This window comes from Chironomus tepperi, unplaced genomic scaffold (assembly GCF_022539635.2).
Source record: "Chironomus tepperi strain 1889 unplaced genomic scaffold, CSIRO-AGI_Ctep_v1 contig_461, whole genome shotgun sequence".
NCBI lineage: Eukaryota > Metazoa > Arthropoda > Insecta > Diptera > Chironomidae > Chironomus > Chironomus tepperi.
Window position 1 is genome coordinate 465,691 of NW_027226583.1, and position 144,179 is coordinate 609,869.

The window sequence follows — 144,179 nt, forward strand, 5'->3', positions numbered from 1 at the left end:
CATATGACCAAAAAATCGTAACTTGATTCATAATCGATCTTAGATGGAATATAAAGCTGGATTCAACACTGGCAACCACTATCAAAAGCTCAATTGTCAAGTGCATAACTGTATCATTTGCTCTCATCCCGAGTGGACATGAAACGTTAGAAGCTAGCTATTAACTGAGATATTACCTTACCTTCAACAGTTGGATTATTCAAAAGCAGTGGTCTTAGCACCCTCACTCGTTAAACCATTAGCTGGCTATCAGTTAGCTGGCTAGCTCTGGATTTCTTAATCTGAATAGCTATTTAAATTTTCACTTGAAATCACGTATTTCTGTCAATCACTTGCAATTGTCTCACATGCAGTATTTCCTAAGTGAATAACTCAGTGCATATTAGCTTCAACCAAATTATACCTGAGTAAGAATGATCAAGCAGGTCAGTTCTAGAAGTGTATCGAAAAGGCAAAACCGGCGTGAAAAATCGAAAATAATCTCGTCATAAACTCTGACTATGAGCCACAATCGAGCTAACGCTATTTATTTCTGCCTGGGGATCCATTTTGATACTCTTTTCAAGCTTCAAGCCTTTTAGAATAGCTCTAGATTAGAACATAATAATGATTATCACTATCCGTATTCTTCTACAAACTTAGGGTATCCAAGGATCTCCAGCTCCTTGTTCAACACATAGATATCACAATAATCTTCGTTTGTTCGCGATATTTATCTCAACCACAAGAAGTCTCGAATCAGTATCTTAGGACTTAGGGCATGCTCGTCCATTTAGGCATATATGCTCATTGTCTGGTAGGGTATCTAATTAATCGTAATATTTAAAACATTTTTGCAGATTTCTGCAATATTAATAATCAAAATACACACATCCAATGAATGCCAGCATGGACAGTCACTCAAAATTCAACCTCCGGCGCCTTTCAAATTTCTCTCACAAAAAAAAAAAAAATTACAGTCAAGAAGAAAATAAAGCTATATTTTATAAGAGATTAAATAAAAATAACATCACAAACAACTTATTTATTTTTTTTAAATGGCACATCTTATTACTCCGCATACGTTTGTACCGGTATATTGCCATGGCATTAAAGAATGAAAAGGAAAAAAAAAAAGATTTTGTAATTCTTCTTTACGTTCTTTCGCTTCTCGTCCACATTAAAGTCATATAATAAGAAATAAAGAAATGAAAAGCAAAACAAACTCGAGAAACAATAAGAAGAAGCTGAATCATATAAAGTAAGTAAGTGTGGAATTAAAGTCATCAGCCGAACAGAAAGTGAAATTGAAGATTATACCGTAAGCAGGCAGTCGAGTTTGAGAGAAAAAAAAATGAAATCAAAACATAATAAAAAAAAAAATTAATTCTTTTCTCGTCTCTGACTGCTGCTGCTTCTTCTTTTTTTCGGAAAATGTACAGCTCTTAATGCTTTAATGCGTCAGCACACTGGCTACTTGTCATTAATCGAGTCAGAAATGAATTTATGGATTAAAATTATTGTTATTATGACGATGATGATGAGATAATTTAAAGTTGATTGATTCAATTAATGGAAGCGATGATGAATATTTTTTCATATTCGGTGTTAACGCTCAATTATTTAATTTTTTATAAATTTTTTATATTAATAAGTAATTTAATTCTGAATCAGCGAGAAAATGGATGTTGAATGAGTTGAATAATGGGGATTTTTTAAGTGGTTTTATAAATTGTTGAGGCATTATTTGTGAAATTTGAACTTATGCAAATTATTAATAAATTATAAATGAGGTTTTAAGGTGGTTGATCTGTTATGGAACTTGGATTGGTAGTGGAGGAGTAAGGAAGTTATGTAATGTGACTCAAAACTCTTATTGAAGGAGAATACCCCAACGGCACTTACTGAAATGTTGCAATCAAAGTAACGGGACGTCAGTATACAGTATCGCTGGACAAGCCTCCATCGAGCCCTCAATTGGCACCTAGCAACTCTGATTCGAAGTATAATGCTGTTTTTTTTAATATGTGTCAAAAAAATTCAAAAAAATATACTGAATTTCATCTTATGACCCTCAAACTTTGAGATTTTTTCTAAAATAAAGACTTGTTTCCTAATTCATACCACGAACGGCACCAATAAAGAAACCATCTCCTTATGGCATTCATATGACTGTCAAATATAGCAGTCTTCCAATTACTGTTGATAAAAGAACTGAAATGGAACCTTAAACAGCTTCTTTTAGAGAACCATCATCATTTCTATCACTCGGTAAATAATCAAGTGCAAAATACCCTAATATGCAATGATCATCCTTTCAAGAGCTTACTCTACCTTAATATACTTGTTAAGCATGTTCACGATCGTGTAGTTGGCAAGTAGTTTCAACAATCGACTCTTAATTATATAAAATTTAATCCAAATTGCAGTCACTTGACGAAAACAACCAAAATTATCCAATACAACCTAATTTCCAATTGGATGCTAAATATACTACCGCCTTATTGTCATTTGGTTCTAAGAATACTGCCACGTCAACGTCGTGGTTGAAACATTCCAATATGTGTCGATTAGATTGAATATCAATCTAAATGTTTGCGAAATGGCCAATTATAGACTCTTTGACCGATTAATTAAGCAATAAATCAGAAATCTGTTAAATTTTCTTTTGAAAAAGACATCTGATTGAGTTATTCCAAAATTCAATATTTTAGCGCCATTAGCACGATATTTTGAGCTCTAGATGTAGTACATAGTTTTGAAGATCTGAATTCGAATCGGAATTAAATTCAGTTAAATGTAAACGGCCCTGAACCTAGCCATTCATTAAATGTTGACGACATAACAAGAATGCTCCAAATGTACACAATATTGTATCCAATTCCAACTTGTAGAAGTCTTATTAATCAAAACTTCTCAATAGTGCTTTAAAAACCATTAAACAGAAAATAAAACTGCAGCACTTAAAATACACAAAACAAATTGAAACTTTTTCCATTCAATGTTTTTTTTTACTTCTCAACTTGCAATCCTTCATCATTTTACTTCCATTTCTGTACAATTTTCCACCCTTCTTTTTCCGACAGCAAAATGTTCATCTGCAGTTGAGATTTTTCCTCCATCAACACAAAAAAATATAGCAATTTAACAAGAATGATGAAGAAATATTTTTCTACATCCGTAATTCATAAATTATGAGGAACTGAGAAATTTCTTAAAACATTTCCGTCTTCCATTTTCGCAATTTTCAACTGAATATGCAGTGATTTCATTCCGACAGTAAATTGAAAATGATGAGAGAAGTTCTTTTCGTATTTATGAGAAAGTAAAACATTTAAGCAAACAGCATATTCTTTAATTATCCCTACAGCTCCTTCCATTTCCTCTCAACATAGAGCAATTTATGTTTCTTGAACAAGTTCTGTCAGTTTGAACTGCATTGAGCCGAGCGACACAAATTAAAATGGCTCTGCTAAATCGTAGTTGCTCAAATTTGACACTAAACAAAGTTACAAAATTTGGCGCTAAATGGAAGTTGCTCAAAGTTTGGCGCTTTAAATTGAAGTTGCTCAAAAATTTGGCGCGATAAATGGAAGTTGCTCAAATTTAGCTCAAAATAGAAGTTGCTCAAAATTGACACTAAATGGAAGTTGCTTAAATTTGAGGCTAAACAGAAGTTGCTCAAATTGGCGCAAAATGGAAGTTGCTCAAAATTGGCGCAAAAGGAAGTTGCTCAAATTTGAAAGTTGCACTAAATGGAAGTTGCTCAAATTTGCTTAAATTTGAGGCTAAACAGAAGTTGCTCAAATTTGGCACTAAATGGAAGTTGCTCAAATTTGGCACTAAATGGAAGTTGCTAAATGCTAAATGGAAGTTGCTCAAATTTGGCGCTAAATGAAAGTTGCTCAAATTTGGCACTAAATGGAAGTTGCTCAAATTTGACTAAATGGAAGTTGCTCAAATTTGGCACTGAATGGAAGTTGCTCCAATTTTGCGCTAAATGGAAGTTGCTCAAATTTGGCCTTTCTGACTTGTATCTCTCGGGTATTGAGTCATAAAAACAAAAATAATTTGAATGTCTAGATTTCCTTAAAAATTCTCAAATGAAAAGTTAAAGATGAAAAGGCGCCAACAAAAAACAAAAAGTTTGTCGATTTATTTCTTATTTTTAAATTATACACAATTATTTTCCCCCATAGACGTTGGCCTTTCTTTCTCGAGATTATCAAGAGTAATTTATATCCGAATGGGTCCACACAGAACATTCAAAAAATTAATTTTAACAGCAAAAAAAAAAGTTGTCTGAATGAAATCAAAATAAAAACATTAAATGAAAATTAATTAAGAGAAACATTTTGATAAATTAATGGGAAATTTAAAATTAAATTGCTGTTGTTTTTTGTGATTTGATACATATTTTCTTATTGAGTATCAAGGGATGGGTCGTCGTTGAAAATATTGTGTGATAATTTGATACAAGCTTAGATGACAAGTGACAAAAAAGTGACAAAATACAAAATATCAGTCAAAATTTAACAAAATTGTTAAAAAAGTAACATAAATCTGGGGAAAAGACAAAAAGATGGCAAAAAAAGTGACAAACCATGTCACTGGAGATGTAATGTATTTCGGGCAGTCGCCTAAGCCTCCCTGGTCATCCCTAGTCATCCCTTGTCATCACTCGTTGCTCTTAGTCGCCTTTGCCCGCTCCTCCCTAATTTAATAGTACTACAATTCATTTTTGGAGTCGCTAAGCCTATGCTTCTGAAAATATGCTCAACGATACACTTAAGGAACGATTCCTTGAATATGACCCGAGCTGCATAATGCGGTGAACTACAATAGGTATACGTAAAAATGGGTAGAAATCAGTCATCAAGTAGCCATTTGCGTTTTACAATTAATACGATGACAAACCTGTTAGACCATAGCTTCCTAACTTACTTCGCTATCTGTACAGATCATTTGTGATCCATGACTGCCTTAAGATGTCGCCTGAAACTGACCCAATTTCTGACTTTCGCTTGGCAACTTTCAATATTTCCTTGGTTCACTTAACTTGTAATTAGGGTTGGTAGCTTGTAATTCTGACGCATCCTATATCCATCAGAGCTTCATTCGATGTGGCTTGGATTCACTACCAGAAGGTGAGGTTGGTACATGATGGAGTTAAGCTAGGTTTCGTTTAAGTAAGGCGGCCATCTGCTGTATTTTTGCCGGGACGCTGCTGTACTTTTCTACCTTGCTGCTGTGTCCTGACAAAGCCTTAAAATGTCCCGATTTTTCAGGAAGTTGAAAATTCCATTCAAATTTTGGAATTTTGGATAATTTTGAACATTTTCCTTTTGAAGGTCCGAGTTCTGAGACTGCAAACAATCCCCAAAACCACAAAAAAATTCCCAACAAAATCTAAAAATTCCCACCCATCTTCTCTCCGATTCCAACAAAAAAGACACAACAAAACTAAAATCGAAATCAATAACACTAAACAACCTAAAACAAGCCTTATCTCAAAAGCAATTAATCGTTCACCAATACCGTCATTCATGAAATCTGAAACACGAACAGTAAATAAAATTTCTGTGTTATTTGATAAAGCATATCCGTTGGCGATGAGAGAGTGAGTGAGTGAGAGCATGGCTGAATAACATTTTCTCGATAATGGGTTTTTGGGGAAATTAATTACCATAAATTTGCATGAAAATATTTTATGATAATTATTATAGCTGTGAATTTATATCCATTGATTTTCAGTTCCACGAAAATTGAATTTTAAGGTAAACTTTTGCTCTTTATTCAGGCTTTACGTTGTAAATTTTATGGGTCAAAATGACATTGAACTTTTTTATTAAATTAATTTATTAATGCACAGTGCATGGTTGTGTCTATTCACATCTTGTCAATGTATCTTTCAATGATTCACATGTAAAGAAGAAGTAATCTCTGACATTTTGGAATGTTGGGAAGATTGATCCACGGATGCGATTGAATTCTCTGTCATATTCACGGATGTCACTGGCTAAGGTGTCTGAAAGAAGTAAAAATTGGTAATTATTAGGGAATTATGAAGGTGGTGTGGAATTGGAATTTTGGTTTGGAACCTCGAGAGCCTAGAGGACCTTCAGAAACTAGAGACCGATACCATCCCTAGGTTAGAATTCTCAAGTCCAATTTCGAGTCTCCCCTCAAAAATGTCTGATTACACCCAAAACCCACCGTCCTTTCCCTCGGGTAGGTAAGAATTCTCAAGTCGGAGACTATGATTTCCGAGTCTCGGCATCAGCTCTGTTCTCAGTTCGGCTCTTGGTCTCATTCCTGTCTCATTCCCGTTCTCATTCCCGTCCTCATTCCCGTCCTCATTCCCGTCCTCATTCCCGTCCTCATTCCCGTCCTCATTCCCGTTCTTATTCTCGTCCTTATTCCCGTCCTCATTCCCATCTTCGTTCCCGTCCTCGTTCCCGTTCTTGTTTCTGATCTCAATTCTGTTCTCGTTCTCAGTACCGTTCTTGGCTCGGTTCTTGAACTCATTTTCGATCTCAGTCTCATTCTCAGTCTCAGTATCGGTCTCAGTCTCGGTCTTGGTCTCAGTCTTGGTCTTGCTCTCAGTCTCAGTCCCAGTCTCGGTTTTTATCTCAAAAATTCGTCAAAACCGAGACTCCGGAAACCTTTTGTCCAGTTGTTTCAATGTGCTAGTTCCATACAAAAACCCTATGTCTTTGCTTGCCTTAGAATATGCCTGACTACTTTCCTGATTTTTAAGCTACAAAATTATATCTAATGGAATATGTCTAGTACCATTGTGACCTAGTGACCAACTCTCATATTTCCATAATCAACCCAACCTATCAAAACCCCAAAACAACATTAAACTTACTGACTGCCTCCTGGAACATTTCCAAAATGATATAATAATCAGCCATAAGTCGTCTAATCAATCCATCCATATCAGCAACTGGATTAATTTCCAATAAAGCATTCAAAATTTCCCATTGGAATGAGTTTGACTGGAAGTGAAAAACTTCAACATTTGGATAGAAAAAGACGTCATTTGTTTGATTAAAGTAGTACAAGATTTCCTGGACTGTTGCTGCATAGTTCATGTTTGCATATCCAACGGCATTTGTGAGGCCATATCTGACTGTGTTGATGCACTCGTTGTTGGGGTCGCCTGGTGGGGAATGGAAGGGAAGTTGATGAGAAATGGATATGGAACTGCAGGCATGCAGCCTGAGATGGATATTAAGGTACAGCCGAAAACTGCAAGCCTGTGAATCTAAAATGCAGGAAATGCAAGTTTGTAGTTTTTGGCCGAATCTTAGAAGCTAGAGAAAGTTACTGACCAATTTCCTGTGCACGTTGCTCGATAGCTTCAAGGACTGTAGCTTCTTTATCCTTCATTTCTTCAATGTTGAATCCATAGCGTGATAAAAATTGGGCATTTAAGACTTTCATGTTGTGTTTTTGTTGCATCCATGCCTTGTTAATTTCATGGTCATAATTTTTGTGTAGGACATCGAACATAAAGTTCAAGTCCATTAATTGATCGATTTGGTCTTGTCTGATTGCTGTGCACTGGAGGGGATTTGGGAAAAAATTGACAATTTTTATGGATTTTTTGAGGAATTTTGGAACTGATGGCACTTAAATCTCATCAAAAACATGTCACAGGTCACTTACCATCAGTACAGCACCAAACACAGCACTAAGAAATATTAATCCCTTCATTTTTGTATCCAAATTAACTTATTTCTACCAACTTTAAAATGATTTTGAAATGAAATGCCAGAATTACAATTGAAAACCTTAATTTTTTTGCTGGATAATCAAGTGACACCTAATCAACAGGAAAAGAAGCAACGGAGATTAGATTAAAGCACTTGAATATGCTATTGATATGTGTAATTTATATTAGAGTTAAGTAAGGCAAGTGCTTGGAGATGATAAGGTATTTGGGGAGGTTTTACTGTAGTTTTTTGGGTTTTTGGTGGAGATAGGATGAGGAAGTGAAAGGAAAGAGATTTAAAATTTTAAAAAATTTAAAAAATTTAACAAATTTAAAAAAATTGAAAAATTTAAAAACTTTTTTTAAAAAGTTGAAAAATTTTTAAAAAAAAAGTTGAAAAATTTTAAAAAATTTGAAAAATTTTAAAAAGTTGAAAAATTTTAAAAAATTGAAAAATTTTAAAAAGTTGAAAAATGTTAAAAAATTGAAAAATTTAAAAAATTGAAAAATTTTAAAAAAATTGAAAAATTTTAAAAAATTGAAAAATTTTAAAAAGTTGAAAAATTTTAAAAAGTTGAAAAATGTTAAAAAATTGAAAAAATTTTTAACAAAATTGAAAAATTTTAAAAAAATTGAAAAATTTTAAAAAATTGAAAAATTTTAAAAAAATTTAAAATTTTGAAAAACTCAAAAATTTCAAAATATTGAAGAAAAAAAACAAATTGAAGAATTTAAAAAATTAAGATTGTTTTAAAAATTGCAAAATTTTAAAAAATTGAAATCTTTTAAAAATTGAAAACTTTAAAAAATTGAAAATTTTCAAATAATTAAAAATTTTGAAAAATTGAAAAATGTTTAAAAATTGAAAAAGTTTAAAAATTGAAAAATTGAAAAAGTTGATTAAAATGAAAAATTTTAACAACTTTTTAAAAATTTCAAATTTCAAAAAAAATTTAGTAAATTGGACATTTTTTTAAAATTGAAAAAAAAAAAAAACACAAACTAAACAAATAGAATCCCAGCAAATTAAAAATATTCAAAAAATTATATAATTTAAAAAATCAACAACTTTGTTGCAACTTTGTATAAAAATGATATTTTAATTAAAAATCTCATTCATAGTCAATCTATAAATCAAGCTAAATCACGTAAATTCCTTCAAAATATTTCAAGAATTTCCTTTTTAAACATTTTCATTTAATTTCAAAAAACCAATTTAAAAGAATCAAAATAAAATTAATTAAAAATTGTTTACAAAAGCAAGAATGTCGACAAAAAAAATTAAAATTTTAAGGTTTTTAAATCATGCCATTAAAGAATATAAATTCTCACTTAAAAGTACGCAATGTCGCAATATTGTAATTAATGATGATGAAGTTTTGAAATATTAATGGATGCGATATTTTATTTTAAAATGAAACTTAATTAATGGGAAGAATGAGTCATTGAATATTTTGCGGGTTATTGTTTCTTTGTGGATTTTAAGTCCAAAGTACTAATGAGTTAATTATAAAAGAAGTGAAATGACATCGGTGGGCTAATTGGTAGAGCGTTGAGCTTACGTGCTAAAGGTCCTGGGTTCAAATCCAAGTCTTGTCTAATTTTCGAAGCTCTTTTTCCATTTCAAACTTCTAGTATCGTGGCTTGATTTGGATGTTGGATTACAGTTTGCTTAGTTGCTTAGTTTGGTCTTTGGCACATAATGTGTCTCTATTGCTAAGTATACAAGGATTTACTAGTATCTAGGATGATATTCTTGAGGAAACTCTTGCGCACATGGGTTGTAACCCGGGTACGTTGCAGGATACATCAGGTATTATGACGTACTCGCGTTCTTGCATTAAACAGAGCTTGCAAATGGTTCGAATCTCACTATAAACTGTCTAAAGGGCATGGTACAATAACTAATTCGTCATTGATATGCCTCATAAGCTCATAAGGCTGTGGATTTTGAAAGGTCTATGTACCCTTATAAAACATTGAAATTTGGCCTAAGTAGATAAAGGTCGTTAACTTATTCCGTAATGTTCTTAAAAGAAGGTGGATTGAGATTTTGTTACAAAGGGAAGAGACGGGTCAATTTGTGTAACAAATGGAGAGCACTACTTGCATGGACACCTTTAGATGCCGCTTGAAACTGGCCCGATCGCTGGCTTCTGCATGATAATTTTTCAGTGCCGAATTGTTCAGGGATTGTGCTTGACAAAAGCTTGTATTTAAGAATGGTGGTTTAGAAGGCCAAAACATCCTGTGTTACCCAAGGCCTCATGTGACTACGCCCTACTATGTGGTTTGGATTGACATTCTCCGCCGCGAGAAGCTGTGGTTGTTACATTGTGGAATTAAGCTAAGAGTATCATAAAATCAGATTTAGTGTCCATTTACAACCTTTAGAAGAAGTAGAGAGCATTTGATCATAAAAAACAAATTTCCCTAAATCACTTAAATTACAAATTCCACTCTAGCACAGACACAACAACTTCCCCTAGCCATTAAAAAATCAACAAAGAATTCTAACAAATTTATTTAAATCAAGATTTTCAATTTAATTAATTAAAATACAATCTGTTTCGGTTGTAAATATTTTCTCTATTTCAATAAATTTCCTCTTCAATTTCTTTTGATTTTTCTTCAAAATGATTCACTAAGTGTCCGTCGTAAAAACATAAAGGGGAGACCATAAACATACAAAAAAATGAGAATTTGCGGATGAAAATAAAAGAAATGTGTCGCTAATTTATGTTTATCAATTTAATTTCATTTTTAAAAATAAGAATTTGAAATAAAATGAAAAGTAGTAAAGACGTGGTCAGTCGTGGCTGACAGTAGCGCATTTTTCCCGGTACAGAATCAAAACATTAAGAGTCATGTCATACAATTTTGTCATAAATTGTCAAAAAATTTGAGACTTGAACCCTTGACCGGAGTGAATTTTGAATAGAATCATCATTTTACTGGCTACGTCAAGGCTACGTAAAAAATACGTACGTAAAACGTAAGGTAATTTTTGGAAAAAGTTAATTTAATTAACCTTCCGGTGCACCAATCAATTTGGTTTTTCGGCAGTCATCTATTTAAGCTAAAACACACACAATAAGCAAAAAACTGCATCAAAAAAGCTTAAACTGGAAGAGCAGTTCGACTGCAGACAGACAGACAGACAAAGTACGGACAATAGCATTCAAGAAAAACATGCTAAAATTTAATTCCGAGCATAAATATCCGCAGTGTCGTTTTTTTATAGGATCAAATTTATTATACAGTCCGAATAACAGTGGAATGGGCAATAACAAAAAAAGCATGAATAGAGGACATTTGCGATTCTGTGTCTCTGATATATCAGCCATAAAGGAACGAAAAGAAGTCAAAGAGATAGGCAGAAATTAAGCAAAATTTATACACGCGATTTGCATTTTAAATCACTCGGGGAAACCTTTTTTTGGTGTGTATCGCTGCTTGTGTCTCACTCTAACCGACAATGACCCCATGCTTGAGCTTTACGCTACTCATAATTCATTAAATCAGCTTTGTTACATGACAAGAGATTAAATCGATAAATTTATTCACTTCTTCTTGTGGTTCATGCCATTCACATTAATTTTTTTTTTTTGTGTATGTCTTTCATACTGAATGACTGTTAGTTATTAACAGAGTGAGATAAAAATCCCTTAAAGCAGTCATGTCAGGGGTTTAGTAAAAGGGGGTCAATCACTCATTTCAAACTCTCCACGAGGCTCAGACGTTCAGTTGTAACTTGTTCAATTTATGTGATTTTCTGATGAATATCCCGAAAAGCACAAGGCATAGAAGTGGCGTCCAGCATAAACTAGCCAGGCTAAAGTGATTTTCGGTGTCGTGTCTGACTTTGAGTCTTACTCTGTCTACACCACAGCTCATGGCTATACCCCTGCCACACCAAAGACAATCAACATCATGCAAATCTGAGCTGCTGTTAAATAGCCGCATGTACATATTTAAATATTATAAAGCCACACTTTTTAAAAAATGCGAAAAAAAATTAAATTCCTTAACAACGTTTTGAAGTGCTGGGCTGCTTTGTCATTAATTAATCTCATCCAGTCGTAATGACAAACAAGACAAACAAGTGGAAGTTTTCTCTTTCTATGGTTACTCTTTGTGTTTTTAAACAGTAAATCTGGTCTTGATGGTTGAGGACTTTATACAATTTAATTTGCATGAATGGAAATGATTTCATTAATTAAATGAAGTTTTTTGTTTTTGTTTGTTGAATTTTTAATTAATATTTTTTTGGAAAGAATAACAGGATGAGGGGTGATGGAATGGGTATTTTTGGAGATTCTTGTTATTGACTTCTGAGATACTATCGAGTAAAAATTTAACAAAATTATTGCTTAGCTAGACTGAACTTGACTAAATTTGACAAAAGGCGCGAACATGGCATAAAGATGCCTTGATGACTTAGTTACTGCTATTGTAATTCCATTTTTGGACAAGCCTGCAAAAGAGTTTTTAAATTGTCCGCTTGTAACATAAAAAGCAATATTCAGCAAAAAACGAGGAAATGAGTAGTAGTTGGAGCAATGGTAGATTTCCTGTGTACCACGACACAATAATGTGTCGGCAAATTATTTGGATATACCATGAATCGAATCCTGTGTGTTATTTCAGCCGAGGTTGACCACCTAGGCGTGCTGCGAATAATAACTTACTTACTTACTTTCTTGGCTGGGTAACACGAGTCCTAGAGTCTAGAGACAAATCTATCTTTCGGAATTTTCTGTCAGTTGCGAATAATAAAAGGCTATCCAATATTGGGTTAGAGTGTCAACCAAACATAATGACTCTGGTTCAATCCCAGTGAAAGTCTAATCAAATTTGGGTGTTTTTGTCGCAGTTTGTAGTCACATTTACTAGGTCTGTGTATTCGCGATACACAAATTATGTCTAAATAGAACTCCTAAATCCAGTGATAGACAATCTTTCATTTTCGCGGGATATGTTAGTTGTAATCTTCATCTAGAGTACCTCGGGACACAGAATGCCCACCTTAAACCTATCAATATAAAACTCATTAAACCCTCAATTCATGCCTAACATTCAGATTAAGATAAGATCCTAACCACAAACTATCGGAACTAAATTAATAAATTGAACATAATGGTGACTTTTTATTGGTTTCTTAATTAAGATTGTAGATTTGAAAAGTCAATTTAATCTCATCAAAATCCATAAAATCATCCATAGATTGTTCTCAAGGTTCTTAGTTCCTTCGTATCAGCATTTACAATTTTTTGTTATTTTCAAAGTTATTTTTTATGGCAATAAAAAAATATTTTGCCCATAAATTATTCATATCCAACAAAAAGTATATTTTTTTTCCAACCATTAAACTGTTATTTTCATGCTCATATTGAGTCGCTACACAAACTTATACTTGACATTAATAAAATACTAATTTTTGATACAATAAAAGTTTTATTCAAGTTTTTATTGGAACTATTATCATTTTGAATAAGAATTCTTTGTAACTAGTTTAAGGGTCTTCTTTTGATGACTTACAACTTTATAATGACAAACATTTATGAGGCTATAACTTATAAAAATTAAAAAGAGGGGAAATTAATAAATAGATAAAAAAAATCTAGGGAAAAAAATGTTTTTGAGGATTTTTGAGTGGTTAAGTTAAGGATTTTAAGGTTTTTTATAGTTTCCAAGTAGAGTTACTTGGAAAGCATATGATGTAAAAATGGCCGAAATTCCTGTCTCAAATCTGTGGGACTCTGGGGGTGACCACAAGGCACATTCGATACAATCCGGTTTACAGCACACTCTGTAGATTTTATCAACTTATTTGTCTAACTTATTTACCGCCTTGACTGAGTCACACGTGAATCCATGGTTGTTAAAAGCAGAATCTGGTGTGTTTTGAAAATGTGTGGATATGTGTAGAAAATGTGCGAATATTCACATAAATCCACACATATCCACACATTTTTCCCTGTGAACATATGAAATATGTGACATATGTGACATTGTGTAAAATAGAATATGTTGTAACAACCCTGCGTGAATCTATTGACGTTCATGCAAAAATATCAGAAACCTGCTGATCAGAATGTAACTGACTGTCTTGTTGCTGTAGTCGTCTTTAGAATATACTTTCTTACTTAACCAGACGGTCAAATCAATTGTGATTTATTGTCTCTGATAGTTGACATCTGAAACTTACTCAAAGACTGGCTACTGATTGTCAATTTTCAACACCAAATGCAATACTGAATATATCAATAGATACCTTTCATGAGTTCTTAGGACATTCTTTTAAAAACGCTTCTACTGGTCATAACATATCCAGTCCATCGAAGTCTGTTCACGTATGACAGGCTCTCTGTAGAGCTAGAATAGCTGATGGGTCTCCGCGTTGCTCCTACATTTTTAAAAACTTACTTCCCTTTTTGGTCCAAAGATGATTCTTAGGATCTTCCTCACAAAAGCACCAATTGCATGCTCGTCTACAACGGTCATTTTCCATGACTCCGAGCCATATGGTGATACTCTTGATCAAATTTAACCCAAATGGACAAAAATGCGTTAGAACTGTAGATTAACTAGCTATCAACTAGTTATAACGTAGTTTAGTTCACTCGGGTAAGTGCTGTACATAAGCATTTCTAAAAATACATAACAATAAACTCACAAAACAACAAAAAAAATCAATCTCAATTCTTAATTTTCAACTAACAGCTCAAATAACTCTCATTCAACTTCACATGCCATTGCACTGATTTATAATATCAAATGAAAAATCATCGACTGTTCATTTCACAGCACAAATACTTCTTTTTTATTTTATTTTCGCAATCTGCTTCAAATTTAAGTTTTATTTCTTTTTTTTTCAATTTTTTGTTCAAACAAACAAAAAAAAAACTTTTTCTTTCGAGCAGAACAAAGGCAGCAGCAGAAAAAAAATAGAATTTTTTGGCCATTAACTTTCCATTTGAAAAGTTCTCAATGCATCATTTCTCATTCCCGTCTATTCACAAACAATTTTTATATATATTTTTTTTTTGTGCTTACTACTCTTCATAAATCGAACAAAAGCGGAATAAAATTTTATTTTTTTTTTCTACTTCTTTATCCACAATCCAGAAAAAAACATCATTTCAATGTACATGGATATGGAATAGGGAAAAAAATATATTCATAAAAGTCATTGAGAAATTGAAGGATTGATGTGGTTTTGACGCATAATGGAGAGTTTTAGATTATGATTGGGGTATGTTAAGACAGAGCTAGAAGTCGACACACTTGAAGACGACTTGAGTCGACTTCAATAGACTTCGAACTTTGTGTTTAGGTATTGGGATGTAATTAGTGAGCAGTATGTTTAGTTGTTAGTTAAAAAAATTAATAATGACTTTGTGGCTAATGAAGATGCTTCGAAAATGCATTGTTTGGACATCGTTTTCTTCATCAAGGACATTAGGTATTCTGTAGAGATTCTGGACTGTTAAATCAAATCGATCATCAGTTACACATTAGGATCAAATGATCTTTACACCAACTTGACACTGATTTTACTTATTTATTTTGCTAGTCATACAAAACATATGCGATTCATGGCCTCTTGGTCTTTAGACGATCCCTAAAGCTGGTTCTATTGCTGAATTTTAGGTAGAATCGGGCGTTGTCCTAATGAGGATGATTTTTCTACTGATTGTTTCCAAATCCAAAGCAGCATACTAAGGCTGATAATTTGATATACATACCTGCGTAAGGCATATCCAGGTTTAAAGCTTATTGACCAAGCTTAAAGATAATCCCTGTATAGTAACGCTCCCAAACACCGGATTTAAGTTAATCAATTCAAATTCCGGTAGCAGGCCAACACCAAGTCATTTAAACCGAATCCTGCTTCAAGTCAGAGTCGTGTCGCTCTGTAACAGGATTTTTAATGTATTTACCGATTTATGCTCTTCGGGGCTTATCATGCAATCTATTAAGGTTCACTTAATAATAGGTGGATCGCATTTCTTACATTAAGATGCGATACGCAAACCTGCAGTTTTTCAAATGTACCTAATAGTTCGTCTATGGCTGAAGATCTGCATGCTTGTAATTTTGGACGAATTTTAACTGAAATTCATAGTCAAATACATATACAGCAATATTCTACCTTGAAATCAAAAGTAAAAACAACTAACCTCCCAAAATGACAGCACATCAGCTCAAATTCTCTCAAAAATTCCTACACTAGAAAAAAAACTGAGTAAAAAGATACGAAATACCATGATAAATAATTCTGCTGCTTTTTATTAAAAAAATTGATGCCAAAAGAAAGGGCGAGATGGATTTGTTCGAAATTTTATTCCTTTTTTTTGTGTATTCATTCGCTTCATACTCGATTATATATCTCAGTTCTTTCAGTTTAATAAAGATTTATGTTTTTTTGAGTTCTTCTTTAAAGATTGTCTGCAGATTCTTATGTGTATACATTTATACTCTTTTTTTGAGGAATCATGATTCATGAGGATGCGGAGTAAAACGATTGTTGTTAAATAAAATATTATCTCCTGTGATGCAATAAAAAGGGCCACTCGAGACATCAATGAATCATGAGGCTTCTTGTTCCACAAATATAAATGTTTTTTTTTTTTTGGAGGAGAAGGAATTAAAGCAAGCTGAAAAATGGAATAAAATTTAGCAAAAATCATGAATTTTTCATGAATTTATAGGAAATGTTTTGGAGGTTAAAGGATGGAACTTATGTCCCAAATAGTACAAATTGTGTAATCAATCCCAAATCCGTCTTCAACTCGACATGACTCTGATTAAGTGCTGGACTCGGTTTAGATACGACACTAGGTCAGAGCCATTCTACCATTCCGACTAAACTAACTAAACCCCTTCAGGTTTAAGCTTATTAAAACCAATTTTTTATGGGCAATTGCAAAAGGAATTTAATTTCTTTAGTTTATGTTGTGGTATATTCTCGTGGTTGTCTTGTACATTTTGAGTATAGGCAGATTAAGGAGGTTTATAATGGTTTGATTGTGATTTTATGGTTTTTATATTGAAGTACTTGGAAGTAACTGAAGATATGGTTATGTGCTTATCAATAAGATGACTATTTGGTGTGTATTGAGGTCAGTAGTTCAAGTCTCAAGGTCAATAGCTCAATAAAACAAATGATTACACTTAAATCAAAGCTAATTACAGCAATTTGAACTACTTTAATGTAAATCAAGCTAATTCCTTTACAAAATCGAACTAAAAACTCCATCGCATCTCATCTGCACACGTTTGCATCTCCACATCTTCATTTTCGCAAAATAAGCAGATTCTCCTCGCGATTACATATTTCGCAAGAGCACGCAGAAATTTTAATCATAATATAATCACCAAAATATTGATTCAATTTACTTTAATTCTGTGCGAAACGACGCTTTCCGCACTTTTATCCGTAATTACCTCAAAGAGGTATTTTTGCTTTAAAAAACTATTTTTTTAAGGCTATTTACAAAAGGAATTCAATTTCCTCGAAGTAGCCCCATTAATATTATTATAAATCACAAAAGCTCGTCCTTTATCAAGCCTGTTCCTATCAATAAATGCTCAAAAAAGGATAAAATAAATATTTTCCAAAGGATTACAAACTTCACAAGAGCTTCCAGAAAATGCATTTATAATTTAAAAGCTTTAGGTATAATAAAGCCTGGATTGTTGAGAGTTTCTTCTCAACACTGGATCTTTTTTAAAAAAGATATCGAAGCAATAACTGGAGTTGCTAGATACTTTTTTAAAATAATTTTTCCATAGGTGAATCACAAAAGGAATTTAATTTCCTCGTGATAGCCTTGTTATACAGTATAAATAAAAATATATAAAGCTTTTCACAAGCTTCTCATTCCTTAAGTTCATTTCGTTGATTTCCACGTTTAAGCTGTCCACTTACTTTGCGGATCGTACTCAGATGTGAGCTATAACCTAGTTTTGGTTATTCACTAACTTCTTATGACCGTACAGATCAGCTGTGATCTATGGCTTCTTTCAGTTGGCATCTAAAGCTTGCTCTATCCTATCTGAATCAACAGGCTCCTTCTAAGTGGTATCAATAGAACTAGCAGTGCTGGGTAATTAAAAATATCATACATAGCCGGATTGTAAGGATGTCAATTTAAGTATATACCCATCCCATCCCATCCCCATTAAGGTCTTCAAAGCGGACTTTCTAGACGGTAAAAGAGCTTGTGGGCGTCCAAAGACTTCAAGTATTGCGCTTGATATCGAAAATTGGCAAGTGGAAGCCAGCGACGTAATTTTGGTTCACTCTGGACGCTATCTGAAAAAGGTTATGTATCGCAATTGATCTGTACAGCCAGTACCATCACTGCCTACCCATTTCCATTTCCAAAACACTTGAAAAAGTGAAACAAAAAAGTTTCATTTTCACAAAATTCCACCAAAAAAGGAACAAATTTGAAAATTTTGTATAGGATTACATACTTCACAAGAGCTTACAGTAATCACACTTATAACCGAATGCATTTGTGTTGGTTAAAGTCTTGTTAATCAATTACTGATCGTTGGCGAAGTAATTAGCTTATAAATACTTTGTTCGTTCGATCGGCGAAAACCCTTACTGGGTTTTTCGATAAAAAATGAATTTTTCTTAAGGCTTATCGCAAAAGGAATTAAATTTCCTCGTGATAGCCTCATTGGGTATAATACATAAAAAGTTATAAAGGAGAGACTGCAAGCTGTCATAAGCTGGTTTGATTGTCTTATGGATTTACTGAGCTGTGGATCGTAAGGTTCTAATAAAGCAGGTTGGATAGGCTTCTGTTCGAGGCTATAGCCAAGGATGTCACCTGCCATTCTACATACTCAAAAATCAAGCAATTTTCAGCCATTTCCTCTAGACTAGCTTACATTCACAACCCATTCCAGTCAAATATCCATCGATACAAATCCCATAAAAATGCAGCCAATCCAATCCAATCCACTCACAGTTCGACATAATAAGCTCTAAAAAAGCAGGCAATTCTGAAAAATTGTCACATCATTTCTTGGAATTAGATCCACAAAATATATAAAAAAAGATATCTATAACAATTCAGATTTAAGTGTCAATCAATCTTAATTTCCTCTCTCAAATCTCTTTATACGCAGTCATAAAGGCGAAATCTCTTTTATGTTTGTTGTACATCCACATATCCTATCAAATGTATGTGTGGGCGTCGTTTGGAAATGTTATAGCTTGACTAGCTTGAGTGACATGAAATCTGACGAGCTGGGGTTTTTAGTACTTAAAGATGGGTCGAAATCAGCAGGCATGATGCAGCTGTCAAGACAACTTCGTGTCTTATAGTCAATACGGAGTCATGGCTGTGCCCTTGCTAATATGTTGTGCTGATCGGGAAAGTGACAGAAAGAAGAGGTTCTAAATTCATTAGGGGCTAATTGTGGACTGATTTAGCTCACAGTGGATCAAAAGGAATTGATCTCATCAACATCAAACCCAAACAGACAAAGAGCATGCTCATGAGTACGCTAATTTAAGATAGTATGCTCGTTGTCTGTTAAGGAAATTTTTGAATTTGGTTGTCACAGGTGCCTGTTTTGCAACTCTGTCTAGGACTGTTCAACAATTGAAAAGCGGCTGCAAATCTTATTTGAGATTCGAACTTGAAAAAATTAAGAAAATTAAAATTTCGTTAAAAAAGAAACGTAATTAAACTTCACAAGGAAAAAATTCTAGTTTTAGTAGGATTTGAACTCTGATTTTATATTTTTGAGGTATCCAAAGAGGATTTTAGGTTTTGGTATAGTCGTCCTCGTCTGTTTGGACAAAATTCTTCAATATTGCAGTCCTGCATTTCCTGGATTTAAGTTGTGTAGCCTGCCATTTTGAGCTGTATCAAGGCTTCAAGCTTGCAATGTTTGAACGAACCCTACTTCCAACATTCACCACAATGCCTGAATAAACCCCAAACAAAAATCTCCCCTTTTCACTTCAAATATCTTCAAAAAAATAAAAATAAATTCAAAGATTTTTTTCCAACGTAATTCCATCATTTTAACATTTATTCCATCACATAATATTGGATGCTCAAGATTCATCGATGCGCAATAATGTTTAACATTAACGATGTCATCTCATCCTCTTCTTTTCCTTCCCTTTAATGCCTTTTTTTTGTATCCTTTAAAAAAAAATAAATCCAGCATCGCAATTTTTACAATTTAACTGCAATTTCTCTGTGGCATTTAAGAAAAGTGAGGACATAAAAGACGAGGCAAGAAAATATAAAAAAAGTCTTGTGACTAGCAATAAGGGATGGAATTTAGAGTGAGTCATTGAAAATGTTTTTTGCGATGTTTAAGGACATACAAAGTAAAGAAAAAGAAGCAGAGATAAATACGAGCCATAGATCTCTCGTTATGTGCTATAAAACGCAATTATAATTTTTTTTTATATCGCACAATGTTTGTTGCATGAGAGCATAAAAATGTTGTAAATTTTATTTCCATTTGCTTGGCAGCGTACTTTTGTGGATTTATGTGGAATAAATGTCGATGGGGTTTGCAGTTTGTCTTTTGGGGTTCGGAATTTCTTATTTACTTCCCTGGTCGCACAGATCAATTGTGATCCATGACCTCAATGGCTGAGAGTCTTAATTGATATTATGTGAAGTATGAGGATTCATTATGGGGTCGTTCATTTTAATCGTAACAAAAAATTGACTTTTTGCCCTTTCCTTCACTCCGAATAGCACAAATCAGTTAATTGATCAAAAATCCGACCCCAAGATGGCATGCACTGAGTGTAATTCTGTCTTGGTAACTAATTTTGTTTCAAATTCACAAATCTTGCCTTTTGAACGACAATCTTAGTCAATTTTATTAAGGTTTCTCCTTCAAATCCAGTTATGCTTTCTCGATGTCGGAACTGGAACCTGGAAATCCCGGGAAAGTCCTGTCCCAGTCCCGTCTTGAGTTTCAAAAAACTTCAGGGAACGTTGTTTAGTAAAGCTTAATTTTACCTCTTTGACTCGGTCCTTGACTAATTACAGAGCGACACAAACCAAAAAGATTCTTGCGCGACTTCGTTTAAGCCTCCATCTCCATGTTGTAGCCATTTGATTTCGGAAATGATCGGTTGTAAAGCTTATCATCTCTAGTTTGACTGCCTTGATATCAATCTAACAGAGTACTTAGCTAGTCTGACTTTAAAGTATTTATCCCGACACATAGTTAGAACGCCTGTGGTGTATTTAGCAGTATCGAAGGATCCCTTCGACATGTGTTAGCTCTAGCAATTTCGACTACCACAAAAATGTGGTTCCTCGATATTATCGGGACCGGAACTTAGTCCAGTCCCGCTCCCGACAAACATCGGCTTCCGAAATCCCCAAAAATGCGCTTAATCACTAAACTTACAAAATGACATCCACCCACTCTAACTTACCATCATCTTCATTTCTCCTCATTTGCTGAAAATGTCATGAAAAATTTATGCACACAAAAAAAAGCGAGAGAGCACAAAAAAAGGACGAGAAAGGAAAGAAGTAAAGGAAATGATGAAAAAGAAATGAAATTATGCGCCATCAAAATGAATAAACTTTGTCATTTAAAGGAAAATGAGTGATAATAATTTTATGACGATAACAATAAGGAGAAATGAAAATGGATGAAGGAACTTACGGTTCATTCTGCTTTCTTTTTTTTGTGATGTCGGGCCTTGTGTCATTAACTTACTTAATGGAGATGGAATTAATTTTACATTTTGTTGAACAAATAAAATGGCAAAAATACTCACCGGATCCTTTTTGTGTGTTGGTGGATGGCAAAAAATTTGGATATGAAAAATTTAAGGCAATAAATTTTCCGAGTGAATAAATTTCAGGTTCTCAAATTAATCAAAAATAGCACTGCTGAAAATAAATGATTAGACAGATATGGCACAGATAGGATAGATAAGACAGATAGGACACATATAGACACATAAAGAGTAAGACACATACAAGACACAAATTAGGCACATTTAAGGCACAGATAGAGCACTCATGAGACACAGATAGGACACAGATAGGACACACATAAGACACATATAAGACACATGTAAGAAACATATAAGACACATGCAAGACACATATAAAACACATATAGGACACATAAGACACAAATAGGACACACATAAGACACAGATAGGACACATATAAGACACATGCATGACACATATAAGACACATATAGGACACATATAAGACACAGATAAGACACATATAAGACACAGATAGACACATATAAGACACAGATAGGACACATATGAGACACATATAGGACACATATAAGACACAGATAGGACACATATAAGACACAGATAGGACACATATAAGACACACATAGGACACATATGGGACACATATAAGACACATATAGGACACATATAAGACACACATATAACATAAGACACAACCAAATCGCCCTGAAAATTGCTTTAAAAATCACAGCAACCATTTTATTTTAATATTTTCCATCTTTTACTTCAATTTGACCAAAATTAAATTTTTCCTGTCCAACAAAAAATGAATCGATTCACATTCAGTCAACCTCTCGACTCCAATTACAGTTGCGATTCAGACGAAGACTCGGACGACGCCTCCATAACAATCAACACAAAATTTCTCGAACAACAAAAAAAATTAAAATTAAAAGATGTAAAAAATCAACAAAATCTCAACAGAATCCAAAGAAGTTACGTAAAATGTGCTAAAGGAAAATGTCCAACATTAATGACCGACCACGCGAGACATCTACACAGATTAAGAAGACGAAAAGTTAATTATCTGAATACAAAAATTCAAGATGAAAAATTATCGAGAATATTCATTAACACGGGCCGAAAGAAGCGAATTGAGATTCTACGGGCAGAAGTTTATGATCTTGACTTGAGGCTTAAAGTTGCTTCTGGTAAATTACATATGAAGGAGACTGAAGATAATTACAGAGAAATTGAACGTAATTTGAGACTACAGGAAGAGATGGATGAGAAGATTAAAAAGACGAAAATAGAAATTGGACATATTAAGACACAAATGGATAGACTGGAACGTAAAAGTGTTGAGTTGGATCGTGAGACGGAGGCTGAAGGTATGAGGATGTTGAATTAGGTAGATTTGGGTTTTGGGTACTTTGATGAGCAATTGAGTTCAATTTTTGTGGTTGACACTGATCAGGCGCTGTTACCATGCTCAAAACCTATTAAAAACCCGAGTAGCACAGGTCAGTCGAACGAACACAAGTCCGGCACCATGCCAGAGTCACCATGGCCTAGTTTTGCAGTCAGTATAAATCAGACACCATGCCAGAGCTATCCCAGAGCCATGCCAAAGCCATGCCAGAGCCATGCCAGAGCCATGCCAGAGCCATGCCAGAGCCATGCCAGAGCCATGCCAGAGCCATACCAGCGCCATACCAGAGCCATGCCAGAGCCATGCCAGAGCCATGCCAGAGCCATGCCAGAGCCATGCCAGAGTCATGCCAATGCCACGGTGACCTGATGCAGGATTTACGATCAATTATCTGACTTGTGCTACTCAGGAAACTGCATAGAAACTTAGATTCACTCCAAACCCCTAACAACTCACTCCATTCCCATTTCCAGTTCCATTCCTCGAGCATCTCAAACGAGCAAATCGTCAACTAGAAATTCACGAAAATCGTCTTCAAGTCTCACGTCAACGCGAAGGCAAAATGACAGCTGAAAATCAACAATTACGTGAATTACTCTGCAACATGCTGTACTCGCGCTCAATCTTCAACATACATTGGAATCAAATTGTCGACAAGCTTAAGAATCGCAAGAAATTTCTCTTAGACATGATTGAACGATCGAGTACGGCATTCAATCAAGATGCTGATCTAATGGACAATTACAAGAAATTGTTGTCGCGTCGCAATCAAGACCGGGAAATGGCTGTAGCTGACATGCTCAAAATGCAACGACAAATTGATGCTAATGACTTAATAAACATGTTTTTGAAGCAGAAAGGCAAGAATCGACCTTTTGCGCCATTAGACAAGCATGAAGTTGCACGAAGGAAGGGAGTCAAAGAGACTTACAACAACCGGCTGAACTTCTATGAGCATTTAATTAATGAAATTAAGAAATATCCACTAGAGTCTATAGACAATCCATTGGAAAAGACTGTCGAGTATTTAAGGTTTGTGGACAATGAGAACTATGAGTATTATCGGTATCGTGAGGCCATGGACCGTCGACTTGATGACATTGAGAATATGACTAAAAATGCAGCAAATGAAATTGATAGGAATCATGTGATGGCTGAGAATATAAGGCAATATTATAAGGACAAGATTGAGGAACGTGAGCAGACTTTACAGTCTGAAATCAATACGACAGTCAAGTATAAGATGGAAAATGACGAGCTGATCCGGGAAGTTGAGAGATATTCGAAGATATTCTTCAGTATCATGAAGACATTGAGAGTTGACATGACTGAATTTAAGAAGCTTCTTCGTAAACAGAATATTATGGATCACCGGAACTTGGACGTGTTGCTGTCGATGATTGAGAATCGGATGAATAAGATTATTGCCTTCCTGTACTGTAAACAGCGTGAAAATGTCGACATTCAGACTGTCGATCCAAAACTCATTGTCAGAAGTCTCAAATATGATGATCGTCCAGTTGTAGAAATTACGGACGTAGTCGTCACTAATCAATGTCCAGAATGTGCACAAACTGAGGATGTTAATCTCCAGGAAGCAAATGAGCTCGTCCAAATGCTGGATGATGATGGACTACGTAAAGTTATGATCAATAAAACCAAAATACCTGGATTGGCACAACGCATGCATACTTTATCGTCATGTAATTTACCACGCAGTGGAATGATTGCCAGTCGCCGTTATGCTGAATAAAAAATTTTTGATGTCTTTTATATAAAAAATATTTAATTATTATTACCCTTTGCCTTATTTTTCGTCAATTGTAGAGCATAAAAAAAATTATAATTACACAATGTTGTGCTGGACTTCCTTCAGTGACGCTTGATAATTATCATCATTATGGCACCATTTACTTACAACTTACTTTTTTCCATTCATTCATTCTTTTACATCCAATAATTATTTTTTGATAATAATTTTTGTGTGTGGTTGTTGCTCTATCTTGCTGTATATACAGATGTTCTCATTTTAATTACATAATAACATTTTTTAAATTCTTTTCCTGTATAATTTTGTTGAAATTTTTTTATAAATATATTGTACATTGTCATGCAATGACATTAAAGTGAGCACTTAGTCGTGTGACGATAAATTTACGGGCTGGTGGAAGTAAAGGCTTGGATTGCTTGAGAGGTTTCTGGGGGGTTCTAGAGTCTGATGAACTTTAATACTTATTTACTGAATATTGAATAGGAATTGAGTCTAAGGTTTCTCAATGTCTCGGTCTCGGCATCGAAAACCTTTAATTGAATCTTTAAGACAGATTAAAAGTCTAAGACATTATGTAGAATGTTGTGGAATTTGGGATGGAATTCTTAGAAAATGAAACATCTTCAGATATAATTTAGTTTCTAGCTATTACACTATTACAGGCTTGAAACAGATGTTATAGACAATGAGCATACTACCCTGATTGAGAACGTTCATGGGTACAATAATCAGTTTTGCGACCGTATTGATGAGCAATTGACGACAAAGATCATGTCTATTTGCGAGAAAACTGTCCAACAAAAACTCTATAAACACTCTTCGATTCATAGTAGATCAATAATAATTGAGTAGTTCCTATAAAATGATCAGTATGATTTATCATATTTCATTCGATGGCAAAACAGATCAACTGTGATTCATGGCCTCTCTTAGTTGGCATCTGAAGTTGGTTTTATCGTTGAAAACTACTCTTCTGTATAATTACCACTGTTCTAGCTGGAAATTGTCTATCACAACATGTCTCTATGATCATCATATTTCATCAATTGTGAACATAGACCTCTTTTTGACTATTGCCATTTATCGCTCTCTGCCTTGTCAATTATACTACGGCAAATTTCTTTGTCTTCTAAAATGAGTCAAAATCAGCTATTTTGGTGCAGCTCGTGATATCGTTTGGCAATTCGAGAGGTTTGGGTTACGACAAATTTTCCGATCAATTTCAGCCATCAAGGTGCCGTCATGGTACCATCATGACAAACTATCTCAAACGGCATGAAGAATTGAAAATCCATATAAAAGAAAAGGTTGACCCCAATCCTCCTAGATAATGATAGATTGGCAAATGATAGTTCTAACGAATGAAAAGATCATTCATTTGATAACCTTATTTGCAGGAGAAGACAACCTTTTATTTTTAAGGGCACTAAGTGTGCCGCGACACAGGTTACCACCATTCTGCCTTACTGTTTTTAACTAAACTCTAAATTTTGATTCGAAAAAACGGCAATAAAATTACATACCGAGTCTCAAACCAAATGTCAATGTAAAGTAATTGAATCTTGAATTAAGAAACAAGATTTGGTCGGACTTTAGGAATCTGAACTTTAACTGGACTCTACTGGAGTTCTGCCAACTCTGAAGGGCATCCAAGTTACTTAAATTCGCTCAAAAAACCCATATAATTGTTTATTAATAGGTCACCCTGAAAGTCAAATACTCTTGATGTACCACTGTGTTAGAAACAAACTCCAATCGTGATGGATTGCTTAACGTTTCTTCAATTTCAATAGACTTTAAAACCTTATTCATCTCTACCTTTAATTCAAAAGAAATGACAGCAATCCATCATTAAATTTATTAGTTCGCAAAACTCCTTGAATCTACATCCATAATAGCTTTATTAGCGAAAATGATTTCACAATAATTCACGCTGTTCTTGATATTTAAATAATTGTTCATAATACAAAAAATTGCTTTCATTCAAAACATGCAAAATAATCATTTAAAATTCAAAAACTAAGGAAATATAGAATGTTTATTCATAGCTCATTGTAATCGCCTCTATAATCTTCGAATATTATACCTTTATATTAATAAAACATTTAAAATTTATTAATTCATTCATTTTAATAGAAATAAAAAAAATATTATTTAAATCATGTACTGAATTGTTTTGCTCAATTTGATTTATTATGACTTTTAGATCAGCAAGGTGACTTCTCAGTTTGCATATTTAATAGTCAAATAGCATCGATGTTGTTGAGGTTTGTCATATCACTATAAATTCATCAAAATTAAGAGGAATAAATATGAATTTTATTAGAAAAAGTCATTGAAAATTCTACAATTTTAAGATTGAACTTGAACAGCACCACATGTGTGCTAGGGCACATCTTAGTTGTCGTATTTGTAAGATAAGAAGTTGTCCTGACGGCACCGTGATAGCTGATTATGATTTAAATTTCAATTACAATAAAAATAGCTGAATTTGATCAATTTTTGCAATGAAAACTGATTTTTGCCGCATTGGACCCTAAAAGACAAAGAATGTGCTTTCATGGTACAGAAAGACGACTTCGGGACCTAAAAGCTGTCTCTTTGTCTTTTGGGGGTACTGCTCAGGGAGTTTACTTGACAAAACTATCCATTTGGGTTTTTCTCATAGAATGTCCTTAGATATGACTAGAACATGTCATAGACTATTCACATGCATCTCATAAATGAACCTAATTTACAATACTTATGAATAGTACAAAGATCTTTGAATTGCTTCTCCGAGCAGCACACTGTGAAAAACAAACGCATGATGACGTCAGGGATCCTATTTAGCCAGCCATATGAAGATGTGTACAACTCAGCTGACAAAATTTGTCAATTTTTGTCTCTTTTTTCATTTGTCACTTGAGTGGGGTACAACAAGTCACAGTGGCTACAAAGAGACAACAGGTTATGATAAGTGGACTCAATTTTTAGTTCAAAACTTGACATACCATGGGTAGCTGCACAGATGTCTAGTTTACACTTAGAGAACCGTTCACTTAAAAATCTATAATTTACCCTCCCCCACTCCTCCTTAGTGACATAATCTCCATGGGATGAGCCGTATCTCAACCCATACTCCCTCTTCCACTTCCTAAGACCGTTACATAATAAGGAAATCAATGACCCCTTGATAGACGATCGATTAATCACAGCCTATCTCAGTGAAAAGCAACTTTTATGTCTGCAGCGGCACAGAGTTTGTCCACCACTGACCTATCCCATCGACTATAATGCTGTAACTTCTGTCTAAATTCTCAATACAAACCTATTTCACATCCTCAGCAATTTTTTTCAATTTATCATGTCCCCAAACATCTCTTTAATTTCATAGGATTAAAAATTAATCATTAAAGGAATGAAACAGCACGTCCAAGTCGAAAAGGCTCAATATCAGCAAATAAAAATCTCCATAAAATTCCAAACAGGCATAGGCATTAAAAAAAATGCATAATTCAATCAATTTATATGCATATTACAAACATAAAAAAAAAATCTGTAAATATTTAATGACCAGTAAAAATGGGTAAAGGCAATAAATGTAGATAGGCGTAATAATAAATGGCATTAGAGAATATTTCAATGGATATAAACAAATCATTAAATTCATAATGGATTTATCTCATTTAATAATCATTCATTATATATTCTAGGCACTAAAAATCAATGAATCTAGTGAACAGGAAAGAAAAAAATAACAGCGGGTATATCCAACCGTAGATATATACCATTGCCATAACATATATGTGATTCGTGACCAAAAATAATTTCATTTTGTCAGCCGTTCTGTGTTTGGGTATGAAATTAAATTTCTCCTCGTATCATTAATCACTAATGACACATGTGGAAAAATGACAATTAGAATGAAATGTCACATCACACAAACAAAAGACGACTCATATATTTTATAATGTTGCACTTATCATGCTTTTGATGTTTAAATGAATTGAATTTTTATGAATAAGTTAGGGAGATTTTTGAGGGGGTGGTGTAGAGCGCATTTAATTGTTGATTATGCTACTGAGACTAAAGGGATGTAGAGGATTCAATATTGTTCAGGATGCAACTTTAAAGATCTAGCTCGAACAGCACAAATGGGCTAATCTATCAAAAATCCCGCACCAGCCTTGCGAGACTCTGACATTTTATCGGATTTAAACTGTAATCTGTAGCCGATTTAAACATTAACTTGATATCCAATTTGAAAATGATGACAGATGTGGCTTAAATCCAGCATTATCTCAGACTTACGCTAACCTATAGTCAGATTTTCGATCGATTAACCGATTAGAGCTATTCGGATCACAACAAAATTTCTTGAATTTCTTGGATCCTACTCAGACAAATCCATATTAATTTGGCTTATCTTATCCCAAAAATGTTACAAATACTCCTGATTCTCTTGAATAAAACTTACTGTTTATGGACTTTCCTGTAGATTATCACAATGATCTAGATCTGAGAATAATAATTACCCAAATTTCTAGCACAGATTATCAACAAATATTAATTCTCAATGGCTTTATCTATTCAAATTCTCAAGATCGAGACAATCCAGGTACATCTCAATCTCCTCTTGAGAACTCACATTTTCAAACCTGATGTATATTTAACCAGAGTTGGTCGAACCCCCTTTAAGTCGGAATTTGGAGTCCATTTAAAGTTCTGCTCAGTCCAACTTTAAGAGTTCTGTCAAATGAATCATGCCAAGAGTCATTCTAGAATCAACAGTTTTAATCAGGACCCGAACAGGCAAATATCGTGGCCTAAAACATGCTTTCTTGGTACAGTAATACCGCTCTTTACTTACTTTGTTGGCCGTATAGATCAATTGTTGTTTCTGAGCAGTAATATCGCTACGGTACCTAAAATCGTTCTATTTGTTTGTTAAGGAGAGTTAACAGGACTCCATTATTTAGGTGCCTTTTTGGATTTTTAAAGTTCGAACTCCCAAAGTGCATCCAACTTCTACAGCCAGTCCTCAATCATCCTCAACACCCATAACACCAGCAAAGTAATTTCAGCAAAAAACAACAAAAGACAGGAAATCGAAAAAAAATATGAGACACCAAAGCATGCAAGTCATAAAAAGCAAGTCAAACAATTTAATGTCATTACTGCACATGTCACAAAAAGAAGTATAATAATAATAATAACATTCGATAGCGACGAATGTCAAGCTGGTGTATATTTAGTTTATAAATTTTAATATAAAAACATAAAAAAATCATGTTTACCATCATTGCCATGAGGATGGGACATAGGAGCATAAAAATAAAGCGTCAAAAAAATATTTCGTGCAATTTTATGGTCGAGAAGCATCTCCTTATGTATATTTTGTGGGTGAAATTTATCTTTTTATCGTCATTTATGGCATCAATGTTGATGGCATGCAATTCATTATTGCCTTCCCTTACCAAAAAAAAAATCTGCTGATTTCTTGTTTTTATAGTTATGAAGGAACATAAAAAAATATTTCTACAATCATTAGATGATGAAGCACAAAAAAAGGGACACGAAATGGGAAAAACTTTTTTTTTTTGTTCTTATTAATTACAAAAATTACGTATGAACAAAGGAACTGGATTTATCATTGTGAATGGTATTTTTACTGAGAATCATTTTGTGAATTTATGGTGCTTTGTTCTTGTTACTTTCTTTGTTTAATGGATTCTTTGATGAATTAAAATTTATGAGTTCTGTTCTTGCTGGAATTTTGTCAAATTTTCTTCTCAGAAGAGCTTGGATTTTTGCAAGATTTTTGTCATTTGCTGTATTTGCTGACTTCAATAAATTGGACTGAGCCCCACCCGAGCCCGTAGAAAAGCGTAAAATTAGCTGAATTGACCTAAGTTTGCGGAAATAGCTGGATTGAGCCAGATTTGCTTAATTGACTGAATTGTGCCAGATTTGCTTAATTAGCTGAATTGAGCTAAGATTGCTGAAATAGCTGGATTGAGCCAGATTTTGCTTAATTGGCTGATTTGTGCCAGATTTGCTTAATTGGCTGAATTGAGCTAATTTTGCTGAAATAGCTGAATTGAGCCAGATTTGCTTAATTAGCTGAATTGAGTTAAGATTGCTGAAATAGCTGAATTGAGCCAGATTTGCTTAATTAGCTTAATTGAGATAAGTTTGCTGAAAAAACTGAATTGAACCAGATTTTGCACAACTTGCTGAATCGAGCTGAGTTTGCTTATAAAGCTGAATTGAGCCAGATTTGCTTAATTAGCTGAATTGAGCTGATTTTGCTAAAATAGCTGAATTAAGCCAAATTTTTTTAATTGGCTGATTTGTGCCAGATTTGCTTAATTGGCTGAATTGAGCTAAGATTGCTGAAATAGCTGAATTGAGCCAAATTTACTTAATTGGCTGAATTGAGCTAGATTTTGCTGAAATTGCTAGATTGAGCCAGATTTTGCTTAATTGGCTGAGTTGTGCCAGATTTGATTAATTAGCTGAATTGAGCTAAGATTGCTGAAATAGCTGAATTAAGCCTGATTTGCATAATTAATTGAGTTTGCTGAAATAGCTGAATTGAGCTAGATTTGCTAAATTAGCTGAAATTGAGCTGATTTTGCTAAAATAGCTGAATTGAGCCAGATTTGCTAATGTAGCTGATTTTGCTGTAAAGGTTAAAACGATCGGAGTTAATTTGGTTAGCTGAATTTTTGCAAATCACTTTCACTTTTTCTAGCTCCTAAAACAATCTAATCCACTCTCAAAATAAAGAATAAATATTTCCACATCTTATCATAATTCATCCTAAACTTTTACGAGCACTTAGAAATGAGTCACATCGTCAAATGATGTATGATTGCGTTTTATTACATTTCATTAAAGCATTTCGTCTATTAGAGTGTAAGTCTCCACATTACTATATATATTTTTTATTCTACATAGCACTGCTGGCGATGCTGCTGTCGCTGCCATTTCCGTCTAACACAGAAAGAAAAGACCCATAAAAATTAATGGTACGATCGTGTTTGTCAAACGAACTAGAAAATTTTTATCGTCTTTTAGCAATGAAAATCACCGCATCTTTTTCCGTCCATATCTACCCATTCCATTGTGTGTCATATTTACTATTGACAATGTCATCGTTTGTCCGCATCTCGAGAGACCACTTTACAATCTCTACATATAATGTCAACAATGCTCATTCGCACAACTGCTGCATTTAGTTCGCTTTTTATTGCACATTTTTTTTATTTATTTCTCTTCAAACATTCTTTTTTTTATTGCACCGTACCAAGAAATGATTCAGCTGTATAATGCAATGCGAGAGAATTCTTGATAACAAAAATTATAGGAATGATGTTTAATTAAAGTCGAAGAAGAAGTAAGAGTAAAAAAATTAAATTAAATATATATGAAAAATGACTGAAAAACTTTTATGGAGGGAACATAAAAATTTATTAAAGTGCAATTTAAAAATTTAATTTTGAAATTTTTATTGCCGTGAGTGAGAACTGGAAATGAGGTTTTTGAGTTGATGGAGGTGATGTAAGTTGTTGAATTTGCTTGGCAATCACTGATGAATGGAAATTAGAATAAACTGTAGATTTATTCGAGTTCACTATTTATTATAAGTCTTTATTCGTTATTATCTCGAGGTGGCTCGGTGGCGGAATGGTTTAGTACTTCGGTACATGGAATTATTGCAACACCGATCTAGCGATCAGTGGTTCGAGACTCGGCATGGGAAATTTTTGAACATGTCCTCTAGTCGAATCATTATGTAGTGGAAACGCGGCTCACAGCCTCCCTTTGAAGGCTAGTTAAAGGCAGTAATGTCATCAAAGAAGTGGTTCGGATTCCACTATAAACTGTAGGTCTAGGTTTGAGTAACTAGAGATCTGGCGAATCCTTCGTTAAACTCCCAATAGCCATGAAACGCAATAAATGCGCAGCTATGGACCTTAAGGTCTGCAATGCTAATGTTTACACTCGGGATTTTTTTTTTATTCGAGTTCACTATTTATTAAGTAAGGTAATTGTAGGGGATTCTCTATCTCGAAAGATAGAGCCGGTTAAGACGGTTTAATTGCTGGTTTAGACGTTCTCACCGTGCAGCAATGGACTCACGTGCGCTCCAATCAAGGAGCATAATTGTAAGATTAAAACTCATTATCTTATTAATTTGTATGAAAATTTCAAATCTAGTCGACTCGATTCTTTACAAAATATAAGTATTCTGCATCCTATACCCGAGTGAACGTGTATCTAGTTAAAGACTTGCCATTTACTTGCCTATCAATGACTAAATACCTTCCAATAAACTAGCACTGTGTAACTAACCATACGACTGATAAAGTCTTGTTTATGTCTTGCATACACTGATTTTTCGTGTATATTTTTGGCAAAATAAATGGCTATTTGAATCATGGATAATAGTAGACATTAACTAGCATTTATCCGGGTCTCTTCGGGATATTAAGACTTTATGGGGTTTTTAGAACGAACACGTTATCATGTGGGTCTAATGGGTTATAAACCTCACTAAAGATAATAAAAGTTTTAGTTTATTAGCTGTATTCCTCAATCTAGAGATGGCAATTCGCATTTAGATTACAGTAGTAAATCCTAAACTCCTAAACCCCAGTTGTTTAAAATGAAATTAAATTCATAAGAAACAATAAATTCTCCTTCAACCATAAAACTTTAAACCCAGAAAATTTTCTGCAATAATTTTCTTTGTAACATACCGAAAATAAAACCAAAAGAATTTCCAACTAAATCAAAAAAATAAATTCTGCATCAAGCTCATACTTTCTGTCTGATCCCCTTCTGTATTAAAAGTCATAACTTTGATGAAAAAACTAAATAAATAAAACTAAATAAATTCTTTATAAAAATTCCATACATGCATCAAAGGATGTTTATTAAAATAACAGAACAAAGTATGTGTATTGAAGGATATCATGCAGCAGTAAAGAGAACACAATAATGCATAATACAATGTAGAAATATCCACAAAAATACATTCGCAATTTTGACGATGGGAGAAATAAAATAAATAAAAAAAAAATATGGGATTAAAGTCTGTAACAATAAAATATCAAACCAGGGCGAAATATCCCCTCATTGCTTGAGATTATTACTTTACTATTCAACTTATGATGATTGTTATTGTTCTCAAATCAACTCGCATAAGTCATAATGCAGAATGCGAATGGATAAAAATAAAAACAGTTTTGTTTTCCTTTCTTATCAAAATTTATATTCAGTAAAGGAGAAAATTTGCAAAGAATCCTATTGAGAATCCTAAATTCCTAAATAAAGTTGCTTAAAATAGGCGAAATTAAATGTTGGTTGGTTTTCATTTAAGGAACAATAATTCTCCTTCAACCATAAAACTTTAAACCCTGAATGCATTTTCTGCAAGTTAATTGTTCTTTGTAACATTTACCGAAAATAAAACCAAAAGAATTTCCAACTAAATCTAAAAAAAAAATTCTGCATGACAAGCTCATACTTTTACTTATTTCTGTCTGATCCCCTTCTGTATTAAAACTCATAACTTTGATGACCAAAAACTAAATAAAAATAAATAAATTCTTTATCGAAAAATTCCATACATGCATCAGAAGGATGTTTATTAAAATAACAGAACAAAGTCTGTGTATTAAAGGATATCCAGTGTTTTCATCTTAGGTGTCATAAAAATCACCACTTGGATATCATGTATCGTCATTTAATACCAATGGCCGTAGTAAAATTTCCACGAAAAAAATACATTCGCAATTTTGACGATGGGAGAAATAAAATAAATAAAAAAAATATGGGATTAAAGTCTGTAACAATAAAATATCAAACCAGGGCAAAAATATCCCCTCATAGCTTGAGATTATTACTTTACTATTCAACTTATGATGATTGTAATTGTTCTCAAATCAGACTCTTTTGAAGACTCTATCGTCTTTTGTACACATCCAAGCCATGAATTTATCACATAACGAACAAGGTAGCTTGTCATTAGTGTTTCCTGACATCTCAGTTTCAATGAATCGTTGAGATCATGAACGAGAGCAAGACCAGGACCAAGATTGAAGCTCCAAGGGAATCATTCGAATTCTTGGTCTTGCCAAATCTCGAGATCGGGAGGAAGTCTTGGGTCTCGGAGCACTTACATGTCATAAGCAACATTTAAAGGGTGTTGGTTCATTGGTTTAGGGATATATTCAACTTTAAAAATTCAAATTCTTCTCTAATACAGTCCATAGGTCCATAGTTCTATATCCAGCCAACTAGCCATTTTCCCTACCCAATTTCTCTCTCACCCAACTAAAATTCAACTCAAAAGTATGTAAAAAGAAAAAGGAGAAAAAAACTGCAATAAATAAAGCAGATATACTCATTTCTTCATTCAGCATCCGAGTAAAGAATGGCAATAAAAAAAAATACATGCAAGTTGTTGCCATAAAACTGAAAACGAACATAAAAAAAAATTCCGATATTACACAGTATTAAACAGTATTCGAGCAATAAAAGCAAGACGAGTGGAAAAATTCAATAAATTTTCATGGCTTTTCGCATTAGGGGTGCCTTTGTGTATCGAGTTCCACTCGAGTTATGTGTATGAGCTCGAATAAATTTCAAAAGAATTTTTGCTGATAAAAAAAAATCACAGAAAAAAAAAGTTTGTAATTAAAAAAAAGAATTCAGCTTTAGTTCCTTTTTTTATTTCCCCTATTTTAAGGTTGAATTGTTATACAGTTCTGCGAACCATGTATAGGAAGGTAATTTGTTGTTATTGAAGTTTTTATGATTAAATGCGATAAAAATGCTTGAAAAGTCAATTCCAATAAATTCAATTTAATTGCATCTGTAGGATATTTATTGTAGCTGAATAAGTGTATAATTTCGACTAAGGAATTCTGAGTGAGACTCGAACTCACGTTTTATGATTTTTCGTCATTTGCAAGTCATATGCTCCTACTAATGAGCTATAGAGGGTTATTCAACTATATGACAAAGTGTCATTTATTAGGAATCTCATTTCAATCGTAATCAAGTGGCATTAGCTTGACAATGATAGCTGTTTGGAAGTAACTGGCTTCTACAAGTCGCTTCGAAGCCAATATGTACCTAGCTAGTGCAATTTAGTACTAATCATATTCCTTGGTTGTCTCAGGGTGAACATCATTCTAATGTGAACCGATTGAGCCCAGCTTGCCAAACCAGGTTACTTACTGTATCGTACCATTGGTATACCCAAGGTATACCTATTCCATACCGTACCGTACTGTAAAACCACCAGAAAAATCGGTTCCTAGAATTATTTGGAGTTGACGGATAGTATCCTATTGATCCCTTCATTCCTTGCCTTTAACTAGACTGGCATTTATGGAGATAATCAAGATTTTTAAATGCAAAGCATGTCTATGATCCTTTAGGTATAAAAGACATGGAGTAGCACATTAAACAATCTAATTCAACCTCCAACTAGATCAGTGTGGTTCAAACTGTTCCTAGTGGACAAAATACGTTATAATTAGATGATAGCAAGTTATTGTCCAGTTAATAAATAGTTCTAACATATTTTTGTCAACTGAACTGGGTGTGCACCGCCGAATTTTTTTTAAAAATGCTATGAATCGCAAAGAATCGCATGCAGTTTCCATTTTTTGTCATGGCTCACAACCAAGGTGTACTGTAGCTCAAAGGAGCTTAGACAACACTTAACTAGATAGTGAGTTTAGGGTTTTGAAGAGGTAAACTACACCCTCGTTACTTAATTTAACCCATTTTTATCAAAAATCTCAAATTCCCAACAAATGCGCCTTAGTCATCACACCCTAAACCATTTGACAACTTCCCATTGTTTTTTTTACACACGAAAAAAAATTAAATACCTTTCATACATTCTTCCCCATTCGCGGTTTTATATATCGCAAAAATTATTTGTTTTTATCGAAACAGTTCTTTTATGGCCTCGATTGACTTAAAAACACAAGAGAAGCTCAAATTGCGAAAATATACGAGTCAATTGTGATTGATTGATTGATTTTTGATGCTGATGTGTTCTCGATATTTTTCATTTTATTCTCTCATTTCATTGCATTTTTTTTAACGAAATTCCATTCTGTACGAAAAATATTGATGAATTTGTCGTTTTTGGAAAATTCATTGACTCAAAAAAAAAACATTATCGATGAAATGAGAATTTACGTGAATAAAAAGTTTACTTTATGGATTGTATGTTTATTTGAAGTGTTCTTTTTTTATTGATTTATTTATTTTGGGATGTTGAAAAATTTTTTAAATTTAATTTTTTGAATTTTCATTTTGAGGATTGAATGAAGCTGGTGCATATGATTGAATTAAAACAGTTTATAGTCAGTTAAAGTTGAAATGAGTTGATAAAGCAATTTTGTGCTATTTTGCTTTAAACTTACTTTCTTTACTTACTTCGCTGGTCATACAGATCAATTGTGATCCATGATCTTCCTTAGATGTCACCTAAAACCAATGTATATCGCTAAACTACATCCTTTTAGCTTATAATTGCTGTAAGTGAACATTACTTCATAAGTTTGAACTTACCCGATGCGACAAAAACCCGAAAGGCACTCAATTTGAGTTTAAATGAACCTAGAGTTCTAATGATGCTAAAGTTAATTGGTTATTAACACAAAATGAAAGTAGCTTAAATTATAAAGCGTCCATATGATTGCCATTTAGTGAAGTCTTTTGACCTTTTTCGGACATTCTATTTTAAGGAAAGTTAGAAAACAGACTATTATGAGCCTGGCATCCTTCAAATGAGTCGAGTTACATAGACTTTTAGTTAATTACTTACTTACTTCCTTAGCGATGGCGCACGGGGGTCCATTGTCGCATTTAGAATTGGTCGAAAACTGGAGCTGTCTTTAGATAACTTCTGCCAGTTTCTAATTCCCAGCACTTTTGCATCGTTGCTCACACAGCAATCCCATGAGCTTTTTGGTGTATTATTTAACGTAAATGCTTAGTCTGGCATATAACTATGATACTAGCAGTTTAATGAGCTATATCAGAGTTAAGAGGACTTTGTCGAGTCCGAAGATGTGAAACCCGGATTTCAAAGGAGTAAGGACTCGGTGGAATCCGCTTTTCTTAGAAGTCCGGACTCAAATGCACGCGTCTTCCCTTCAAGTCCTGCCAACACCAGAGAGTACCACAAGAATACATATTTTTGACATCTTTGCAGGTTTGATGTCTGTCTTCTGCTGCTCCATTCTGCAGTTTAAGTGCATAGATCTGACAATCTTATAATCCCTGTCGTTATTTTCATCAAAAACACGCATCATACGGGTTAGATTAATTGCAGATTCAACAAACTCAAAAAATCTAAATTTCAAAAACTACAAAATGCTGTAAAATGCATAAAATCACGCAACTACAGCAAAAAAAATCCCTCAACAAACAACAAATTTGTAAATTTTTTTACAATTTCCATGCACAAAAAAAAAACTTCACTCCATTATTCAAATATTTACAAACGAGAGGAAATTAATCATGCATGAACGTGTCTGCCGTTGAAATTGCATTGTACACAAAAAAAGAAAATATTTTAATGCATAACGTTCGAATGGTTTAAGGGGTACTTAATGCCACTCTCTCAATCTTTACCACCATTTATGTATCAGGGGTACAATACACAGCACATAAATGGATTATTACTTTGATTGATCATGTCATTTATTTTATTTGCTCATGTTGTTTACCTTCCGTTCCATTCCTCGTCACATTCATGTTTTATGTAAACATTACATAAATGTATTAAGGATGGTTATTTGATGTGCTGTGAGGGGAGTGAAATTGATAGAAATTTTTTTGTACATTCTTCAATCTCTTTTAATTGCAGGAAATTTATTCGCATCTCCCCCATTTGAATTATTTAAACAAACTTTTAATGTATCAAAAAAAGAAAGAAAACCTTTCATTTTATGGCAGTGGTGGACAACCTGTTGTTGGTCGCGGCACACTTTGACTTACCACCCTCGACTGAAACCACAGATTGTATTTTTACATTAATATTCCACGGTAAACAGTGAGTTGAAGTGGCTTGGTGGCGTAATGGTTTAGTACTTCGGTACCTAATTATTGCGATACCGACTAAGCGGTCATGGGTTCGAGACTCGGCAGGAGAGACTTTTTATCCTGTACTTTTTGAAAATCATATGCAATGAAATCGCAGCTCACAATCTCCTTTTGTAGGCTCAAGCAGAGGGCGAAGCCGACTCATGTTTAGCTCGCTATAGCCAGCTAAAAATCGGCTAAACCTTACCTCGTATTAGCCCTAACGGATTTCGTTGTTTTCTTTTCTCTCAAAGCACAACAACTGAATTAGCCGGCTAAAATCGCAGCTATAGCCGACTAAAAAGAGAATTTTTGCTTTGTGAATTTCATACAAAAATTTCATACATTTTTCTTTTTTAGCTGCATAAGTTCGAGACTCAGATTAGCATTACTGGACTCCTACCGAAAAGTTTAAATTTATGAAAAATACGATACATGGAATTTTTACACTAATGTACCACAGCACACAGTTGTCATGGCATCACTAAAATTTATTCATAAAAATCCACACCAATAAATAGATTCAATCCTAAATGAAATTACTTAAAGGAAAAAGAGAAAAAAGTTTTTTTTGACATTTACTTGATGTGCCTAAAGAATAATAAATGAATGAGATATAAAGAAAAGTTTTTTATAACTTGAAGCGATAGAAAAGTAACCCTCAAACAACGAATGAGTCTCGAATGGGAAAAAAAAAATTTTTAGCATGAATTTTTGGATGAAATATTGGTTTTGAGTAATAAATTTTGTAAGTGACTAGGAGATGAGTTTTGGAAGAATTCAGCATTAGAAGATAGAATAGAAAAATTAGTGCCATAATATAGTGAAACAGGCGGCGATTAGTCTCGACTTACTTACTTACTTCGCTGAGGGTCGTTCATTAACTCTTTAATGTAAGAATGGTCAAAAAGACGATTTTTGGGGATTTACATATTAATTGGTTTCATGGCCTCTTACAGGTATCACCTGGAACGAAACTGAAATTTTATACTTGCTATCGCTTTCTAATTTCCAATACCAAAAGCAATGCCGCCCTCTTTGAAAAAGCTCCAAATGTGTTATTCTGATCCAGGAGTATAACTTTTCTTATTACAACATGTTTAGCCAATATAAGCCTGATCCCTTAGTTTGGATATAATGTATGGACAAACGGCCTTCTGTTAGCTAATTGATCTCCTCATTGCCCTACATTTTCAAAAGATGATTCTTAGAATTTCTCCACAAATAAACCAAGCACATCTGCGACAGTCAGGCATATTCCATGACTCTGAGTAAACGGTCCTGGAGTCGCCCCTATCACCCACTGAACCTAGAATTCTAAATGTCAAGTTTATCACAAGATTTAGCATTAAAATTTATGAGAAAACAGACTGAATTTGGCTGATAATTGTTCTACATTTGATTGATTTTGAAGACATTTCATCAATTTTTGATAAAGTAAATTTGATTAAAATCAGATTAAGTCCCTCCTCTTCTGAACAGCATGATTATTGATCGATCCCCATAGCTCGCTATTAAATGCGCTTCGTACCCCCATCAACACTTATCAATCTTCTACTCAACATTCCCTTCCTATTTCAACACAAAAATTTTCTATTTACCTACAAATTATTTTTTCCGAAATAAGAAGGAACAAAAAATAACTGAGAAGGAAAAAGTTTTTCCTTTTCCATGATGACATTGCAGAAATTAAAAACCATTTTCTTTCCTTAAGACCTTTGAGGAACTTTTTATTTTATAAATTTACATTTTATTATGCATAGAAAGGAATTTAAAAACTGTAGATGAGGATTTTTAATGCTTTCCTTCTCACCCGAAAAAATTTTCCCGCCATAAAACCCTTCCATGAGGAATTTTTTTTTGGTTCCCTCATTGCTTTAATGACTAAAGTAAAAAGTTAGACTACAAATGCAAATTACAGCACATTTAAATAAGAGATGTAAAAAATTAAAATGCAATCTTTTTGGGAGAAAAAAGGGATAAATATTTGGGTCTTTATTTAAGGAGTGGATGAAAACTTATTGTTAACATAAGTAAAGTGTTACAATTTACATTTTTACTAGCTTGGGTTAGATTTTAAGTTGATTGAAATTTTAAGTGGATTTTTTTTATAGCCTTTGTAGTCATTTCGGAATTTGATGAATTTTATGGATGGGATGGATTGATTTGAATTTAGTGGAGTTTTGTGGTAGGAGTAAGGGGTTGATGACATGTTATATAACGTCTATGACAGTGAATTTCGATTGTTTGCCTTCTTTATTCCAAAAATAACTCAAACAATGGAAGCACATTTAAATAAAGATGACAATTGATTCATGTAGCAATTTAAGGAGTAGAATTCTACATTTTTAATGGTCTAGGGAGTATTGTTCATACTTTTTTGAGCCATAGAATACATTGAACTAGCTTGTTAGAAATTTTCTGTTGTTATTCCTAAGCTTGATCTTCGGCATAAAATGTGCCATTGTACACAATATCGACAACACTAATGAAGTTTAGCAATGGTAGTGAACATACACACAATTTGTAGGTCGCGAATCACACAAATCAAGTTGAAAGCTTAAAATTCCGATTTTAGTCTTATAACCAAACCCAGATATCGACCTGTTAAAATCCTCAAGATTTAAAGAATTGGACCCCTGGTCGAAACATTCAAACCCAAAAAAATACCAATTCACAATCATTTCCCAAAAAACAGCTTCAAGTAGCTCAAAATACATCATCATCATCGTCATCCATAACAACCACCTTTATATCCAAAAGGCAACATCACCATAACGACCATTCTAATCAAAAATAATTTACTCAAAATAACCTTGTGTTTCCATTAAACACAATTCATCTCCAACGAGCCAAAAATAGCAGAATGACAAAAAAATACCATAAACATGTTATATCCTAAGAGCGATAAAATGTGACCAGCATATAAACTGGCATAGATTTCTATGTATATATATAATTTATGGATACAACGCCCCAATATTATCATCAAGCATATAATGCTCTATCTCAAATATCACTAATAACTTATTGCTTGTCATAAATCAGAAAAAAATATTTTTTTGCGGATATCCATATTCATGTCCACAGTTCTCTCTATGCTTTATATTCCTAAAATTATTCATGCATTGACTAGCTTCGTATAGCAAAAAGAGAAATGAAGGAAACTCTTAAACGACTGACAAATAATTGATCATTATTAATAATTCATGATTCCGTTCTTGCTACTGCATTGAAAAAAGAAGCGATGTTTTGCCTTCAATTTGAAATGAAATAGAGCGGAAAACGGAAAAGAAAATTAAAAGCAAGGAAATGAAAAAGGAAAATTAAAGTTTCATATTCTTTTTTTGCTGCTGTCGATTATGCTTCATTCGCAGTCCGAATGGAATCTTTGGTTCAGGGGTTGGAGGATGGCGTTAACTGTGATTTAGTGTATGTAGATGCTTACTTCAGTAGATGCAGACTACTCCTTACTAGACATGTACTATAATTTATTAGAGGTTAATCCTTTTTTGTGTAGGTCTTGAGAGCAGATTTGAAAATTTGGCTTTTGGCACTCTTTTTTCTTCAAATTTGGCAACGAATTTCAATTGAAATTTCTATTAAAACATGAAATTTTTGATGCTCACGGCACCGTGTCGCAATGGTTGTGAAAACTGCCATAGTGGATATTGAGACTCTAAAAGGAAGCTGGATTCGAAATTTCATTTAATAATGCTTAATTAAGGTTTTTCACAAGGTAGGATACTTAAGTTACTGAGGTCGATATATTACTAGTTACTACTTATTTCTGAGGTTGGCTGCTTCATGAGATTGCACTAGGAGGAAATAATTAGGAAGACAATTTCCCGAAAAATCCTAGCAAATTGCCTGTTAATTTTGTCCAACTGAGAGAAGCGGTTTGAGAATAACACCTTTCCATATGTACCCCTTCTCCTTCTGGATACGCCTTCGACCCCCTACATTTCGTCAAGTTTTCTCATAGAATTATGGTTTAATGCAAACCTTGCAAGGCTTAAGGTCCACCTAAAAAAGTCATAGACCATTCATTATGCTATTTGGCTATTTCTGATGTGGCCTAAAGCTTATTACCTAGTTTAAGTGTCTCTTAAGTCTTTAATATAGGGTTCGCCACAAAATTGCAGGCCTACCAAGGACGAACTATAAGGTACAACCCAAAACTGCATCAAAAATGCAGAAAATGCAAGTCTGCGGTTTTTGTTCGGAATCCCTTCTTAAATCCTGGATTATACAGTCTCTACTGAAATTCAAACATTCAACTCCTACTTCCATGAGGCTCTATAATATATCCCATCCCTGAAAATTCAACATGACATGACCAAACCCTTCTTCACTATTAACAAAAAAAAGAAGAGAAATTTCCACAATTTTCAATTTCCGGTGTTACTTTACTAGATGCTCAAATAGTTGCTGCAGGAAAACGATAAATCCAATTTTTATTGACAAAGTTTTTCAATCTGATTTACAGTTTACTGCTCCTCCATACAAATGAAAAAAATGGTTGAGTATTCATAAAATAATGAGATTGTACCATAGCAAAAATGATTCATAAATATCATCGACTGGTAGTTCTATTGATTTATATCATATTTAGTTCCAATAGTATTTCAATCTATATTCATTCTGTTCATGTTCTTTCAATATATCAGCACAGACTTTAAGCTACGTTGATGAAAAAAAATTGAAATTGATTCATGTTCATGAAAGAAAAATCCCTCTTATCAGTTCTTATGCTGCTTCCTCAATCTACATTCGCTTATTTTTTTCTTCTTTTGTTTCCTCAATTTTGCTGCTGTTTTTTTTTACTTCGCTATTTTTTTTTGTGTACAAATTGAATGAGAAAAGATTATGGCAAAAATCGAGGATGGTTGTAGAATGAGAATAGGAAATGAGGAGGAAATACTTTGTCGGAGTTTGGAGATATGGAGCGCATTTATTGGTCTTATCAGGTGTAATTTTGAGTTCAATTTAGGAATACTTGATTGTATCCTGATAAACAAAGAAGCTTGAATTGAAAGTTTGTCAATTTAGTGTTGATAACAAACTAGTGAATTTATCCAATTGCATGATTATCATGTATAAGTCTCTGCATTGTCTCTGCAAATGATGGTTGTATGAGCAGAGTAGAATTGGCAGGACTTCAATCTGTAGACTACTTCCACTGAACTTTACTTCACTGAAGTCCGGACTCTATTGAATCCGACTTCCCTTTTTGGGAGGCAACTCCATAGTGGAAGGGCTTTTTTGGAATTTTGACACTTTTGGACTTTGAACTCCCAAATTCCTACCAACTCTGGAGCAGGGTATGAACTGGAGTATTGAGTCATTTATAAGCGAATCTGCAAGTGCGAGTCCAAAATCTGCGAAGCCGAGTGGTTAAGCAACAGACCAGATAACTGTATAACTCGTTTATAAATACATGGGTTCGATTGCCACTAGAGATTGATCTCTTAATAATTATACATAGTACTGTCGATATGGCAAGTATTCTCACAATGCTCATGACATTAAAGATACAACGGATTATCTTCCGGTAGACATCAAAGAATTCCTTGAAATTGGGCAAGGGAAAACTCTGTTGCTTTGAGTAAAAAGGGCTAACCAGGGCGATACAAGCTACCTGGTTCCTGGAATCAGTTCTATTTGGAAACAGCAACCAATTCTATTTGATGTTAATAAATGTATCCGTGAGGAAACTTCCCTCATTTGCAACACTCAAAATCATATTCACATTAAAGGACAAACCCCACACCACACCATCACCTACCAACCTATTTCCCAAATCAAACGCTAACACAAATCCAACATTTTTTTGCCTCAAGCAACGAATATACACACATACATATAATAATATCAATTCCATCGGACTAAATTCTTATTTACTTAGTTCCAAATATCCATCATCCGTTAGAATCTCGTTGGCATAGAGAGTAAGAAGAAAAAAAAACATTTGCTCACGATGACGGTAAAGATGACCCCAAAAATAAATTGATAATTTATTGTTTGCATAACTTCGACAAATAACAAATAAAGTAAAGTGAAATTAGTAAGATCCTGGTAACTGAATTGTTTAATGAAAAAATATCTTGTCATGCTCAGAAATGACTGTTTACCTAGTTCTTATCCCTGACATCACGTTTTTGTTCATAAATGATTACACAGTGGAAGAAAAGGAACGAAATTTGATCCAATTAATTTGCCAACAACACGCTACTGATAACGGAACACATCGAGCGAACGGAAGCAAAATGAGGAAGTGAACGAACACAAAAAAAATAATATTGTAAGGAAAAGCAAAGTTAAGTTGGATTATATTCAAGCGATGAGAAAAGGAAATAAAGAATGGAAAATTGATTGATCATCGTCTCTGTGGAAATTTTCCTCATCATTTGCTACAATACTCTTCCTATTTCGAATGTACATTCAATCTCTGTAAAGGGAATGTAGATATGTATCCTATGGGAATGAAGGAAAAGCGAAAATGTAATCAGGAGAAAATTTAATGAAAATTAATCTTCGGTGTGTTGAACAGGAATTGAAAATTGGTGTTAAGTAGGTAATAGGATTCTAGTATGTCCTATCTTATCCTATCTTATCCTATCTTATCCTATCTTATCCTATCTTATCCTATCTTATCCTATCTTATCCTATCTTATCCTATCTTATCCTATCTTATCCTATCTTATCCTATCTTATCCTATCTTATCCTATCTTATCCTATCTTATCCTATCCTTATCTTATCTTATCCTATCTTATCCTATCTTATCCTATCTTATCCTATCTTATCCTATCTTATCCTATCTTATCCTATCTTATCCTATCTTATCCTATCTTATCCTATCTTATCCTATCTTCACTCTACCCAACTCTATCCTACTTTACCCTTCTTTACTCAACACTATCCTATCCTATAGTACCCTACCCTAGTCTAGTCTATCCTATTCTATGTTTCCTACCTGGCCATACCCTACCCTACCATATCATACTTTCTTCAATCAAATCACCACCTACCCTACCCTACCATATTCTTCCCTACCCTGCAATATTCTATTCTTCCATTCCCTACCCTATCCTTCCTTACCCTATCTTATCCCAAACGTCTTATTTCAACAAAATTTCCCATCATTAACAGTAAGCATGCTGAATTACAGAGAAAATATAATGAAATTAAATTAATTAAGCGCATTTCAGTACATCCAACACAAAATTCTTCAATGGCTCTTGTAAGAATAAAACACAAAAGTTTCCTGCTACCGAGCAGTGCCATAATTACAAAAAAACTTTAACTTCATTTACCATCATAAAGCTTAAAAGCATTTAAAAAAAATTAATTTAATTGCAATGAAATTTACGCTTTTGCAAGTAATAACAAAATTGCAACATGAAGCTATAGCAAAAAATATTAATTAAAAGGGATGTTTAATTGCGAGAATGGAGAAAACAAAGGAAGTAAATATAAATGAAGCGATGGAGTGGGATTGTTGAGGGTGCATTTGAACTCTGTATGTGGTTGGTGTGGTATAAGTTGGTGGTTGAATTGTGTTGATTAGTTACTATATTTGCGGATTAGAAGCGGTTAAGTGTTTTGCACGGAAGGTAAATGAAGTAGAAAAGGGAAAGAAATGTGGTGGCGAACTAAAGTCAGGACGATTTGGAGCTAGTTTTTTCTAGGCGCCTTAACCGAGCAGCACAATTTAGCTGCTAATGCACCGCGTTGATAGCAATTTATGAGGGTGTCCTGGTGTCTACGTGAAGACTCTGTATTTTTAGGGTGTAAAATGACAATTGCAAGTTAGCAGATTAAATCGTAAGATACACAGCTGCGCATTTTAAGTAAGGTTTTCTCATGCCAGAACTACCCGGGAAGCTCCGGTCTCGGTCTAGGTCTCGAGAATTTGTCAAAACGAAACTCCGGAAATTCCTTAATTTAGTAATCATACTCCATGACTTTTTAATAATGTTTGTTTATTAATAATGGGTTTATTTTACCATAAAGGTATTTTGATTTACAAATGAAATACAGTTGAATTTTCGGTACACAGTATTTTTAAGAATTGATATGTAGGATCAAGTTAACAATTTTTTCAAGTCAAAGTTTCGAATAAATTTAGACTCTGTTTCGGCGGCTATCTAGCATATTACGTAGAACTTTTCAGGCTCGTTCTATCCAAAATCATTAGGCAACTAGTAGCTCTCGTCCCTTTGGCTACACTTCAAGTTTATGATTTTAAGCAACGTTGCCCAGAATTTCAAATTAGGCTTGATCTCGTAATTAAGCAGTCGAAGTATTAAACTTCCGAAAAAGAACAAATTTGGAAATGGCTGGATTCTACCGACGACCTTCGAATTACTATACCAAATTTGAGCCAAGCGCCTTACCTATTTGACCAGCAAGGCACTTAGCTGCTTTTTAGGGTCAAACTCCTTTGTTTTCTTCATTTTGATAGGATTTTTCATGGAACAGATACCAAACCCTCCTACCCTGACTTAAAATTTTGACAATCGATACCCATTTAAATGATACTCGAGCTACGATTTTGAGTCCCGATCTACAGTTAGTTTTGTAGTTAGTACCAAGGATGAAGAACTGATAAATTCAATTTTGAACCGTTCTGGTAATTTTTGGTAATTTTTGATCAGTTTGTCATTCTTGACTAGCTTGAAACGTTCTCACCACTGAGGCTTACTACACTGGTCATAAAGTTCTGCTGTGATCCATGGTCTCCCTCAGTTGACGTCTAAAGCTTGCTTTATCGCAGCGTTTCGGTCTGCCAATTACCCATACCAAGTACAATACCGTCTCTATCTATAGCTTCCTTCCAAGAATTCTTTAATCGTCCACGACCCAAATTAAAGTTCAAAATTCCCAAATTAACTTAAAAAATGCTCGAAAATTTGCAGCAAAAAATACAATATTATCCCATGCTTATCCCTATACTTACACTTAAGTACAAAAATACACCTTCAAGTTATATAAAGTACATCCTCATCAACAACATGCATGCTATCTTGAAAACTTTCAACAATGTTGATGAGGTTTTATGTTTTCATTATTTTATATTATTTGCTCATTCTTAGCACTTTAGATTGTGTATAGTGTATAAGCGTAGATATGCTAAAGTATTCATACATAAACACATAAGTTGTTTTTAATAAATTTCAAAAAGCACGTTATTGCCCTCATTTTTATATACATAACAGAAGGCAAAAGTGGATAAAAAAAAAATGAACATGATTATTAAATTATGACTGAAACGAACAGCACAGTGAAGTGAGATGGTGAAAGGAGATGGAAAAATGAAAAAAAAAACTTTCCATTAATGTTTATGATGTGTATATATGCACATGGAGCTCCTCATATACACGTATCATGTTATAAGCTATCGTGTCTCGTTAACATTCTGTTAATACTGATGATTTTTCATATGTTGAAATTTTATTGATTTTTTTCAATCGTGATGATGGATTTTTTGTGGATTTTATGCTGTGAATGGATATGGAATAATTTCTAATGTCTGATATGGAATTTTTGAAGGTTTTGAACACTATCTTTGTTAGGGAAGGTATAGCACTAATTCAGATTGAGCATATTAATAACCAGAAGCTTCCTAAGCAACATTCTACGCCTCTCAATTCCTATTTTGTTGTTACTTAAGGCTAACTTTATTATACTTACTCCACTTGGCCCTACAGATCAGTTGTGATACATGGCCTCTCTCAGTTCACGTTTAAAAGCGATTGAGGGCCACACTAACTGCCGAATTTGCTAATTGCAATTACTAAGTGCTATACTGTCTCTATCAACGGTCGTCCTCAGATGACGCCTAAAGCTTGCTCTATCGCTAGCTTTCGTCTACCAATTACCAATATCAAATCTATCACTCTCTCTATACAATGAGTATACTAACTTTCGGTGCATGCTCATTTGTACAAAAAATTCTTCAAGAGTAAACTCAATAATGTGAGCATGATCTTTGTATGTTAGGATCAACAGCCTAATTCCAAGAATTATTTGGTATTCCTCGTGTACCTTTGCCATCTGCTTAATCAGGTTTAAAGACATTTAATGAGAGCTACGCTAGGTCTCCTAACAATATGGTCCTACCCATCAGAGCTTATTAATTTTAATTATTCATACAATATCAGCTTCGTTAAAATCGTTCTTAAAGTAGACCGTCGAAAGGTATTGAATGATTAAAATGTGCAATTATGAATCTTGAGATTTAACAAGATTACTCGAAGAGTATGGTAAGGCAAATTTCGATTTTTGCTGATAAATGCTTATCAATCTCGAGATTGAATTGTATAGAATCCTGGGATCAACTCCTAACCTAGCAAGTCAAGTAACCGACAGAGCTCCTTAGCATCTTGACATCAACGCGATGACGTTGTGATGCCCTAGCAATTGCATTGTACTGCTCGGTTTTCCTGGGAATCGAGATTTTTAAGAACATTTGTAAACTTGTGTCTCATTGTTTTGCGCACACAAATTGTGACTTAAAATTTTATTACTACATGCTACATTCCATAAATTATAAATGTTAAGAAGCAAGGTGCATCAAATAGAATGAATGGGATTCAAATATCTAAAACTCATTCAATTGTCATTAATAGTCATTAAAACTAAGAATCATAATCCCAAATAATAGTAAATACCAAGCACATTCCCTCAACATCCAATAACACTCCCAGTTTACAGTTCTCACGTTAGCATAAGTAATTAAAATTCACTATAAACCATTAATACAAAATCGATATTTTTTCTACAATTTGTAGTCGCACTTAAAATCTGTCTATTACAATTTCCTATCGTACATCCAATAAATTAACATTGACAATAACTCAATTAAAATCAATATATATATATTTGAAATCATGAAGCCACAATTTATTATTTTACACAAACAATAAAACAGAAAGAAAGAATTGGAAAAAAGCTGAGCTTATAGTCAGAGACATGGAAACAGAGAACAATTGAAATTGCAATAAAATATCGTGAGTTGCTAATATCGTGAAATGGGGAAATGAAGAATATAAAAAAAATGAGGAAATTAAAATCCAATTAAAAGAATTGAAAAGACATCCAACAATACATAAAATAATGGGTAGATAGAAAATTGGTAAAATTGAAATTGCTTGGGAATTAACTTCAATATTGAAATGAATAGAAGCAATATGCCCGAGTGACACAAATGATGAAGGCTTCAGATGGATTTGGCTGCTATAAAAACGCCAAATGGATATTTGGCAGCTTTAGACTTCAAACGGATATTTGGTAGTCATATGGACCCAAACGGATATTTGGCAGCTATATGGACCCCAAACGGATATTTGGCAGTCATATGGACCCCAAACGGATATTTGGCAGTCATATGGACCCCAAACGGATATTTGGCAGCTATATGGACACCAAATGGATATTTGGCAGCCATATGGACGCCAAACGGATATTTGGCAGCTATATGGACCCCAAACTGATATTTGGCAGTCATATGGACGTCAAACGGATATTTGGCAGCTATATGGACCCCAAACGGATATTTGGCAGTCATATGGACCCCAAACGGATATTTGGCAGCTATATGGACCCCAAACGGATATTTGGCAGTCATATGGACCCCAAACGGATGTTTGGCAGCCATATGGACCCCAAACAGAGGCAGCTTCCATTTAGTGTTAACAAACTGATTTACCAGAGCCCTAAAAGCCCCATAGCAGAGCCTTGGATCATTTGTGTCACTCGGGTATCTCCAATAAAGTAAGAGACGAACGAGATTTGAATCTATTAGTGCAGGATAGAATTTAATTGAATAAACTAACTGCGATGGTTTTTTATTATATATTTTTCTGTAGGAGAAGAAAATCAGTATATTTTTGTGTCTGATTCATTGGAACTAACGCGACATTTCTCATTTATTAATGCCTTTATGTGATACAGCAATGATCAATACAATATAAAAATTGAGAAAAAATAAAATATAAATTGCGATAGTCATCGTATGCAGCACAATATAGACTTTCAGTATTGCTATTGTAGTCTGCCTCCTTAATGGAGTGGTTTGGAGCGAGACGAGGAGGCACAGAAGAGAAGTAAAAAATCAATAACGATTTCATATCTTTGACCAATTTTATTTTGTATGTTTAAGAAAAAAGAAACAAACAGCAGACCTCACCAGTCGATGATAAAGTGAAATTAATTTTAATATTTGATACATCAACATGTTTCATTTGCTTCCAAAAAATATGTATAAATGAACATATTTAACTTTAATGTTGATATATGGCTTGATGGGGATTTCATTTTGTCGAATCATATTATTCTCTAGTCATTGCTAAAGTTGGGATTTGTTACTATATCGATATCTTACTAATTTATATACTCCATAACGTAGCTGTGTTAACGGATACCATAGGACAGCGAATAAGTTGAATTATGGCAAATAAAGAGTGATTAAGTACAGAATGATGCTGGGTGATCTGATATATCCATTAACACTCCACTGGCTATGACCAGCTAGTAGACTTTATTTACTTACTTACTCCATTTGGAACCATACTCCGATGAAGAGTCTAGATTAGTGCAGTAAGGCTTTCTAAGTGGCTTCTGTTGCTCGTTTTACCTTTTTTTGCATTAGTTCGTGCATTCAATCAGAACCATCCTACGCTCTAAGTTATTACAGACAGGCTCTAATCTATCCCTATAATGTACTGCTGACTTTATCATAAAGGAAGTACAGTAAATAGTAATTTGGAGTGTCTGACCTGAGGTTTTCAATATATTCGGTCTCAGAAGCATGCTATGCCCAAGGATGTATGTAGACTGCAATGTTAAGTTGAAGTTTCATACTAATCAATACCGATAAAACTTTTAGTCTGATCTGACTCACGTCATGTTGTTTTGTTCGATTCCATCAAAAAACGGTAAATCAAAATTGAGTATTTGACTCAGAATTGAAATTTTCAACTGAGTTTCGCTAACTAATGTGTTTCCTGTAGAACAGGTGATGTTTCCTGATGAATTTCACATGTGGCTAGTGTGAGACCTATTCAGCCATATTTTCGCTTGAGTATCTCAAGATTGATGGAATCCAAGACATTGATCTTCTTAACAATCCACTCCTGGACAGAGAATTTGTACAAATAAGATAGGCCATGACAGGTGAAAAATCAGCGATTTTTGAAACCTTCCACATTGAACTCACAGACCTTTGTTCCCCTTGACCCAAAGTAGTGATCTTTTCGAGGACACCAAAAATCATTGCTGTGTGTCATAAGAATTAGAACCATCTGTTGAATTTCTAGGCTATTTTCCAATATATTGGCAATAATTTGCAGCAACAAGCTCCCCAAAACGTCTAAAAAATGCGTCTCATTCACACCATCACCAATAAATCTCCAACTTCCATTCCTACTTGTATAATTTCTCATCATGTATATATATATTTTTTTTTCTATTCCTAAAAAAATGTAAATATTATCAATAAATTTCCTCTATGTTTCTCATATCATACCCGACAATCGTGTGTATAAAAAAAGAAGAAGAAGAACTGAATGTTTGTTATAGCACTCAACATATATCGTAGATATCGAATGTCAACACAACACTTTTAGGAGGGCCATAAACATTTATTTGAATAATTTAAAGCCATAACAATTTTTCATACCGAACATAATGAACAAGAAATTTCTTTTCGACACTCATTCATCTACATTATGTCTGAAAATGTTGATTAATGATGACTAAAAAGTCCACAGTTGTAAAAAAAATCAGCAAAATTTTTTATTATTTGGAATGAAAATCTTTTGTACAATCACAAAACTCAATATCATTTCCAAACATACATACAAGGCCTGTCTATTTGCACAAAGAATATCCATTACATGACACAAAAAGTATAGAAAAGAAATGAATAAATATTAAAGGCAAATAATGTGAGCACATTATCGTTAAACCATGAATGAATAAACGAGAGTGCGAGAGGAACGATGAAGGTTCTTCTTTTTTTTGTCAACAAGCATTTTACACATATAAAAAAACGGAAATGTATAAAGAATCCGACATAAAGCTAGTTAAATCGTACTGGAGACGACCTCCTATATTGATGGTTTTCTTATTGTTATTTTGTTGGGTATGAAGTCAGTATTAAGCATTATATGCGAAAAATAATGGCATATTTTTGAGTAACCCTTTGATTAGACCCGAACAGACAAGGAACATACTGAAAAAAACGTTTATTTAGATGAGCGTCGAATTAACAATGACTGATCTAAAGAATGACTGTTGAACTAAAAAAATGTCCATCTCTTGCGATATTTTGCAATAGCATGAAATGGAACATGTCGGTGAACGACTGCCTATTCTACATATGCTCATTGTCTTTTAAAGAGATTTGGATTTAATATTGTAGTTAAATTTTGAAATCAATTCCAAGTCAGAATGACTCGGTGGCGCTATGGTTTAATAGTTCGGTATCTAATTATTCCAACTCCAACTCAGCGATCTGCATTCGAGACTCGGAAGGAGAATTTCTGTTTTCTTGCCTTTTTCTCATCTTATAAGACGGAAACGAGACTCCACAGCTTTCTTTTGTAGGCCATAGGGAGTAATGTCATCAAGTAAGTGGTTATGATCCTCCTATAAACTGTGCTCTCTGAATGCGCAGAGGTCTAGCGCAGTGGTGAGCATCATGTGTGTCGCAAAAATTCTCAGATTTAGTTAGGTCAAGTTCAAGTCTAGAGTTACATTTTTAAGATTTTTGAGCTAAATTTTGAAGTTTATGCTCAATTAATGGTGTGCCCGCAAAAAAAGCTTTCTAGAGCTTAGGTGTGCCGTGGCATCATCACCACTGGTTTATGCGCATACTCAATCATATAGCACCATTAGCCCCATCATAAGTCATTGACCGAAAAACGCCCTAATACAGCCAGAGTTAGCTGAACTTTTGGAGTCCGGATTCCAAAAATGCAAAAATTCCAGACTCCATGGAGTCAGACTCGACTTTTTTTTGGAAGCACCTCCAATGGAGTCCGCCACCAAATTGAAGCCCTGCCAACTCTGAATACAGCTGTGAATCTCAATAATATGAATATCAAAAGATTAAGAAAGCCGATATCCTTTACTCATCTCAATTCAATAGCTGAACGTTAATCTTTCGTACTTTCAATCTTCCTCGTTGCAATCGTTTTAATTTCCTATGTCTGTGAGTGATGTAATAAAGAGCACCTCTTTGATATTTTGGATTTTTTGGCATTCTCTTCTTATATCCAATTTGATGAATTCGATCTCTTAACCGACTAGCATGACGGCGAAGATTTAATCTTTTCAGGCAACTATGAAAGAATATTTCTGTCAAAAACACAAAAGCAGCCAGAACAAAGCCAATATAAAGAATGCTGAATACTTGTTGTAGATCTTTGAACTTGATATATGTTGCATCATCAGCCATTATACTGCGAGACATTGTGAAGAAATGCTGGTAACTAAATACTCGCCACATTTGCGGTAAGCCAGCTTGAAATGATAAATCCATATAATATTGCATACGTTCTAAAAATGGATTAATATAGCTAGCTTCAAGCTCAATATATCTGCTAACAAAACGTTCAGGCAGTATGTAGTAATACTCCATAATGAAGTGCTTATTTGGTAGTTTTAGAATTAATTCAGCTTCTGCAGTTTCGCATGTATTAATTATTACATACTTCTGCTGCATTATTATGTCAATATAATCTTTATCCCTCAAGAAAGAGTCAGGACCTGATGCATTGATTCTTGACATTATCGACTGAAATTCATCATAATCTCTAATCTCAAATGCGAATGCATTGTCAGTCAGGATCTCATAATTAGAATCCAAAAGTTCCTTCACAGTCTTCAACCGATTCTCATGGATTGGTTCTATCATAAAGGACGTGATTACACCTTCGTATGCATTACTAAGGACCCAAATCATCAAAACTATCAACTGAATCAGAATAGTCAGCACAACGCGGTTCTTCCTTGAAAAGTCAACACCTTGACCAATAAAATACACAAAGATTCCATACGCAATAAGGAACGGAGAGTCAACAGCACCATGAGTACGAAACATCGCCCAAAGAGCAACAGATGCAACAGTCGTGATTGCTAATGCTATCCAAGTACAGACATCAAATGGCTTGATGAAAATAAGCTGTGCAAGTGGAATTTTTGGTGGAATCGGAATCAAGGCACAGTAGCCTTTCTCCTCATATGTCATCAACTTTGGTTCCTGTGTGTCAAAGAATATTGCTGTATTTATGGTCAAATGCATCCTTCTGTCCATCCAATATTCATTTAGCAGTGATTTATAGTTGTCAATAACAATAAAATGCATTTTGGCATTTTGTGCCTTTTTAAGAGCATCTAGAAAGCACAACATAGGTGAATAGAAGGTGTGACTGATTATTACACGTGGTGGCTGATTATAAACTGCAATTTGATATGGAAAGCCTTTCATATCCTTCAATTTATCAGGAAATACAAGATGGTAATCTCTTTCTATTACCATGTCATACGAAAGTGACCGGACAAATAAGTAAGGAACAAAACCTCCTGTAGACTTTTGTGCAATCACAACATTAAGAAAGCCATATTTTGTCAAAAATCCAATAACCTTTACTGCATCATTTAAATTTGTTGATTGAGGCACGATGATTATTATTTTGGACATATAATGCCAAACTGTTGAGAAGTGATGATTTCTAATGATTGATCCAATTACGTCCTTAAAGGAAAATCAAGGATTTGAACCTTTTCTTAGTTAGCAATCTAATATTCTTACCCAATTAAGCTGTTCAACTGTCAACACAATGACAGAAGCTTTTCTTAATCTCTTATCTGATAGAACTGCTTGAAAATCCGTTAGAACGACTGAATTTGAATCATTTAAGCATTGAATGACATCATTGACAGTTGATGACCAAAGGTTATAACCTAAATATCCAATTAGAATGTCTTGTGTGTCTGTACTCAAACTTACAATGTGATTTGTGAGTTCGCAGATCTGATTAGCGAAATTGTGCATCAATAATTGAAACTTGTGGATGCAAATGTAGATTATACATTGCAGTAAGCCTTAAAAAGGCAAAAAATATGCAAAAAATCAGTGAAATTTTCATTTTTTTCTCAAAAATTCTAGAAAATATTTTTACAACTTCTTCTGTTTCACGGGAAGTGACTTTAAATGTCTATAAATGTGTATTTCAATTGCAATATGCAATAAGCTTTTAAAATAGATTCAATAAAATTGATTAAAAAATGAAATGTAATTGATTTTAAATATATCATTGTGGACATTTGAAGGGTATCCGTAGAAACATGTCTGTGGTAACATATTTAGTTTAACAGATTTTCTAGTAGGTTCTAAAAGGGGGTCTGTTCAATTAAGCTGTTCAATGTCAAACAATATGCAAGCTTTTAAATCCAACTTTAGGTCTATAGGGTAAATGCAGTGAAAATCCAGTTCATAAGATTTATAATCTCATAAGAATATAATTCAAGCATTATATTGGTAAAATGTTATAATATAATATCCAATATATTACTTGTTCTTAAATATTCTACTGTGTGATTTGTCCTTTCCTCCGTGACAAATTCACACTTGACACATAGCAAAGTTGGAAACCCGAACACCATTTTTAAGAGCGCTACGTTATAAACGAATAACCCCAGAGTGACATAATGGATTGCAATTGATTACTTTCGATGGACGCAGTTTTGTGACACTTAGTTAAAGTGGATTGATTGTATTTAGATTTCGTACTTTGATATCCAAGTGTATAGCCAATTACTCAATCTGAACCCATTACAGGATGGTTTCCGGGGGGAAAACCTCCTTTTGTAATAAATGTCATTGACCAGCTTTTCAAAGCAAAATTATAGAAATTAATAAAAATTTTTCAAACAAAAAACCAGACTCCGCTCTCAGGTTCCTATTTCTAGCTACATTCTGTGAACCTTAATAAGGGTATACGACAAAGGATTCAAATGCATCATTTAAAAAAGTTGTCCACTCTTTCATTTTTCGGTGCACATATAGCGATTAGCCTAGATCGAAAACCCACAGTACATTTGGTTTTGAACATTACATTTCCAAAAAATGTTGGTGGTGCACTGATGTGCCATGGCACACAGATTGCTCACCACTAATTTAAAACAATCTTACAATAAGCACACTTAAGACCATTCAATATTTAACTTGTATTTTTCTTAAATATTGCCATATCACATTAATTTAAAAACAAGCATTGCATGCAAAGCAGAAATTTTTAAGATGAGACCCAGAAAAGAGAGTTTCGCAACATACGATAAAGGAATGGAAGAAAAAAAACAAATTTATGTGTTGTGTTATCCAAAATGTAAACATGCCTTCAATTTTAAAAAACATGCAACTAAGCAAACAACATGATGGAAGTGAAATATGTGTTGTAAAAAATGTTGTAGGAGACGTTGGGGTAGGGAGGGAGATTATGCCTATGTTATGAAGGATGTGGAAGTTAGGGAATGATTCTTAAAGTCTTCTAAGAACCTCCTCATTTCAACTTACAATCCCTAACTCCCATTCCTGCATCAATTTGTCTTTCATGTCTGTAATTTGATACAAATATGACATGTCATTCACTTTTTTGCAATCGCTGAACCTTTCTATCAATATTTGAACTTTATGTCTCCCCTCTATTGTCAACAATGCTCTTAAAATTGTCAAATAGCATACCCTTGTCAATAAGCTATGCCAAAAAATTCTTCTAATGCATTTTTCGAGTGAATTTTTATCAAAAAGATAATTCAAAGAAAAAATTAAAGGAAAATCTCATACTGGATGTGTCTTTGAATGAATATTTCATTAATCTAACGATGAGTGAGTATTTCGTTCTCATGAAAAAGAAGCCCGAGCGACACAGATAAAGAACTCTGTGACGGAGCTAATCTTAGCCATATTGACGCTAAGCAGAAATATTGATGCTAAACAGCCATATTGAAGACAGCCATATTGAGTTAATCAGCCATATTGACGCTAAGCAGCCATATGGAGACGCTAATCAGTCATATTGACGCTAATCAGCCATATTGATGCTAAGCAGCCATATTGACGATAATCAGACATATGGACGCTAAGCAGCCATATCGACGCTATTCAGAAGCTAAGCAGCCATGTGGACGGTAAAGAGCCATATTGACGCTAAGCATCCATAGGAGCCATATTGACGCTAATCAGCCATATTGACGCTAAGCAGCCATATTGACGCTAATCAGCCATATTGACGCTAATCAGCCATATTGATGATAATCAGCCTTATTAACGCTAAGTAGCCATATTGACGCTAAGCAGCCATATTAACGCTAAGCAGCCATATTGACCCTAAATAACCATATTGACGCTAAACAGCCATATTGACGCTAAGGATCCATACGGACGATAAGCAGCCATATGGACGTTAAGCAGCCATATGGACGTTAAGCAGCCATATGGACGTTAAGCAGCCATATGGACGATAATCAGCCATATTGCTAATCAACATATTGATGCTAAGCAGCCAATTGACGATAATCAGACATATGGACGCTAAGCAGCCATATCGACGCTATTCAGTCTTATGACGCTAAGCAAAATGTGGACGGTAAAGAGCCATATTGACGCTAATCAGCCATATTGACTCTAAGCAGCCATATGAACGGTAAACAGCTGTATTGACGCTAAACAGCCATATTGACGCTAAGGATCCATATTGACGCTAAACAGCCGTATTGAAGCTAAGCAGCCATATTGCCGATAAGGAGCCATATTGACGCTAAACAGCCATATTGACGCTAAGCAGCCATATTGACGCTAAGCAGCCATATTGACGCTAAACAGCCATATTGACGCTAAACAGCCATATTGACGCTAAACAGTCATATTGACGCTAAGGAGCCATATTGACGCTAAACAGCCATATTGACGCTAATCAGCCATATTGACGCTAATCAGCCATATTGACGCTAATCAGCCATATTGACGCTAATCAGCCATATTGACGCTAAGCAGCCATATTGACGATAATCAGCCATATGGACGATAATCAGCCATATGGACGCTAATCAGCCATATTGACGCTAATCAGCCATATTGACGCTAAACAGCCATATTGACGCTAATCAGCCATATTGACGCTAATCAGCCATATTGACGCTAAGCAGCCATATTGACGCTAATCAGCCATATTGACGCTAATCAGCCATATTGATGCTAAATATTGATATTACGCTAAACAGCATATTGACGCTTTTGGAGCCTTAAAAGCTCGGCGACGGAGTTTTCTTCATTTGTGTCGACCGGGTAAGCCAAAAAGAAGTAGATGAAGATTATATAAAACTACACGAGAAGCTATTAAATTCTTATTCTTTACCTTTCTCTGAACGAGCAAAAACGAGAATCATTTAAATTTTTAATCAATTCCTCTTTTGTTATTCTTTTGAGTAAAGGAGAAGTTCTCTCTTTTTTGTGTGTGCATGTTGAATGAGGTGCTTTCAGATTTTTAAATTGTTTGCCTTATTTTTTATATACCCTCAAACATGTAGCATGCAAAGTTCTACTATAAAAAAAAACTTTTTATTTATGAGTACGTGAAGTTATTTTTGTTAGGAAATTTACATTCATTAAGAATTTAAGTGGAAATGAGAAAATAAAGTTGACTTGGTGAATGTGGAGCGAGATTAGAATTTTTAATTATTGCTTGCTTAAGTAAACTATTTGCTTAATGAACTATGAAGAAGACATATTTTTATTATTAGGTTTGGAATATTAAACACTAGAAGTTTTAAAAGTATAGAAATGTTTGTTAAGTTTATGTAAATAATTGCTTTGTACTTATTGAAATGACTTTTATGAATAAGAATATGGGAATATTGGATATTTGAATTTGTCTAGCGTGGCACATTAGTGTGTTGTCAGAGTGGCCTAACATTTCAATTCATTCCAAATGTAAATTTTAGCTCATTTTTGAAGTTTAGAGCTCTTAGCAATATACTTTGTTCGGCTGACTGGCTAATTGGCTCTGCTGGATGAGGTGGCAGGACTCACATTACGGAGACGCGTTTTAGTCAACTAACTGAACACTTCACTGTACCGACTATGTTACGAAGATCGATTTATTCCGGTGCAGTTGCTCTCTGAATACATTAATCGATCTAAAATTCTGCAACTGCTAATTGACTCTAAACACTGATGAATTTAAACTGATTCACTGGCATTAAGTCAGGCTCAGTCTGCTGATATTCGTGGTAACTTTAGTCTATTAATGGTCCTTCAAATCTTCAGAGTGTTAATTAAGGGCCTTTAATATTTTCTGGAAATAAAGGCGGTGAAATGTAATTCTAATGTCAATCTGTAATATCTATTACTGGCCACCGTTTGCCAAATTCCAATACAAAATGCAATATAGTCTGTATTAACAGCAAAAGCCACACAAATCTATATTTTGCAGTTTTGAGTCCATTCAGACTCTCTATGAATTCCAAATTAAAATCTGAAAGGTACATGTCGTGCAAATGATAAAGATTCACGACAATTTGGGCCGAATTATCCCAATTTCAACTTTATGTCAGAGTCTTGAAGACCTCGAGACACTAGACCAGGAGACAGCAACTGATTCATGAGTCATGTGACGTAATTAATTTAGAGAGTTACATAAATGGGAAATGCATTCAAATAGATCTGGTGCGATTTTAAATCATCTAATAACGAAGAAGGTGTTCGATAGAATAAACAGCTCAGGAAACTTGATACCTTTACCAGCAACATTATTCCATTCAAAAGACCAGAATTGCATGCCTTACAATTCAAAATACCAAATTCTGCTAAGCATTTAAACTTCATATGTGCTCCAATCTTTATCATAACCATCTCTAAAATTCATCTGATTGCATTCAGCATTTGCTCCATGACATCTCCACATTATTACAATGCATACAAAATTCAATTCCAAAATCCCCAATCATTAAATTCCGCTAAATTGTTCCTTCTGCCCTACATAAAAAAAGAATTTCAATTCCAAATACGGCCTATCTCGCAAGTTAATTATTGAAAGCGATAGCTTGTAATGCCACCACCTTTTTTATTGTATAGAAATAAACACAAAAGAACAGAACAGCATATAATAATAAAAAGGAACGAAAGGCAAACTTCAAAACAAGCAAAAAAAAAAAAAGAAGTATAATGTTTGTTTTTATGCTTATCGTCGTCATCGTCGTCTACAGAATGTTTTGTGTGTCGCGTTTACCATTCTTAGTTGCTTTTAAATGTCTATTTACTGCTTTATATACAATTTTGTGTTCTTTCCTTTCCTTTTATTTCACCCATTAACTTTTAATCTTCTTCATCATACTTGCCGTTCTTGTGTTGCTTTCAACATCGGCACTCGCTCTTTATTTAGTACACAAAAAAAAGTATTTTATAACATGGGGAAATAAAAGATAAAAGGAAAAAAAACAGCATAAAGTTAAAAGACATACACAAAAAAAAGCGGAGCGCCTGGAGATCGTCAAAGCGATTCTTCCTCAATCTATTTATTGCTTCTACAATTTTTAAGCATTTTGAGAGCTTCTCGAACAATAAGAAAAATTGTAATTTGATTTAACCTTGTGCTGCTTATTGATGTTTGTTGATGTTCTTATTATTATTGATGTTGTTTTGGAGCTGATAATAAACATGAGATATGGAATTTTAGGAGAAATTGTTGTGGAATATTGACTTACATTGAAGACGTCAGTAAAATTGATTAAATTATTCATTAATCTTTTGTAACTTGAATTTAACCAAAGTTTCTTGTGTGGGTCTTAGTTTAAGGTCAGATCTCAGGACTTAACATGTGTGACGTGTCTAAAATTCTAGATTCTATATCAAATCAACATAGAATTTAGAATTTAGAACTGTTGGCACGTCATGCATGTTAACAAATTTAGAAAGATAAAATCATCCATTAGTAGGAGTATTTTGATGTCACTCGAATTGTAACACTTGAAGTTGTAATGCACTTTACGATAAGAAAGCTAATTATTCATCATGAAGACCAGAATATGCTCGAAAGAACAAAAATTCGTCATGACTCAGTGGCTGTCATCAAGTTCGGGCAACACTGGACTAGTTAACTCGACATCATTTTGTGTTCAATTAATGACTAGTTCTGGACGGATTTTGTACAGAGTAGGCATGTACTCTAATATAGAAACGCATGTAGTGGAGCCCGTGGATCCCAATTCCCAAATAAAGCAATATCCTGTATTCCATAGAATCCAGATTTTATGGAGTATCATTTTCTTTTGCCAAGTTCTGACTAACCAAAGTGGAGGAGTTAACAGGAGTCCAAACATCAAAAGTCCTACACGCTCTGGTTTTGTCACGTTTTGTAGACTTAATTGCTAAAGTCCTAGTTTTTTTATTCTTAATCAGCTTTCAACATCCGTACTCCTCTAATGCTGGTATAGGATTATCCTTAAAATGTTTTTATTCACTGTACTGTATTTGACGTGCTATTCTCAGATCTGAACTATAAACGTATTTTCATCACAATGGACAGGAGCTGATCCTAGAGGATTTGTTTACCAAGGCTTATCACTCCCAATTTCAAAATAGCAAAGTCTGAACTTCAATTTACTAGAGATTAAAACCAATTTAAAGCAAATATCCTAAAAACTTTAAGTCGAGCGTCCCTAACTGCACAATTTGTTCGCCAGGACACCATTAGGTCTGTCATATTAGATTGATAAGCCATAATAGTCTACATTGATGACTACCGCGATGGCTGATTGTTGATTCCAAATTTTTGCGATAATACATTTGCAATTTACTCACAAACGTTGTCTAAACTGTTTGTGTGTATCGCCAGGACCAACTAAGTCACTGTATTAATGGTAAGACTCAAAGTTGACCTGACGACACTATGACGATTGATATTGTCCCATTTTTAAAACGATTCACTGAAATGTGCCAAAACACATCCACTTTGTACCAAAAAGCAATACTAAAATCCCAAAACAACCCAAAGTGACCCCAAACCACCACAATCTAGAACCATAAATTCGCTAAGCGGAAAGAGAAAATAAAAGTAAAAGAAGGAACCTAATAAATGAGAAATGTGTGTTATGAACAGTATTTCCCATCCACAATATTGTATTCAATGCCTTATTGTTGTTTTTGTTGTTCATCTCTCGTCTTCTTCATTGCCATCGAGAGTATTCACCGTTCAAGCACATAAATGTCTACAACGGCAGTGCGGTGGTTTGAAGAAGAAGCAGCAAGCATATATACGTGTATAATAAAAAAACGGAAAGTGAGAATGGAAAGGAATGAAAAATTTGTTGAAAATTTATGATAAAAGCCTGGGTAAGGGAATTATGCAAAACTGTTCATTAAAGAATCGTATTTATGTATATAAAGTGAGTAGCATAAACGTGTATATTATATTGGATGGTATTTATGCTGAATACGTAAAAAATGTTTCAAATTGCCACGAAAATGGGATTAAAAGTCTCCTTCCTTATTTTTCCATTCCTCACACTCTTGAGACTCTCAATTTAAATGCTTTGTTGTTGTAGAATTTTTCGCTGCTTTACAGACAAATGTAAAGGAAGAAGTAAGAGGAAAAAAAAGTTTCTTGCGGAAATGGTAAATAAAAATTACGTTGTGGATGGTATGAGGAGTAATTTTTATGTGCGGAAGGTGTTGAAATTTTTTTTGCGGATGAATTTTGAGCAGTTTATTGATTATTGCTTAAGGTTATGACTGTGATTGGCTTACTAAAATGTAAAAATAGCTATTGACGTCTAAGTCATTGAGTCGGCAACCATTAACACCTTATGGATAAATTTTTGGTACAATTTTAATTGAATTTCAGCTTATTTTCAATTTGTGTAGCTCAATTGATTCTTAGGACGTAGAATGAGATTTGGACGGGATATAACCATAGGCAAATTCGCGTTGACCATTTCATATATTAATACTTGTTCCTTACTTCCTTATTTCTCCAAAGACTTAAAAGATTAGCCTGATTCATTTAAAAATCAATTCCATCTCAGCAAAGAACTCACAAATTTTATGAGAATTTCTTCTCTCTTTTTGCGGTATTTTTTTACAAAATTTCATTTTTCGTAATAGAAATCCGACAAGGACACCTACAGCTGCAATAAAAGTCAACAAGATTATCAATGTGAGATCTCTATTAAGTTATTTCTGAGAATATTAAACTTGATACCGAAATGATTATCAATAAAAAAATTTTAAGTATGTATAAAGAAAGTAGATTCGTGAAATTTTATTGAATGAAATAAAAGTGTATGAATACATAATGTTAATTCCATTTTTTTTATCCTCTTATTTTTTTGCAATTTTATTAGTTAGGTTATGAGAGATTTTTTTATTAGGTCGTTTGAATACGATTAAATTATATAAATTTAATTTTGGCTAAAGGGGACGAAATTTAATGTAATTTTTGAGAGCAAACGTGAAATGAACGAATTATGGAAGAGAATTGTGCAATAATAACGACTTTTGATTATTATTACGCATTATGTAAAAACATTACGCATTATATGAAAATCAACACATTGCGTATTATGTGAAAATCAACACACATTGCGTATTATGTGAAAATCAACATATTGCGTATTATGTGAAAATCTAATTTTGCGCGTTATGAATCGACGCGTTCATCATATTTTATCGACATTTTGCGCATTATGTTTCAAAAGTTTGCGTATTTTGTGACCAGACTTCAAAATTAGCTCGTTAAAAGTAACATTTGCACATTATATGAGTTAAATTCAAAATTTGCAAATTTTAAATGATATTTTCTACGTTAGTGTTCTACATTGATGTGCAGTCAATAAATTAATCATTATTAGCTGTGCGCACTATGTAACAATGTATGAGAAATTGGTGCGCATTAGAATGTCTGTTTTGGTCAATTTATGAGCCTTTTATGGATGCTTATAAGCTGTATTATGATTCTTACAAACATAATCATACATAAACTCATAGCCACTTTTCTCTAATTTATTCCAACACCTTTTATACTAGGGGTGTCGATTATTTGGGTTTTCAGGATTTGTACAAATCCCAAATACCCAAATCCCAGGACCCCAAGTACTTGTACAAATCCCAAATCCCCAATAAGAACAAAAATATTATTATAAATAAGCGTATTTTCTAATTTTAGGTTACGCATCTAGATGAAGTCAAATTTGTAAATGAAGCTTCATCTTAATTTTTTTATCGCAAAAAATGGCAATTTTGGCCAAATTTTCTTAAAAATTTGAAAAATCCTGGAAAGTTATGGCTTTTCACCTCAAATTTCTTTTATCAAAGTGAACTTATAAAAAATTGTAAGTTTTTGACTGATTTTCCTACACTAAATTGAAAAAGTCTCGTAAATGGAATTTTCACTATGATTTACTTAAAATTAACCAGAACAAATTTTCATATATAATAAAAATTCACTTGAATGCAACACTACGGACCGACAAAAAAATACCGATCTGTAGTTTTTTTTGGCCAACCCTAGATTTTTCTTACCAAATAATGAAAATATTAATGAATAATAAAATTTTGAAGAACAAAAAAAAATGATAATATGAAAAAATATAATAATATAGGAAAAATCTATTGTATAAAGATTTGTACAAGTACTTGGGTCCAAAACCCAAGTACTTGGGGTACCCCAAATCCTTACAAAATACCCCAAATCCCAAATACTTGGGATTTGTTCGACACCCCTATTTTATACACAAAAATAATAGAATTACAAAATTACACAATCATCTCCAACTCCCATGCAATGCCAACCATATTAAACAACAATTCCCTTCCTATTTATGCTTATCTCGTATTTACCATAATGAATATTTCTCAACTATTCTCGTCTCTTTGTCTCGTTCCTCTAATCTTATCTCCTACAGCTTCAAATTCATTAAGAATAACAGAAGTCGAATTGTTTTGGTCAACTAACTGTCTTTAATCTTTTTTTCTATTGTTTCAAGAAACTCGATTGAAAAATAATTTTTTAAGTTACACAAGCGAGACAATGCTGTTGTTAAATGAGAAAAGAATGTTTGTATGTTTGTTATTGAATGCACATTATCAGCGATTAAATCTGTCTGGTTGAATTTTGTGGTAATATTTTCTCAAAATGTCAACATTAATCATTTTATTAAGTCATGAACTTAAGCTTCATTAAGGTTTGTTGTCCTTGAGGGTATTTTGAGTTGATTTTTGTGGATTCTTATTTACAGAAATTGGAGTTCTTGTCCGCTAGATTGTCTTTCCGGGTTGTTACATGTGAATTATAGCTACGTTAGCTCATTAAGTACTGAAATTTCTAATAAACCCTAAAAGCTATCCGAGAGACAATTCACTTATTACATAATGCTTTTAGGGTTTATCCAAAATTCAATTTTTTATGTTGCGTAATAAAGAAACAGGCCCTAAAGGCAATAATACGCTTATTGCTCATTTTTCATAAAAAGTAATAAATCACACTTAATAAATACCCAATAAGAATTATGTCCACAAAAATCAAATTTATAAGTTACTCCGAGCAACACAATGCTGCGTTATGGTGCAGTCAGTTCATAATTTTACACCGACGTAGAGCTACAATTCTTTTGGGTGGGTTCGCTAAATTTTGGCTACAGAAAACTAGAGTTTGTCCAATTTTGTAGGCTTGCAGCCAAAACAAGCAGGTCTGCAGGCTTGGATAAACTAGAATGTCCCAAATTTAGGACCTAAAACTGCAGACCATTAGGGACATGTATTCCTGAATATATGACATCATTTATGAACGACTAAGATGTATGGTTCGTCCATAATTGTAGGATGTCATGCAAAAAATACAGGCATGCAGCCTTGAACAAGCAATAAGGCACAGTCGAAAATTGCAGACCTGCTCAAATCAAGCTAGAAATTTGAAGAAATTTTGACCGAAAAGGAGCCCGATCCAAAAATCTTCATTTTCTCTCTAAACTACATTCTTTACGTCACTTCTCGTCACGTCATGTTCGTCACCCCACGTCATGTTCGTCACCTCACGTCACGTCATGAGGTATCACTAATACCGCAACCCAGCGCTGCCCTACCAAACTCGTTTTACTATTCAGGTTCTTTTTACCCAAAATGATAATCTGTGACAGTAAAAAATTGTGAACAATCAATTGAAATTCTTAAGTTCAATTCCTTCTTATCCGAAATAAATGATGAAAATTGATTTGAAAAGACACGACAGCCCCTTGAATGACTGCCGATTTTTTTCAATTTATTTTTCATTTTCAGTTGAAATAATTGACATTTTCCGAATATTTTTGCTATACGGGACTCATTCATCATGACGATGACAAAACAGAGACAGCATAAATTGACTATTGACGAAATGCCAAATTCCCTTATTTACTGCCGACACGACAGTTATGTCTTTTTACATTCTTTTATGCTTATTTTTTTATATATTTAATATTATTATATTTTATTCTCCTTCTGTGCTGTTTACTAGTCGCTCTTATCGCAATAAAAAATGGATTATCGGCTGTGAAATTTATTGCCAAACATTTGCCCACACAAATTTTTTTTCATCCCGTCTTAAATTACATTTTTCTTTTTCTCTCTTGCTTGTTTTCCTCTTTTTGAGGAATTTCTTCTTGTATCTTGATAGATTCCGTTAGTGACATTCAAAAGAGAATTGAAATAAATACTCGAATTTCAAAGAGCAAATGTTAAATTGAGGGAAGGAGGAGGAATAAAGAATTGAATTAATGAAATTTAATTAAATATCATGAAATTGAAATTTGACGTAGATTTTATTGCATTTTTTGACAGGAATGATAAATTGCATTAAATTATTCTTATTAGTGAGTCATAGTGCCTCGATGGTGGTACTTGGTATTAAATAGGGAATATTCCCGGGAATTTTTTAGTATCTTACGAGTACGGGCGTCCTGGAAAAGTACCAAATCAACCCACACTGATCATGCAACCATTGGTTCGAAACTCGCACAGAGAATATTTTCACTTATCCTTTTTGAATGAAATCTATTGGAAACATGGTTCATTACCTTCTTTTGTAGGCTACATATGATAAAGAATGTCATCTAACCCTGGTTCTGATTAACTACAAACTGTCCTACTGAGTATTAGTCCGAGCACTCTATTCCACTATAAACTGTCTTAATTTCCAAGATTAGAGACGTAATCAGAGGACATTATTACTTTGGGGAAAAGGTTTGGTTTTGCTTGTCATACTATAAACTAAAAGTATGAACGAGAGATCTTTTCCTAATCTCGTCAAACTTTTTCTCGAAAAACTCTAGTAAAATGAGAAATTTTTAGAAACAAAATTGGGATGAAATTCTTGAAACCTCGCATTCGAAGAATGCGACCCTGTCAAGCGCAGCTCTGGATCTTGATCTGACACCAAAAGCCCTCCCCATTTACCTAAGGTTTGAATACGCTCCTGACTAGCAGACAAATTGATGGAAGCTCAATGGTCTGTTAAACACTATTTTTGAGGATTCTTGAGAGTTCTCTAGACCGACAATTCCCTTCTAGTCTTGTTCTCGGTCTTCAATTCCATAATTCATCGAAACTGAGCCTTCAGTAAACCCTATTTCTAATATTAAACGTTAATAAATCAAATTCTATTCATCCTTTGTATCACAAGAGCAAATTCAATCAAGTATTCATTGAAATTTTTTATAATTTTCATCTTTTAAAAATATAATAAAAAGTTCTTCAAAATTTCCTTGATAATGTTTATTTAATGGCCAAATTCATTTAATGTAACTTCAGAACATCATCAAATATCCACCCTATTGAGAACATCTCTACAACATCCTTACAAAGAAGAAGAAGAAAATTCTCCATCGTCATCATCGCTGTAAGCTGTAACAAGGAAGTAGAATGGGTGCACTGATTGAAGTTAAAATTAACCGTCGGAGAGCGAATGAGATCCTTACGGTCGTGTCTAAATTTCTAAAGAAACACAAAATTGTACGTGGTATGATAGCATATAGCATATTGTGGCCAGGTGTGTAACTTAATTTATCAAATTTATCTTCCTTTAAACTAAACAAAAAAATGTCCATCAATTTTCATTTTATGTACCATGAAACACAATTTAATAATGTTGGGATATAAATTTGCTGTTGTTTTTTTCTCATTCCTTTCTCTCTCTGTTTTTTCTAGTTGGAAGTATGGTACAGCAGACGTTTGAAGGCAAAAATTTTAACGAATTCGATTGGAAGAGAATTTTAAGGTATGATGAAATGACATTGAGTTTGGGTGGCATGTAGTTGTTTGTGGATATTTATGAGCATTTATAAAAGGTTAGGTATAGGATGATTTAGTGGGAATGTCGCTAGGTATGAAAGGGCATGAAAGAGCGCAAATCAATTATTCGGTCAAAAATCTGGTCTTCATTGTCCCAGTCACATGTCTCACCATTGTCACATTGACATGTCTCGTCATTGTCACAGTGGCATGTTTCTCCATTGTCACAGTGACATATCTCCATTGTCACAGTATATTGTCTCACTATTGTCATAGTGACATGTTCACCATTGTCAGTGTGACATGCTCAAAATTGTCTGTGTGACATGTTGACCGATGTCAGTGTTACATGTCTCACCATTGTCAGTGCGACATGTTCATACTGTATCATTGTCACAGTGACATGTCTCCTCACCATTGTCACAGTGACATGTCTCCTCACCATTGTCACAGTGACATGTCTCCTCACCATTGTCACAGTGACATGTCTCCTCACCATTGTCACAGTGACATGTCTCCTCACCATTGTCACAGTGTACCTATGTCCTCACCATTGTATATTAGTTGTATAACATGTTGGCTGACATTGTCAGAGTAACATGTGGCACAGTTGCATGTCTCACCATTGTCACAGTGACATGTCTCACTATTGTAAGAGTGACATATTTACCTTATATACAAAATAACCAGAAAACCAGACAAACTATAGCCAACAACTCCATTTTCTCTACAAAATATTACCCTCAGGACTAAAGTCAAGACAGCATCAGCTTGCAAAATCGCTTATGAATTTATGCAATGCATAAAATATTTTTTCCTGTTCTTCCTTCTTAGCTTCTCTATTTTTTTGCTCGTTTTCATTTCACAGTCTGTGATAAATTCCATCCATTTAGTCAGAAAAGTATAAAAGATTTTTGCAAGTTTTTACCTTATTTCTTTGGAAAGGAAAATTTCTGTCATTTCTGGATAAAAGTGATGTCTCTTTAAGTACTTTAAATCGTTTTTTATCGTACGTAAGATTAGATGCAGAAGTTTTCGTTCCCATTTCTGTTTTTTTGTGTACGTCATGAATGAATGGGAAAGAATTTTTTATCGTTCAGGTGATGCAAAATTGATTCAATTTTCATTTTTTCCTTCCTCAAAATTTATTTTTTCATATCTAAATGGATGTTGAGAAATTAAATTGAAATAATTGATATGGAAGGGATGAAGAAAATCTGAAAATTTGAATTTTATGAGCTTTTATGGGAATGAGGATTGAATGAGTTTTGATTAAGATAATTGACCTGATTTTGGAATTAGATGCTTTAAATGTTTTTTGGATGTTAGATGAGAGATTAGATGGAGGTTTACTTTAATTAAAATGCTATTAGTACTTATATTAGCTTTGTAATGATTTAGAGCTTCATAATTCTTGTACAAAGTGTGATTTTACCAGTAAAGCTCACGACATACGTAGATATGGCCGAAAATCCAGCATGACTCTTCCTCCTGGTCAGATTTGATGAAATTTAGTCTCAAACCAGAGTCAAGTCGACCTGGGACTGGATTTTTGCTCATTTTCGTGTCGTGTGTTTTCGGGTTATATGTATCAACTTTATCAAAATTTTGGCTAAGCTTCTGATGTATAGTGCCACCATTCAGCACCTTCTAGTCTTACTTACTGCTCCCACCTAGGTGGTAGGATTCACGAATTTTACACAATAATTGCCCTTTTCCTGCTCATTAATCCACCGTTTGGTCTAGTTTCTCTTGAAAAGTATCTGTGCCGGATATCTCTTGAAAATTCTGAATTATTATCTTTTTAAAAAAAGGCCCATAATTTGTCCACATTTAATCCAAGTGAAATAGTTCGCAATAAGTTATAAACTTGACATTTCACGGGATGATCCACAATTTTCTATTATAGTCGACATACGGTCATCTAATCACAGCCTGTTCTCCTGTGTTTTGCAGAAAAATTGTATAATATAGTCTTATTACTCCCTTGCTCTTAGTTCCAACACAAATTCAAATTATGTACAGCATGCCCACATCATGAAACTTTTTGCATAAATGCACAAAAATATTTTGCAATTTTTCATATTTTTTTATTCTTACTCGAACGTAAAACTCCTCTTGACTTTTCATTTATGCATAAAATGTAGAATATTTCATAAGAACTACTTCCATAAAAATGCATGAGCTCATGAACGAGTACGTCTTGCTTATTTTCAATTTTTTTTCTTTCACTTGAATTTGCTGCTTTCATTTTAATTTGATTTTTCCTTTCTGAACATGCTTCTTTCCTTATTTTTATGCATTTTATTTCTTCCTATGTTCTGAGTAAAAAGTACGGTATGATAAAAATTGTATATCTTATCACATTTGGTATATAATATAGCATGAAAAAAAAAATAGCACAAAATTTATTTTGTCGTTGCATGCAAGAAGAACTTTATCTTCTGCTTTTCTTTCCCTCCGGTGTTCTAGTTGTCGACTTTTTTTAAGTAAAGAAGAGAAAAAGATTTTTTTTATGTAGTTTCTAGCAAGGAAGAGAAGTTTCTTTGGATAGCGGATGCGTGATTTTATGCAATTTTTTGGATGTCGTCTTTAGAATGCATTTTTATGGATTTTTTGTTAGATTTAAGATTTTTTAGAAAAAGTTGTTTGATTAAGTATGCAAAGTCGATTTTGAGGGACATTGGCATATAAAAACACGGAGGATCATGTTTGTGGTATAATGCAGTGAGTTGAGTCCAGTTTTATGCGAATTTTGAGTTATTGTCGAGTTGTCCTCTTAAATATGACGCCCATCCTTCATAATAGCCCTATAACTAGGGCGGCCATCTGCTGTATTTTTTCCGGGACGCTGCTGTACTTTTCCCCATTGTTGCTGTGTCCCGACAGAGCCTCAAAACCTCGTACGTAATTAAAGTAATTCTTCGAATATTAAAACTCAAAATAGCCCAAAAGAGTCCCAAAAGTGCCAAACTAAGAATTAATCTGATTTTTTCCAAAAGTGTCCCGATTCGGTTGTAAGCTTTACCATCCCTAGTCCAACTGTGGAGCTATCACCCTTCACACAAGGTACATTAGATAGGTTTTTACTGTATACTTTAATCAAATTATGTATCCCTACCCATACCTCGGTTCCAACGATGGTTTATTTAAATATATCAGGGAATATCAATAGAATGTATACACTTGACAATTGGTCAGCTTCGGAGTCAGATTTCGACTGATCCTTCCTAGGGAAGAAAGGAACTAAACGTACTAATTGAATGACTTTCTATTGAACATCATAAGCAAAAGACGCATTACAAGTAGCTCAAAACAAAAAATTCAATTCAAATCAAATTTGCTTCTTTATATTTTTACTAAATCAGCATAAAAATTCTCTCATGTCAAACTCACATATGCTTTGCATAACATTCAAGCACATTTTCATATTTACCATATACACGTAAACCAAAAAACATCTACAATCCATTTTGACATTCAAAAAAGACACAAAACAGCAGAAAATATGACAAAATTAATCATCATTCATACATCAACGACTTTTAAGACGTAAACGAGGAAAAAAAAGAAGGAAGGAAAAAGAAAAATTTATTTCGTGTATTTTTTGAAATACTTTTTTTTCTCACTCGTAAAACATTTATCTTTCGTAAAGCTGCTGAAGTATTATAGATGGAAATTTATAGCGACAAAATATGATCAATGAATGTTGTGTCCTTGTGTGGAAATTGGATTGGATTTTATTGGGTTTTTTGTTGGTGATGAATGATGAATTAGAAGTTTTGGATGGAAATTGATGGATATTGATTTTAGGTGGCTGTCGATGATGATGCTTCTTGGGGGAATCACTATGACCCTAGTTCAGTGATGGGCAACCTGTGTGCCGCGACACATTAGTGTCTGAAAATGCCATTTGCGGTTTTAGTCAAGGCTTATTATAATAAAGATGCTTACACTGTCTAATGTTTTAGTAATATTTGGCGTATTTTGACGATTTAGCTTTCATTCAAACTTTTTGTTGAAATGGAATTCCTGTGTAGCCTTCCAGGCGAAGGGAGATGGAGAAATTGTGTAATTAAAAGATAGACCGGTCCTGTTTGAATTAGTTTATTTTTGTGCATGTTGGATTCAGAGATGGTAGAGTCAACTTCTCCAAATCCCAATTTAAATATGGCACTCTTCATATAGTTAAATAGCTCCTAATAGCGCAGTGGTAGGAACAGACGACTGAAAATGTAGGATGTGGGTTTGAGTTCCACTTGGAATCCTTATTCTGAAATTATGCATTCTGTTAGACCCGACTTTATTTCTAAACAAGTCTTGGAAATATATGCCGGGTTAAAAAGTTTCTACATCCTAACAGCCTAATGAACAAATTACCTAAGTGGGCTTTTTTATGAGTATACTCAATCTATATAATTGAGCAAGCTTGATTTTGTGAGCATTGATCCTTGTCTGTTCAAGAAAGACGATTGAAAAGGAAGGAAGTCAATGTGAGAGTTAAGTCATTTCAATTGGGTTTTAAAGATTGTTATTGAGCCAAATAAATATGTGAAGGGGAAGAGATGACAAAGTAAATAACCACTAAAGGAAGCAAATAAATGTTAGATAGATAGAATAAAGATTAGGGCCTGATTAGGGTCCGTCGAAGACAAAAGGCTCTTCGGTCTGTCAAGAAACGTTGAATTAAGTGTTAAAAACTGATTAATAACATTTCTGGCTGCAACTCTGCCTTAAAAAAGTTATATGTAGAATAGTAAGTAACTGAATCATTTCATAGCATCAAACATGTCTATTCAAACATCAAACGTTCAAATTTGTCTATTGATTTCTAAGTGCTTCCTGGAAAAACTTACACATCAAAGCTATCCAAAAAAATCAGTTTAAAATTTCCATCAAGGGTATAAAGCGCTAAAACAACAGCACAGCCAAAAAAAAAAGAAGAAAATTTGATTGATGCTTATTAGATGTACGAGGATAGAATGAAATCGAGCATGTAAAGAGAATGGAATGAAAATAAAAAAGGAGAGAAAATAACATTAATTGAGCTTTAGGCAATATGTATGAAGTGAGTGGCGTGTCATATGCGGGTTTTCCTATTTGCCTTTCTAATTACATTGTATGAAAAGCGATTTGTTGCGACATGAAATTCCTCTCCCTCTTTTGTTGTGCTGTATTTTATTACACCCTTCAATATTATTAATGTTAAAGACTTTACGTACGTATAAAATAATTTTTTAAGCCTTAATATTTATTTTCCCTACTTTTTTGTATTTCCTTTCCCTTTATTATTCAATTACATGTCGTTGGAAATAGGCAAAAAAATCTCGCATCTCACACCCTCATCTGTGTTGACGCTTTAACGGTCGCATTTCTACTTCTTTAGAAGAGGGGATTAAATATGGAAAATTTTCAAAAAAATGTTTAGCTATAGAATGAGGATTTAATCTAATTTGACTAATCTAAAATGTTGCAGTCGGTGTAAAAAATGTATAGCAAAAGGGGGTGCCAAACATGACTTTGATGATGATTGTGTGTTTACTGTTAAAAAAAATTCTTTTTTATTCTTTCTTCCTTCGAGCATGCTGTTCTCGTTCCTCATGATTGATTATTTGCTTTCATCGTTGCTAGCTTTTTATTCTCTCTCGCTTTGTTGCGATGTGTCATAAAAGAAAAATAGCAATAATATGGAAAATTAGTGGATTGGAAGTTGAAGTATGTAGTGAGGGTTGAATGCTTGAAGGCGCAAAATTTTTGACTTTTTAACTTTGTGGCTTTGAATTTGTTGATTCTTAATTACTTACTTCGCTGACGGCACAGTTCAATTGCGATTCATGACCGTCATTAAACGTCTTCTGAAGCTGGCTTTATCTCTTACTTCCATCTGCCAATTACAGATACCAAATGCCATGCTATCGACTGCTTCTATCCATAAATTTTTGGGCCTTCCTCGCGCTCTTTTGCCATCAACAAAATTTGACTTAAAGATCTTATTTAATAGAGCTTCTACAGGTCTCCTAACAACATGCCTTTCTCTCTGGAGCCTGTAATCATCATTCCTTTTTGCGATATCATCATCCCTAAAGAGCAGATATATTTCCACATTGCTCCTGTACTTAAAAATATTTCCTTCTATCTAAGGACCAAAAGAGAAGGCCCTAAGAAGGTTCTAAGTGCCTAAGAATGTTTCTCCCGAATACCATAACTGCTTGTTCGACTCCAAGTGTTATATTCCATGATTCTGATCCATATAGCACTACAGGGCATATAAGCGTCTTATACATGACCAGTTTGTCGTGTCTTGAGATCTATTTTGATGTCAGTAAATGTCTAACTCAGTGTTATCCAAACAGTGTACCTTGACGCAGTACTGTACCGCAAAATTATATTAAAAATGCCAAAAAAGTGTGCTGTTTTGATCATGGTTTACACCAAGGTTTGACATGGCATGAAAAAGCTTGGACAACACTGGTCTTACTGATTCACTGATTCCCGATAATATGATGATGATGATGATTGGTTCCTATCGATCCACTGTGAATCATAGGGCGTTAATAAAGCGATTGCACAGGTCTCTGTTCCGGGCTATAACGGCTACTTCTGTTAACTTCTTTTATTGTTCTGCCGCCCGATAATAATGTTCATTGAATCAGTGACCAAGAGGAATTCCAGCATTTTACGGCATAAAAATGGCTGAAATGATTATGGAAATGTGGCTTCTGGTTGGAAGTTGGATTTCATTGAATCGGGTGCAATGTCAGCTAGAAACTACATCATACATATGCAAAAATGTCGATTATTTGCATTACATAATAAGATAACGATCCATAAGGAAATTTAGTCCTTAAAAACCAATATCTAGATCCAGCACCCAAGATTATCATTCACATCACAACCCCTTTTACAACAAAACACGCTAACGCTTTCTGCCTTTTTCCTTAGCACACAAAAATAAAAGGGAAGAAAACAAAAAAATACTGCATTTTTTTTCTCTCCTTTTCATGTTCATCGTGTGGCATTTTTATGACTTCTGATTGTGGTAACGATGATAAGAATATTTCAATTGAATATTAATGACTTTTTATTCCAACTTTATGTTCAGTACACATGAGATTCCTTTTTTCGCGTTTGTCGTTGTCATGAGAAGGGGTTCGGAATTATTTTTTGAATGACTCAGCTGTAATCAAAATTGTTTTTGTGGAATGAGATATTGAACCCTTATTTTTATGAGCTATTGAACATAGAATATCGCGTGATAAATGCCTTAATATCCAAATTTAATTGAATAGCAATTTTCTTTAACATGAAAACAATAAATTAATTAATTTTAATTATTTTAGATTCTGTCTTTATGGAACATTAATACAAGGACCTGCTCTATATTGCTGGATGCGTGTAGCTAATAAAATGTAAGTCATATGATAATCTATTAAGCACTATAATCTATAATTATTGTCACTTACAGGTGGCCTAGATCTGACATCCGATCAGCATTAGCCAAAGCATTCACAGGTACTTAATTTGATTAATTTTTTAAGCCACAGCAGCTAATTAGATTAATTTCCATTTGAATTAATAGAGCAAGTTGCATTTGATCCGTTTTCAATATCATTGTTCCTGTACTCGATGACTATATTTGAGGGTAAAACACACGAGCAAGCTAGACGAGAAGTAAAATTAATTTTAATTCCAATAAAACCAAATTTGTTAACATGAAAATTTTTTTTAAGGTTTCCTCAAAATTCCTCAGCATATACGCAATTGGACTCGTTTATTGGCCAATCACGCAGACCATCAATTTTGGTTTTGTGAAGCCAAAAAATCAAGTAATTTATGTCTCATTTGCGTCACTTATTTGGACAACGTTTTTGGCTTATGTAAAGGTATGAGGATATATTGTTGAATTTTGATTGAGTTTGACATGCTGTAGGCAATTTGGTGATGACATTTGGGGTGGATCTTAAATGACGTTCATCAAAAAGTTGCTAGTGAGTGTTGCTCTCAGTTTACTCTGCTGTTGAGAGTTCGTTCATTGGCAGTTAGGGAAGACTTACCCAGAAATACCCTGAAACTTACCCGGGTATAGTAGACTATCCGAATCATTAACTCTTGTCCAAGCTCTAGAATATTGTAGGTTTGAGTACTCTAGTCCAACCAGGATTTAACAGGTAGAATACCCTATTATACCTACCATAATATGATAGGGAAGCCCTAGACACCGGTTCCTGAGACCAAATCTCTCTAAATGATGGACGTCATAAATTTTATAGCACATTTTAAAGCTTCTTATTTAAATCTTAACTTCTTCCTTCATATTTCCCACTTTCTAAATTTCAGGCACATCCAATTGATGAAGAAACAAAGGCAAAAGTCAAAGTTGCAATTGAGAAACGTTATGAACATCTTAAAGAAGTTGTAGAGCATGTGAAAGAAGTTGTAGAGCATCCAAAAAATGAATAAAATTCATCGTTAACATCATAAATTTTATCTAATTGGCAATAAAGATATGTGGATTTGATCGAACTATCGAAATTGTGTTATATTTGTAAATTACAATGTACATTGATGTAGATTTAAAACTTTAATTTATTATATTTTAACTGAGTTGGAAGTTTGAAGATGACTTTGAGCTCTAGAATTTATGACAAATAAAATATATTTTTTCTTGAGAAATTTTGAGATTATTTGGAACTAATTGTAATACTGATACTCATTCTGTAGTCGATGATATGCTGTCTGTGCTTGTCAATCTCTTAATAGCCGCCTTGAAGTCACTGCTAAACAGATGCTGTGTTTGCGGATCAAGTATTGTGCCCGAGTTGACGAAAATACTTTAGAACTAGACATCAACTAGACATTAACTTGTCATTGACTAATTCTAACGTACTTTCGTCCGTTCGGGGAAGTGTCTATGTATACTAGAATCTGGGGTTTCGAACCATATATAGCCGAATATGCCAGTGCGAGAGGAAAGCATTTGTGGCTGAGAGGTTAGTGAACAGAGCAAATATTTGTGTTGCTTTATTGTGAGTCCTTGAGTTTGATTCCCAGCAGAGGCCGATCTTTCAATCATTATACAGAATGTTGTCGATGATGACAAGGATCCGCACAATGTTTGAGGACATTACAAGTCTGACAAGACATTACCAACGGTATCTTACAACAAGCAGATTGCAGAAGTAAGAACGCACAGATATAACCCGAGAAACAGCTCATTCATAAGTTACATAATGTAGATAGCTCAAGATCCTTTTTTGGGCATGTCCCTATGAAATCAAATGGTGGATCGACGACCCAACTCACTAGGTACTATTGAACTATATAATAACACAACAAAATGCGATTAAATTCGATATTTAATAGATTTATAATCAAAAAGATTAATTTCCACTCAAAAGCACACACCTAAAGTAAAATGACTCAAGTTTTCTGATTGTGTTATTGATGTCTTGACTCCAAGTGAACGATAATTGCCGCAGTTAAAATATTATCACTTAAGTGTTTAATTGCATGTTTATAAATGATTAAAATAGACCACGTGCTCATAATCATTAAGTTTTAATTCTTTGGGCTTTATTTTTATTCAAAAATGGTCACAAATCAGAACAATTCAAGAATATTAAGCAGGTGCTGGATATACTTTCACAACAAAAATATCATCGTGTTCAGCCTCGACTGTTCTGGTGATTGTGACATTTCTCAAGAATGAAACAGATTTTTTAGGAATTCTAGTTCTTTGTGGATCATTCAAGTCGATTGCATAAATTCCAAATCTCTCATCATAGCCTCTCATCCATTCTGTATAAAGTGACATCATTTATGGATTTCAGTCATTAAAATAAAGTAATTACTCACCAAAATTATCCACCAAACTCCATACAGTAATACCCAAAACATTACATCCATCAGTAATTGCCTTGGAAATAGCAGCCAAATGCAATCTCATGTATTCAATTCTGCCATCATCTTCTATTTCCAATGGTGCATCAGACCATCCATTTTCAGATATATAGACATTTGGGTTATTGTATTGTTCTCGAATCCAGTTCAAGAGGTCATAAAGACCTTGTGGAACTTGAAATAGCCAGCTACTTCTTGATTGTTTCCAGTCTGAATCATGGAATCCAACAGCTTCACTGTCATGATGTAATGGATCAATGCCCCAGAAATGAATAGGAACAACCATACTGCTGGAATAGTAGTTGAGTGCTAAGAAGTCTGCAGATCCTTTCAACATTTCGATTTCTTCAGGAGTGAATGTCGGTAATCTTGAATATAATCGTCCTTGATCCTTACTCTTTTGATCAATTGCATCACGCATAACTTTTGGATAGTCACCAATTTCAGAGAAAATTGGATGTGCATATCGACCGAACTAATTAGAATCAGAAGTACATAATTTTAATAAGCTATAAAGTCAAGGCAAAAGATATAAATTACATAAAATTGAAGACTTCTATCAACAGTATCCATTGTAACACTTCCATTGCCACGATAGCTAAAGCCAGTATTCAAGCAGATTCCAACTTTTCCTTGCTGAGTTGGGAAGTATTTCTCTTTGTACAGCTTATAAGCACGAGCATGTGATATGAGTACATGATGAGAGCATAATATACCTCCAATACTGTCATATGTCCAAATATGTGGTGCATGATCTACATAGCTGTAGCCTTGATCACAAAAGACACTTGGTTCGTTGAATGTAATGAAGATTTTGACTCTGGAGTGAGAAAATGTTGGAAAATGGTTAGAGTTACAGCATCTAAGGCAGTGGTTCTCGATGTGTTAAGCAGGCGACATCCTAAAATCCTCTATTTAGTGATGATGAGATTTCATCAGTCCTAAACAGCACAATGCATTCGCTATTCGTCACCGTGTCGACTTCAAGACACAAAATTGCCCTGTCGGCCACTTACAGGCTGATTTTGACCTATTTTTGCAGCAAATTATACGGATCGAAGCATTGTGCACCTCAGGAGTAATGTATCGCGGACCATAACTTGATTACCACTGATTTAAGTCATCGGAAGTTCAAAAAATTTCATTATTTATCACTCACCTATCTCCAAAGCTCTTGAAAACCAAATCAGCATAAACTTCATAATATTTAATGACTTCATAGTTCATCCAGCCACCAATGTCTTGAAGATATTGAGGTAAATCCCAGTGGTAGCTATATAAAGCATTTAAGTTCATTTTAGTACATTTTCATATCATTTTATGTAGCAATTCAGCTATACTTACAGAGTTACCATAGGTTCGATTCCTTCAGCAAGTAAATCATTAATTAAGGTGTTGTAATAATCAATTCCTTTCTGATTGACTTGTTGATCTTTTGTTAATACTCTCGTCCATGCGATCGAAAAGCGATACATCGTGAGCTGTGTTCAAGTGTTGATAATGAAAAAATATATAAATTATATAATATGGCTATATATATCACCGTTGGAGTCATGACTGACTAATTAAGTACTGAAAGCTAGTTAAAGTTAGCATTCGACTAGGTTTTAGTCACATTTTTATAGTTTTTGGTTACTAGGGGATCGTAAGTCGAGTGACACAAATGAATAAGGCTCGACCATGACCTTTAAGGATACGCAAAAGCTCATTGACGTCAAGCGGATGCCACCTTCAGTTGATGGTCAAATAAGCAGCCTAATGGAGCACCTTCATTTGAACAACTCTATGTGCCTGCCTTCAAATAAAAGCGTCTTCTAATGAAGTCCTTCAACTGAAGGCAGCTTCCATTTAATATTCACAAAATCATTTGTGTCGCCCAGGTAAACTTACATTAGCGTTCTTCAAAGCTTCAATATCTTTCTTCCAATAATAGTATGACAGAGCTGCTTCATCTCCTGTTGAGTTATCGACAACTCCATTCCATGGTGTACGATGAGTTGCTGTATCCCAAATGCTTGGTAATTTTCCATCTACATTCCATGCTCCTTCGATTTGGTAGCTTGCTGTGAAGTGGGAGTGGATTAATATTGATTTTTGGTCATTAGGAAATGGACGTGCATCAGAATATTTCAGAATTATCGAATATTTTAGTTTTGGACGTCATTTATTAATTTATCGAAAATTTGGTTCCAGACTACAGTGACTCTGACTTGTTGCCGGATTTAAATCGAATTCGGCTCGATGCCAGAGTCGCGCCGTGCTAGGGTCTAAGGATTAACAATACCGAGCGACAAAAATGAAGAAAAGAGACAAAAGAGCTTTGGCAGAGCCTTGAAAGCTCCTTGACGACCTTCTTCACTTGTGTCGCTCGGGTTTAAGTCCAAAAATTGACAATACTTCTGAAAATTATCCTTATTTTAGTTCTTAATCCACAAAATCCATCAATTCCCAATAATTATCTAACAAATCTTACCAGTTGCAGCACCAAAAATGAACGAATCTGGTAAAGTATATTCCTCTCCACTGATAAAGCTACAAGCACTTAAAAGCAAAATTACTCCAAATTTAATACTCCCCATTATTTCAGCTAATCCAATTCCAACGACCTTATAAATTAAACTGAATTATTTTCATCAATTTTCAATAAGTTTATGGCTCAAAAAGTTTGTTTTTATTTCCTTATCTCGACCAATACTTACCAAATTGAACGATTACTGTACTTTTTATCTGTTTCGTAATTGATAATTTCGCACTTCTTGTCAGTGGCAGAATATTATCAGCATATAGACACATGTGGGTCTTGGAGATTAAAGTCAAAGTCTTTTACAAAAACAAAGTTTAATTGGGAAATAATTGGTTAATTTTAGTTTTATTGGAGTGGATACAAAAGAATGTGACAATCTTAACTTTTATGGTTCTGCTTCTCACTATCACCAAAGCTGTTTTCATTACAAAGCTTGAGACAAGTGCAATTTTACTCATTTTTGATCAGAAATACTTCTCAGTAGTTTTCAAAACATGTGGACATAGCTTCTTAGCCAAGTCAATATAAGCTACACTAGAATTAAATGTAAGATTATAATGCTGTCCCTGATGATCGTTCATCTTGCTCCAAATGTGAACGAAATATGATTGAGAATCATTGATTCTTTTAAAGACATAATTTAAGGTATCCTTTTCGTAGAAGGTCTTATATCCACCATAATTAATTGGATAACATTTCCCAGTTGGCAGAATTGTAAATTCATCACATTTTGTGTATTCATTTGTTTTTAAATCAGTTCCATTGCAGAATGCTTTGATAGATTCTGAGAATAGTTTTGGTCCGTTATCTGGAAACAAGTTTTTAGGTTAGAGAAATGGGCATGCTGGGGTAAAATTTCAAAATTTCAAACTTGAGTATTGAACTGGGTCATATGAAACATTCAGTTTCCTAGAAATGACAATAAGTTTCAAATTATTTAGCAATTTATAGATGTTTTGTGGACTTACTTTAAATATAATTCAAAAACCTTCTTAACTCGATCATTTGCTCGAATAACAGCATTTGTAATTCTATTGATACTTTCTGGACATGCAAAACTTTCATACTCAATCTTATCTAAAGGAACAATGATAAAACATCAAGATCCAAGTAAGTTCCACTGTATTTGCTGAGAACCATGGCCCTCATTACATCCGATGCTCAATTGGAAAGGATACGCAAAAGCTAATTATTTGCATAATTGCTTGGAAGGTATTTTGCAGTTTTTTAAATTTGAAGGTCAAATGGCAGCAATAGTGCAAGTCGCCTTCATTTGAAAACTCTTATTGTGCTGCCAAAAAAACACTTTCTGTTATTTAGTTAGTTAGTTAAATAGTTAGTTAAAGCGTCTTCTTCAAACTATATGAAGTTTTTTCATCTTGAAATGGAATTGTTTTTGGAGCATAAGATGCTTCTATGTGACTGTCTCAAATTTGCCCTTCAAATGAATTGCAGAATCTTACTGGATCCATTTATTATGGCATGGAAAAATCATTTGATCTTGTCGCCCAGAAAAACTTACATGCTAGCATTCTTCAAATGCTTCAATGTCTTTCTGGATCCTGGAATAATAGTAAGACAGAGCTGGAAGTGCTGGATTCTGGATCTCCTGTAACATGAGTTATCGATCCAACTGGATCCATTCCATGGTGTACTAGATGTGTTGCTGTATCCCAAATGCTTGGTAAGTTGTACCATCTACGTTCCATGCTCCTTCGATTTGGTAGTTAACAGGATCCTACTGGATCTTGCTGACTTATGGAGTGGGAGTGTATTAATAGTGATTTTTGGTATATACATTTTAATTTTTGGGGGTCATTTGGAAATGATGTAGATCAGAATCTTTCTAGATTCTTTAAATATTTCAGTTTTAGACGTCATTTATTATCTGGATTTATCGAAAATTTCATTTTCCAGACTGGTCTGGAAGTGACTGGATCTGACATGTTGCCGTATTCAAATCGAATCATTTCGGTTCGAAGTCTGAGTCGCGCCGTGATCCTACTACTGTCTAAGGATTATGGACAATATCGAGCGACAAAAATGAAGAAAAGAGACAAAAGAGCTTTGGCAAAGCCTTGAAAGCTTCGTGGTGACCTTATTATATTGAACTTGTGATCGCTCGGGTTTAGATGGTCTTAACAGGATACTACTGAAAATTATCCTAATTTTAGTTCTTAATCCTCAAAATCCATCAATTTCCAATCCTAATTTTCAATCAATTCTTACCATGGTTGAAGTGCAGCTCCAAAAATGAACGAATCCGGTAAAGTATATCCTCCTCATTCCACTGATAAAGATCCTACAAGCACTTAAAAGCAAAATTACTCCAAATTTAATACTCCTACCATTCATTTCAGCTAATCCAATTCCAACGACTTTATAAATTAAACTGAAGTTATCCTACTGGATTTCATCAATTGGTCAATAAGTTTACTGGCTCAAAAAGTTTGTTTTTAAGTTGTATTCCTTATCTCGACCAATACTTACCAAATTGAACGATCCTACTGTTACTTTTGTATGGATCTGGTTTCGTAAGGGTTGAATAATTTCGCACTTCTTGTCAGTGGAAGTTGCAGAATCCTACTTATCAGCATATAGACACATGTGGGTCTTTGAGATTAAAGTCACTGGAAGTTTTTATCTCTGGAAGTTGTATTACAAAAACAAAGTTTAATTGGGAAATAATTGGTTAATTTTAGTTTTATTGGAGTGGATACTGGATCTCAAAGAATGCGACAATCTTAACTTTTATGGTCCTCTGCTTCTCGCAAGCACCATGGAAGTTATTTTCCATTCAGAGCTTGAGAAAAGTGCAATTTTACTCATTTTTGATCAGAAATACTGGATCTCAGTAGTTTCTCAGCGCATGTGGACAGAGCTTCTTAGCCAAGTCAATATAAGCTACTGGACTAGAATTAAATGTAAGATTATAATGCTGTCCCTGATGATCGTTCATCTTGCTCCAAATGTGAACGAAATATGATTGAGGAAGTGAACTGGATCGTTGATTCTTTTTAAGACATAATTTAAGCTATCCTTTTCGTAGAAGGTCTTATATCCACCATAGTTAATTGGATAACATTTCCCAGTTGGGAGAATTGTAAATTCATCACATTTTGTATATTCATTGGTTTTTAAATCAGTTCCTACTGGATTGCAGTATGCTTTGATAGATTCCGAAAATAGTTTTGGTCCATTTTATCTGGAAACAAAGTTTTACATGAGAAGGAATTGGAATGCTAGATAAAATTTCAAATTTCAAACTTGAGTATTGAACTGGGTCATATGAAGTACTCAATTTCCTAGAAATGACAAGAAAGTTTGAATAATTTAACTAGTCATCAAATTAGGTAACGCTTTTAGGGATCGCTCCTAAAGAGGAAGGGGTAGTTTACGAAACAAGTGAACGACCCCTTTATAGATTTTATGGACTTACTCTAAATATAAATCAAAAACCTTCTTTACTCGATCATTTGCTCGAATGACAGCATTTGTAATTCTATTGATACTTTCTGGACATGCAAAACTTTCATACTCAATCTTATCTAAAGGAACAAGAGACAGAACATCTAGATCCAAGTAAGTTCCACTGTATTTGCTAAGTACCATAGCCCTCATGACATCCGCCATGTGCTCAATTGGGAATTTTGAACTTAATATTGTATTATTTGCTATTAATCCTTCTAAAGCTGTTCCTTTTGAGAAATCATAAATATTTAAGAATCGAATGTGGATGTTGTCATATGACAAAATGACTCTTGCTAGTTCCGAGTACTTAAGCACTACTCGAGTTGAATTTGTTAGCATAATAAAATATATTCGAACGTCTGGATTGATAGATGCTGTAAAATAAAGTTATTGCGATGAAGTTAGTCAAAATATTAAGGATCATGACAAGGGATACGCTCTTAAGTATGCTCACAAAATTGAACAAGCTTAATGTCATTGTTTGAGTAATACTCATGGACATGCTTAATTAGTTGATTTAGAGTGTGCACATTATTTGTTTGGGGAATTTAAGTCAACTGCAACCCTCTCTTTATCTCCCAATCTACCACAAGTTATCATATGTACCTGCAGATTCTACAGAACATGCAATTCTCGGATTATCAAATATCCTAACTTCCTCCATGTGAGTTTCAATGAAAAATATTTTTTTGACATTTTCACTTTTTAAAATACTTTCATCTTCATTAATATTCTTGATAATTAAGGTTTTTGGTTCCAGAAAATCCACAATTTCATCATTATACAGTCCAACATCAAAATTTGATTGAATCTTTGGAATGTCATCATAATTTGAATTTTGAACCACCGTGTAACTCAAATAAAGCAGGATGCACATTCCAATGAATGAATAAGCCAAGAAAATTGATGTCTTGTGTGCAATTAATGGACTCATTTCCTTTATTTTATGGGTATTTGAAATTTTGTATTTTAACAAATTTTTTAATGGTGACAAAATCGTGCTTACATGCGGTCGATCGTAAAGTTTTATTAAAACTGACTAAATTGGTAATACTGCAAAAATTTATTATTCCTGTTTTTGTCAATAAATGATTTACGCTTTAAATGACTTTTCAACGCTTGTTTTGCAGATTGTCGTTCATTTAATGGCTTTAATTATTTTGATTTTAATCAGAGTTGGTAGGACTTCAATGTGGAGGCGCCTTCACTGGAGTTCGGACTCCAAAAGAAAAGTGAAGTCCGACTCCGGAAAGTACGGACTTCTAAAAAAAAAGTGGACTCCATGTCCGGACTTAATGGATATTTGAGTCTGAACTCCAAAGTCCTGCCAACTCTGATTTTAATTAGAAAATTTGGATATTTCATAGTTTAACTTATTATCCTTTGTAGTAATTTAGATCGAATTTAAGAAGAATTTGTGAAGAAGACATCAAATTTGATCTTTGAACCAAAACCTGTCGTTTTTCCGTCAAAAATCGTAAGATTTTGGGATAAAATTGTCATGCAATTAAGTGCGAAATTCAATCTGTCTTCTTCCTTAAGGATTTCAATACAGACTATTAAGACACATTCTAAAACTACTTACAGACGACCTAAAGATACACTCAACGCTAACATACGCAATAAGAACTAAAATGCGCGTTTATTAATCATAAGTCAAATTATATTAAACTGTTTAATTACAGTGATTACTTATCAGGTAAATAAAGCAATAAACAATATAAACAATTTTATTTAAATGATAAGGTCAGAAAAACAAATTTTAAATTTAATATGTTTAGGGTATCTACTCGATATACTAATCAGAGTGCCTTTTTACTTTTCTTCGTAACGTAAGTTTTTATTTTAAATTATGTTGAGATAGAATTGTTCGAATTTTTCGACAATCTAATTTCGAAAAATTCGAATCTGAGACAGCCACACTCTGACTTAATTTATACACAAAATTAAGGTCACTTCTTATATTCCCCTAACAGGCAAGGAGACCACTTTCAGGTATCGTAGTGGTATTTCTTAACGATGAAAGCATGCTCTTTGCCTGTTAAGCTTGATATCATTTATTCCTTTTAAAAGTATTTTTCAGTAGTTTTCAAAACATGTGGGCAGACCTTTTTAGCCAAGTCAATATAAGCTACACTAGAATTAAATGTTATATTGTAATACTGTCCTTGATGAACATTCATCTTGCTCCAAATATGAACAAAATATGATTGAGAATCATTGATTCTCTTATAGACATAATTAAAGCTCTTCTCTTCGTAGAACTTTCTATATCCTTCAAAATTAATCGGATAGCATTTTCCAATTGGCAGAATCATAAATTCATCACATTTTGTGTATTCATTGGTTTTTAAATCAGTTCCATTGCAATATGCTTTGATAGATTCCGAAAATAGTTTTGGTCCGTTATCTGGAAACAAGTTTTTAGGTTAGAGAAATTGGCATGCTGGGGTAAAATTTCAAATTTCGAACCTGAGTATTGAATTGGGTCATAAGAAACATTCAGTTTCCTAGAAATGACAAGAAGGTTCAAATTATTAAGCAAGTTAGGCTCCGTTCACTTATTACGCAAGTTGAGATTCTGTTACGGAAGGGGCGCGTCGAAGGAGGTTGTAGTGGTTCTTGTGCCTTAAGTAACAAGTGAACGGCCCATTTATAGATTTTATGGACTTACTTTAAATACAATTCAAAAACCTTCTTTACTCGATCAGTGATTCGAATGACAGCATTTGTAATTCTATTGATACTTTCTGGACATGCAAAACTCTCATACTCAATCTTATCTAAAGGAACAAGTGACAGAACATCAAGATCCAAGTAAGTTCCACTGTATTTGCTGAGAACCATAGCCCTCATGACATCCGCCATGTGCTCAATTGGGAATTTTGATCTTAATATTGTATTATTTGCTATTAAACCTTCCAAATCAGTTCCTTTTGAAAAGTCATAAATATTTAAGAATCGAATGTGGATGTTGTCAAATGACAAGATGACTCTTGCCAGTTCCGAGTATTTGAGTACAACACGAGTTGAGTTTGTCAACAAAATTAAATATATTCGAACGTCTGGATTGATAGATGCTGTAATTAAATTGAATATATGAAAAATGAGTGGTTTGATGCACACATATGAAATCATTCAATTATCCCGAAGACACTTTGACGGACAAAGCTCCAGAAAGCTCTGCCATGAAGCTGGACTCAAAGTCCCATACAAAATTTATTGTTTTTATTAAAAGCTCTTGATTACACTGCGTAACCCGAGTTGAAAAAGTGAATTTTTTGACATTTTTTTGGGTTAAGTAACCTTAATTTGAAAGTCCTGCCAACTCTGTTTTAATTTGAAGGTCGATTGCCATGGATTTCTTATTGAGCCGACTTAAAAGGACTTTAACAGAGCCTTCTTCCTTTATGTCGCTTGTGAATCAACTACTTATGACGACGTGGCAACTGTTTCTCACATCACTTTGTATTTTCCCACTTCCAACTTGCACTAGATTCACTATTCATTCAATCACTTGTGAGTTTTCATACCTGCAGATTCTACAGTACATGCAATCCTTGGATTATCAAATATCCTCACTTCCTCCATGTGAGTTTCAATGAAAAATAACTTTTTAATATTTTCACTTTTTAAAATACTTTCATCTTCATTAATATTCTTAATAACTAAGGTTTTTGGTTCCAGAAAATCCACAATTTCATCATTATACAGTCCAACATCAAAATTTGATTGAATTATTGGAATGTCCTCATAATTTGAATTTTGAAACACTGTGTAACTCAAATAAAATAAGAAACATATAGCTATGAATGAATAAGCCAAGAATATTGGTTTCTTAGGTGTTGGAAGTGAATTCATTTTTCTTGATTTTCCTTAATTTCCTTAATTTTTTATAGGAAAATTGCAAATTTACTATAGCAACAAAAATCCGTCTTCACAGGTTCACAACTGAACTTACTATTGATCTTATATCCCCACGACTTATTATAAAAAAGGAATTTACTTTAGCGTTATAAAATACCTATAAAACAAAAGAAATGTTTCGTGAATTTTGGTCACGACATTTAAATAAAAATTAAGATAACTATTTTAGAAGCGATTTCACTAAAGTGGATACTTATCGGTTTTGGATTGTGTTACTAACTTACTCATTTCACTGGCCGTATAGATGGCCTCTCTCAGATGACACCTAACAGTTTTCACAGCACATCTCTCAACGAGAAAAATCAACTGTAATGAGCTCGAAATCAACACGTCATAGAAATGACCAAGAATCCGATTCCAAGCCAGGATCATAGTGAATCCCGCCCCAAAAGAGATTCGATCAAATCCGACGTCAAACTAGAGTCAACTCCAAATTTTTGACCATATGAACGTCATGTGCTATCAAGGAAGCTTTTCAGGTCGTGTTTCGATCAATTTTATAGAACTCGAAGTGAGTCAGTACTCGAACGACACAAATTAATAAGGTCAAGAAGCTTCACAAGGTTTAGCCAAGGTTCTTTCTTACTTACATACCTACTTCGCTGGTCGTACAGATCTGTTTGATTCATGACCTCGCAGAGGAGTCGCTTGAATTTGGCTCTACCGCTGGCTTCTACTTGCCAATTTCCGATACCAAAGTTCTTTCATTAACACCATATGGAAGCCGTATCTATTTGACAGACATTGATGTCACAAAGAGGTTGATAAAAAGCTTAAGTAGAGCCTAAAAAGCTTCATGACCGGCTCTTATTAATTTGTGTCACTCGGGGTTGAATTCCTTACTTACTCCCATGACTGGCGCCCATTGCCGCGTTTAGAGAACGTCTGTAGACAGCTCTATCTTTCCACAGCTTCTGCCATTTCATTATATTGAGAACTCTAGAGTCCTTAACAACACATCCAATCTAGGAACTTTTCGGTCGGGGTTAAAGTCACCATAATTCACGACACTATGCAGCAAACAGCATTTTACTCCGCAAAAATATCAGGACACTAATACGACATTAATACGACATTAATACGATGACCTAGCAAAAAAATTGTGCTGCTCGGTATTTCGGAAGTAATAATAAAATTGAAACTCTCACATTAGGTCATACAAAATTTATTATCTAAAATATTTCTCAGTCGTTCTTATAACTTGCGGACAGTACTTTTTGCCAAGTTCAACATAGGAACTTGGCTCGCTATAAGTAAGCTTAAACTCTTGTTGTGTAAAATTCAACATTTTGTTCCATATATGTAGAAAGTAAGGCTGCGTCTCATTTAGTATTTTTGTCACATTTTTGTAACTTTTTGAATTGTAGAACATCCAATAGTCTCCATACTCAATTGGATAGCATTTTTCGGATGAAAATGTCGTAAAATCTCCACATTTTGTCATTCTGTGCTTTTCTAAAGTTGTGCCTTCACAGAACAGTCTAATTGCATTGGTAAGCATATTAGGTCCGTTGGCTGTAAAGGGATTAAGAAGAATTTTGAAGGAATTGTGGATGAATTTTGGGGATTTGACTTACCGGCCCATTCATTTGGGTTGTAGCTGGAGTTCAATTTGCTGAAAGGATATGAAATAGGATTAAAGTCGAAGAGACCATGTGGATGTTCGAGCAAATGAGAGAGATCATGAGTATACTTAATCTATTGTAAGTATACTCATGAGCATGCTCATTGTCTGTTTAGGATAAAGCAGTGGTGGACAACCTGTGTGCCGCGGTACACTAGTATACCATAAAGCATAAGTCGTGCTCGGTTTCGTTCGAGACTCAACAACAAGGTGTGCCGCGAACAATTAAAGGTTGCCCACCACTTAGCAAAAGAACCAGTCCACAAACCAAAACTTACTGTAAATAAGCCTGCATCACTTCATGATTTTTATGTCCAATATTAACTACAGCATTTGTGATTACATTATCGTTCTCTGGACATGCAAAGTTCTCTTGATTAATAACTGCTATTGGAACAAGGGACAGCACATCAAGATCCAAATATGTTCCTCCATATCGACTCAGAACCATAACTCTCATTACATCCGCCATGTGTTCAATTGGAAATCTTGATTTTAAAATTGTATTTTGAGCTATTAAAGATTCTAATATTGTTCCTTTTGAGAATTCATAAATGTTTAAGTATCTAATGTGGATATTGTTATATGACATAAGAACCTTTGCTAATTCTGAATATTTTAACAGAACTTGACTAGAATTTGTTGCTAAAATGAAGTAAACATGAGCTTCTGGATTTGTTATTGCTGGAAAGAAAATGAAATAAAATTGAGCATATAGTAACGTATTAACTATTCTTAATAAGCCTTAAAAATATCACTAAAGATAAAAAGAAACGCCTAAATATAAAAGAGCTGCACCCTCATTAATGGTATTTGCCAAAAATATTCACTTTTAATCTTTTATCAAATATCATAGTTCAAAGTCAAGTTGAATTTCATAAGAAGTAGTAATGGGCAACTTGGTACACCTGGTACACCTAATAGGACACACCATAGGTAGGTTATACCACTTGTACGGTACACCATTGGTACGTTAAACCATTGGTACCGTACATCACTGGTACGGTACACCAGTTGTACGGTATAGCATTGATACGGTACACAACGGGTACGGTCTACAACTGGTACGATATACAACGGGTACGGTCTACAACTGGTACGATATACCACTGGTACGGTACACAACGGGTACGGTGCACAGCTGGTATGGTAAACAACTGGAACGGTACACCACTGATATGATACACAACCGTTAAGGTACACATTTCGTACGGTAAACCACTGTTGCACATGGTATGACAAAGCACTATTGGTACATCACTGGTATGTGATCGTGGTAAGTGTATCATTGATACGGGACAGGTATATCACTTTGCCTTACTAGGTGTACCATTGCACCGTATCAGTACTGTACCTATGCCATACAGTGATATTGCCACAAGAATCGGTCCCTATGTACCACATTACACCGTGGTGTCTCGTTAGCCGTCATCTACTTTACTAACCCAAATCATCCCCAAGGGTCAGACACTCCAAAAGCACTGCACTTTCTGTATTTGTTGAATTTATATGAAAGTTCAGAAAGTACAGCATTGTACATTGGAGTGCCTGACCCTTGGTTATCTACTGTTAAGAAACCTACCTGCAGATTCCACAGAACATGCCTGCCTCGCATTTTCAAGTATCCTCACTTCATCCATATGTGTTTCTAACAGAAATATTTTCTTGGTTTTTTCGTCTTCCAAGAATTCTGAATCACTCAAAATGTTTTCAAGTTTGAATGTTTTCGGTTCAAAAAATGTTTGAAAGTTTTCAGGTTTCAATGTTTTTACTTCTATATTTTCAGGTTTCAATGTTTTGTCTCCTGACAATTGATTCTGTCTGATTTTCATCAATAATTCCTGATTTTCCTTCAATAACTTCTCTTCACTAAAACCATTTGTTATCTTAATTGTTGCGTAAATACAAAACACTACGCAACATGCACCACTCAATAAATACAGCCAAATCATTCCATCCGGTTTTCTTAATTTGTTTATAGCTGATTGATACTTCATGTTGGTTATTATGTTTATGGTTTAAACACTTAAATTAGTTGAATTATTATGTTTTACAGCACTAAATCAAATAAAACTTGACTTGATATTTATCAATCAAAGTTAAACTCGCTATAGACACACATCCAAGTTGGCGTGCGCACAAACACAATTTGATATTTGTTATATTTAATTTATACTGCACAACCTTATCGATAAAAGCTTATCTTAAAAAATTAGATAAGATTTAGTTTATTAATTCAGTATTTACAGTCAGTATAAAAATATTTGTTTCAGTATCTGCTCAATATGCTGTTGAAACTGACACAAAAGTTGAGTTTTTATTCTTTTTGATCAATTGATTGGAATTTGAAAATAAATTGTGTATTTAGCTGTTTCTTTTGTCAACATACCAGTGTTCTCTGGTGTGTAACTTTAAGTAGCACTTGACTTTAGATTAATCAGAAGTTATGACATGACTTACTTATATTAGATTATACAAAATCTAAAACAAATGTATTATCCAATAAAATACTTATCTAATCTAATCCAAGAGTGTGTAATCTTAAAGGCATGACCCAGGAAAAACTAATGTGCAATATACTTAGTCACAACTTTTGTGTTGTGATTACACAAACCGAGTTAAGTGACTAGAATTGGCGAAAAATTGCTGTCGATAAAGATAGTATTGTAGGTTTTATTGGATATTGACTCTCATCACAACATCCCCGAGTGAACAAAAATACGTCATGGCACATAAAGGGTTGCCTACTACTGATCTAAGCTATTCAGATTCTAAATTAAACATGAATTTCTGTGAATTCCAATCTGTAAATTACTTTAAAATTCACTAGAAATTCTTCTTGTAGATCTCACAGTTAATTAATCATTTCATCCAGAACACATCCAAAAAGAAATTATTCTGCAAATTTAAATAATGGAAATGAAGTGAAATTACTTAAATTAAAAAATATTCACTGTCTCCATCCTCGTCTTATCCTCCATTAAACTGTAAAAAAAAGTGAAAAACTTCTGAAAGCATAAGCATCAAAACACATCATGCCTTACAACTTACTTTCAACTAGCAGATTTGTAATTCAAATATGTAAGATTAAAAACTTTTGGATTCCTCCTTGCTGAATGCAAATTTTTTTTCTACTTCCACATCATCTCTTCTTTTAAGTAATTTTTTAGAGATGAAAAAAAAAACTTTTTCCTTGCATTATCTGTAAAGGAAATTCTCGTACTTTTTATGCGAATATACACATTGGAAGGAGATGAAAAAAGATGAAGCATACAAAAAAATTAGCATGCATGAAACACAAAAGAAAAAAGAAGGAAGTTTCCTGAATATTTTTCTGTAAAGATTGAAGGCGAAATTCAAACTATTTTGAAAGTATTTTTTTTTTTGTTGTTTCCTCTCCTTTTTTGTTTGGTGTCCTTAAGATGATTTTGGGATGAATTGATAGGAAAAGTGTTAGTAAGTAGTATAAACAGCATGCAATTCCCAAAATTCAAAGCCAAATTGGGGTCGGTTCGCCTAAATTTTCAAAGAATTGATTGAAATTTATTTTAAATGTTATACTTCACAAATACTAGCAGAAAAGGTTTAATTCACATTTTAATCCGTTTTTAACGAATTGGAGTGAATTTGAATATGTCGTTTCTTGTTATAGCATTAATATGTGCCAAATAACTAGAAATTTGCGTGATATTTTGTAACAAAAATCCAGAAACCGTTGTTTTTAATTGAAAGTAGCCGCTTATTTTTCAGAATTTTTCATAAACAAAGCAACGAATCTAAAATTTGAAATTTAATGACTATCTAGACAAGATAGAACTGAAAACAGTGCTGAAATAGCTTTGCTCACAACCGTTTAATGATATGAAATCATTGAAATAGTAGAAAAATCTAAAACTAAGTCAAATTTAATGTTCAAAGTTTTGAAGTGGAAATATAAACAAACCATTTCTGCAAACCTCGCGTTCGAAAATTTTGAAATTCAAAAAACCGTTGACTTAAATCAATGAAATTTCATTTAAATTATGAAAAATTCCAACAAAATTGCCACCTAACTTAGATAGATTAATGATTAGAGTCCGTCGATGACAAAAGGCACTGCGATCTACGATCTGTTGTCACCTAATTTTTGACAAAATTTTAATGAATTAATAAAGAAATTCACATTACTTACTTCCTTAACTGAGGAAATAAAGAAACACAAACTAAGATTCTCCCAAAATCATCCTCAAGACAAATTCAACATCAAATACATAAATGCATACACAAAAAAAAATAAGTTTTCAAGCACACAAGAAAAAAAATTGAGACGGGAACCGAATTGTATACAATGTTTGCAATTTTCTTCAACAAACTGTATCTTCCCTATTCAACATCTACGTCTCCTGCATTGTGTGTCTTCTCTATTCTTTTGATGCTGCTGTTGTGGTTCCATGCACTCATTCCTTATTTATCTCATGGGAAAAGTTTAAAAAGAAAGCGAGCGAAATGGAAAAGAATAAATTGTGTACACGATAGAAAAAAAAAGCAATTTTCATTCCATTTTTTTTTTATTCTCAACTCACACTTACCAGAAAAGATTGGGAAAATTGTAAATGCAGAAGAAGTTGAAGTTCTGTTGGAGTTGTGACGCATAAATGGGGTAAAAATGTGATGAACATTGTGCGAATTCTTGTCATATCGACAACTTACTTACTTACTTCGATGGCCGTACAGATTAACTATGATCCATGGCCACCCTCAGATGTCGCCTAAAGCTCGTGCTATCGCCGGCTTCCGTCTTCCATATCGACAACACTTTGCATAATGATTGAGTGATCGGTGTCCTTTGGGAATCGAACCCACGTACTCACAACAGAATGATACAGATATCCGGTATGTTCCCTAATCACTCGGACATAGAAGCCCAACTCTCGAATTGGCTGATTCAGCTATATATAGCTCGATACAAAAGATTCTACCATGTACAAGACATTAATCCGCCCAATTGCTCTGTATGGCTCGGAATCATGGAACATGACTGTTGCGGATGAAAATGCTGTGGGTGTCTTCGAGAGAAAAATTCTTAGAACCATCTTTGGCCCTAAGAAAGAAGGTGACCTGTTCAAGTGCAGGAGTAATGCAGAACTTTATCAGCTCTTTAGGGATGCTGATATTGTAAAGCGAATAAAAGTGAACAGGTTGCGTTGGGCTGGGCATGTTATTAGGCGCCCTGAGGAAAGCCCATTAATTAAGGTCTTCAAAGCTGACTTTCTGGACGGTAAAAGAGCCCGTGGACGCCCAAAGAACTCTTGGAAGGAAGCTGTCGATAGAGATAGCAATGCACTTGGTATCAGTAATTGGCAAGTGGTCGCCAGCGATAGAGCCAGCTTCAGGCGACTCCTGTGGGAGGTCATGGATCACAACTGATCTGTACGACCAGCGAAGTAAGTAAGTAACAAAAGATTCAACTGTGTTCAGACACTACAATATATGAGGTCTTTTATAAACGATTAGAACTGTGTAATGAGCACTTGATAGAGAAATATAGTTGAAGTGAGCTTTGAGCCATGCTCCATAACAACCCTCGCTAGCTCAGAGGTAGTATCATGTGAACGAAAATTGTAGGACGTGAGTTCGAGTCCCACTCAGGCATAAATTGTGGGGAATTTGTACCTTTTTCTCTAGAATCTTAGAAGTAGTAAGATTCTGAACATAAATAGAACATAGAACTATCCTACTCCTTGCCAGAACACAAAGCTCCAACCTCAGAATCAGACAAAACTAGTTCCCAAAACTTCATCTCTCATTTCATTTAGTTCCTGTCAAAAAAAAATTCTGCATAGCAAGAACGAAACTTTTAACATTTTTCTTTATGTATGCAAATACATTTCTCAATATAACATCATATATAGCACACAAAACTTCATTTCATGTCTGCATTAAAAGACTATATTTACACTTCATGATGAAGATGAAAAACTTTTTTTCAGTCTTTTGAAAATATTTTGAATGAGAATTCTTTTTTTTGTGTCAATGAGTAATGCAAATTGAGGATTAAGGCGGAATGAATTTTTCATTAATTTTATTTAAGTTTAAATTAATTAAAATTATGTTCCTTAAAAACTAACTTTCGTGTCCATAACACGTGGACAATAAACCTTCGCTAGCTCAACATAAGCAGCCTTAGAATCGTAATCTAATTTATAGTGCTTATTATTAAATTCCAACATTTTATTCCAAATATGGATGAAATATCCTCCAACTTGTTTGACTTTTTCGAATATTTCGGCATAAAATTCTGGTTCATAAAATTTAACAAAATTACTGTGCATTATCACAAAACATTTGGGGTTTGAAATAGCAGTAAGAACTCCACATTCACCTTCTTTGTCCTTTGGGAGATCTGTGCCATTGCAGAATGATCGAAAAACTGGTGAAATCATACTTGGTCCATTAACTGAAATTGAGGATTAAAAGGGCTTTATTAATTGAAGTTTCAACAGGTTCTAGACCCTCTAAATATGGGAGCAAGCATGGAAGCAAGGACGTTGTCAAAAAAGATCTGAATTCCCGAAATTTCTTTAAGCAAATTAAAGAATTTTGTCTAAAAACGGAGGACGGCACCCTCCAAACACCAACCCAGCTGTCCCCATTCCTCCTCTTTGATCATTTTCGAATCATTTGATTGTATTTACTTAGACGTCAAGCGTCAAAAGTTATTAACCCGTAAATACTTTCGAGGATGACTCAACTATAAAAAGTCATAAGTCGTAATCAAACGAAAAATCATCACGATTCATGTACTTCGTGATTTAAGTCACAATTCTACACTAAAAAATTGTATAATAGGAATTTAGCAGCGTTAATCACTTGTCACATTTATATTTACAGTCATCAGACATCACTTTGTATAATATTATATAATATTTTTAGCGCATTTTTGAAATTTTTTTCAAAAAGGTAGCTTAATAAGACACTTTGTTCGTTTGCTCGTTTGTTCGTTTGTTCGTTTGTTCGGCTGGAACGCGAGATCTCGAAAACTAGACATCGTAGAGAGCTCTAGTTTGTTTTAATAGCTTCGTTCTATCAAGTTATTGGGTTATCGGTCATTTAGAAGTTTCAAATCAACGCATAAATACTATAATTAACAGTTTTTCATTTTCATATACAACAACAACAAAAACAACAACACGTTTTTTCATTGTTTTACAGTGTTTTTCAATGTTTGTCGATGTTTTTTCAGTGTTTAGTGAAAAATGTTTGAATTTTTTTTGACCGTTATGAGGTTTGAATTATGAAAATCCGTTAAATGATGAAGTTCTTAAATTTGTGGAAGTTTTATACGGATCTTGTTTTTAAGATCTGGAAGTGACCTGGATCTTACTGGATCTTGGTTTTAGGTCTGGAAGTGACCTGGATCTTACTGGATCTTGGTTTTTAGGTCTGGAAGTGAACTGGATCTTACTGGATCTTGGTTTTTAGGTCTGGAAGTGACGTGGATCTTACTGGATCTTGGTTTTTAGGTCTGGAAGTGACCTGGATCTTACTGGATCTTGTTTTTAGGTCTGGAAGTGACCTGGATCTTACTGGATCTTGGTTTTTAGGTCTGGAAGTGACCTGGATCTTACTGGATCTTGGTTTTTAGGTCTGAAAGTGAACTGGATCTTACTGGATCTTGGTTTTTAGGTCTGGAAGTGACCTGGATCTTGTTTTTTAGGTCTGGAAGTGACTTATTAATCAATTACTGATCGCTGGGACAAAAATGCGCTGAAGTCACTCGATAAGAACGAGTACTTTTGTAATTTTTTATATTAAGAATATATGTTATAGGCATTAATTTCGGAGTACATATTTGTATTATAATATATTATGTCTTTATACAACTGAACACCGACCATGAGTCGACTCTTGCTCAATTTGTTGCTCAGTTGCTCACTTATACAATAAAATTTATCAAAGAAAAATTTGCAAAATTTGATAGTGTTGTGACACTTTAATAGTGTTTGGAATATTTCTATTGAGCTTTTTATAGTGTAACTTGTGAATAATTCAAAGGAATTAACACTAAATTCACAAAATTTTGATTTCCATTGAAGTCTTTTCTGCTTACACTTGTGAAGTATAACATTTCATACAATAATACAAATTTTAATTAGTTGAACTGTAACAACCTCAATTTGGCTTTGATGTCTGCTTTTTCTTTTTTGTAAATTAACGGTAGCTTAAATAGTCAAAAAAAAATTAAAAATTTTTCTCACCTGCCCATTCATTGCCATTAAAATCAGTCCTTAGTTTCCTTCAAAATAAAATTTTCAAATACATTCATTAATAAGCATCCGTCCAGAAAAAAATAACAACAACTTACTCAACATAAGCAGCAGAAAGTTTCTTTCCTTCGTTCAAATCAAGCTTAATGATAGCATTTGAGAAATGATTATGTCCCTCAAGGCACACGAAATTCTTCTTGTTGATGATTCGAACTGGGAATATTGAAAGCACATCAAGATCCAGGTACAATCCGCCATACTTGTATAATGTCAATATTCTCATGACATCTGATGTATGTTCTATCCTATACTTTGATTTGTTTAATTTATCTTCAATCATAAATTGCTCCAATGGAGTTCCTCGCGAATATTCTAATAGATTTACGTAACGAATGTTGATATTTGGATATGCTGCAAGTGCATCGTATAGTACAGATCTTTCCAATGTCATTTGAGTCTCGTTTGTTGCAAGAAGGAGGTAAATTTGAAGATCGGGGTTTGTTTTGGCTAGAAGTAGAAATAATTGAGGTTAGGGTTGAAAATTAATAATTGTGCCGTTCTAGCTACAAAGCTCGAGGCTGTGTTGAGGTCATTGACACAAAATGTGTGTCAGGTATATCTACAATGATAAACTAGCATGAGGATGATTTTTTGACTGAACCTACATACCAAATTTCAGCTTATATGACAATATACTGCAATTAATGACATTATATTATCTATATATATGACAATATATTAGCGTAGTTTAATGCCCCTCAATATACAAAATGATATTGGTACTATATTAAAGAACAGTCAGTAATGATCATTAAGAACAGATGATCACCGAAATTCAATATGTTTGGTTAAGTTATTTAAAAGTCAAATTTTTACGAAAAATGTATCAAAACTATGATCAAAAGTCACTCAAAGCTATTGCTTGATATATAAACTATAGCTTGAAATTAAAGTATACTCTACATACCTGCCGCTTCAACACTGTATAAGCAATAATAAAAAATCAAAATAAGCACAATAAATCCTCATTTAAAATCACCAACAAACCTGCAAGCTTGCCGAGCATTCGTCAAATTTCGTCTTCCTTCCAAATGTGTTTCCAGGAAGAAGATCTGTGAGCTATTTGAACTGAGCAACTTGGCTTCATCACCCATGATGTTATTGATCAGGAATGCAGAATCATTCTTGAACAATCCAAGTCCAATTTCAGGATTATTTTTCGCAAGATGCGTACACAGATAAATAAATGCAGTAAAAAGTGTCAAAAGTATTAAATATTTTCGGAGTGATCCAACGAGATTAATGAACATGATTAAAGACTTCTTGTTAAGTTCACTCGCGAAAGTTTAAGTTCATACTATTTGGAGATTAAGAACCTTACTGAATTATATCGTGAATATTTTTGAATTATTACTTTTAAAAAATATCACACAATTCGAATAAAATACAGTGTTTAAAGCTCATTAAAAGTCATGACTACAAAAGCTTTGAAACTACTTACTTCTATTAATATAATGCACGTCGGTATGATATATATTTTACAAATATTTTATATATTCCATTTGAAATTTTCAAAAAGCGAGGATGTGCTAGCAATTATCCTGATCACGTCATGGCTGCAAGTCGGAGCATGAATTCAGTAAGTAAGTCAGTAAGTCAATGTCAAATAGTTAAAACTGTTGACATTGGAAATTAAAATTTACACTTTTATGGCCCAAAAACTCCTCATTTCATTTAGTTCATGTCAAAAACAATTCAGCATAGCAAGAATGAAACTTTTGTGTCAATGAGTAATGCAAATTGAGGATTAAGGCGGATTAATTGCTTTTTTCATCAATTTTATTCAAATTTAAATTAATTAAACATAAATTCCTTAAAAACTAACTTTCGTGTCCATAACACGTGGACAATAAACCTTCGCTAGCTCAACATAAGCAGCCTTAGAATCATAATCTAATTTATAGTGCTTATTATTAAATTCCAACATTTTATTCCAAATATGGATAAAATATCCTCCAACTTGTTTGACTCTTTCGAACATTTCGGAACTAAATTCTGGTTCATAAAATTTTGTGAAATTTTTGTACATTATCACAAAGCATTTTTGATTTGGAAAGGCAGTAAGAACTTCACATTCGCCTGCTTTGTCCTTTGGGAGATCTGTGCCGTTGCAGAATGATCGAAAAACTGATGAAATCATGCTTGGTCCGTTAACTGAAATTGATGTTTAAAAGATTTATTAGTTGGGATTTTAATAGGGTTTAGTATAGGCTTGCTAGAGGTATACAAAGGGGTTTGATTAGACAAGTATTGGCGGACCAGAAGCAAGCAGGGGAGGATCCAAGAGCGTTAAGAAATTCTATTATACAGGCAAATTAAAGTATTTTGTCCAAAATAAGGCATTGTGGTCCCCAACCCCACCCCTTTGTATACCCCACTTCATACAACCATATACTTGTCTCGGTCGAATCTTAATAAAGCTTTCAATCAAATTTTCGTTTATTCAAAAGTCCTGTTTTTTTAAGACCATATTTAGGTCATTTTAAAGCATTTCCTTGAATAAAGTAGACGTCAAGTGACAAAAGTTATTAACCTTAACTAGAATCATTGCGTTTCATGAAAATCGTGATTTAAGTCACAATTCTATAATAAAATATTGAATGATAGGAATTTTCAGGCGTTAATCACGTGTTTACATTAAATGTATAGTTACAGTCATCAGACATTACTTTGAATAGTATTATATATCGTGTATTATTCAATATAGTATTTTATAATATATTATATGCCATAAATAATGAATTAACACTATTTTCATGAAATTTTGATTTCCATGCAATTGTTTGCATTTGAAAAGTTATTAGCAGAGGTCTGAGTCGACTTAAATTCGCCCCGGTTCCCAAAAACTGATCAAAATTCGCATGGATTTTTTTTCTGCTGACACTTGTGAAGTATAACATTTCATAAAAAGTTTTAAAATTTCTTCTCACCTGTCCAATCGTCACCATTAAAATTTGTCCTTAATTTCCTGTGAAAAACATTTTTAATCACATCCATTAATAAGCATCCAGAAAATAACTTACTCAACATAAGCAGTTGAAAATTTCTTTCCTTCGTTCAAATCAAGCTTAATGATAGCATTTGAGAAATGATTATGTCCTTCAAGGCAAACAAAATTCTTTTTGTTAATGATTCGAACTGGGAATATTGAAAGCACATCAAGATCCAGGTATAATCCACCATATTTATAAAGTGTTAAGATTCGCATGACATCTGATGTATGTTCTATCCTAAATTTGGATTTGCTTAATTTATCTTCAATCATGAATTGCTCCAATGGAGTTCCTCGTGAATATTCTAACAAATTTACGTAACGAATATTGATATTTGGATATGCTGCAAGTGCATCGTAAAGTACAGATCTTTCCATTGTCATTTGAGTCTCATTTGTTGCAAGAAGGAGGTAAATTTGATGATCGGGGTTTGTTTTGGCTGGAATTTGAGGTTAGGTTTAAAATTAATTAACTTGAATAAAGCTTCAATGTTCAACCATAACTAATAGCATTAAAAAGTATAATTTACATACCTGCCGCTTCGACACTATAGAAACAATAATTAAAATCAAAATAAGCACAATAAATCTTCATTCAAAATCATCAACAAACCTGCATGCTTGTCGAGCATTCGTTAAGTTTCGTCTTCCTTCTAAATGTGTTTCCAGGAAGAAGATCTGTGAACTATTTGAACTCAGTAACTTGGCTTCATCATCCATGATGTTATTGATCAGGAATGCAGATTCATTCTTGAAAAGTCCAAGTCCAATTTCAGGATTATTTTTAACAAGATGCGTACACAAATAAATAAATGCAGCAACAAGTGTCAAAAATATGAAATATTTTCTTAGTGATCCGACGAGGTTTATGTACATGATTATAGATTTGAGCCTTTAATTACTGTTAAGTTCACTCGCGAAAGTCTGAGTTAAAACTATTCAGAGATTAAGAATTTTACTGATATATATCGTGGAAAATTGTAACTGTACTTTAAAAAAGAATAAAACAAAGTGTTTAAAGCTCATTTAAAGTCATGACCATAAAAGCTTTGAAATTACCTACGTCTAATTCTCAAAAAAGCAAGGATGAATGTTAATGACTATTCTGATCACGTCATGGCTTCAAGGAGGAGCATGGTTCTAGTAAGTCAGTAAGCCTATGAAATGAAGTTAAAATTGTTAGCATTGGAAGTTGAAAAGTGCCAATTTATTGCTTGTACTTCCAGCAAATGATCCATAAATGCTCAAATTCAAAGAAAATTCTCAAAAACTTCCAGATTTCATAGAATAATAGCTAAGTTTTAGAAGATTGCATTAATCCGTGAAATTAGTTAAGCATAGCTACATTTGAATGTAAAGAAAAGGACATTTAAACAGCAAAAAGATTCAATGTGACTCTAACGACTTTTAAAAATTCAAAATTTTCGTAACAATTTTTCCCACCCCTTATTTTTAAACGATTTTAATAAATCTACAGAAAATCTTCAATTTATCCTCAATCTCATCATTTAAAAGCTAAATTATGTAGTTATTAATTTTATTCCAACTAAAAGTATGCAAAATTCACAATAAACCCATCAAAAATTAACGAACTTTTAAAATTCAAATTCACAAATTTAACGAATCGTCCAAACTTCCGCGCAGTTCACAGATCGAACAAAAACGAAAGTAGAAATTATTTTCATTCAATTTAAACATTTTAATAAAATAACAATTAGTATAAGTCACTTAGTTCCATTATTTTTACATCAGACGTTAGATATAATTAAAATCTATCAAAATGATGGTAAGTTAATATCAAAAATAGCGGATATACCCAAAAATATTGTACAAAAATATTTGCCAACACAAAAGTTCCATAAAGATTGATAAGAGAAGAAAAAAAAACCATAAAGATCCAGTGATTCATCTTCTCAAATTGGACTGTGTATTACTACAAATTAGTATTTATTATCTAATTTACTTAATAGGACGGTGATGATGATTCGGGCAGTCCACAAAAAATTGTCCAAGAAGCAAATAACGAGACTGAGCCAGCAAAAACTCAGCCATTAGAGGCACTGCCGGAGAATTCATTAGTTGTTGAAATATCTGATGCACTGAGTGAGAAGGATAGAGTATGTATACATCAATTAATAAATTATCTACAAAAATATTTCATGTTTCATTCGCCTTTTAGGTCAAATTTACTGTACATACAAGAACAACGATGGCTGTAAGTCTTTAATAATTGAATTACTGCTTTCACGCTAATTATTGCTTCCTTATTTTTTAGTGCTTTGCAAAGCAAGACTTTTTAGTTGTGCGTCAACATGAGGAATTCGTTTGGCTGCATGACAGATTCGAGGAGAATGAAGAATATGCTGGATATATAATTCCACCAGTTCCGCCACGTCCTGATTTTGATGCGTCTCGTGAGAAGCTTCAGCGACTTGGTGAGGGCGAAGGATGTATGACAAAAGAAGAATTTAAGAAGATGAAGGCCGAACTTGAGGCTGAATATTTAGCAACATTTAAAAAAGTAAGATCCAGTTGAGGTCATTCACATCCAATTTGACTAATTTTGATGATTATTTTCTTCCAGACTGTTGCCATGCACGAAGTATTCCTTCAAAGACTTTCTGCACATTCCGTATTCCGTACTGATTCACATTTAAAAGTTTTCCTTGAATATGATCAAGATTTGTGCGCAAAGCCACGCAAAAAGATGGATTTAATAGGCGGTTTAGTTCGTAATTTAAGTAAGACAACAGATGAATTGTATTTAGGTGCGACTGTACGTGATGTCAATGACTTTTTCGAAAATGAGATGCAATTTTTGACTGAATATCATGCACATTTAAAAGAAGGTGCAACGCGTAGCGAGCGAATGGCTAAAAAGCATAAGGAACTTGCTGATAGTTATATTAAAATTTCATCATGTCTAATCCAACTCTCGACAACCGAGCAAGGATCAATGGAGAAATTTTCAGCAAAAACAGCTGACATATTTGAGAAAATGAGAAATATGGAAGGACGTGTTGCTAGTGATCAAGACTTGAAGCTTGTTGACACACTCAAGTATTATCAAAGAGATAGTAATGCAGCCAAGGCACTGTTGGTTCGTAGATTAAGATGTTTGGCTTCATATGAAAATGCAAATAGAAATCTCGAGAAAGCACGTCAAAAGAATAAGGATGTTCATGGTGTAAGTTTGTGACTTAAATTCTCGATTTTTTTAATCTTATTAAAATAATGTTTTTAATGATTTAATCGCATGCAGCCATTGGAAGTTCAAGAAGTATTGACTATGATAATTGATGAATTTTTAGATTTTGTGACACTAAGGGTTCTTAATGATTTTGAGTGGTTCGTGCTGAAAATAACGGGTTTTGAATATTTGAAAAGTAACGGTCTCAAAAAATTTGAATAGTAACGGTCAAAAAAATTATAAAAATTGACGATTTCAATAATAACGGTCAAAAATTAATTGAATTATAACGGTCAAAATAATATTTGAATAACGGTTAAAAAAATGAAAATCATAATTTTTTTTAAAGCAACGACTCAAAATTATTCAAATTTATAAAATAACGGACTTTTTCGTAAAAATTGTTTAAAAATCCAGCCTTTCTCAATTATTAAGAATTCTTTGTGTACCGAATCTGCTTATTATCCTTAAATCCATATGCCTAATAACCAAATCCAATTTTCATTTATATCCTTAGGCCGAGGACATCCAAACAAAAGCATGTGAGAAATTCGAAGCAATGTCAGCACGTGGAAAAGAAGAGCTTATGTCCTTTCGCAAACGACGTGTAGCTGCCTTTAAAAAGAGCTTAATAGAACTTGCCGAATTGGAAGTAAAGCATGCCAAAACTCAATACGATTTTCTACGTCAAAGCCTCGAAGATAGTTTATTAAAGTTGCAGGATATATAAGAATCAGGCAGCTTTATTGTGTGTGTCCATGTCACGAGTAAAAGGAACAAATTGTGCTTTTTTGATAAATTCTATGCAAATAAGCTGTGCAAATAACAACAACAACAACAATATTATATATAACTATTAATACCTAGTATTGATAAGAATTTCTAATTATTATTCCTCATTATGCATTATTATTAATATTATTATCATTTAATGAAAATTAATATAAATATCAGTTGACTTTTTTTTTTTATACGATAAATCCTGCTTCCTTATCAAAATTGTTAATCTGTGGATAAAATAATAATAATTATTTTAGCAACAAAAAAAAAGTGTCGAGCATTTTAAAGTTATTGGAGATTTTTGACCCCATCTAGAATGAACCCCCCGTTGTCAAATTAATTATTCATCTGTGTCATCAAATCTGCTCAACCATGACCAAAACCATCAAGAATCATAACTTGATTGCGATGAAAAAAGTCTGTCAAAGTTTGAAGAGGATACGGATGTTCAAGAAGAAATAAGCTATACATAAATTTTAAGTAGTTCAAGGAAAAAAAAATATATAAAAAATTTTGGTACGCGTTTTCCAATTATGAGACGTAATTTTGAATCTATTTCTGCTAATTCCTAATATTTTTAAAATATTAATAATTTGAACCATAGCAATGACGTTGAGTAGTTCGTAACTATGATTTTTAATCCTTGATAAGAGAAAATATACAAGACAAATTGGAGTGGTTTTTTGAGAAAATTAGAGCAGAAACGTAAATTATTAATAAATATTTATTAAAAACGCAAATAGGAGTATTTTGAACAATTTTGGAAACGTAACGGACAAAACATTTTTGAATACGGTCGAAATAAAGTTGAAAAAATAACAGTCAAAAATCATTTGAAAAAATATCGGTTATAAAGTATTTGAAAAGCGGTTCAAAAAGTTATTGGAAAATAACGGTTCAAAAAATATTTGAATCAAACTGTCAAGAAGTATTTGAAAAATAACGGTAAAAATATGTTTGAATAAATCGTTTCAAAATGTTTTTAAACAAAATTTGAAAAATAACGGTTGAACTACATTTGAATAATAACGGTCAAAAATTATTTGAATGTAACGGTTGAGAAATATTTGAAAAATAACGGTCGAAAATTTTTCGGATTTAACGGTTCAAAATGTATCTGAATATAACGGTCGAAATAAATTTGAATAAAACGGTTCAAAATTATTGAAGAAAATTTTAAATTTTCTAAATCCGTTAGTTCAATTTCATGAGTTTTGCCAGGTATTATCGACATATATTCAAATTTCTTGAATTCTCCTAGAACATCAGAATCAAGATGACTTTAAAAATTCAGTAAATGTTTAATATTCATTGAGCAAATGCATGAATAGAGCACATCAACAAAGATTATTAAAATTTATGCTGTAAATTGAATATTAATAATGCAATCATAAAATCGATTGTAGACCGAGCATTTAAATATTAATTATTCAACACTAGGAGATTCTTCCTCTCAGCAGAATGCCTGATGCTTCCTATTAAGATATATCTTTTGTTGCTTGACACAGTAAAGATTCTGTTAATTATTATTATTTCTATATTATTAAAATATATTCATTTTTTGTACACAATTTTTCATTTTAAAATATTATTGTGAAAAAGAATAAAACAAGAAAAAGTTATTTACTATAATTTATTGGGTCATACTTGATTAATTGTTCTTAAATTAACTCTACTATTGAGAGTAAGCTTACTAGGGACATATTTGTAGGAATTCTAGAGCAGTGGAAAGCACGTCTTGGTAATAATCGCGTCGCGTCAAAACCCTCACAAGTCATACGGCTCAAGGCATTTCCAAACATTTTTGACTACACACGAGTGTGCCGTGGCACACAGGTTGCCCATAACTTCTCTATAATGTCTTAGCAATTTCATAGTATAACTAATTGACCATTAGAATTAGCTATAAAATGTGATGTATAATGTTGCTGTAAAACTACCTACAAATCAAGGTTCTTCATAGCAACGCATAAACAAAATTTTATTTAGCCAGAAATTTATAGAACACAAATTTGCAACACAAAAAAAATCAGACTAAAAACTGCATTGAAATATCCAGTTTGGGGTTATTGATAAATGACGTCCTGAACGCATTCAGGAATTGTGAATTAGGATATATTCAGGAAAGATAGGATATCGGGTATTCAGGAAGATTGGTCAGGAAGGATGGGATAAGAGATATTCAAGTAGGATAGGGCAGGGGTATTCAGAGTGGATGGGGTAATAGGAATTCCGGGAGTATGGGGTATGGGATAGTCAGGAAGGATAAGTAAGGGAATATTCGAGGAGCATGGAGTAAGGTGTATTCGGGGACGGCGGAAAAGTGGGTTTTTGAAATAACCCCAAACCACCTCTTAATCTCCTAGTATTTTTGGATTTGCTAATATCCTCCCCAAACTATTCTTTTTCCTAGTCATTATTTCCAAATAACCCCACACCATAGATATCCATCACAACACAAACTATTGACATCCTAACCTAGTAACTCGATGCCATTTCAGTTTTAACTTCACGACACCTTGTCCTCATTAATGTGATCCGATCATAAACATCTGTCGTGAATTTTGATCTATCACACAATATTTTTGCATCATATTTCCTACACATTGGATATTGCGCAATCAATTTTGTTTTTGGTGTGAAAAAAGCAACTTTTGAATTAAACGGAAGTTCCTTTTGTACAATTAGATTTGTTTTTGCTGTTGCATAGTTTTTATGTCTATGAAAGTCTAGTTCCGTTACAGACACTGAGCTATCAAGATATGGATAATATCCGGTCGTGTTTGTGTGAAAAGTTTCTCTCGAAAAGTGCTGAATTGGCAGCGGATGGACTGCCGTTGGCAGTTTCATTTCTCTCGGCAAGGACGTAAAAGCTTCCGAATCACCTGCTCGACTTTTGTACAGCTTCAATGGCTTAATAATCTTATCAGCTTTCATTTTATCCGTAAATTGATGAATATATTGAACTTTCTCAACTGGCGCTGCCAATTCCGCACGAAAATTTCTACACGAATTAATTTTCCATTGGAATTCCTTCGTACTTTCACTGACTGGTCGATAATCAGGTCTCGAGTTGTTCAATTCACTGCACAAACTATGCGACTTGATTGGTATGAAGTTTCTATCACTTGACAATTTGACACGATATGAACGCGATGAGGATGTCCTATAATCAGTCTGATGATAGATCGTTGGCTCCAGATAATCAACATCCATTTTTTTCTATATCCTGAACAACCTTTTTATCGAGTCAACAAATTAAGTTTAAATGGAACTGAAAATTGGTTGCTGCTATGGAGATTGTGTTTGTTGCTAATAAAATTATCAGTACATAGTTACATATATGCTGCATACAATATGTTATACGATGACAATATTTTGTTTGATCAAAATAAAGCAACAAGTGTGAACAAATTTTTGTTCTGTGCTAAACATTTTGTGCTATTTTCTAATATTTTGATTGTTTTCATAGCAGCTGTTGGTTTTTGTGCACGGAAAATTGTATTTTATTTTATATTCGAAAATAAATTGGATATTGAATGACTAAATATTTAGAACTGTGCGAGGAATGAATTTAAATGAAGAATGACGTATTCTTTAGCATTGAGGAAGATAGATTTTAGGGCAGAAACGTAATTAGGGATTAGAGATAGACTCCAATTTAATCAGGAAAAAATTAATTTATTAGGATTTTGATATAATAAGACAATAATCTCTACTCAAATTTAACAACAACAAAGCAGCAATGGTGTAGTTGTTAGAGTGTCCGCAAATCAATCCTTACGTTCCGGTTCAATTCTTGAGCTGGTCTCAAGATAGTCTAGTTAAATTCGGATGCTATTTCGCTTTTCTAGCCACATCAACTTGGTTCGAGTAATTTTCGATTTTTTTTTTTTGATAAGACACAAAGTTGACCTTCTAGTCTCAATGTTGAAAAGTTTCAGTAAAAGGTGATGATTATTTCTTTTTACTTCATTACGAAATGTAGCATTTACGAAACTTTTAAACCTAACACGATTAATAGTCTGAGCAGCAATTTCATTAAGTTGCTTGTCCTACTAAGCCGATTTTTTATAAGTAGACGATTGCCAGAACCACACTTGGGCTACCAGAAGTTCGTATCCCCGGAAGATTCCAGAAAAAAGCTTGTCTCATTAAATGAATATGTAGCGATTGATTAAAAGCATTAAGATATTTTGTTGGTCGAGTAAGTAAAGTGCTTAGCTCAAATTTGGTACGGTAACCTCAAAAGTAGGTGGGTTCGAATCTAACCATTTTCAAATTTCAGCTTTTTTCAGAAGTTTAGATACTTTGACTTCTTAATTTACAAGATCCAAATTATGATTGTGTCTCTGGACCACGTAGATTAAGGAAATAGATAGGAACTAGAAGTGTACCTGGAAAAATAGAGACAAAAGGTACAATATTGCCTTAAGATTGGAATGTTGAATGAAAGAACTTGAAAAGTATCACTTCATTGCCCACAGAAGATCAAAATGTGTTGGAATGGAATTCCTATCAACATTATACATATTATTGGAAGTTCAGTGGGAAGGAGGATACAGATAATGCAAAATTTATATATGAAACTTTACCATACTGTCTAATAACCCCTGATAGCTCACTGACAAAATCATGCGACAGGGAATTTTAGAATGAAGTTTCGAGTCCCATTCTAGTTCCGTTCCTCTGAATTTGACATTTACTCTTAGATCAACAAAATGAAAACTTCAGTATCATTTGTGGCGTAACCTAGATTTTAATATTAATATCAATCAATATCTACAAAATGACATTCCTTAACATATCCAATGCATACACAATTATTGCAATATGTTGTAATCAATTTCGATTTATCCATCCACAGTCATCTACATATTCCTGAATAAAATGTTGTTCATCTACATACAAATTAGTTAGCTAATAAATAATCCAATACAGTCCAGATATACAGTCGATGCTATTTAAAATATTTGTGTCTATTTACCCAACTGTCTCTAAGCTCTTCATAGAAATGAAACAAATTTCTCATTTCAGTTCCGTTCAAAAGCTAATAATGAGAAGAACTTGGTATAAAATTTCTGAGAAATATTCAAAAATTTTCTGGATATTCCTTCTAGGTTTATGCATAATTACGTTATATAAATACAGAAAGTCATCTGTAAATGTACAATCTGTGCAGCAGCACTCACAAAATGCATTTAATCCAGCACACAAAAATGACAACGACTTATTAGAAAATTCATCAGAATTTGATGAAATTCCGTTGGCAAATAGAATCATAAACCTCAACAACATTACAACGGATGTACTTAAGCCGAAAAATAAACGGAATGTGTTTTTCGTTTTTGATTCCATCACCGACAGTCGGAGACGAAAAAAGTTAAATTTCAGAGAAATTTGCTCCATTGAGTCAGCTGGTATGTAGTCTTATTTACAATGTACAATGTGTTAATGCGGGTGTGGTGTGAAAGCAAATGTCTGTGAAGTACACGGGAGCATGTTGTCAGTGACCTCCAAACCCTCCACGTGCACTTCTTAGTAATCTGACTTCTTGGATCTCACTTCTCGGATGGTGATATGTTACGTTACGACATGGCACGAAAGGCATGTTTCGGTACGTTGTGGTATGACACAGTACGTTACGGTACGATACTGTATAGATACACACCACTAGGGATTTCAATACCGGACCAAAATCTCAATCCCGGGATTACGGTATTGGGAAATCGAGCCGAATACCGGATCTGGGTATTCGGGATCCCGGGATTAAACACCCATCACACCACTGAAACGGCACAGTAGGTCACTTAATATGGAAAAGTGATATTCCTGTAATCTACCAATGCTAAACCGATAGTACATCAACATGACATTATCGGACGAGAGAGGTTCCGGTGATACGGAAAAGCAGTGTACCAATATCGTATCACCGATGTACCATTCGTACGGTGTAGGTACTATTTTCCCATACTACCGGTTAACCCGTACCATGCAATCGCACTATGGGCCCAAAATGGCAAAGGTTGTCAAAAATTCAGGTTATGTATGGATGTTGTAGTGCCTGAGAAGTAGTGTACGGGAAAAAAAGAAATTTTGTCCAAAACTGCTGTGTGCCTGACTTATGGCCAAAAAACGATTTTTGGTACCTGCCATTATAAAAATTGTTGGCGTGCTTCAATGCATGAACCAATTTTTTCAAACTTTTTATTTATTAGATATACATAGAACCAACAAAAAAACAACACATTTGCATAATTTAAGTTCCACTGTATATCCAAAAAAGTTAAAAATATGTCAAAAAATGCGATTTTTTTTACATTTCATGCTCTCATGTAGCTATAATGCACTATGGGATAAAAAATATATATGCATTTGATAGAACCTATTTATACCTAAAAATCATACATAGATTGTAATTTAATTGGATGCACTACAAAAGCATAAAATAACTTTAAAGCCAAAAATTTTCGGTTTTTTGTGATTTTTTGACCTTTAACCCCATTTTTCGCTATTAAATTCGTGCTGTTTCAGGTGAACAGTGATTATTATAGGACTTGTATTGTACTATTATTATGTGAAAAAATTTCAATATGGGACCCCCTAGCTCAATTTTGGGGGTCCAAAGGTATATACCACCTAAAAAGGGGGGTCTCTCAAAACTCAATGTTATTTTTCTTAACCGGATGTTTAACAAATAATTTAAAAACACTTTTAAACTACATTTAAACAAATTTTAAGTAGTTTCAAACTGTTCTAAACAATCGAAACTACTCATGTTAGCCAGTTCATAGATTTGTAAGTTTTTGAGTTTTAGACATATTTTCACGAGGTTTTTGGACTTAAATGGCAATACATATATAAATTGTTTATTTTTTCATAAAGTACTAACAATATCCTATCCAACAATATATAATAAGTCATACATAACGTCAATTCAGTCAAGAATTTTGAAAAATGTTCAAAATTTTATGTTTTTTTAAAATTCATCCTTCACATTTATGCTTATAAATGCTGTTAAACTTAAGTATATGCATTGAATTTGGTATTTTTGTAGACATTAGAGTAGTATTAAGGTAATAAAAAGGAAATCAAAGTCCAAAAATAGCTTAATGTAAAAAAGGACAAAGTCCAATTTACCATATTTTGACTTCCTTTACTCAGTGCAGGGAGCATCCAAATTTTATTTTTTGAAATATTTTCTACACATATATACTAGAACTATTCGAAAATAAGCAAAAAAAATAATTTTCCGAGATTAAATCGAAAAAATTTGTCCATTGAAAAACCTTAAAAATAGCAATTTTTAGAAAAAATTAGTTAACTCGATTCGTATGATTAGCAGCGAAAAATTACTTTTGTGTATATTTTCTGTTAGTTCTAGTATATATGTGTAGAAAATATTTCAAAAAATAAAATTTGGATGCTCCCTGCACTGAGTAAGGAAGCCAAAATATGGTAAATTGGACATTGTCCTTCTTTGTAAGCTATTTTTGGACTTTGATTTCCTTTTTATTACCTTAATACTACTCTAATGTCTACAAAAATACCAAATTCAATGCATATACTTAAGTTTAACAGCATTTATAAGCATAAATGTGAAGGATGAATTTTAAAAAAACATAAAATTTTGAACATTTTTCAAAATTCTTGACTGAATTGACGTTATGTATGACTTATTATATATTGTTGGATAGGATATTGTTAGTACTTTATGAAAAAATAAACAATTTATATATGTATTGCCATTTGAGTCCAAAAAACCTCGTGAAAATATGTCTAAAACTCAAAAACTTACAAATCTATGAACTGGCTAACATGAGTAGTTTCGATTGTTCAGAAAGGTTTGAAACTACTTAAATTTTGTTTAAATGTATTTTAAAAGTGTTTTTAAATTATTTGTTAAACATCCGGTTAAGAAAAATAACACCCGATTTTAGGTGGTATATACCTTTGGACCCCCAAAATTGAGCTACCATATTGAAATTTTTTTCACATAATAATAGTACAATACAAGTCCTATAATAATCACTGCCTGAAACAGCACGAATTTACTTTATAGCGAAAAATGGGGTTAAAGGTCAAAAAATCACAAAAAACCGAAAATTTTTGGCTTTAAAGTTATTTTATGCTTTTGTAGTGCATCCAATTAAATACAATCTATGTATGATTTTTAGGTATAAATAGGTTCTATCAAATGCATATATATTTTTTATCCCATAGTGCATTATAGCTACATGAGAGCATGAAATGTAAAAAAAATCGCATTTTTTGACATATTTTTAACTTTTTTGGATATACAGTGGAACTTAAATTATGCAAAATGTGTTGTTTTTTGTTGGAGCGGGATATCTAATTTGAAAAAGTTTGCAAAACCCATTCTGTCCCCCGTTTTTTCCATAAGTCTGGACAAAATTTCTTTTTTCCCGTACAATCCATTCAGATATGGCTAGCTTGCCATTTTTAGTACGTGTTCTATCTTTCACATATTTATGTATTTCCAATGCGGTATAATCATACTACTTTAATACCAGAAGACCTTTACCTCGTATCGTGCCACCACCGAAGAAATTATATCCTGAATTTCATAAACCTGCCAATTTCAATTGTACTTCTTTAAATTGTCCCAAAAGTAACAAGCAGGATTTGACACCCAAACACCCTTCATCCACCCTTACCCCGGATACACTCATCTAAGATGATGTGACTTGCATGATTTTTGGCACGACAGAATTTAAGCCAAAATAACCTATAAAATTAATTCCTGATGTCAATTGCTTATCCTTAATTGGGACTTCACTTAGCTGGCTGTACATATCAATTGTGATCCATGGCCTCTCATAGATGTCACCTAAAACTAGCTTTCTTGCTGACTACCGCACTTTATATCTTGAATTTACCATTCCACTATATGATGACTATGTAAATTTCATCTCAATCTAATAATTCTTCAATTACTTCTTTCAGTCTTGAAGCATCCCGATCACATAATATTCATCATCTATCTGACATATGACAACATCGTAGAGCTTCAAATTACCAAATCATTTTATGGACTTCCATATAAAAATCTAAGATTTGGCAAGTTAAATGTCAATCAATTCATAGCTGAAACACCGTGGAAAGACGTTGATGTTTATGGCAATTTCAAGGACATATCAAAATTGGTACGGTTGCTTCTGTTATGGAAATATGGTGGAATTTACGTTGATAGCAGTATGATTATAAAGGAAAGCCTTAAAAATCTTAAAAATTTCCTTTGTAGCAACGATATAGGCTCAACAGCTTACAATGTGATGGAATTTGATGAGAAAAATATTGTGGAAATATTCATAAATAATACATTAAAGGACTTTACAGCCGGCAACAGTGATATATTAATAAATACGGAAAAAATCGTTAAAAATTTATGTAAAAATGCCAGAACTGAATATGATAGAGTGATTTGCAGAGGATTCAAAGTCATGTCAAAGGAATTTTGTTATCCTATATCCAGTAATATCCATTGGCAACTATTTGATGTGAATTATAAAGGAAAAATAATCATGTTGATTGAAAAGTCTGCAATAATTAATTTGTGGAATGAAAAATATGATATGAAAAAGGTTGACAAAGTAAGGCAAACAGCAGTTGCAGAGATAATGAAGGAATATTGCCCGAAAACCTTTGGTGTTGTTTGGAAAAATGAATTTTGAAACTAAATAAAAATGGAAGTAAATAAAAATAAGTTATGTAAATGGAATGTTCAATTCCCATTTGTTATTTGGGTTCTATAGACTCAGCTTTTGAATTTTTCATGTGCTGCATTTTCAAATTATATGCTCTTCATCATCATTCTCCTGTAATTCTACTGCATTTTAGGCTTAAGTTATTAATGTCATTAAAGGAATGGTTCAAATCCCATCATATAGCGTATGACTTTAATCCTCTACTCCTTTAAATCATAATAAATTGCAAAATGCTCTTATTGCAGCTTCTCGATCCTTGAGTCATATGGCCTCAAATTTCATTCTTTAACATAAAATGTGTTTTGCAACAGTCGGATGCTGCCATGACATCAGTATCCCAACGACTATGAAGTTTCCGCTCAGAATCACATTTGATCTAGATTCCCAAAACTTTTTTTTTCATGTCAAGGATCTTGACACCTTATTGATAGCAGTACTTTGGAACTGGGATTCATCAAAATAGCAGGCTTACAGTCTTGAACGAAATATGAAGAACAACCCAAAACTTAGATGTGAGTCGAGGTGGCTCGGTGGCGGAATGGTTTAGTACTTCGGTACATAATTAATGCAACACCGATCTAGCGATCATGTGTTCGAGACTCGGCATAAGAAATTTTTCACATGTCCTTTTTCGAATCATATGTAGTGGAAACGCGGCTCACAGCCTCCCTTTGAAGCCTACAGGCAGTAATGTCATCAAAGAAGTGGTTCGGATTCCACTATAAACTGTAGGTCTAGGTTTGAGCGAGAGATCTAGCGAATCCTCCCTCGTTAAACTCCCAATAGCCATGAAACGCATATAAACGCGCAGCTATGGACCTTAAGGTCTGCAAAGCTAATGTTTATTTATTTTAATTAGTTTTCTGTTCTACATACTGGTATGAAGGACATGGGCAGAAAAAGGTTGAGAATCTGGTCCGAAACTGGTGGGTTTCTAACTTGAACCTTGCTTGAGACTGGATTTCTTCAAACTGCATCTAACCGGGGGTCCTGATTGGGATCAGAGCTTTAACCTTTTATGCTGTTTGCCTTTCGAGATCAGAGTATCTTGGTATAAATGGCTCGAACTTCGACGTAAAGAATCAATCCCTAGCAGCCAACGAGCTTGCTTTCAAGAGCATTCTCTACTTAAGTATACTAGCTTACCATGTTCACGAACGTGTTCTCAGCTTACTTTGCACTTAAGAGCGTGTTCTCTGCTTTCCAGGGAATGACAGTGCTGCTATGGTAATCAACTTTCAATCATGTTTTTGCATTTTCTACAAATTTCCATCTTCAAAAGTTCTGGAAATTGCCAGTTCAATCATCCAAATTCTGCTTCATCTTCAAAAATTCAATATTTATTATGCATTACTTCCATCTCCTCTTGAAACTTCTAACTTCACCTTGAACTTGAGTGAACCAAAACAAAAACTTTTTCCATCTTTGCCAATTCTCATTGAGAATTACTCAATTCATATATTTCCCTACGCACACATAAACAGAAATTGAATAAATTTATTTACATGTAAAATCGAAGCTTACTTGATGTAATCTAAGAGAATTGAAAAAATGTAAATTGATTGTCGAAAATAGAAAATCGGCATGAACATGATACTGAATTCATCTAGATTGTACGATTTTGTGTATAAATGACCTTGTTCAGCATCAGTTCTTTATTTTTAGCGCTTTTTTTTGAAACAAAAGGGTGATTAATGATACAGTTTGCTTTGATGGCTGTGTGAGATGTGAGATCTAGGCAGTTATGCATTGTAGAGGAATTAGTTTGAAGCAGAGTTGGCAGGAATTTGTGAGCCGGACTCCAAAAGTCTAAATACTTCACTTTTTTTTCCTCCTTATTGAACTCTTCCGAACTCTGGTTTGTAGTATTAACTTTGTACAATCGAGTTTGTCCCGTACCGATTGGTAAAGAAGCAAAGAACTATCTATAAACACGTAAATTAATGATTTTTCATTTGATAAACAAAAACACGTGATTTTAAGGTTCAAATTTTGAACTTTAAGAATTGGTTGATTTTTGAACATTGAAAATTCAAATTCAAAAAATTCGTTAAATTACAAAATCGACTAAATTGTTGCAGGCGCTATGAAAAATTGGTCAAAATCAGCCATTACGATGCCGTCAGAGCAATATTGCGTCTTGCTGTTGGCATAATGATGTCTTCAGAGTTGCAAAACGATACTTGTGACAGGCTAAAACCGTACAAATTCTTGATATTTTGTAATTTTTCATATTTGTTAATAAAAAATATATAAACTTGACCCATATAATATATTGGGTTTTTCTTACAAATCCTACAAATTTATTTGTCCGGTTTTTGCCTGTCACAGGTGCCTGTTTTGCAACTCTGGATGCCTTAGTGAACTCGTTGTGCTCGTTGAGCTTGTGGTGTTGGAATATTGTGTCTAGAACTGACCTAAATTCTACTATTTCTTGTATTTTGGGTTATAAAGCTACTAAGATGATGTAAGAAGCAATGATGGGCAATCTGTATGTTGCAGCATACTAGTTTGTTATGGCTTCTTAAAATGCTTTAATCGTGGCTTACCGCCCAGATGTGCCGTGGCACAAAGCAGACTACCACTGAGCTACATTGCACCGACATTGTTAATGATATCATGATCACATGCGACAAAAATGCGCTCTAGCCACTCAATAACATCGAATCCTTTTTTAAAGCTTTTTTAATCTCAATCATAAAATCCCCAACTCTTTTTTTAAAAAATCATAAAAGCTTTGATAATATTTTATGTAGTGTAAGGCTAAGTCTGAATAGAAAAAATTCTCCGAATTGAACCGTCAAAGCTATTTAAGTTCCGTAAATTGAGCTCTTTATAGTATTACTACATTAAATCTCAAAAAAATATCTCTCAATTTTTATTTGTAAACTTTTTTTATTTTATGGTTCTATGGTTTCAGGCTATAAAAGACTTTAGTTCCTTTTTTTTGTGAATAAACAGTTCATAGTACCTAATCACAGAAAAGTTTTTTGAAAACAAAGAAGTAGGCTATGAAAATTAATTCAAGGCTTTTTAATTATTGATGGGGAAGCTGTTCATGGAATTGTCTAATTATTTACTTAAAAGCTTTCAATTTTCTAATTTAAGGCTTTAGTTGAGAGAGGTTGTTGATTAATGAATGTTAGTGGGAAATTAGAGTTTTTGGGATTTCTCATTATAGAACTGTAGGATCTCTCTAGTTTTAGAGAAGAAGCAGCTGTGTTAAAAATGTCAAGGTTATCAACAATTCTTTGTCACATTTTGTCATATTTACCAGAGCAGCACAACCCAATGAACCGAATTTTTTTCGTAAAATTGGGTTGAAAATCAGTCGTCATGCTTCCATCAGGACTGTTTTGCGTTTAACCATTTTTACGGATACGTAGCGGTACTCTAGCAACCGCGTTGTGCTGTTCGGGCTGCTTAGCTGCCCATACAGATCAACTGTAAATCGTGGATTCATATTGATGGTGCCTGAAGCTAGTTGTATCACTGACTACCGTTTGCCAAGCAACTAATCACCAAGTCCATTAATATCAATATCTACAGTCTCTGTGTCATCTACAAAGCCAAACACAAGGCAAACGTTACATACTTATTAATGAGAGCTTCAATGGAACTTCTGGCAAGACTTCTCCAAATAGTTAATATGAAAATCGTCGTATCAGCTTCATTTAATAACTGATACAAGTCTGCGTAGATCATAGACTTGCTAGCTTTACTTAACCTCAAAAAACTGATGAACTCTTGTTCAAAACCATCCTGCAATTAAGGTTGTGGAGGAAAAGGTGTGCTTCCAAACATCATAGTTTCAGTAAGACTCGAACCCACGCCCTCCTTATTTACATGTCGGAAGCTCCTACAACTGAGCTACACGGGGATTACTTGAAAGTAGGGTACGTACAACATCAACAGATAGGCCAGTTGATTTGGACGAATTATAAGTTACAACCAGAGTTGGCAGTACTCTAATGTGGAGTCAACTCCACTTTTTTTTAGAAGGCATAGTGAAGACACCTTTTTGGGCTTTTAAAGTCCGGATTCCCAAAGTCCTGCCAACTCTGGCTACAACTAATAACTGCAAGCCTTCACATCTAAAATGCAAGAAATGCAGGCATGCGGTTTTTTTGCCGAACCATACTTGAAAGTGTGGCTTAATGCTCACTTAAGCCTCCTGTCTCTATACAATTCTCATAGCACATCTCTTATCATTTTTATTGGACCAAAACACAAAATACCACAACTCAATTTATAGAATTTCTAGATTGCAGGTACTGCAAAATTTTCTACATTTTCAGTACATGATGCATGTGTTATGATGTTTTAATGCATATGTAAATGCAAAGTAAACCATCAGAAAAGCACATCATAATGCTTGAATAACGTAAATATTGCTTTAAATTCTTCAAATGGAATTTGCAAATAAAAATGTTTTTTTTTCATGCTCTAAATATTCTACTCATCATTACTATATCCTTTTTCTGTAGAAAAATGTGTAGAACTGTAATGCTAACAAAATAGTATTTTTAATCAGAGGCATGCTTTCATGTTTGTTCTTTTTCAATCTAATTCTCAAGGGAACGATTACTTAGGACAGGAGTGGCCAACATGGGTGCCGCGGCACGCTTAAAAAATTTTTATTGTCTAGAAATGTCGTGCTCGGTTTCGGTGGAGGCCTATCAACTTGTGCCGCTTAAAATAAAAGGTTGCTCCCCACTGACTTAGTACGCTCATTAGAGAGGTTAGTGGACACCTCCTTATTGGCACCTTCTCATTGTGTTGCAGAGAATAGAGGTCAAAAAGTTGATTTTTGCGTTACGTAATAAGTGAACGGCCCCAGAGGATTTTACAAAAATTTAGAAAAATGAACTTCATTCACGGCTTTATTCAATAGACAACTGACAACGCCAACTCAAGGGGTGTTGCAACTCTGATGACAAAGTGTAGCTCTTTACTTTTTTGTCGCTTTTTATGAAATTCCATCAATGGCCTAATTGGTAGAGCGTTCGCCTTTCGTGCCAAAGGTTATTGGTTCAATCCCAGGTCATCTAAAATTTTTGAAGATCTTTTTCCTTTTCATAGTTCTAGTTACGAAACTCGGTTCGAGTGATGGATGCAGGTCTTTGGCGAATCACGTGTCTTCATTGCTAAGGATGCAAGGATACCTGGTTTCTGGATGATTTTCTTTACGACTTATTTCACTTACGGGTTGTAATAGGGTACATTGCAGGATACATGGAGATCTTATGAGCTAGCAGCGATTTGCCGGATCCCACTATAAAGCTCTAAGTCTGAAATGTGTGATATAACAGATTGTTAATTGCACTCACTCCAGCTCATAAGGATAGGCCTTTTAAGCATTATATAAGATATCAACCCCCTGCGCCAGATTATACGCACAGGCTAAAATAGTGAAAAATCTCTGAAATCCGACTAGACATTCCATGATCGAATCCAAATGGATACGTTAAAAAAAGTAGAAATGGAATTTTTTTAGAACTTTTGGAATTTAAATCGTGTTTTTTAAAGAATGATTGGTAAATGTATCCATAAAGATTTAACAGCATAGATTTCGATATTATGGAGCGGATCTCCTGTACAAGCGTCCCAGTTTCGTTCACAGGAAATGACTATTGTAGTCATAGAACTGCAGACATTACCTTGAGCATAAACATTTTAGATAAACTTCATGCATATAAAATACCAAAAGCTGTTTGACTTTTCAGAACTTCCTCTCCGTCAACAGTTAAACAGTCTATTGCCAATTTAAAGAACGGCAGTAAAGAAATCAATTTTTATTACAGCAACAAAAACAAAACAAAATATTTTTTTATCAAGTCAGTCAAGCTCTTTTTTCTATGTCAATGACAATGAAATCTAAGCATCACGAGTTTTTATGGATTACCGTACCATAAAAAAAGAGAGAAGTAGAATATTTTATCATGTTGATGTAAAGGAACTAGAAGAAAATTCTTTCCCGGGATATTCCGAGATGCTTTTAGCATTTTCATCCATTTCGATCTTCTTCTCCATTCAGAGCATCAATTTTTATGAAGATATATGTATTTATCTTAGCAACCATAGATAGAATTGGAATGAATGATTGTTATTTTATTTTCAGCAGTGCATTGCGACTTCCTTGTTGTGAATTTCAAAATAAATAAACAAAAAATGATATAAATTTTGATATTTATATTCCATCCTCCTTCCTTAGCATACAGGTACTTGAAGATACAAAACAATATTGCATTTAATAATATTAAGCTTATGCCTTACAATGACTATCATAATATTTATCATGTTATTCAATTATTTTTCTTTATAAATAAGATACAGGAATGAGTAATTGGTATTTTATATGCTATATTAGTCTTATTGTCTCCTCAGTGTCTCCTTTTTATTCAACAATTTTGCATATTTTCTTAATACATTGTCATGCATTCCTGAGCTGCACAAATGAAGAAGGCTTTGACATGGAGCTTTAAAAGCTTCTCAAAAGCTTTTTGGTCACAGAGCTTTAAAAGCTCTGCTAAAGCTCTTTTGGCTCCGTTTGGCGTCCATATGGTTGCCAAAAAAAGACGGCTCCCATTTGGAGCCTTTCAAGCTTCCTTGTGACTCGTTTTAAAGGCTCCGCTAAACCTCTTTTATCAACACCAAATAGAAGCCGTCTCCGTTTGGCGTCCATTTGACTTCAAAAAATGTACGACTTTTTGGCAGACGGCTTTCATTTGTTGGTTAATAAAAGAGCTTTTAAGAGCTTTTTCGGAGCTTTTAAAGCTCCGTGACGAAGCCTTCGTCTGTTTTTGGCAACTATATGGACGCTAAATGGAGACAGCTTCCATTTGGAGTCTTTAAAGCTTCATGACAGAGCCTCCTTCACTTGTGTCCCTCGGGATTGTATATTACAATATTAAAAACAAGAGCTACCTGCATCTAATATCATTTTCAAGGTTATATGGACAAAAGAAGAGAATTTTGTGATAAAAGAAGTCTGGATAAAACATAAAAGAACAGTCATAAAATATTTAATATTCTGTTTTTGAAAATCTTATCAGGGTATGTTGATGATAAGATGTGTAGACCCGAGTGACATAGATGAAGAAGGCTGCTTCGTGGAGCTTTTATAGCTCTGCTAAAGCTCTTTTATTAAGATCAAATGGTAGTCACCTCGATTAATAAAAAAGCTTTAGTGAAGCCTATACAATGAGTCATGATTGATAGGTATACCCTAAATGGAGAAGACGTATGCACAGAGAGGTTTTGGGGTCAAACCCAAATTTTTGACAAGGTTGTTTAACTTACTGGGGCTTTTGAGAGGATTTATCAAACACCCGACTCCACTCTTTGCACAACCCATCTCCACCCGTTCCATAATCGTTCCCCATCCCTTCTTCACTGCTTCTCCAACCCCTCCACACCCTTTCCACAACCCTTCCCCATCCTTACCTCAACACTTTCCCATGTCTACCTCAACTCTTTCCCATCCATTCTTTAATCCTCCTCCAACCATTGCACACCCTTTCTACACCCCTTCCTCCTCAACCCTTTCCACAATCCTTCCCACAATCCTTTCCCATCATTATCTTAACCCTTCCTCATCCATTCCCCATTCCTTCTTCAATCCTTTCCGAACCTTTCTACAACCCCTTGTCCGAACCTTCCTCAACCTTACCTCATTCCTTAAACATCGCTTTCCTATCCCTTCCCCAACCCTTTCCCAACCTGTCCCTGCCCCTGCCCTTCTCCACCCTCCCTAACTACCTCAATAACTTTCTGGGTAATCTCTGCACTGGAGTATTCATCAACTGTAGATGCAGAGTAGGTGTATACCCAATAAGCAATCATTGGCTTCTTTTGCATATTTCGTAGTCTTTTTCCCACACATTCGCTAAAAAGAAGAAGAAGCCTATTAAAAGTTGAACTTTCAAAATAAAAATGGTCATTTCCTATAGGATGAACCCCTTGAGATATCCCCGTTATATTTCCGGCAAAAACTTTCACTTCTTTATTATACACATGCTAAGCATGCCGGAGAACAAAGAAATTCAAACAAAAGTTTTCCTCAATAACCAAATATTTACAAGCATAAAACCTTGAAATGAAAACACATTTAATGTAATTTGGATGAGATTTTATTAGTGCCCGCAAAATTTCCTTCTTGAATTCACGCAAAATCTTGGGATATTCTCTTATGGTTGTAAACTTTTATGCCTCTTTTTCATTTCGCTCTATGGTTTCGTACAAATATTGACTGAAGAATGTTTTGTGTTGATGTGGCTACTTATCGTTGATGATAGCGCTTTTAATTTATAAAGGATTGTGATTAATTAAAGGATTGACTTCAAGGTATCCAAAAGTTCATTCATTTCAAGTATTTCAGAAGTCAATTAGCATGAAGTGACCTCTCATTCTGTTAAAATTGATTAAAGTTAGAGATAAATCGAGTTTAACTTAGTTACATGCTCCTTGAAATCTATAGTTGCATGCCCCTCGTAATACAATGAGGCAGGGATTCTTTATTCAGGTACAGTTTAGAACCGTCAAGTTGAAAAGTTATCCATTAAATTCAAAGCTAAAATTAGTATAGCTTAGTTGCATGCCCCTTAAAATCAAATAAGAGATAGTTTCATGCCCCTCGTAGTGCAATGAGTCAGATATTCTATATTACGGTAGAGCTTAATACCCTAAATAACAAACTCAAACAAAGTGCATTAAAGGAAGAGGTTAAATGTGATCAGCATAGTTGCATACCCCTTAAAATCAAATAAGAAACAGTTTCATGCCCCTCTTAGTGCAATGATTCATCTAAGCTCCTTACTTATCACACTGAAAAAAAATGTGTTGAAGTTTGTTGAATGATACAAAATGTGTTGCATAGTTGAATGCCCCTTGAAATCTAGTTTTAAACCTCTTATATTCTATAGTAGCGCAGACACTATATTCAGACACGGCCAAGAATCTCGTAACCCAAACTGATGTGGTATTCATTAAAGTCATGACAAAAATGTGATTAGCTTAGTTGCATACCCCTTAAAATCTATTATGGCTTAGTTTCATCTCCTTCATAGGTAAAGGAGGCATAAAATCCATATTCAATTATCCTCAAGCATCCTCCATACCATACTGAAACGAAATACATTTGAGTTATCCTTATATTAGTTCGACGAAGTTACATGCCCCTCGATGCTTTCTTTTTTATAGAGTTACATGCCCCTCGATACCTACCTTTTTAAAGTTCATGCCTACTTTTCTCCAACGGTATCATTTTCACAAACAAATAGACAGACAGATCAATGTAGGCAGAGACAAAAAGAAGTTTCAAGCACATCTTTACCATTATTGTGTAAATATCCACCTAAACCCGACAACATACCTTGTTCATATCTATCCAACATTGAGGTTTAATTCCGTTGTGATTTTTTTTTTTATTTCACATTGAATTGCTAGGTACACAAGGAAAAAGGTCATCAAAAAGGTATAAAACTCATTTTCGAGAATTTGTTACTGTAAAGGCTGCATAAGTTGCTTCAAATTTCAAATGATGAACTTTTAAAAGTAGATAAAAGATGAATGACTTTGTGGAACTGAGGCTGAATTTCAATATTTTTTATTTTAAGGCTTCAATATTCAATTTCGGTCTGTATTTTAATAATAAAGTCTGTAATCAGAAGGAAATGAAAATTTATGGACATAAAAATAAACAAATTCTTAAAATTTAAGGCCGACAAGGAAATTTTACTGCTGAGAGAAATGCCAAGCATCTGTAAAGGTCAAATTCATTTGCTGTCCAATTTTATTATTAGACTTAATATTCAGGAAGAGATTGTTGCTTCTAATTCATTGAGTTCTTGATCATCCAGATGGCATTTTACGGATATTTTTATTAAGAAATTTCAAGCATGATAAGATATGAATATATTTAGAGAATATGATGGATGTCTATAAAAAGAATTCAATGAACAACAATCTCTTCTTTCAATCTGCCGTCAATCAAATCAAACCAAAATTATGAAGAAGATATGAAATTTCGATTGGAACCGGTCATGGGTGTATTGAGGGATTTAAGAATCAAACCCTAACCTCTCGACCTTTTGGATCTTTAACTTGCTAGAGTGCTCTCTGGAACCCTCCCCTCTTCCCTTCCATAAACAAATTTTTTGGATGCGCCCCTGAATCCGATGACATCTGACATTATCAGATGAATTGATTCAAATTGTTTGTTTAAATACGTGGAAAAGTATATCAAAATAAACTTGATGGCATTTTCGCATTGATTCGCATTGTCGTTACGATGGTTTCAAACAATTTGAGGAGATTCAATAATTTGAAATTTACCCCCGAGCGACACAAACAAGAGAAACTCCACTAAAGCTCTTTTATTCAATACAAATGAATAATGAGCGATAAAAATGGAGGCGGCTTCCATTTGGATGTCATATGACAGTCCTTTGCATGCTATATTAAAGTGGTTTCCATTCCGAGCGACACAAATGAAGATGGTTATTTCTAAGACCTTTTAAGACTTCACCAATTAACACTGAATGGAGCCCGAGCAACATAAATCAAGAAGGCTGAGCCACAAAGCCGACTATGAACATTGTCATACGACAGCTATTCGGATTTCACAAGGAGGCGGATTCCATAAACTACTTACTTATTTCGCTGGCCGTACAGATCAATTGTGGTGCATGGCCTCCCTCAGTCGACTCCTGAAACTGGCTCAATTGCTATCTACCGCTTGCTATTTACCTTTCATTTACTGGAAAAAAAGAGCTTTAGTAGAGCTTTGAAAACTCCTTGATAAAGATTTCTTCAATTATGTCGCTTGAGGACATTTCTGAATGTGATAATAAATTGCTTAATAAAGTTGAAGTGTGCTAATTATTGCTAAATAGTGCCAAACTGTGGTAATTAGTATTGAAAAAGGTGTTTAGTGCTGAATTGAGCTGAATGTCACAGAACAGTGCTGAGCATTGCTGAATGTCGCTGAACAGTGCTGAGCATTGCTGAATGTCACTGAACAGTGTTGAGCATTGCTGAAAATCGGTGAACAGTGCTGAATGAAACTGAATTGTACTAAATAGCACTGAATTAAGCTGAACATTTTTAAATGAGACTAAAAATAGCTGAATAAAATTAAACTGTGCTGAATGTTGCTGAATTGAGCTGAATGGTGTCAAATTGTATTGATTAATCCAGAATTAATCTGTTCATTGCTTAATTGAGCTTTTAAGTGTTGAATTGAGCTGTTTAGTGCTGAATTAAACTATTAAGTGCTGAATTGAGCTGTTTAGTGCTGAATTAAGCTTTTTAGTTGTGAATTGAGCTGTTCAATGCTGAATTGAGATGCTTAATGCTGATTCAAACTGAATAATACTTAAGATTGTTGAATGAAGTTGAGTAGTGCTAAATAAAGCTTCATTCAGCTGAATCAATGTAGGCGCCTACCTCAAAAACCAAAGATATATGAACTCAATCAACATGTGTGTTGCTTAAGGCTCCATTAACAAATTAAATTTCACTCCAGAAATAAAACATTCCGCAAATAAAAATAAAAAATCGACAAGCATTAATCATCAGCATCATTAGTACACATCCATTAACCTTAATTGAGTAGCAATAATTGATCTCAATACCTTCAATCTTTATTTTTTTCATTAAGTTTAAAGCATTTTAACAGCAACAACACGATGTAAAGTGCCATAACAAATCTTAAAATGATGAAATCAGAAACAGAGCATTTAAAGCCTTGATTGAATCCTGTAACTGGGTTTTGCTTCTTACACGTCTGAACATATTGTTATAGCAAATTTACGACTCAATAAGTTTTTCTTCCTCTCTATTTCCACATTTTTTTATATCCTTTTTTTTCACCCCCTTCTCAACGGATAACTTGAGTAACTTATGAGATGTTGAGAAATGAACCAAGTACAACTGTCATTTATCATGAGTTCGAGATGAGACGAAGAAGACTTGCAAGTGTATTTAAAGAACATTTTTGGGGGAAATTGATGGAAGTTGAATAAATTATTGAGAAATTTATGGAAATTGACGCATTTTGATGTTGGATTTGTTGAGTTTTAAAATGATATTTAGCTGAATGTTGCTGACAAGACCAAAATTGGGCTAAATACAACAAAACTAATCTTAATAGTGATGAATTAAACTTAAATAGACTCAATCAAGCTCAACATGAATCTTGAGTAAACCTGGATTAAGCTGAATAACCCTGAACTGAACCGAACGCTGCTGAATGAAACTAAGTTGAATTGATAGTGCTGAAAAATTCTGGATGTGTCTAGAAATTGCTGAATAAAGTTGAACTGAGATGGACATTGCTGAACTGAGCTAAATGCTGCTGAACTGAGCTGAACATTGCTGAACTGAGGTGAACATTGCTGAACTGAGCTGAACATTGCTGAACTGAGGTGAACATTGCTGGACTGAGCTGAAAATTGTTGAACAGAACTAAATAGTATCGAATTGGGCTGATTAAGAGTAAATCATAAATAAATTAAGCTGAATAATACTTGCCGTTGTTGATTTGTGCTTAATAACACTGAACAATGCAATAGGAGTTCATCATTGCTGAACATTTCTATGCTGATGAGACTAAAAGTTAACGAATAAAGTTAAAATGTGCAGTATTGAGCCATATAATGCTGAATTGTGCTGATTATTACTGATTTAAGCTGTTTAATGCTAAATTGAGCTGAATAGTACCTAACATTGGTAAGAAAAGCTGAATAGTGCTTAACGTTGTTAGGAGAAACTGACCTGAGCTGAATACGGTATAACTTTACTAATTGGTATTGAACTGTGCTGTTTAGTGCCAAATTAGGCTGAATCAAGGCTGAATATTTCTTAAAGTTATCCAATGAAGTTTAATTGAGCTATTCAGTGCTAAATAAAACTGAATTTTGCTAAATGAAACTGAATTTTGATAAATTGAGCTAAAGTAGTATTGAAAAAAAAACCTTTAGCTATTCAGATCTTTAAGATTCAGAGCTGAGCTAGGGCGAAAATAGTATTGCGTATTGCTGAATAAAGCATAATTTACTCACTTAACCTGAAAATATTTGTGAATAAAACTATTAAAAGCTGAATAAGGAAAATTGTCTTTTTTTAGTAGTTTCCGACGCAAAATTACGATAATCGCTGTCTCATCACAGTAGACGTTGAGCAAAAGGATTACATTTAAAACCTTATTTAAAGCATGATAACCAAAAAGCCATTGTCAAATAATATATAATCATAGTAAACATGAATTATAAAAATGTGAGAAAAGATCAGATAATAAACAGATCTCAAAGATATAACATGGCGCAGCTGAAAATCAGTGATTTGGTGATTCCAATCGACATAAATGCTGTTTCTTTAAAAGAAGAATGGAGAAGATTCAAGAGAGAGATCAATTGTCTGTTTGAAATCTTCGAAATTGAGAAGAAAAGTGATGCAATTAAAATCGCATATCTGAATTTGCTCATAGGACGTGAAGTAGCAGATCTGTATGATCAATTAGAATTGTCTGAAGAGGAGAAAAATTGTTTTCAAAAAGTCATCGATGGTTATGAGAAGTATTTATGTATCAAGTCGAGCATTTATATTCATCGAATGAAGTTCCATCAAGCAACTCAAAATGATAATGAAACATTTGATCAGTTTGTATCCAGAGTGCGTAAATTAGCATCAGATTGTGATTTCAAAGATAAAGAAGAGCAGTTAAGAGACCGAATTGTGATTGGAATGAAAAATTCAAAAATGAGAGAAAAATTAATTTTCGAAAATGAGTTTTCATTGTCTACAGTAATCGAGAAAGTTCGCGTGTATGAACTACAACGCAGTGAAATGAAGAAGTTAGAAGTTTGGAAAGGTTTAAAAATTGATGAAATTATCGACAAGTCTTCAAAAACCAGCAGTCAAATCAAAAAGTCTTCGAATGTCTTTAAGCCTGCAAGTTGCAATAATGAAGAAAAGAGTTTTTTTGAAAGAAGCAAAGCAGAATGTAAAGAAGGAGGAAAGATTGATGCAATGGTGGGTAAGAATTGTAGAGATGAAGATTTAATTGTCAACTCAATAAGGTATGTGAGTAGTCTGTCATGGTATAAAAGTTTGAAAATCAATGAAAAAATGATAAGGTTTAAACTAGATACAGGAGCACAGATAAGTACAATTACTGAGAGAATATTTCGGAAGTTTGAAGATAATTTTAAAATTTTTCCAAGCCATTTAGAGCTAAGGTCTTATTCAGGTGGAATAATTAAGCCCACTGGTAAAGTGATATTACCAATAACGTTAAAAAATAAGACATATTATGAAGAATTTGAAGTATTAAAAGGTAATTTTGAGCCTATTTTAGGATTAAAATCATGCATGAAGCTGAATTTAATTTCGCGCATAGACGCAGTTAATATTGATAAAAAGCTTTATAATGATAAAGAATTAGTGAAGTTTAAGGAACATTATAAAGACGTATTCGAAGGTTTAGGAAAGTTTAATAAGCCTTTCAAATTATATTTACAACAAAATGCTATTCCATTTGCCGCAGCACCTCGTAGAATTCCATTAAAGTTGAAAGATAAGGTTTTAGATAAATTGAATGAAATGGAAAATCTTGGTGTGATTTCTAAAGTGAATGAACCGCGTGAATGGATTAATAATATAGTTGTTGTTGAAAAAGGCGAGAAAATTCGAGTTTGCATAGATCCGAAGCACTTGAATAATGCCTTGAAAAATTTTCGTTATCCAATTCCTTCGTTAGAAGAATTAAGACAAGACCTGAAAGATGCAGAATATTTTTCTGTATTAGACTTGAAAGATGGGTTTTGGCATATTGAATTGGACGAAGAATCAAAGAAATTATGTAGTTTTAGTACTCCTTTTGGAATGTATCAGTTCAATCGTTTACCATTTGGCATTAAAATAGCTTCGGAAACTTTCCAAAAATACATGTTTGATACCTTCGGAGATTTAAAGGGTGTCAAATTTTATATTGATGATATTATAATTTTTGGAAAGAATATAAAAGAGCATGACTTAAATGTTAAAGCAGTTATGCTAAGAGCCCGTGAAAGAGGCATTAAATTTAATATAAAGAAAGTGCAGTTTACGGATAAATCAGTAAAATTCTTTGGACATATTTTTTCAAAGAATACAGTTAGTATTGATCCAGCTAGAATAGAAACTATTACGGACATTCCAGTTCCGACTAATAAAAATGATGTTCAGAAATTTCTAGGTGTAGTCAATTATATGCGCAATTTCATTCCACAATTGCCGAAATTAACGCATAATATTAGAAATTTATTGAAAAAAGATAGTGAATTTGTTTGGCAAGCTCAACATCAAAATGAATTTGAGAATCTTAAATGCGTCATTAAAGATTCAGCTTGTTGTGCTTCATTTGATGAAAGTTTACCTTTAGAGCTTGAAACTGATGCATCGTCATATGGTTTGGGTGCATGCTTGAGACAAGGAGATAGGATTATTTGTTATGCATCTAGATGCTTGTCAGATATTGAGAAAGAGTATGGTCAAATTGAAAAGGAATTTTTGGCTGTATATTATGGATGTAAGAAGTTTCATGATTATGTGTATGGTCGTCGTGTGGTTGTCAAGTCAGATCATAAGCCACTTGAAAGTATAATGCTAAAAGATCTATCAAAGATAGGTTCGAGAAGGCTACAGAGGTTACGTCTTAAGCTTTACAAGTATGATTTACTTTTAGATTACAAACCAGGTAGTAAGATTCCTATTGCTGATTACTTATCGCGCTATACAAATGGCTATGTTGAAAAAGATTTTGAAGAAAAAGTCATGAAGCAAATGGTTCACACTTTAAGTATTAGTGATGAAAAGTTGGAATTGTATCAGTCAGAAACTAGTAAAGATAGTGAATTAAAGATTCTTGTTGATTATTACAGAAAAGGCTGGCCGTCTGATAAAACGAAGGTTCCAGATAATATTAAGTCTTTTTATAAAATGAGAAATGATATTCAAGTATCTCAAGGATTAGTTTTCTATGAGGATAGGTTGATTGTTCCAAAGTCATTGCGTAAAAGTGTTTTAGCAGATTTACATGAAGGTCACATGGGAATGACAAAGACCATAAAATTTGCTAAAGAGTCTGTATATTGGCCTAGTATGGCACAGAGTATAGAAGATCTTGTTAGTTCTTGTGAGTTATGCAACACGTATGCAAAGTCGAATCAGAAAGAACCAATTATTCAGCACGATATTCCTCCAAGAGCTTTTGAAAAAGTAGGTTGTGATGTCTTAGAATTTAGTGGAAAGAGTTATCTTGTCTTAATTGATTATTTCTCTAAATGGATTTGTTGCAAAATTTTACCGTCCAAGAATTCGAATACTATCATTTCTAAGTGGATAGAAATTTTTGCTGAACATGGTGTACCTAGGGAAATTATAGCTGACAACATGCCTTTCAATTCGAATGAATGTAGAACTTTCGCGAGTGAATGGGATATATTAATCACAACATCTAGTCCACATTACCCTCAGTCAAATGGATTAGCAGAAAAGGCAGTAGGAATTGTTAAAAGCATGATGAAAAAGACAAAAAACGGTGATCAGTTATGTATAGCTTTGATGAATTACAATAACACACCTTTAGGAGATTTAGATTTATCTCCATCACAATTATCACAGAATCGTCGTATGAGAACGAAAATAGTCACAAAAACCGAATCACTAGAACCACGCTTAAATGATGATGTGGTAGAAAAATTTCGAATTAAAAACTTAAAGTCCAAGTTTTATTACAACAGAAATGTTGGTAATGAAAGACAGTTTGATTCAGAAGATAAAGTTTGGGTCCAAAGCCAAAATGGAACTTGGACGAAAGGTAAAATTATTAGAAAACTAGATCAACCAAGATCGTATGAAGTATTACTTAGTAATGGTACTGTTTTGCGGAGAAACTCAAAGTTTCTCAGATTAAACAAGGGTAGCAATACATTAGATTGTGAGGATAGGGAAAGTGTAGGCAGCGATGATGATGATCCACTTTTAGACAGCTTATTTCCATTGCAACTTTCTCAAATCCCAAATGCATCTGCTTCAATCCCTCAACAAAACATCATAAGTCAAAATCAACCTCGAATTCGAAGATCATCGAGAATACCAAGACCACCGCAAAGATATGGACAAACTTAAAAGAGGGAGATGTCAAATAATATATAATCATAGTAAACATGAATTATAAAAATGTGAGAAAAGATCAGATAATAAACAGATCTCAAAGATATAACAGCCATCAGCATAAAATTTTATGTATCTAAAAATACCAATAAAAAAAATTCAAATTTAAAATCAAATTACAACCCAAATATCAACATCATGCATTTGATCTCTCTATGATTTCACACAGCATTAGAACAAAATGATTACATGTAATATCATTTCCAACGATAAAAGTGTCTCGAAAAAAGTAATCAACATTGATAGGAATGCGTGACAAAAAGAAAGAAAAAAAAAATTCTCAATTTCCTCGTACCAAGTTTTGTCGATAATCATCAATTCTTCTTATCCATTGACTCCCCTTTGGCTTCAATCATCCCTTCAAGTGATGAAAAGCAATTTATGAGGACCTTAACACCTTTTCCGAGAAATAAACCAGAAGGAACTTTTGATATCTAATCGAAAAGGTTTATTTTTGCAATCAAATTAAAGCAAACATTTTCATTAATTTTCATTTGGTTAGTGCTGTTCGTTTGAAGCTATATAGCTTTTATCAATCTTGTATATTCTGAGAATGAAACTCGTTCATCTAATAAATTTCAATCCTTAAATACATTTCGATCAAATCATTCATATCAAATTTGATTCGTCTGTAAATGTAAACCGTATTGTAACTTGATGTGACCTTTATAGTCGTATAGTCATAAGCATATAGATTGTCTTAAAGCTATTATTGTACTTTATTTTAGATGATATTTGACATACTTTGTAAAGGATAGAATTGTTCCCGACCGGCACAAGTTTTTCAGAGTCATGTTTGGACCCAAGAGAGAAGGTGACCTATACAAATGTAGAAGCAACGCAGAACTATACCAGCTACATGGAGAGCACAAGCTTCATGGACAAGAAGACTCAAAGTAAACAGGCTCCGATGGACTGGACATGTTATTGGAAGACCTGTAGAAGCTCTTCAATCTTCAATCGTGGATGGTAAGAGAGCTCGTGGTAGACCGAAGAGCTCCTGGAAGAAAGCTGTCGATAGAGACAGCAGTGCATTTGACATCGACAATTAACAGGCAGAAGCCGGCGATAGAACCAGCTTTAGGCGTCATCTGAGGGAGGCCATGGATCACAGTTGATCTGTATGACAAGTATCATCGAAGTAAGTAAGTGCCATATGGCAGCCAATTCACTACCATGAATAATGTGTGCCGAACGGGATTCAGTAGTATTTGCAGCAATATTGGTCAGGTTAAAAGCTTGAAGTCAACTCCTAGTCGACTTCGGGCTATTTTACAAAGGATTTCTACTAGGCAGAGTACGAAGTCGACTAGGACTTTATATGGAAAATCCGAATCGACTATAAGCTCTACTTCCAACTCTGAATCTACTAAGTCAAACTCTGTGAATTTATAAATAAATCATCAACTCCTAGAGCTATTTTCATATCTCTTATTTGAAGTATCCTGAACAGATTTTCAATATTACGACAAGTCTTAAAATACTAAAATTCCTCAGCTGACTCATGAGATATTGTAGAAATGCTTGAGCTATTTCTACTCACATTATCTTTAGATTTATTTTCTCTATTTTTGACTTCCATCCTCACAAACATTTGTTGCTTTACTGACGTAAATATTCAACTGAGGCAGAAATATGTGAATAATCTGAGCAAGCAAGGAAAACTTTATTTTTGGAATAAATTTTAAATCTTCTTGATCTTTAATGATATAAAGGAAAACATTTAACAACGGAACAGATTTTCGGATGTGGAAAAAAACTTTAAAATTTATGCTGAATATTTTGGAAGTTATGTAAAAAAACCGCTTTTTCGACCAGAGGGGCTCTTTTCAAATCAGAGCTCGAATTCGAATTTTCCATACAAAATTCGAGTCGACTTCGAGCTTTGCTCCAAATTCTGGAACAGAAACACAAATATGTATTACCGCCTTAAGATGGAATCTACAAGGGCCATGGTGTCCTGGAGCTTCAAAAACCAACATGGCGCAGCACGGTTCTAAGAGAATGTCAGTAAGATGCTAAAGCGGACAATTTGTACTGTGGAAAGAAGACCATCAAAAGAATCAGATTGAAATCATATTATAGTAGCCTTGACCTTGTAGACCTAGACTAAGTAGGCCTTGACCTGGCTTAGATCTAGTATACTTAAATTTAGTAGACCTAAAATTGGTAGACCTAGACCTAGTATACCTAGACCAAGTAGGCACAAACCTAGGAGACACAGACCTAGTAGACCTAGACCTAGTATGACCTAGGCTCCATATCGGAGCATAGTTTCAATTCATAAGTCGGGGGACCGTATCGTTTTGTACCAAAATCATGAACCAAAATATGTAGTCCATAACAAAATTGTAGACCTGCCCTCCATCCCCCCTAAGTGTTACGCAACCTCCAAACGTTCCTAATAGGATGCTTAAAATTTGATAAATTTGTTCAGTGATTGTCAACCTATTTTATAGCCTGATACACTTGGAACATCAAAAAACTATACTTTTCACCTGAACAATCTCAACGACATATTGCGTCACAAAGATTACCCACATTCTAGTTATTTTAAACTTAAAAAGTTAAAGCTTTGAGCATAATCTCATTAAAAACTTCTTTGGAAATTTAAAACAATTTTTTAATCCGAGAATTTTTGTAAAAACAATAAAAATTCCTTATGAACTTCATTTAAATTGCTGTAGATTGAGCTCATGTCAGATCATAGACAATGATTATGCTATGATAATTCAAAAGAAAATACAGACAATTATTTGTTCTTTCAAGCATCCTACACAACAAAGAGAGTTTTGGAATTAAAAGTTTAATTAGAAATTCTTAATAAATTATCAAGTCAAATTTGCTAATGATTAGAAAATGGAAATTGCTGTCTAATTGAAAAGTAATTGATTTAAACTTTTTTAACTTCCAAGTATCCAGAGGCCAGTTTCTCCTAATTTACCTACACTTGTCTGATCGCTGAAATATATCGCAGAACAGTGGTGGGCAACCTGTGTGCCGCGGTACGCATATGTTCTATGAACCGTATGCATTGTAGGGTTTCGGTCGAGGTTTACCATCAAAGTGTGCCGCGAAAAATAAAAGGTTGCCCACCACTGCCTTCGAGTACGCACCAAGTGTATGTAGATGTATGGACAAAGACAATTGGAGGTGTACTAGTAGGTGTATACGAAGAATCCTGTCCCAGACACAACTTTATAAATCACAAAAACAAACTCAATATTGATTTACCAAATACCAAGAAGATTGCATCTTCCAACGGGATCATAAGGTATTTACCCGAATGATAATCTCTTGTGGCCAATATAAATAGATTGCGGGAAGTAACAAACAGAATAAATAGTTCAATATTTCTTATCCACTTATCGATCTAACGCCAAATTCTTAATACGAAAAGCTAAAATCAATTCCTTTTGTTTGCCATATATTTGAGCATACATAGACTTAGGTTGAGTATAGGAAGAGGTTGGGAAATGGAAAGGATGAAAATGAAAAGTTTTGATTCATAATACTAAGAAAATAGCCACAATCCCTTTCCACACATGAGAAAGGGATCGGAGAGCTAGCTGCTCTCGAGAGTGATTTTGGCCGTTAAAAAAGTTTGAAATTCAAAAATTCAAATTTTTGTTTACATTTTGAAATTTTCATTGTTTTTCAAAATTTGAAGTTCCTGGACATAATTGCTTGTCATATTATTGATCTTTTGTTAGTTTACAGCTCATAGTTATGTATTCAACATGTTATAAGCTTGTAAAATGTCTATAAAATGTTATTTCTTTACAAAATTCGAAATTGGTCAATTTTTGCAAATTTTAGTCTTTTTATCCACAGTTGCTTGTCAAATTACTGATCTTCGGTAAGTTTACAGTTCAAAGTTATGATATTAATATGCTAATTACTTCAAATCCAAGCAGAAAATACTTAAATTTGTGAAAATTCAAATGCACTAAAATAAGAAATCTTAGCAAGCCAAATTTCAAATTTTGCACTAAAATCCCTTCCAAATCAAGAGCACCTAGCAGTAAATTTAATTCCATCATGATTTTGCGATTTATTTTTGCACTGACCGGAAACTTTGCTTCCTACAGCTTTCAATCATTAAAGCAGCATATGTATATGAAAACAATAAGGGATTCAATTGAAAATCGTTGTCGGAAGTCTACAATCAAAAGAAAGAAAAAAAGCTTTAAATGGGATTTTTACGTCAACCTTTGATGTAAACTTGATGTACGCTTTTTGAAAATTAATGGATAAATATTGAGATAAGTCAATCTTTATGACAAAGAGGATACATGGGATCTAAAAGCTGCAGATGATTAAATTCCGAGTGCTCTTTTAAAGACAAGTTCAGCAGGAGCTTTATTAAATTTGAGCCTTTTTTTATACAATGTGTATCTAATGACAGAGATGCATTGGAATGATGGAGAATGTTCTGCAATTCTATTCCTGCACGTCGCTTGAATTTTGATGCTATCATTCCTATATTCATCTTAATTCATTCCTTGAATCAACGTTGCCATCGTTCCTATATTCATCTTATTCCTTGGAATCAACTATGCGCTATCGTTCCTATATTCATCTTGTTCCTTGAATCAACTATGTCGTCGTTCCTATATTCATAATATTCCTTGAATCAGCTATGAATAATTGTGTTACTCATCAATACAATATTGTGCGAAACCTTGTCATGACTACAACAATCTATATGTAATGATTGAATGAATACGGCCTCTGGTTGGAATCGAACTATCGTCCTTGACAAAGGAAAGGTTGTGGATTTTATATCTGCTAGCTAGTCAGTCGGTCAGTGAGTCTTTGTTCTTGCACTTGCTAATTTGTCTAGATATGTTTCGATTCCCGAGATTACCTTTTAATCAAGGAACACAGACTAAGGTCTACAACAGTAGTGGCCAACCTGTGAGCCGAGACACATCGGTGTGAACTCAAGTCAAGCTCAAGCTCAAGTGACCCTCAATTAAAGCCAGGACTGTCGCTTGAAAAAGCTCTGACAGCACTGCTCTAAGAGGTCATCCACCTATTACATGGCCGCACAAATCACCCCAAGGGGGTATCCCTTCTCTTCTTCTCCATGTTATGTAATAAGTGAGCAATCTCATGGGCAGGTCATGTATACAGAAGGCCAAGTGACGCCCCAGTCCTTAAGGTAACTACTTCAGACTTTGTGGATGGCAAGAGATCGCGAGGAAGACCGAAGAATTCCTGGATTGGATGTGTTGAAAAGGACGCTAGAGTCCTTAATATCCCGAACTGGCAGAAGGTTTCGAAGGTTTTGAAGGATAGAGCTGTCTTCAGACATTCCGTACGCGCGGCAATGGGCCCTCGTGCGCCCCAGCCAAGGAAGTAAGTAAGGAAGTAATCTCATAATCTCCAAGTTATTGCTGTTGCATGAACTGAATCCCGGGATAATCCCCCTAATTTTCCACATGTCTTCTATCTATCCATCAACTTACAACGACCGAAACTCAAAAAGTTTCACAAATAGATATTAGCCATATCATTGCCTGTTATGAAAACCCAACAAGGACATCTTTATCGTATTTTTATGTCCAACTGTTAAATTTATTGAAAATGTGTCATGATTGTGATGATTTTCATCTTTTTTATTTTGAGTTAGGTCAGGACATTTACACACATCACCTTCAATTTTTATTGCTGTTCCTTTTTTATTAAATATTATGGACATTTAAAGTACTTTGTTTATTTTTGATTTATGGATAAAGTTTATTATTTGTTATTTCACAGCATGTGATTTTTTATTTGCTTATCCTCAATATGAGACCCCATTATTTGAATTATACAGCCTGTAGTTTTCATTCTCATTAAGAGTCCATTATTGAAATGAAAAGAGAATATCATTGAATAACTGAGATGCATTCATTATTCATATACTTTAAGTAATGATTTATGATTTTATTTTTTTTTCCCATTTTTAAAATAAGCTCAATTGAAAGGCATGAAAGGATGGAATTGAAATTTTCCGATTGTGGAAAGGCTTTAAGTGTTTTTGGAACTGAAAGGCTTTAAAGGAATTTTTTGGATTTTTGTCTTAAAACTCTTACACACAAATCAATTGCTTATTTACTTCCTTGACTAGAGTGCACGAGGGTCCATTGCTGCGCGTAGAGAATGTCTAAAGACAGCTCTATCCTTCGAAACCTTCTGGTCAGGATTAGAATATTAAGGACTCTAGCGTCCCTTTCAACACATTCTCTTACAATCCACAAACTGTGCAGTTATAAAGTCAATTAACCGATCCAAAATACTGCATCATGCCAAAGTCACGGCTGCCTGATTTAGTACCACAATTGGTTTAAATCCGGCAACAGACCGTAATGACATGGTGCAAAATTTAAACCAAATTAGGTACCAAGTCTGTGTCACGTCAATCTGGGGACGGAATCTGAAAAATGGATTTCGATCGATCACTTTAATTTGTGCTTATCAGACTACATACTGAAGAATTTTGTCAAATGAAAATTGGAGGATTGACCCTTAAACCCCCTTACTTCCTCTGTACTAAGGCTGTTGAGACCAGAGTTGGCAGGGCTTCAATGTGGAAGCGCCTCCACTGGAATCCAGACGCCATTTTTTTGGTAGGTGACTTGATTGTGGAGACCTTTTTATGAAATTTTGGCGACCGGAATGCCAAAGTTCTGCCAACTCTGGTTCAAACTTAATTTTGGTACTTAACAACATGAATCTTGATTGTATACCAGAAAAAGGAACACTTTCCAAACAACTTGTTCCAAATGAGAATCGAACCATCATCCTCCGATTTCCAGTCGAAACCTCTTCCCACTAAGCTATCATGGCTATTTTAAGTGCTTGGTAGAATCCCAATTTAAACTATTATTCTGCTCTAAAGGTTTCTAGAAAATGCATAGATCATTACTGCTAATGCGGCTTTACTTGGAATTTGCAAGTTGAAAACTACACAACACAAACTGTTGGTAGTTCTACTGCAATTTAGTAGAATTCCGACATAATCTATTAATCTGCTCTGAGTAGTGTTTTTAGTCGAAGTCATGATGACTTTAACTGACACATACAATGTCTATGTCATATTGATACATGTCACCAATATTCATGTTCTATCGATGACATACATCGTACAAATGCTGGAATGCGTGAATTACTGCGTTTGAAATATGAAGACACTTGCTGAATACAAATACAAAATTGAATGTCGGAGTTCCTGCATGAAATTTTACAAAGATTTATTGAATAAATGTGCTACGTCGCTGTTTTCGCGTCATGGCATTCGCTGTTGACATTCTTACCAGCTTGCAAGATTTCCTTTCTATTAAGTTTTATGACACAGCACTTTAAAGTACTTTAAAGTATTTCATGTTCTATGCTTCTTCGTCAAGCATTTTTGCTTAAAATGGAAAAACATTTTTTGCTTCTTGTCTGCTGTGTGTCAGATGTCAGCTGTCCTTGTAGTGCTTTATTTTTAATAATTCATTTTCATATTTCTTTTGTTTAAATTGCAAACTTCACTCAAGACATAAAACGCGATCGCTGTCTTGTACCTTTAATGAAGCTGTTTTAGAATAATAAGTTGTTGCTTAATTAAAATTATATATTAATAAGCTCAGGTATGCAGCAGTGCATAATCTTCTCAAAGTAGTTTGTGTCTGTGTCAATTAAAAGCCTTATTTACGTTGTAGAACCAGTGTTCATGTCAGTTATTGTTCCAATTATTATTAGTAAGTTACATTATATTTAAGTCCGTTCTAGTAAAAGCCAGTCATGGTGAATCTATAGCACTTGTACTTTCTTAACTAACTGCTTCATTCATTACCCGCTTCTTAATTCTAGATTCCCATCATTAAACTGCTACATATAAGAAGCTGATGTATCTAAACTACCGAAAAAGTAAAGAAGTAACTAGAATGAAATGACTAAGTGAAGATGGAAGAGTAAGTGAAGATGAAGGGGGATTCTAACCCGAATATTCAAATTTAACACCAAATTCCGTGACTTTTATTGTGGAGCTAGCTATCAAGGCACTTCTGATACAATTTATGTAGGAAACCAAAGCTTCTGAAATAGCTTTAAGATTCGAACCCGGAAGTTTAAGTTCATAATCAATTAATCCCTGGGATTCGAACGCGAGAGTTAAAGGTTCAACATTAACATTCGTGACATGTAACTTTCTAAGTGAGCTATTAAGACAGTTCTGGTACAATTAGATAGGAAGCTAAAGTAACTAAACTTTCAAAATATCACCAGGCTGATGTTCGTTTGGATTGGGTTGTCATTTAACAGGGGATACCACGTGAAGGTACACACTTGACAATTGGTCAGCTTCGGAGTCATACTTCGGCTTCCCCAATCCCCCCACAAGGTTGACGGTTGGATTCGAGCCCGGAAGTTCAAGTTCGACACCAACTTTCTCTCCTCGCACTTTGCTAAGTGAGCTATTTTAAAGATCCAGTCGGAGAGATTGATTATTTAAGACAATTGAGTCGATAAGCGATGCAAAGTTATTCTGGTAGATAGTAATACAATAATGGATGCACATTTTCTCTTTTGCGGTCGACCTTATAGATCTTAAAATGCTCGAACTTGATAATAAGTGAAGTCTACACTAACAAAATATGCAGACACGACTAAACCCCACATTCTTCAACACAATGCACATTAATGATGCAATAAGCTTCAACAAACTTCTTGGAAATAGCTTGGAAAACAGTTTGTAAGGCCAGACAATCTGGCTTTCTTAAAAACGATTTCAGTTTAATTCACCGTTATATTTTCTTCGTAACAACATTTTACATTTTAAAATAAGAGTTCGAAATGTCCGAAGAACAAATCTAATGTCGAAGAATTTGAAAATTGAACAGCCACAAAAAAAAAAAAAAGTTTTTAACCTGAAATTCAGTTTAATTCAATATCATCGACTGTTTGTGAAGCTATACATGTTATCTACATAGTAAATAAATATATTTATTTTAATATTATTAAGTTCACCAGAAATTTTATCATTTGACATTTGTATCCAAAAAACAAAATACATTCTACCGAAAAAGCTCGAATTCAATTTGTTGGTTCTAGATTCTCGAGGTAAATTTATCTTGTTGTAGGCTTTTCTAGGGATAGGATTAACATCAAGAGATTGTACAATGAGCTTAAAGATGCTTTGATCAAAATTTGCTTGTCTGCACTTCAGACTTTATTATAAATTATATTAAATTATTGAAGAATATTCAGCACAATGTTGCCATCTGTTCCATGCTTTAAATCCAGCACCAATGATGAGCCTGAAATTCCCAATAAAAGAAAACTTCTCATAACTTTTGATTAAATTTTGTGATAATTTTTCATAATGAATTTCAATGATGATATGCCATGAAACTTTTCAGCATATCATGAATGTAGCATATGGACGAGATTGTTGAGTCATATTAAAATTATATGGAATAATGTTCAGCTAGAATTTTAATTCTCAATTTCCGCAGTTTGTGAAGAATATTTTAAAGCTAATGATGGTGATATTAGGGAGGCATTTGGGTATGATGTCTGGAACTTATCCTGATTTTTGTCTCAGAAAATCCTAGCAAATTGACTATCAATCACCCCGAAGCATCTCTTCTTCCTGAATGCACCCTAGGACAGTGCTAAGCAATCATTTATCTTTCGCGGAACACCTTGGTTGTAAGCCTCGACCAAAACCGCACACAACATCCGGTCACGAAAACAAAAAAATTGGCGTCCCACAGGTTGCCCACGACTACTCTAGGACGTCTGAAATTTTACAAAGAAGGAAGAGCATGGCAGCAGCATAGCAAGAACAAGAAGTGGTTTTAGCCAGAAATTGCGTAGATTTGACAAATTTTCGTGTGAACCAAGAGTGGGCATAAAATCTCAGAAATTATGAATTCTGACTTTTGGGAAGTTACTACGATGTTTCCTAGAACTATCATCATGAAACTTTGGAAAAGTTTATTGCTGTAATTAAGTAGGATTTTTTGGAAAGATGCCTTATTGCTAGATGTGCTAAGGAAAATGTCATTGCTCGAATTAAGTACTTACTTCATTGACTGGGCGTACGTGGGCAGATTCCCGCGTAGAGAGAACGTCTATAACCGGCTCTTTCCTTTGAGAACATTGGCTAGTTCGGAATGTTAGGGACTTTATCGTCCTTTTCCACAAATTCAGTTAATGAATTCTTTGGTCTTCCTCGAAATAGCAGTTCCAAGAACACGACATTCCAAGAAATCAATGTACAGTACTAGGTCGTTCTAGATCAGTGGTAGGCAACGCGTGTGCCTTCCAAAATGTCTGCAAATTCCATAAATCTTTTGCATTGTGCAGTTTCAATGGAGGTATACCACCAGGATGTGCCACGAAAACAAAAGATCGACCATCACTGATCTAGAAATTGCTTAGACAAGGGCCTTGTCTGTCGTAGGTTTTGGCCTTTGCTAGTAAGCCTGAACAGGCAAGGAACATGCTTTTAAGATTCAGAAAGACCACTTTGGTAGCTAAAACCGTTTCCTTTGTCTGTTAGGGATAAATTGGCAAATTTCAATGAAATGAGCTTAAAACAGTCAAAGTGCACCTTCACGTCTTATGATCAACGCGATGACATAGTGGCATCTTAAAGATTGCTACTTGGGATACTTTGGTATTTCCCCATAAAAAGAGGCCTGGATCTCATAGCCTCTTGAAGTACATACGAGATTCCGAGATTCAATTCTCAATTCTATTCTCTTCAATGCTAGGTCTGAAGCCCAGGCTGAGAAACTTGGCGGTATCGGAGGTATTTATATGAATACCGCGGAGTTTCTCAGCCTGGTCTGAAGCTGAATACAGCTTTAATCATGTGCTAATTAACAGCTATCTCATTTGCTTCCCATAACTTTCAAACAATCCCTTTATGTTTGTACAATTACTCGATGTCTGATAATCATCTGTTTAACATATTTTCATCGTATTCAGCAGATGTATAGGAAGCAAAAAAAAGGAGATGAAAGTTTCATTATGGAAATTTTATCGATTTTCGCCCCATCCATATATCCATGATGAATGTTAAGTATTTTTATTTTTATTTTTTCCGTTAGCGGAAGGATTCACATATTTTTTTTTATTATTGTCTTCTTATTACTTCTGATTATTCCTCCGTCTGTTGCGCATCACTGAAGCAAAAAAACCGAAGAAAACACAAGATTTATGGAAGTATTGAAGTGAATGCTTCTGGTTATAAACATAAAAATTGTGAAGTCATATGGATATAGATCATAGAAATTAAATATTTGAATAAGTCTCAATAAAATTGCTTATGCTGCATAAATTATAAGGTCGTAAGTCTGTTGAGGGAATTAATATTGTTTTTAAATTCAATATTAATGCTTCTGTTCCGTAACTTGCTTACTTACTTCGCTGGTCGTAGAAGCATGACTA

At 33.9% G+C, this 144,179-nt stretch overlaps 10 protein-coding genes across 12 annotated transcripts; 4 read left to right on the plus strand and 6 right to left on the minus strand.

Annotated features, from left to right (window-relative positions):
• Window positions 1–5,744: 5,744 nt before the first annotated feature.
• On the minus strand, window positions 5,745–7,798 carry LOC139099055 (uncharacterized). The gene is made up of 4 exons (XM_070651453.1): window positions 7,657–7,798; window positions 7,320–7,551; window positions 6,854–7,147; window positions 5,745–6,007 (listed from the first exon to the last, which is right to left on the minus strand). Exons 1-4 carry the CDS (start codon window positions 7,702–7,704, stop codon window positions 5,865–5,867), a joined length of 717 nt encoding a protein of 238 aa, XP_070507554.1. The 5' UTR covers window positions 7,705–7,798; the 3' UTR covers window positions 5,745–5,864.
• A 14,680-nt stretch (window positions 7,799–22,478) lies between these two features.
• On the plus strand, window positions 22,479–24,630 carry LOC139099060 (coiled-coil domain-containing protein 63-like). The gene is made up of 2 exons (XM_070651458.1): window positions 22,479–22,836; window positions 23,351–24,630. Exons 1-2 carry the CDS (start codon window positions 22,479–22,481, stop codon window positions 24,628–24,630), a joined length of 1,638 nt encoding a protein of 545 aa, XP_070507559.1.
• A 44,088-nt stretch (window positions 24,631–68,718) lies between these two features.
• LOC139099062 (mpv17-like protein) lies at window positions 68,719–76,997 on the plus strand. The gene is given in 6 exon segments (XM_070651459.1): window positions 68,719–68,845; window positions 69,004–69,073; window positions 76,428–76,496; window positions 76,553–76,599; window positions 76,667–76,758; window positions 76,818–76,997. Coding segments are annotated over 6 exon segments (585 nt in total).
• Window positions 76,998–78,632: 1,635 nt separating this feature from the next.
• LOC139099112 (myrosinase 1-like) lies at window positions 78,633–81,620 on the minus strand. The gene is made up of 7 exons (XM_070651510.1): window positions 81,461–81,620; window positions 80,878–81,050; window positions 80,332–80,468; window positions 80,147–80,260; window positions 79,528–79,807; window positions 78,943–79,462; window positions 78,633–78,885 (listed from the first exon to the last, which is right to left on the minus strand). Exons 1-7 carry the CDS (start codon window positions 81,564–81,566, stop codon window positions 78,707–78,709), a joined length of 1,509 nt encoding a protein of 502 aa, XP_070507611.1. The 5' UTR covers window positions 81,567–81,620; the 3' UTR covers window positions 78,633–78,706.
• Window positions 81,621–81,737: 117 nt separating this feature from the next.
• LOC139099113 (alpha-1,4-N-acetylglucosaminyltransferase-like) lies at window positions 81,738–89,627 on the minus strand. Of its 2 annotated transcripts, none has more exons than XM_070651511.1 (5): window positions 89,130–89,627; window positions 88,516–89,006; window positions 87,657–88,062; window positions 87,455–87,492; window positions 81,738–82,319 (listed from the first exon to the last, which is right to left on the minus strand). In XM_070651511.1, the coding sequence occupies exons 2-5, from the start codon at window positions 88,841–88,843 to the stop codon at window positions 81,976–81,978; spliced, it is 1,116 nt and encodes a 371-aa protein (XP_070507612.1). In that variant the 5' UTR covers window positions 88,844–89,006; window positions 89,130–89,627; the 3' UTR covers window positions 81,738–81,975. The 2 variants fall into 2 exon arrangements, with proteins under 2 accessions (XP_070507612.1, XP_070507613.1); XM_070651512.1 differs by lacking the exon at window positions 81,738–82,319 and adding an exon at window positions 86,769–87,392.
• Window positions 89,628–90,053: 426 nt separating this feature from the next.
• LOC139099090 (lactosylceramide 4-alpha-galactosyltransferase-like) lies at window positions 90,054–92,699 on the minus strand. The gene is made up of 4 exons (XM_070651488.1): window positions 92,116–92,699; window positions 90,812–91,217; window positions 90,487–90,524; window positions 90,054–90,424 (listed from the first exon to the last, which is right to left on the minus strand). The coding sequence occupies exons 1-4, from the start codon at window positions 92,528–92,530 to the stop codon at window positions 90,078–90,080; spliced, it is 1,206 nt and encodes a 401-aa protein (XP_070507589.1). The 5' UTR covers window positions 92,531–92,699; the 3' UTR covers window positions 90,054–90,077.
• Window positions 92,700–98,873: 6,174 nt separating this feature from the next.
• LOC139099063 (lactosylceramide 4-alpha-galactosyltransferase-like) lies at window positions 98,874–100,089 on the minus strand. Its single transcript, XM_070651460.1, has 3 exons — window positions 99,827–100,089; window positions 99,747–99,760; window positions 98,874–99,286 (listed from the first exon to the last, which is right to left on the minus strand). The coding sequence occupies exons 1-3, from the start codon at window positions 100,087–100,089 to the stop codon at window positions 98,874–98,876; spliced, it is 690 nt and encodes a 229-aa protein (XP_070507561.1).
• Window positions 100,090–100,652: 563 nt separating this feature from the next.
• Window positions 100,653–102,707, minus strand: LOC139099064 (lactosylceramide 4-alpha-galactosyltransferase-like). Its single transcript, XM_070651461.1, has 5 exons — window positions 102,445–102,707; window positions 102,366–102,379; window positions 101,863–102,271; window positions 101,770–101,807; window positions 100,653–100,993 (listed from the first exon to the last, which is right to left on the minus strand). Exons 1-5 carry the CDS (start codon window positions 102,705–102,707, stop codon window positions 100,653–100,655), a joined length of 1,065 nt encoding a protein of 354 aa, XP_070507562.1.
• Window positions 102,708–103,097: 390 nt separating this feature from the next.
• Window positions 103,098–106,764, plus strand: Snx6 (sorting nexin 6). 2 transcript variants are annotated; one of them, XM_070651432.1, is made up of 7 exons: window positions 103,098–103,617; window positions 103,802–103,948; window positions 104,011–104,046; window positions 104,107–104,352; window positions 104,416–105,018; window positions 105,094–105,111; window positions 105,539–106,764. In XM_070651432.1, the coding sequence occupies exons 1-7, from the start codon at window positions 103,612–103,614 to the stop codon at window positions 105,749–105,751; spliced, it is 1,269 nt and encodes a 422-aa protein (XP_070507533.1). In that variant the 5' UTR covers window positions 103,098–103,611; the 3' UTR covers window positions 105,752–106,764. The 2 variants fall into 2 exon arrangements, with proteins under 2 accessions (XP_070507533.1, XP_070507534.1); XM_070651433.1 differs by lacking the exon at window positions 105,094–105,111 and having other exon boundaries at window positions 103,109–103,617.
• A 4,091-nt stretch (window positions 106,765–110,855) lies between these two features.
• LOC139099101 (lactosylceramide 4-alpha-galactosyltransferase-like) lies at window positions 110,856–115,543 on the plus strand. The gene is made up of 2 exons (XM_070651501.1): window positions 110,856–111,221; window positions 114,769–115,543. The coding sequence occupies exons 1-2, from the start codon at window positions 110,858–110,860 to the stop codon at window positions 115,494–115,496; spliced, it is 1,092 nt and encodes a 363-aa protein (XP_070507602.1). The 5' UTR covers window positions 110,856–110,857; the 3' UTR covers window positions 115,497–115,543.
• The last annotated feature ends 28,636 nt before the right edge of the window (window positions 115,544–144,179 follow it).

What these genes read in the sequence shown, in the direction of transcription:
- LOC139099055 (XM_070651453.1), bottom strand. Translation starts at nt 7,704, where the DNA reads ATGAAGGGATTAATATTTCTTAGTGCTGTGTTTGGTGCTGTACTGATG. An exon ending in TGTTTGGTGCTGTACTGATG is followed by an intron (nt 7,552 to 7,656) that starts GTAAGTGACCTG and finishes AATCCCCTCCAG; the next exon opens with TGCACAGCAATCAGACAAGA. An exon ending in AATGTTCCAGGAGGCAGTCA is followed by an intron (nt 6,008 to 6,853) that starts GTAAGTTTAATG and finishes TACTTCTTTCAG; the next exon opens with ACACCTTAGCCAGTGACATC.
- LOC139099113 (XM_070651511.1), bottom strand. Translation starts at nt 88,843, where the DNA reads ATGAATTCACTTCCAACACCTAAGAAACCAATATTCTTGGCTTATTCA. An exon ending in ATGTACTGTAGAATCTGCAG is followed by an intron (nt 88,063 to 88,515) that starts GTATGAAAACTC and finishes ATTTAATTACAG; the next exon opens with CATCTATCAATCCAGACGTT. An exon ending in GTTTTTGAATTGTATTTAAA is followed by an intron (nt 87,493 to 87,656) that starts GTAAGTCCATAA and finishes TGTCATTTCTAG; the next exon opens with GAAACTGAATGTTTCTTATG.
- LOC139099060 (XM_070651458.1), top strand. Translation starts at nt 22,479, where the DNA reads ATGACCGACCACGCGAGACATCTACACAGATTAAGAAGACGAAAAGTT. An exon ending in TCGTGAGACGGAGGCTGAAG is followed by an intron (nt 22,837 to 23,350) that starts GTATGAGGATGT and finishes TCCCATTTCCAG; the next exon opens with TTCCATTCCTCGAGCATCTC.
- Snx6 (XM_070651432.1), top strand. An exon ending in CACTGAGTGAGAAGGATAGA is followed by an intron (nt 103,949 to 104,010) that starts GTATGTATACAT and finishes TTCGCCTTTTAG; the next exon opens with GTCAAATTTACTGTACATAC. An exon ending in ATACAAGAACAACGATGGCT is followed by an intron (nt 104,047 to 104,106) that starts GTAAGTCTTTAA and finishes CTTATTTTTTAG; the next exon opens with TGCTTTGCAAAGCAAGACTT.
- LOC139099101 (XM_070651501.1), top strand. Translation starts at nt 110,858, where the DNA reads ATGAGAAGAACTTGGTATAAAATTTCTGAGAAATATTCAAAAATTTTC. An exon ending in TTGCTCCATTGAGTCAGCTG is followed by an intron (nt 111,222 to 114,768) that starts GTATGTAGTCTT and finishes TACTTCTTTCAG; the next exon opens with TCTTGAAGCATCCCGATCAC.
- LOC139099064 (XM_070651461.1), bottom strand. Translation starts at nt 102,707, where the DNA reads ATGTACATAAACCTCGTCGGATCACTAAGAAAATATTTCATATTTTTG. An exon ending in TTTTCAACTGCTTATGTTGA is followed by an intron (nt 101,808 to 101,862) that starts GTAAGTTATTTT and finishes TGTTTTTCACAG; the next exon opens with GAAATTAAGGACAAATTTTA. An exon ending in TAATGGTGACGATTGGACAG is followed by an intron (nt 100,994 to 101,769) that starts GTGAGAAGAAAT and finishes CATCAATTTCAG; the next exon opens with TTAACGGACCAAGCATGATT.
- LOC139099063 (XM_070651460.1), bottom strand. Translation starts at nt 100,089, where the DNA reads ATGTTCATTAATCTCGTTGGATCACTCCGAAAATATTTAATACTTTTG.
- LOC139099112 (XM_070651510.1), bottom strand. Translation starts at nt 81,566, where the DNA reads ATGGGGAGTATTAAATTTGGAGTAATTTTGCTTTTAAGTGCTTGTAGC. An exon ending in TTCAAGAGCTTTGGAGATAG is followed by an intron (nt 79,808 to 80,146) that starts GTGAGTGATAAA and finishes TTCTCACTCCAG; the next exon opens with AGTCAAAATCTTCATTACAT. An exon ending in GAGTTTGGTGGATAATTTTG is followed by an intron (nt 78,886 to 78,942) that starts GTGAGTAATTAC and finishes CACTTTATACAG; the next exon opens with AATGGATGAGAGGCTATGAT.
- LOC139099090 (XM_070651488.1), bottom strand. Translation starts at nt 92,530, where the DNA reads ATGAAGTATCAATCAGCTATAAACAAATTAAGAAAACCGGATGGAATG. An exon ending in ATGTTCTGTGGAATCTGCAG is followed by an intron (nt 91,218 to 92,115) that starts GTAGGTTTCTTA and finishes TTTTCTTTCCAG; the next exon opens with CAATAACAAATCCAGAAGCT. An exon ending in GTGATGCAGGCTTATTTACA is followed by an intron (nt 90,525 to 90,811) that starts GTAAGTTTTGGT and finishes ATATCCTTTCAG; the next exon opens with CAAATTGAACTCCAGCTACA.